At 42.6% G+C, this 144,179-nt stretch overlaps 2 protein-coding genes across 8 annotated transcripts; both read left to right on the forward strand.

The window, feature by feature from the left end:
* Positions 1-48,564: 48,564 nt before the first annotated feature.
* LOC147197808 (arginine and glutamate-rich protein 1-B-like) lies at positions 48,565-60,439 on the forward strand. The gene is made up of 4 exons (XM_086123434.1): positions 48,565-49,115; positions 53,842-54,067; positions 56,618-56,701; positions 59,087-60,439. Exons 1-4 carry the CDS (start codon positions 48,790-48,792, stop codon positions 59,249-59,251), a joined length of 801 nt encoding a protein of 266 aa, XP_085979560.1. The 5' UTR covers positions 48,565-48,789; the 3' UTR covers positions 59,252-60,439.
* A 2,850-nt stretch (positions 60,440-63,289) lies between these two features.
* On the forward strand, positions 63,290-105,858 carry efnb2a (ephrin-B2a). 7 transcript variants are annotated; one of them, XR_015102233.1, is made up of 13 exons: positions 63,290-64,084; positions 74,975-75,258; positions 81,433-81,525; positions 83,297-83,407; positions 102,856-103,809; positions 103,852-103,965; positions 104,052-104,189; positions 104,290-104,402; positions 104,496-104,559; positions 104,735-104,844; positions 104,995-105,146; positions 105,306-105,475; positions 105,552-105,858. XR_015102233.1 is itself a non-coding variant. In XM_086123481.1 (5 exons), the coding sequence occupies exons 1-5, from the start codon at positions 63,972-63,974 to the stop codon at positions 85,759-85,761; spliced, it is 1,008 nt and encodes a 335-aa protein (XP_085979607.1). In that variant the 5' UTR covers positions 63,290-63,971; the 3' UTR covers positions 85,762-89,079. The 7 variants fall into 7 exon arrangements, 1 of the variants encoding a protein (XP_085979607.1); XR_015102234.1 differs by having other exon boundaries at positions 104,293-104,402; XR_015102230.1 differs by having other exon boundaries at positions 104,052-104,402.
* Positions 105,859-144,179: the final 38,321 nt, after the last annotated feature.

Genomic DNA, 144,179 nt, shown 5'->3' on the forward strand with positions numbered 1-144,179 from the left:
TCGTACACATGGCACATGCAGAATTGTTGGTACCCTTCCATTAAGGATGTAAAAAGCCACAACGGTCACTGAAATAACTTCAAACTGACAAGACTGGACTGGACTGATTTACCAAGATGCACAGTGACAAGCCACAAAGCGTCTGGGAGAATGTTCTTTGGACAGATGAGACAAAACAAACTTTTTTTTAGCAAGTCAGATCAGCTATGCATTTAAGCATATATGTTGATGTATGTAAAAACAAAAGGACGCTATATCTACTATGAATGATGAAGGAGGCTTGGTTAAGTTCTGGGGATGTTTCGCTACAGCTGTGTGTGCAGCTGGTTGTCTTGATTCTGTGCATGGTACAATTAAATCTGAGGACTCTCAAGGCATTCCCGACCAAAATGTGCTGTCCTGTGTCAGAGAACAATTGAATGTCGGCCAAATATTGTCTCAAAACACAGCTAAAACACAAAATAATCTCCAAGAAGAAAACATTGGTTAATTGGATTCTTCGAAATTGTATTGAACATTGGTGGAATAGGCTTAAACACGCTGTCTAGAGAAGGCACACACAAACCTGAGACAGCTGGAATACTTACTCCAAATATCACTGATTATAATATTGCAATGGGTGGCCCGGTAGTCCAGTGGTTAGCACATCGACTTCGCAGTGCAGAGGTACCGGGTTCAATTCCAGCTCCGGCCTCCCTGTGTGGAGTTTGCATGTTCTCCCCGGGCCTGCGTGGGTTTTCTCCCGGTACTCCAGTTTCCTCCCACATTCCAAAAACATGCATGGCAGGCTGATTGAACACTCCAAATTGTCCCTAGGTGTGGGTGTGAGCGCGAATGGTTGTTCGTTTCTGTGTGCCCTGCAATTGACTGGCAACCGATTCAGGGTGTCCCCCGCCTACTGCCCGAAGTCAGATGGGATAGGCTCCAGCACCCCCCGCGACCCTAGTGTGGATAAAGCGGTTCGGAAGATGAATGAATATTGCAATTCTTTGAGAGTTCGGGATTGCATTGCTTGACGGGGTTGGGCAACAAAATAATTAAAATACCCCACATTTTAAAACAGTATTTATTCAGTTTGAGCTTGTAAAAATGCTTGATTTTCATTGGTTAACTTTTGTTTTTGTGTTACATTAATTATTATTCTGCCCCCAGTGATTGTATTACAATGCAGTGCAGTGCCCCTAGTGGTGGAAGTTGTGAAAAACACCCAAAATTGCATTACAGGACAGTAAAGTGCCCCTACTGGCAGAAGTAGTTAAAACCATCCAAAAACTCAGTCGGGTAGCCATTTTGATTCATAACAGTCGAGAGGTGTGATTACATCCACTTCCTTCCTCTTTCTTTTGACAAGTTCAGGCACAATCTTTTTACACTTCTGCACTTCTTTTACACTTTAACCTCAGCTATTTTATCCACCCATCCATCCATTTTCTGATCCGCTTACCCTCACAAGGGTCGCGGGGCATGCTAGAGCCTATCCCAGCTGTCTTCGGGGACGCACTGAATGGATACCGGAGCACTCGGAAAAAACCCACGCAGGCACGGGGAGAACGTGCAAACTCCACACAAGAAGGCCGGAGCTGGAATCAAACCCTGAACCTCTGCACTGTGAGGCAGACGCGCTAACCAGTCAACTACTAGGCCAACCCTAGACTACTAATCCAGGATAAACAGTAGAAAGGATTGTTTGATGTTACTCTTTTCTTTTGTCCATGATCCTACCCAACTGTGTCGTGATGGGGAAACAAACAACAAATAGACATTTTCAAATCTCTCAAGAGATGTTTAACTGGATTTAAGTCACCACGACAACTATTATATCAAACATATGCCACGACCACTTCATCTCAATGTTTTTTGTTCTCTCATTTAGACAGTTGAACACAAATATACAGTACGTAATTACATGTACACACACAAACCAGCAGTGCTCCTTATACTGTAGGTTCTGGTGAAGGCATTTTATTGACCATCTCTCGCCAAACTGTAGGTCAATCAAAAGACAGCATACACTATTAACAATGCCATACTGGCCTTTGTGAAGGCTCCAGGAGGGGGGGGGGGGGGGGGGGGGACATCCTGCTGGTGCTTTAGCCTGATGTGCATCACAACTGGGATTTCCCTCACAGAAGGGTTTTTATCTCATAGAGGGCTTTAATGAGGTGGAAGCAGGTTAATATTTTAACACATTTTGCTGTTCTTAAGCCATAAGCCAGTGCTGTCAGACCCGTACCCATATGGGACTTTCTTATTTTGAGGAATAGGATGTCTATCCATTGTCTTTCCCAAAGCTGATGCAGTTTGAGGTGATTGTGGAAAGCCAAAACAAAAAAAGTAATATCAACAATCATCTTTACTGTTTATGTTGGATTAATATTTTATATGAATAGCTGATGCTCTTCCACTGAAGAAAGAATGGCCACTGAAATAAGAAAAGAAAAATATGCTTTTAAAATATTTTTTTACATTATAAATAATTTGAATATCAACATCAATGTACACAAGGAGTGCACCCAAGTAAACACATTTTGAGGGGACTTAAATCACACACGACAACTTTATTTTTTATTTTTTATTATTATTATTTTTTAGTCATGTAAAGGGAAATCTTGACCCCCACCCTTCCCAACCCTCAGCGGAGGAAGACGCACCTGACTACACAGGTCATTTTGTTTCATACAAATGTGGTATTTATGCATCATTTTAGGCTTGATTTTATAATTTTGTATTTGCTGTTGCTCCAACTGAAACACAGATGTTATTAAAACACAAAATAATAATTTTTTAACAACTGTTACATGATTGCAAATTTCAAATAAAATGGTCTGCGACAATTTTTTTTTGGTCAAACACAACAAAGATATGTGTACACTACATTTAGGATGTGGGCTATAGTTTAAAATAAAAGTCTAATATAGCTTCATGCTCTGATTGTGACAAAATCAGCTAAATAACTTTTTCAATGAGTAATAAATCATTTTGTACTGTGAATTAGCTAATAGGTTATTTTATACCTCAACTCAACTCAGCTGTATTCATAGAGCACTTTAAAACAACCACTGCAATATACAAAGTGGTGTACATGGAGCAAAATAATTCATACAACAACAAACAATAAAACAAGAAACTAATAACAAAGACAGTAAAACGCACAAAAACAACAAAACGGAACTCAAGTCTCATGCTGAGTCAAAAGCCAAAGAATATAAATGAGATTTACAATGAGTTTTAAAGCTCGCCAGCCAGAGGGCTTGCCAAACGTTAAGAGCAAGGTCATTCCAAAGAGAGGGACCGGCAATTGAAAAGTCTCAATCTCCTCTGAGCCTCCGCTTCGTCTTCAGTACCCCTCATAATGTCTCACCCGCAGACCTGAGGTGGCAGACAGGTGCGTCGGTGAAGAGAGATAAGTGGCGAGAGGCCATTTAAGGATTTGAAAACAAATAGAATCTTAAAAAGAACTCTAAAATGTATAGGGAGGCAATGAAGGGATGCCAGAGTAGGAGACATGTACTCTCTCTTACGAGTACCAGTCAAGAGGCGAGCAGCAGCATTCTGGACCAACTGGATATGCTTGCTTGTGTGCTATCTAGTCAACAGTGGGTGCATGTGTCCCTCGCTCGCTCTGCGTGTGTCTCTCCTCCCTCTCGCCCTCAGCAAGGTGATTATCTGCTGGTTTTAACGATCGATCAGCGTCAAACTTGGAAGTAGGAATGTGGTTGGTTTTACTGAGATTTATATGCAACACAAATGTGGCAAGGTCACTTTTAACATACTCCTTTCAATATTAATGTGTTGAATGTTCTTGATTTTAATATTATAGATATGTATCGCGCAACCTTATTGGACAGCCAGCATACGGAGCCACCGCCATGTCATATAAATGCAGTATATTCAGCACTCAGAATTGTGTTTTACAACAACATTTAACCATATTTACAATTCACAATTACAATTGTGAAGATTGTAGTAAACATTTTGGCAAGCATGGGCATTGATCGCCGGGTCCATTCACTTGAATAAGAAGACTCCACTCACAGCTCAGTGCCTCGGCAGTCCCCAGACTTGACGGTCATGGCTCCCTTCAGATGGCTGTAGCCGCGGGAAGGGCAACAGAAGCCACAGGGTGACGACGACGAGCCGGTGACAGCAACTCAGAGAGGCGACTAAATGAATGAGAGGCGGCTGAGTGAGATCTGTATTCAGTTTGATAAGTGAATACACCCGGAGTGCAATGCCGCTCCGACTGTTTTCGCCAATTTTGAACGTATAAAATTTCTTGGCAACAAAAAAAAAAAAAAACTGTTTGCAACAAGTAAAACTGAGAATGTCTTGCAAACATATGCAACCTTTTGCAACCTTTAACATGCCCTGTCCAAAAAACATTTGTTACATTTGCAAACACTTGCAATTTGCCAATTAGTGAGACATCATCTTTAGGATGCCCTTCTTACAAGACCGCATTACCCCTGAGGAGGCATTGCTGAAATGAGTGCAATCATTAACCGAATGAAAACTGGGATTTAACAGTTGAATGTGAAAAAGTGGAGAGACTGAATTCACCAGATTATGCATATTCAACATGTGTTGAATGAAGTGTTGGTGTGACAGGAAAAATAAATTTGACAGTGAGTCTTTTGCCACTTCACTTTCTTTCTGCTTTCCCAGGGGATCTGTTGACGTTAACACATGGATTCACCCTTTATTCCCTACATTGTGTTTGGGAGCTTGTCCCCGAAGCTACTTTGTGTTTTTGGATGACTCGCAATCGTCTAAGTTTGAATGTTTGCATTCCACCTCTTCCTCCTCTTGCTAAGTCTATTTTCTTTTCAGCTTTTCGTGCTTTGTGTTTTTGAAAAAAAAGAGAGGTGTCCACTCACACGTGCTCTCTTTCATTGTGGAGATTGGAATACTTGGAAATGTTTCCCTAAAAATGTATTAACTGCCTATTTTCTTCAAAGCCAGGGATGAATCGTATGATTGTACTATTACTCCATGCCACAAAAGGGGCAACTGTGTAATCTGACTAATAAAATAACAAGGGGAAAAATATCAAATGTAGTCTGGCTTCAATAAACACTGCTACCAAAGACGTTATGAACCACAGGGCACACTTCTTGATTGACCCCAGGTTAGGCAGTTGTGTCAAATAGGGAAGGGCAACACCAATAATTTTGTATTTGAACCCATACCAAGTAATACCTGGGCCACACACCTACCCAGCAGATCAAGACTGGGAGTTATTTTTGGATTCTGCACAAAGCTAAGAAACTGCATTACAGTTGCAGAAGAAAACCACAATCAGATTACAGGTATTAAAGATGTGTATTCTTTTGCAGAGTTACATTTTTAATTCAGGAAGAAAGATGACGCATACGGTGATGGAATATTGTTTTTTGTAAGCCTTGCACACATTTTCACAAGACCTTTCACACAGTCACAAGACTTTACACTCAGACTTGATGTCTGCTGAGCAATGTTGCAAAGAAGCGCATCTCTTGGTTTCACAAGATATGCATTAGTTTTAAAAATGACGTGCAGCAAGACTAATTTATCCAAACACAAATGATTTAATGAACGAAATTTCACACCATAGATCGATGTACTGTGTCGACCAAGCAACATACGCCATGTTGAAAGCAGACACAAAGTAATTCTAAGACTCCAAGCGACAATTCTAAGACTCCCTCCTGCAGTGATTCTTAACCTTCTTAGAGGTACTGAATCCAAACAATTCATATGCACATACCTCGAACCCTTCATTACATTCATTCATTCATTTTCCGAACTGCTTCATCCTCACAAGGGTCACGGGGGGTGCTGGAGTCTGTCTTCCGGCAGTAGGCGGGGGACACCCTGAACCGGTTGGCAGCCAATCGCAAGGCACACAGAGACGAACAACCATCCGCGCTCACGCTCACACCGAGGGACAATTTAGAGTGTTCAATCAGCCTGCCATGCATGTTTTTGGAATGTGGGAGGAAACCGGAGTACCCGGAGAAAACCCACACAGGCCCGGGGGAGAACATGCAAACTCCACACAGGGAGGCCAGAGCGGGGATTGAACCCATGACCTCTGCACTGTGAGGTCGACGCACTAACCACTGGACCACCGGGCCGCCCCCCTTCATTACAGAAAAATTTAAATTCAAGAAGTGTTCCTTCAGTTTGCCGGTGCGAGACGAGAGTTACTCAACTTGGCATGACAAATCATGCAGATAGGATGCATGAGTCCCATCACGTTCCGTGATGCATAGACACTGTATCACAAGATACAGCACACATCATTGTGGAAAATGTGAATGTTTAATGTGAACAAAATGTTACGTCTGAAGGATGTGTACGTCTCATTTTTTCCAGAGCAAGACCCTCATCCAGTCCAAAACTGGACCTCACCGACCAAGGCCAATGGTGCACTCTCACGAACAATCAACGAGTTTGGTCTTTTTTACTTTAAGTGGGCCAAATTAGTTATATTAAAAGTACATTGATGGAAATTGCTGTTGTAATTTGATTCTTTGAATTCGCCATTAATCTTCTATGATCCCAGGTGTGATACTCGTGTGTGGCCACAGCAAGCACTTCTGATGTTGCTCACAGTGGTCCTCGGTGTGCTCAGGGAGCTTGTCTGTTTGCCAAACATATGAAAAATTAGAGGGAACATTGGTCCCCTCCAACCAACTTTTTTCCTCCACCGTTTTTCTCCATATGCATTTTGAACAACTGCCTCCAGTGTGTCGATGTTACGGACAGGTGTCCTTATCAGGATCTTTTCACCACACTAGACATAAGTAGGCTGATTACCGATTACACTAACAATGGATAAGGCTCTTCTTTGCGTTTTCCTTCCGCGTGCGGGCCCTCGAATATGCCGGCGTAGGATAAACATTGTGGTTAAAATGACATAGCAAGTGTCTATAGCGATAGCTTGGCTCGGGCATGCACTGAACACGCGTGATCACAAATGAGTGAGTGTCGTGAGAGGGAGGGAGAGAGAGAGACACACACACAAGGCGCTGCATTTAAAGTTCAATACTAGCATCCGGAAATGGCGTCAGTCACTGACTAACAAAGTGATTTGTTAGTCTTCACAGAAACCAATGCCAGTGTTTTAATATCGTATCGGGGCACCTCTTGACATACTAGTATTGATACCTGTGCAACAGAATTTTACTTGGATTACGTTACTAAATAAATGTTGTAACAGGTAACGAGTAACTGTGTTGGAATCCAAAGAAATCTAAAGAAACCCTCCCAACCCTGGATGGATGGATGAACGGACGGTAGCAGAACAGTAGTGAAATGTGCTTTAGTGACAGGAGTTTAAAGTGGACGTTGGGCTGCATTAGGGATTAGCCCTTAACCCCTTCCTCTTTGCAAAAGTGATGGACAGGCTGACAGATTAGGTTAGACTGGAATTTCCAAGGGCTATGATGTTTTTAGATAACATTGTGATCTGCAACGAAAGCAAGTGAGGGAACATTTAGATAGGTGGAGGCATGCGCTTAAAAGGAGAGGAAAGAAGATTAGCAGATGTAAAACAATATACGTGCATGAATGAGAGATGTGGAGGAGAGAGAGTGAGGCTACAGGGAAAGGACGGAGGAGTTGAAATACTTGGGGTCAACAGCTCAGATCAATTGTGACTGTGGTGAGGAGGTGAAGGAATAGATTTGAGCAGATTGGACCGGATGGAGGAAAGTGTCAGGGATGTTAGTTGATATAAGAGTCTGCTCGGACAAAGGGGAAAGTTTATAAGACAGTAGTGAGGCCAGCCATGATGGACTGATTAGAGACAGTGACACTGTAGAAACGATAGGTCAGGTGTCAAAAATGAAGATGTTGCGAATTTCTTTAGGAGTCATCAGGACTGGTAGGATTAACAATGAGCTCACAACCAAGGCTAGATGTTTCGGATAAAAAGTTAAAGATGGTTTGGACACATCGAGAGGAGTTGATAGTGAGTATTTCACTCAAAGGGTGATGACTATGGAGCTGCCGGGAAAGAGAGAAAGAGGAAGACCTATGAAAAAATTGTTGAATGTAGTGAGGAAGGACATCAGCGAGTTGGTGTTTGAGAGGAGGATGAGGAAGATCGACTTGGATGGAAAAGGATGCCATGCTGTGGCGACCCATAATGGGACAAGCAGAAAGGAAAGGGAGACAAGCACTCGGCAATGATGACATAAAATAAAATAATACAACAATAATTAATGAGGGAATTTATTTTGTGTCCAAAGAAGTTTTTTTTTTTTTTTTTTTTTGGTTCCAAGTTATTGAAACTGTAAATTGAAATTGTATATAATTGACAGTAAAAATTATGTAAGTAAAGTTTTCAATGTTTGTGTATGTCATATCTTTGAGCTTGTTATGTCTAGTCCCTCACCTCGGACCAGTTTGCCATGGGTGACGCTGCTAGAGGCATAAAGCCAATATAATCCTAGGATTATTGAGACACACAAACCCCATCCACCATGATAAAATGACAGCTCAGTGAGGGAGACACTACATTAAGGTTGAAAAACTTTAAGAGCAGGAGCATTGTTTACGACGTCAAATATCTCCCATATACAACGGCGTCCTGTCAAGCCTTCCAAAGACACTCAAAATTTCAGCCATTTACATTTCAGGTGCTCCCACCCCATTTTTCCGGGTGAACGAGTGGGATTCCACCCAAATGACTTAACAACTGTCATTTTGCATCACAAAAGAGTGATGCCAATCGTGGTAAAAGCTAGAGCTGTCATAGCTGGCCTATGTACATGAAGGGATGAAGCTTGTCGGATGTAAGGCTATAAACATCGTCTAAGAAAGAATTCCATCCCCCCCAAGAATGAAATTACCTGAATGAATGAAAATACTCACATCCAAAGTGATTAAAAAAACAAAGCAAACAAACAAAAAAAATTTTGCCTCAGGGGATGCAGGCGGGCGGCAGGGAAGTCTTTACTGGGTGGAAGGAGGAGTCGCTAGTTTGCGATGGCAAGGTAGCAGACTCAAAAAGGAGGCACCGGTCCCAGCTAGCAAGTGTGCCTATATTAGGAAAGATATTCAAGTGTGTGTGAGGGTATGGAGCAACTACTAAAAGATTCTTCAGCAAATCTGTTACTGATGTACGGTATGTAGCGATAATGTGGATGCATTTTGCCTTGTTTATGTCTGAACTAGGGAACATGTGTTTGTGTCTGAGTTGATCTGATTCGGCCTTTCCTTAGGGCTTGCCTGGCATTGTGCTGCTTCCTGTCCAGGCAGACATTATCGGTGTGGGATCAACAAAAGCACAAAGGGGTTTCAGGCCGAAACTAAACACAGACATGAGTGAGCCTGCTTTTTCCCAGGCCTGTTGGAGCCCCTGTCCCATTATCTATCCAACTAGTTATCAGTCCATCTATCTTTGTAGAATTTACAGTATACTCAAGCTAAGTTGATTTCAGCCATTTTTAAATTTTTATCTCTTCTCACCCACACGCATCTTATATTCTGATTTCCTTCCTCCCGCGTCTTATCTTATCTTCTTGCCCATTTCTAAATGGTCTCCTTTTACCAACATCAACCCCATCCTTTCCCACCATCACTCTTTCTTTTTCAGTCATCATTCCCTCCTTGCATGTCTGAGAGTGATTTAGGGTTTAGTATGACTGTGTTGAATAGATGTTGGTTTTGGTGCCTCACACAGAAGAACCTCAATTCTCATACACTGTATAGCTTTTAAAAATGTGTTATTATTCAATTTTAGTGTTTAAAATGTTTTTTAAAGAAGCACAATGCAAACCAAGGAATGCTTAGAGAAGAACGGGAAAGGAGACACAAATATTTTTGAATGGCATCAGTATTTTAGTGCCACACCAGCCGAAATGGAGCTGTTGGCCTTGAGGATGATTAGCAAATATATATACTTTTATGTTTTTGATCTTTGGGTAGCTTTCTTCCTGCTTGATCAGTTTCACCTTAACCAGTTCTTTGCAAAGGGATTGTTATCTGGATTTTCTGGATTTGTTTCGGTACGGTATGATTTGGCAGCACGAGTGGTTACAATTTTTTCTTATGTGGTGTTAGGTAGTTTTTTCCATGCTCGGGTGGGTTTACTTCGGGTACTCCTGCTTCCACCCACATTCTAAAAACACAAAGACTCAATATTGCTCATAGGTGTGAATGCGGGTGTGAGTGGTTGTTTATCAATGGCGTACCCACAACCCTCATGAGGACAAGCTGCACTCAAAGCTTAACATTTCCACATGATCAAAATCCATCTTTGATGGTGAAAGCAAATGTCGTCATTGACAGAAGCGATCGCTTGATTTTGGCCAAGATTTGTCAGAAAAGATGAAGAAAAATTCGCTACCTTCACAAGCATTCGCCGCTCAGTGCGATACGGGCTTTACGTGTATATGAAACATTACATCTATGTATCAGAGGCAAAAATGTGATTCAAATTGGCAAATAGGAAAATATTAAGCTTTTCATGCACCCTGTAACCTGATAACATAATAAGCTGTCCTCTGTAGTAACCGCTGTCCCTGAAAGGGTTAATTTGTGTTTTCGGAGGTTGCAAAGAAGTGAAATCGCGATGCACTCCTTGCACTTCCGGTGCATTGTACACATTTTCAATTTTGTATGACTCTTTTGAATATTTTTAAATGTGCAGATATGTGTGAATAGCTGCATTTTAACAGGTTTAGTTATGTTCTACTGGAAATTTCAAAAGTGGGTGAGTTTGTGAATGGCGATTCACAAATTCCTGTCAGAACAAGAACAGCTGTGAGCTAATTACATGCTACATTATAAGGAAACAAGAAATAGAATACTTGAAAACATTTGTAACCAGACAACATACATAGTGTATCATCAACTGAAATTGTCATGTTGATATCATTTATTTATTTAATCTATGAGTACGATCACCGTCCTGTCTGACCTTTTCTTCCCACATCTTTATATCCATGGACAACGGATGTATTTTTTAGCCCCCTGCCCCCCCACCTCCAACCTTCCCCCCCACAACTACCCACAGCACCACAACACACAAACACCCCCTTTGTTTCCATCATCAAACTAAATCCCCGCATTTGAGGCAGTTATCTTAGTGCTTAATTGCCAGCCGCCCTTCCGCCAAGCAATGTCCATCTTTTTGGTTGCCTTCGTCGGCCTGATCCCGCATGACTGTTTTGGGCCTTTGGGTGATGCAATTCCTGCAGGGAAGTGGGGTTGAACAGATCTGACCCCTGAGCTAGAAAATCCTGACCACTGCTCTTTCAATTCACATGCAGCCCCACACCCACACACCTATGTTACATTGTCGAAACAGAAAGCAGAGGGAGGGGAGTTGCTCAGGGTGAACCTCTTTGTTTTGAAATGGAGAGGGAAACGGGCAGGCCAAGGAAAATAAGGTCGTCTTGTTATTGCACTTTAATTTTGTTATTGCAATTCTTTCTGCTTTAGTTACTTTGTGGAGTGATGGAGGACCCACTCGAGCACTGTGAAAACTGCAACTGGCTGGGAATTCACATGGGTAATAATCCAGGAAATGAGGGAGAGTGCTCACAATGTTGTGTGGTAGACTAAAAAGGGGACGTAGTGTACGTGAACTCTTGAAATGACTATATTTGGTAAAATTTTGCAAAAATGTCTTTTCATGAGCATGCGAGCAATCATCTTCCTAATTTTCTTTGGACGCTTGGACACATACTGGGGGAGAGCCACAAATGGCCCTCGGGCTGGACACCTCATCTTGTTGATAGAGAAGACCCATGTCATCCGCCATTGCTGTTGTCTTTAACGTTTCTCATTCTAACTGATGCAGCGAACCAAGGCAGGCAGAGCCGGCAGAGAAAATGCTACAAAAGGATGAACGGTGTCTACTTCCCGTATATTTCAGATATTCCAAGATTGATTCATTTTTAATTTTTTTTGTGGAGGATGATGACACCTCTGGCATAAGTTAATACTGTGGGAAGAGAGAAACATTTTGATGTTGTTTCTCAATGAAGAAATGTTGGCAATATATTCTCCATCGGAGGAAAGACAATTGTTTCATTTTCAACAGAGGAAACGGGAGGCAGAAATTTGATAAAGCCGACATGATTAATGTTAAACACGACAGTATATGAGTTTTTGGACAGTGGGGGTAAGCCCAACTACTCACAGATGATGTAAACTTCACACAGAAAGGCCCCAAAAAGGTTCAGAACCAGCAATTGCAATGGTTTAAAAACTATGACTACTAAGTATAAAAAGGGAAAACATAAAAACTACAATTTTGCACAATTAATTTACAAGTGCTGCAAGTAGCATGGGTGGCACCAGGTGTTCGACTGGTTTACACGCCCGCCTCACAGTGCAGAGGTGCAGGGTTCGATTCCAGCTCAGGCCTTCCTTTCCCGTGTCTGCATGGGTTTTCTCCAGGTACTCTGATTTCCTTCCACATTCCAAAAACAAGCATGACAGGTTTGTAGCGCCCTCAGGATGTGGCATGAGTGACGACACCAGTCCAAATGATAATACAGGGTTTAATTCCTGGCAGCCCGTGAGAAGTGGTCCCACGAACATGAAACATACAAAACAAGTGGCATTACCAAACAAATAAAAGACAAAACCGTGAAGACAATTGATTTAACGGAAAATGCACACAAACCCATCAGGGGCTAAAACTTCGCCGAAATCCGGCCTGTCTTCTTCTTGCCTCGTACAGTAGGTTCTTATAACTCTTGTCGTCTTACAATAAATGGCTACGCAGGGTCACAAAACGTGTCCTTTAGTGTGCCCAGTGAATGCAAGTCTCACACCCTCTCCACCCAAGTAAATATCACAAACTTTCATCTTACCTCGATACGCTTTTTCAAATTAGGCAAAGAGATTTTGAAAGCCATTAGCTGGTGGTACTTGCGTTTGCATTGTTTACAGTGCATCTGAAAGGAGTTTGGTTGGCATCCAACCATTTTGAACAATTCTTTCAGTGATGGCTAGCGATGTTCAAGGAATGGCCGGCCTTTCTGGCTGCCAACCTCCTTGCTACTGGTACTCATTTGGGATGGATGGAGTTCTCTGCAATGTACATCTTAAGGGCTAGGCTATATATCTGCTCTCTATATCCTAGTGTGACCATTTGTCTTTGACTTGTGAATTGATTTGTATAATGTGCAGGTGTGATGGATCGCGTACAAACCAAAAGGCTGTTGGAAAGGTATGTGTTTATACTTCTCGTCGAACCAAAATAACTCCATCAAGGGACGATTTATCCTGAAAGAGTTTTAAAATTGTTACAACGGCAATACAGAAAACAAACCATCTCAGCAAAATCCAAAATGAAGGAGAACAGGGCTTTTTTTAAAGTGTAAGGAAAGGAAAGTACTGATACTCATGTGAAAATATCAAGAGTAGGTAAAAGGTAGGCTTGACAATTGAAAAATAGACGATCGAGACCTAAAAATGCTGTGACGACGATGAGGCAAATAGCTAACCGCATTTTCGTCCCTAAAATATATAGATGGCGAAGAAGAAAAGCGCAAACAGCAAATTACACAGTCAAACCTTTAATTTGTTTACAATGATTTACAATTTAACTAGTATTTCAAGAAAAGAAAAAAAAGCATCAAGGATGTTTCAATTTCCCAGATGACACAATTTGATGAGATCTTACTATGTAATTAAAAATATAAATACATTTACATAAATGAACATTTTAGCTGTTGTGAAAGCGCGATATACAGTAAATCAGGATGTATTGTATCTCCTCCTGCCTCGCTGTATAACAATTTGAGCTGCCCGGTGACGTAGTTGGGAGACTGGCATCAGACTCACTACATAATTTATGCTATGACAGCATGCACTTAGCTAGCTAACTACGTCTGCACCCAGAAAACGCATCTTCTCTGGCCACAATTTACTGAACAGTGTTGATTTAAATTCCATGATGTACTGTATTTGGTATTACGCAAAGCTTTGTGGGTATGTGACGAGCAGGACGCTTGTGCTGAAATGTCGGGGATACAAATCAACAACACATGCACTTAATGGCTTCTGCAGCAGTTTTCAAACATTGTCAAAGCAACCAAGATTTTTACAAATCTGCTTTGCTCCTCCCCACAGCTTTCCTGATTTTTGTGTGTGGATAGATAGATAAAGGTGAGTGGAGAAAGCAAGTCACAAATTGAACTCAGAGTAAATATACTGAATCCTTGTAGAGGAGAACATAACTTGGTCAGAAAACTACTTGCATATAAACAGACCTGAGGGGAAAAAAAATGTTGTTTTTTTGGGGGGGGGGGGGATAATTCCGTGTGTGCATGGTAAGGATGATGGTTGCTATTTGAATGCTTTGAAAGTTGAAGAGATGGGAGTCTGTGTACCCATTTAAGGAACTGATGCTTTCGTCACGTTTTGATCTGACAGAGACAAGGATTAGTGTTACTGCTATCATTATTATTATTTTTAAATTGCTTTCTCACCTCTAAGTATTGAAAACAATACGCAGCTCTCATATAATATTGCACAGGCTGACATATTGTCCCAGTGCCAATACTTCATCACTACATTCCTGTCATTCCAACAATCACCAACACAAAGCAATATATTCATTTTATTCGGCTCTCGCGCCGGGGTAACGAGATGATTGCCTTGTCAAGAAAGGGTCAGGTAGTGAACTCCTCCTCATTTCTCTTGTTTCTTTGAAAATGTCCCTCCACCTCCTCTGCATTCCAGAAGCAATGCCTGTGAACATGTAGGAGTCATTCCTCTGGCCTTTGTTGGGCCCCTAATGTTTAGTGAGGAAGTAACCCCTAGTTGAAGTTTGATTCTTCAATTTTAACCCTGGAGAACCCAAGAACCCTTTTCTTCTTTGGAAAATGATGAATTATATATTAAATGACTGCTATATGCTCACTGAACACCAAAATATATGTTTATTCAAATATTCAATGCTTTAATCCTAATTTAGGATTAGGGCCAAATTGTACCCTTTGGGATTTAAGGATAACATTTGAGTAGCAGAATTTGATAGGAGCCAAATTTGACACTGTGGGTTCTCAAGGGTTAAAATTGTCTTGTTTCCGAAGCTAGCAGTATATGAAAAATAGGAGCGGATGGCCGAGTTTCCCCCAAGGGCTATTTAACACACACACACACACACACACACACATTATATATATATATACACACACACACACACACACACACAGTATGTCGAAGGTCTGGCCCAGGAGTGACAGCCCAAAAATTAACTTGTTCAAAACCAGTTAAAAATGATTTTCATCCATCCATCCATTTTCCAATCCGCTTATCCTCAAGAGGGTTGCGGGCGTGCTGGAGCCTATTCCAGCTGACTACTTCGAGCGGGGCACACCCTGAACTGGTTGCCAGCCAATCGCAGGGCACACAACGATAAACAAACATCCACGCTCACACTCACACCTAGGGACAATTTAGAGTGTTCCATAAACCTGCCACACATGTTTTTGGAATGTGGAAGGAAACCGGAGTACCCCGAGAAAAGCCACACAGACACGGGGAGAACATGCAAACTGTGAGGTGGACATGCTAACTAGTCGACCACTGTGATGACACCCAGTTAAAAAAGATATACGTTTTAAATGTCCTAATTACAACTGTCTCTGCATTTCAACAGTAAAGATAAGATAAGATAAAGTGCTTTGTTGGAAGCATTTGGCCCTTTTGTAAAGACAGCAATACCCCCAAATAATTTTAAAGTCAATAGCCATTGGTGACTCCAGGCCAGACATGCATTACATAGTAAAACAAATGCTTTATCCCATGCCCATCACTATCAAAACAGCCATTCGCATTTCCGTTGTTCGTAATCACTGCCAGTAAAAAAACAACAGTGAAGGTTCTCTCGGCTGGTTTCCCATACATTGTTATAAAGCGGCTTTGGCACGCCTTCTAGTCATGCAGGAAAACGGCATACCATGTCTTTTATGTGTTTGTTAGTGTGTGCACAAGCAGCTCATACATCCACAAAATCTCAAAGCGCCAAAATAAAATGTTTTGCAGACGACACGCAAACACACAGAGAAATGTTGTTGCAGTTATTCACACGTTCACACTGTATCACCGGGTTCAGTGGCCTCCGGTGAATGGCATACATGGCAATATCTCCTGGGAACATGATGTGAGGCAGTCAGAATCCAGAAAGAAAAACAATTAAGTCATCAGGATTAGCTCTGTGGGCGAGGAAATTGAACCATTAATGATTTCAAGAAGGAAATTGCTCTCCCGTTGGAAAAACATGACAATCTAAAATACTGAGATTAAAATTCCACGCGGAGTTCTACACGATAACCCTATTTAAAATATTTGAAGAGATATTTTATTTATATTTATATATTTCTAAATACAATGGGTCAGAAGTTTATCAACACCCAGAAACTTAACGTAATTAATTTATACCAATTAACAAGAGTGCGTAAATCTTTGTCTTCTGGTCTTTAACAATACAGAACAATTTATGAATTTTTTTTTAAATGCAATTTGATTTTTATTGTATTCTTTTAATTTTTCAAGCTTGGATACAGATGTACCATTTGTGCAATTTACATTAAAAGCCCTAACTGTTTGTAAAGCTGCTGTCATCACTGCTCAAGGCTATCATTTATTTCTTTGTTTGTTTATTTATTTGTTTATTTGGACGGACAGCCTAAAATAGCTTGTGTTCGATGCACAGCAGTAAGGAAAATCCCAGTTTGGACAAGAAGTTTGTTGGAGATAAGGGTTTTGGTTTTTGGTAGATTTTAGTTTTCTTTTAATTGTAAATGATATTTTTGTTTTCCTTTCTGGCTGGTTTTGTCTCCTCTTGACTGTTTGAATGAATATACTGTATATATTTTTTCCTGGAACCTCAAAAGTACCTGCTTGCTTTATCTGACACATTTTTAGGTACACAAACATGGCACTCTTCCTTTGATGTACCGTTTATTACAGTTTTTGCCCATTGCTGAAACACATTTTGCAAAACTTGGCTCACTGTGTCAAAACTCTACACACAAGCAAAGAAAACACACCACGGGGAAATAAACCATTCCCATCTATGTCCAATTGAAACTCAGCTATCAAAACCGAACAACCCTTTGTCATAGTGTCATTCTGTTGACAAATTGATACCTGCGTGCATCACATGAAGTCACCAAGTCTACTTCATTTGAAATACAGCAGTCTTTCATGTTCACTTCATTTTTATTCATTTCCACAGAAGCCTCTTTTTCACAACAAGTAAAAGCTGAAATACTCAATACACACTCATTACTTTGCAGTCGTGTCTTTCCAGTGGAGTCAATTGAGCAAAAAACTAAATAAAGTGCACTACTGTTAACACAAAAAAACACGACTGTGTGTAATTGGGCTTATGGATTCTGCCGCCTGTTGGGGTCTGACCACAGGATCTCATCAGCATCACAAACAATGTCTTGTCCAGATAAGCATCGGGCAAATTCCCCCTTGGGTGCCGAATCCATCCCTGGATTGACCTTTCCTGAATGTCTCTCGGGGCTCGTTCCATTGCCTGCAGAAGAGGCATACGGGCATGTAGTTGGTGGTCAATTAAACACCATCTCCAAGCAGAAAAAAAAATGGTGAGTAAGGGGGCAAGCAGACAACTTCAATTTGGTTATTGTTGATGAACCAGTTTTGGGCCAGAGTAGCCAGATGAGAACTAATCTTATCCCAGACAACAACAAGCTTGGACTGCCCTGGTCTATCCTGTATCATGAAGTGCATCGAACGATGTGATTATGTGTTCTTCATTATGGGGACCCAGTTTGACATGATGCTGCTAGTAGCGCTTGAAGATTTATGCCGGCTCATAATGTGATATTTCCCCTCAGGCTGCTCTGGGACATGCACAATTGCCCTGTGGCCAATTATATTTTGTCCCCGTCATCTGTTTTTGCTGAGGTTGAATCCAGCCAAGTCAGTGTACCGTATTTTCCACACTATAAGGCACACATGAAAGAATTCTCTGAAACCAAAAATTCATATTGTGGATGGATTTACTCAAAGCACACAACTACACATCGAGAGCCGCCCCGTTCCACCACACGAGTCCCCCTGTAGCTTTTTGAATGTATCTATGTGGTATTGATCCATTGGTGTGTATTTAGCAGTTAATGGACTGTGCCAATTCTGTATTGTAAATGTTAAGGACTGAAACACATATTCATGTCGAACCTCTTTGACCTTGACGCTGTTCCACTCAAATGGGGTCTTGTACAACTGCTTCATGGTCATGTTATGCTTTACCAGGATGTCTTTGATGGTGGTCATGCTTATCCAGTTCATGTTGTGGGATACTTGCCTATCTGCAAGTATTTGTTGCTGTAGCTGGTGGAGACGGATTGCATTGTTTACTCCGACCATGTTCACAATGGCAAATTCCTGCTATTGGGTAAACAGATGTTGGCTTCCCCGCCAGCGGGTCTTCTAGCGACTACAGAAAAAATGCAAACAGCTACTTTACAGCTATGTACTGTATTTACCAAACGCAGTCCTGAAACATCAACACGTTATGATGTTATGTTTCACAAAAATACCAATTTTGTTTGAAAAAAGGAGCATTCATCACCCGGCAATACAATACAATACATGTGATAGGGTAATGTGATTTGGGACAGTACTGTCATTATTCCAGGTACAGTTTAAGTTGAGTAGAATAGCTGAATACATACCTCTTTTCTACAGAAGTGTAACCAAAGTGCAAAGCAGCGCTTTTGTTAAAGGTATACTCACACTTTGTTTCAGGTATAGTGACAACAACTTCAATTTCTGTTGTTTTGGTTGAAGCATGTGTCTATCATGTTCAAGCAATGTGCACAAACTGTAACATTTACATACACTGGCACAATTCTATTTTTTGTGGCATGGTTCTGCTATGGCTAAAGGCACTATAAAGTGAAAATTTAAAAAAGCACTCCATATACTGTAAATTCAAAATAAAGAACTGTTTATGAAAAAAAAAAAACATATGCGCAAATGATTAACTTATCCAGCAAATGTTTGCCCAGTGAACAGATATCGCCCAAAAATAGTGACCTTTGAGGAAAAACCAAATAATGAGTAGTAGATGATCTGAGAAAAGTTCTCTGAGGTGGACCACTTTTCTGGAGACGTTGCTATGGAGAATTTTGCATCGACTTCATCTCATTAAATCGACTCTGATGCTGTTTTAACGAACATTACACAGCACCATACAACGGAGGCACTTGGCATCTGTTGCAGCCGAGTTATCGTGGAAGGGGGATCCCCAAAATATTCCCATAAATTGTGTTTTGAGTTTTTTGCCTGGTTGGTGGGTTTGCATCAGAATTTTGCTGATCTTTGTCAGCTGTGGGCCTGCAAAGCCCTTTGAGACTCTTTTGTGGGTTAAGGACTAAACAAATAAACTTGACTTCTCAGTTTGTTGTCACTCATTCTCTTCCTCGAACATTTGCACTGTTGAAAGTGTGGTGTCAAAACACACACAAGCACTCATCTTCTACTCCAAACGTTAATGATGGTCAGTGTTTACATTTCACCTCCCCTTTGAACTTGTAATTGTGAATTACTTCATTGTTTCTCAGTCAGCAGTAGGGCCAAGAGAACATCTTTGATTAATTGAGCTGCTCTGTTGTGTGTTTCATTCATGTCGATTTATATCCTGATACACAGAAAGCTAGTCAAGCTGGCAGGTTATCTAAATGGTGTCCATTGAGGTGATATAAATATTACCATAATTATTTAACATGAATGTTAAAGAAAGCATAGTGCCATTGATCTATAAGATAAATGACAACTAAACAGGTCAATTGGACAAAACGTCCCCAATGAAAACCTTGGTCGAGGTGTTTATTTTTCAATACCTGTTAAAGGAAAAATGCTTAACTGGGTTTACTTAAAAAGACAAATATGTTATTGTGTTCCATTATTTCTCCAGCCTTCAACTGACATGAAGGAAAAATGAGTTCACATTGTTCAAAGTCAGACGGTATTATTTATCCATTATTATATTATTTATAGGCGGCCCGGTAGTCCAGTGGTTAGCACGTCGACTTCACAGTGCAGAGGTACCAGGTTCAATTCCAGCTCCGGCCTCCCTGTGTGGAGTTTGCATGTTCTCCCCGGGCCTGCGTGGGTTTTCTCCGGGTGCTCCGGTTTCCTCCCACATTCCAAAAACATGCATGGCAGGCTGATTGAATGCTCTAAATTGTCCCTAGGTGTGAATGTGAGCGTGGATGGTTGTTCGTCTCTGTGTGCCCTGCGATTGGCTGGCAACCGATTCAGGGTGTCCCCTGCCTACTGCCCGAAGACAGCTGGGATAGGCTCCAGCACCCCCCGCGACCCTAGTGAGGATCAAGCGGTTCGGAAAATGGATGGATGGATATATTATTTATTTAATAATTGAATTGAATCTATTTAATAAGATTTAAACTTTTTTTTTTTTTACATATTTACCTCCCCATTCATTAATGAATCCTATTTCTATTTATGTCGTCACTGTCCGGCTTAAACCCTCTATGTCCAAATATGATCGAATTCATTTTTTTTAACAAATCAATACTTATAGTCTGTCACCACTTTGTAATTCTTCACAATATTAACCAATAAAAAGTGGTGAAAATATCTTGAAAAGAAATACTTCAGTGCTCCTGAATGCAACTTTTGTCTTTGAAATGCATAATTTCTTCTATTTCCTAGTTTTGCGGAAGCAGTTTGGCTTAATTGTTGCCTTTATTTAATGTTACAATAACTTAAGCTGTCTGGTTTTGTGAAAAATCGATCACTGCATTGCCTCCTTGCAGGGGCCTCGTGAGCCATGGAGGTAAACCTCGGTGGCATTTTAATATTCACTTAATACGCATGCCTAGTTGGCTCATTTGTTAGGTTCTGACTGAACCGAATAATGTTTTATGACTCCAAAAACTGCAAGCTCAAAGAGTGATTTCAAAAATATTTATTACGTAGAGAAAATCACACCGACACAGTACGAATTCCGGCGATCACTGCTCACAAAATGCCATGAAAAACAATGCGTGAAACCGAAAGCCCTTGCAAAAGCTTACTGAGAATACACAAATGAAATGACAAGAGTCCAAAGATGTGAAACCAAAATGAAGAAAACATCTTAATGAAGAACATACTTAAGAAACAAGGACCCATGAAACCGAGAGTGACTATGAACAAGATTGAGCGTTCTGGGAAAACAACAGTTGAAGCAATACAGCGAGCAAAGTCAATAATCCAAGAAGGAGAAGCAGAAGTCAGAGCCCTTAAATACAAAGCCAGGCTGATGAGGAAATGAGGTGCACCTGCTGGAGGGAAACTCCCTTCACTCCAGCTGGAGCTGGAACACAATCAAGACAGAACACGGCGTCATTGTTGAATTGATTGTATTGTTCATGGCTTAAAATCTCTAAGAATCATTTTGTGAGGATGACATAGAATTGGTGTTTGCTGTAGTGACGTATAGAAAGGACTTTGAAATGCGCGGCGACCTCTGGCTCCATGTTTGCATTATTTTAATTAATGCCAGTGATGAAGAATAAATGAACAATATTTTCACATATTATCGACACATTAAAATAGCGATTCATAGAATGTTTTTTTTCTTTGTCGATGTGAGTGTGCAACAGTCTGTGAGGTATAAAACAACTTTGAATGAAACAATGTCATGGGAACTCAATGGGAACTTTTTTTTTCCTGAAAAGTTGTCACTTTGACAATATAAGGACTCTGCCTGACAGCGACGATAAACTATTGTCATTCAGTTTTTATCCTCTTATTGCCTTTGAGTCTGTTTTAAGTTTAACACCTGTGCCTCCTCATGGGAGCCTTGATGCTTGGATATTATATTGCCACTATTGGGATTTTCAAAACCCATGTAAACATGCACAAACCCTGAATATGCTCATAATCGTTTTATTTATTTATTTATTTATCTTTAAAAAAAACATAGTAACACTCGCCGAGGTCACCTTGTTGCTAAAATCATTTGGGGTCGTCAAAAGTAGTTGAAGTAGTTGAGAGAAGGAGCGACAGAGCGAGAGAGGCAAGACAGAGAGCTGGCGGTGGTGGACAGAGAGCTGACAGCATGGTGGAAGAGTCAAAGAGAGAACGGTAATAGGTCAATGGGGAAAATGACTACAATATATCGGATCTAAAGTGACTATTAAATTATATTCCCGGCAGCCACTGCAGCCCCGTTACATGCTATCAAGGACAGAATTGGATGGTTGAGAGACAAGATGGAGGGAATGGATGGACAAATGCAACTGGCCATAATCACCGTGAATGCCTCGTGAGATTTTGAAACTGTCAACCAATTATCCCCGGCCATCACGGCGCAGATGAGAAACAGGAGTCGTAAAACAGGGTGGACATAACTCATAATAGGTGAGTTTCTACATAATAGGTCGAAATTCACGATTCACTATTATGAGGTGGTGGGACGGAAAGCATATTTTCACACAGCATCTCACATTGACTGCCTAAAATTCTTCTAAAGCAAAGCCCTAATTAGCAGTTGGCCTACTTTTTTATGCTAACGAGAGAGAGACAGAGAGAGAGACATGCGCACACACTTGGAAATCTAAGATACGTGCTTAAAAGAGCTGGATGAAGTGGCTGGAGTTGTGTGGCCCACTGCTTAGGTCACTGGTGTCAAAGTCAAGGCCTGGGGGCCAGATCCGGGCCGCCAAGTCATTTTATGTGGCCCGCAAGAGCAAATCATGTGTCAACTTCCATGATCCTTGCTTAAATCTGTAGCGGAATCTCCAATTATCATACGTAATAAATGGTGACATTTTGCAGTCATTTTGTTACCCTGTTTACACTCACTTGAGCAATAATTGAACAAATACTTGACCGATTTCAAAACTAGTGTGCCATCATTTTTTTTGTGCACAAGTAATAATACGATGTGATGATTAAACATTTATTCGGTTTCACTGTCTTTACAGTCCTCCGAGGGAAGACGTGCAATCAAAGTGGCCTGCGACCAAAATAAGTTTGAGACCCGTGGCTTAGGTGGTCATCCAGCCTCATCCGGACCCACATAACCACCAATCTCTCCACTTAACAAGTGTGTAGCACCATAATCTGCTCAGCTAAAAGCCCCCAGGAAGCTACGTGCCAGCCAGCCAGCACCACTCTTAAGGCAGGAATGACATTTGAATATGTTGTACACTTGCTCAATATAAAATGACCATCCATTATGCAAGCACCACACCAAATCAGCATTAATGCAAGATAGAAACCAATGTTACCAAACGTACATTCAAAATAACAGAGGTATGATGAGGTGTAAGGTTGGTATGCCAAAACAAACGCAGTCGTGCTGTGTGCAGGCCGAGACCAAGCCACAACAGTCGGCTGTGATGTCCGTTGGGTCGCTGAAATGACGCGCCTGACCTTGGTCCTATCTATTGCATCGAAGAGGAGCTATTCTTGGGGTTGCTCTGTAGCACCCTTTAATGACCAGCCGACACTGGGCCCTGCTTGATGTAAACTAGCGGGAACCTTAGTGTGAGATTGACTCAAAGGTCATTTCTCATCCTCATGACCTCATCCTTTTCTCAGCCCCTCCTCCACTATAATATCACTTCCTCCTCTTCGCAAAGAGTTATTTTAGACCACAATGATCTTCCGCCGACAGTGACAGAGCGACAGAGGCACGAGAGGAACAACAAGGAGGAACAAGCTAATTTGAACATTCAAGCAACAGGCAAAGATTATTCAAAATTATTCAAAGAAACTACAGCACTAGTCGTATCCATAACATGGCCTCTCTCACATTATGAAAGAGGAACAGTGGAACCTAAATTTATGGATCTAAAATCAATGAACTCTGAATTTAACAGAAAAAATCCACAGAAATAGTTGTGTTCAGCTGAAAACCAAAACGCACGTGTGTAGCAAGCAAAGTCCGTGACTTCCTGAACGAGCCACTGTTTGCTGACGCAATCAACTGACAGAGGCCGATACTCTGGTTCTGGTTCTGTGAGTTAGTTAGCATAGATACAAATCATACTTTGGTTTGTACTCATTTGATGTGCACATGGATAGGAAACTACATTTTTCAAGATTCACGTTTAGATAGCCACACAATGGCCCCCAAAATGTTCTTTTTGGTTTGTTTGAAGACTCATACCATTGGTAAAATGCAGCATTTCTCATTTGCAGCTGTGGCCTTAGCAGCCTTTTTTTGCATGTGTTTTGTGAGTTGTAAGTTTACTTCCAATTTGTTTTTGTGATTGCAGCATTCTTTTTTGCATCTTTTTTCCTCTATGAATGTATTTGCATTTTTTTTTCATTTTGTGTTTAGGATTTTTTTTTTAATTCACAACTTCGCTGTGTTTGCAGCATTTCTTACTTGCAGTGTCTTTCTTTTGAAGTTTTTAGTTTGCATTTAAGTGTGTATCTTTTTTGTTTGTTTGTTTGTGCCATTGAGCTTTTGGCCATTTGCAGAGTGTTTGCTCTCGTTCGTCACCGTACCTGCACCCATGTTTGTTTTTGTAAATAAAAATTTCCATTTTTACAAGCACTTTTATTTTGGCTTGTCTGCTACTATATGCTCTTTGGTCCACCTGCATTTGCCTACTTCACAACATCTAATTTTGATAAGAAAAGTGCATCGCTTTGTTGTCAAGGTTTTTGTAAACACTGGCAATTTGTCATTTCTAGTCGACAGCAGAAATTCTTTCCTCTTCTTGATTTGTTTTGACATTGTGAAACAGCTTGAACGCACACTTCTGACGCATGCAGAACATAAGTGGAATAACAACAGTTTTCATGAGTTCGCATATGTTGTCTGATCATCAATTAAAATGTAACAGACTGTCGTTGAATTTTTTTTTCCAGTTTGTTTTTTTAACTTAACGACAAAGCCTTTAATTGGACCGCATTTATTTTATATTTATTGTAATAATAAAGGCTATCAACTCTGAGCTGATCACAGTTTACAGATAGCAGTCGTATAATAGTGACATGTTGCCCGGTCTTGTCTTTCCGTTCAGCTAGCTCGTGGTATCAGGACGTTCACTGAAAAATATTAAATGGGACAAGTAGTCATGATTCACAAGTCGGTAAAATGACTAAATGTTTGAAGAATTCACTGAGAAATCACTTTTCAGCATGGACAAGTGGTTTCTTTTACAGTTGTATTTAACTGTCGTTGAAAGGTGGTGACAATTAAAGCATTGTACAGGAAATTGCTTCAGTCAACCCTTTTGAAGTCAAGATGGCGCCCGAGTAGGCAGCCGTCAGCAAGTGCTCTCATGAGCCTTGTTTTTTTGTTGTTTTTGTGTTTGTTTTGTCACTTTGTGTTGTTTACGTCGTGTGGACCTGATGTGGACTTTTTCAGCATTTTTTGGCCACGACATTCATCAAGGAGGAGACTCTGTGCTCGGTGGTTGCGCCTTCTCGGCAGCATGGGTATACCAGCACTGTTTTTGACTGGGAGGAATGTCGGCGCCATTTGACTGTCGTTGCTGGACAGTCCGGGGCGCTTGTGTCTTGCGCCTGTAATGGGCAGCATTTTTCACAGCCCTGCTTTGTTCAGCGGAGAGATCGGTGCTGTTGAACGGTCTGCGGCTGGATGGATGTAAGTCTTGAGGAGCCGACGATGAGAAGAAAGGAGCGTTAGCGCAGAGCGCCGATGCGGATTTGGAACTGGGAGTCGCGGCTTGGAGTTTGAAGCGGATTACGTGGGACAGGAGAAGTGAACTCATCTCTTTTCGTCAATGGACGCTACAGCTTCGTGTTTGCTTTCAAAACTTAGCTTGTAGCAGACGTGTGCACAATTTCAGCATGACGTCTGATCCACTGGTGAAAGGACACTTTGATCCTTTCCTCTTTCATCTAGAACTGCTTCAGACAACAAAGTGTATGCAGAAAAGTGGTGAAGATTGCACGACTGTCTGTGCCCTATGTGTTGTGTTGTGTTATTTTTGTTATTTTGACTTCAAAATGGCGCCGCGAGAGTGGCTGCCTTTCCAGCAGCTCCTATATTTTGTTGTTCTACTTCTTCCTTTCATAACTTTGCTGCTGTGAATCGGGAATTTCTCCATTGCGAGACTGATAAAGGTTTTCTTATCTTATCTTATCTTACCAAGAAGTGAAAAAAAAATCAACATTTGCAATCCCTTTGTTCTGACATGTCTCTGATATGACTGCTGGCTATGGGCCTCAATGGACGCATATGTAGTGAAATGCCTGTTGTACATTTACCATCTGGGCTTTGAACCTGTTAGCCACTGAACCAAAGGTTACGCCACACATGGTCACTTTCCACCACCAATGTTCCGTTGAAGTTATTGCTAACACATCCCTTAATGACAAGCCCTTTTCACACTCGTCATCTAAGCAGGCCTTTATGCTTTCCTTTTTTTTTGGGACTGAAAGGGAAAAATGGATAAAGGGCAGCTCTACCATTAAGTCTCTGATGGGAAGACAGCATGAAAACAGCTCTGTTGTATTGTCAGCCCTTGAAAAACACACAGGCTCTGAGTTCTTAATAATTTCTCTGGGAGATTTAATTTGAGTTCTCTTTTTTTAAATTAATTAATTTATTTGGTGCAATAAATTCAGAACCTAAGTTGAGAAAGCAAAGGACACATGTTCTATCACAGGAATATTGCGCCACCAGTTGTTAAACTTTGCTACAGTACATACCAGAGGCGATTGCTCTAAGACTGCAAGGGAAGCTCAGCTTCCCCTAAAATGTCAAAAAGTAAGTGATCAAAAATATGTGTGTACGTACAATTGTGTGGACAAGTCATTGACTAAAATATGCGATATAACGCGCTCAACTTTTGTGGGCGTTTATCGGCTGGCCAGGAAGCTCAGCTTTTCTGCATGATGATTGGATGATCTGTCTGAGGCTGAATCTCTTTTTGATTGACAGCGAAATGAGCCAATCACCGATCTTATGGTGAAGGCATCCTTTTCATTTTTTTTGAAAATGAACGGAGAGTAGAATTCACGTATAAGTAAACGGACACATTTTATGATATAGGCCGAAATAGAGCTTCCACTCCATGACAGACCAGCATCCGCCATTGGTACATACACTAAAACAGTTCATGCAGACCGAAGGCTCTCTGCATCGCTGTGTTTGCATTTGCGATTTTAAAATGTAAAAAGATGCACATCTAAAGAGTCCTTAAAGTTTCCCACCACACTTTGATCAGGCCTTCATTGTGAGATGTGCTTTGGGGGAGCAATGGAATTCAAAGTGGACCATAAAGGGAGTGAAGTGAGGCCCAAGATATTGCCCGAGGAGAAATAGTCAGGTGGTCTGAAAAGAGAGAATTTTATTGTCGTTAGGTTGCCCACATGGCCACTATCTTGTGGGAGCAATAAATCATTTCTACCTCAGAGCAATTTGGGCCAATTCTTTGACATTAATGTCATTCCTGTAATTAAAGGAAATGAAAATGTAGGTGTGTGCATACTTTCTGTCATATCTGTCTTCAACAATAGCCTCTCTAGCAGTGGAAGGTTTTGGACCAGAAAGCAGAGCATAATAATTTGGGGGAAACACATGCTCATGCTTAATTTAAATAGCTGTGTTGTCTTATTAATAAACTGTACATAAAAGGCAATGCTAACACTGGAAACATTTTTTTAAATGACCTGAATAATTACCTGCCAATTTCAAAATCATCCGGTTTGGCAAAATTATGAGAATGTTTGATTAGCAATCAAAAGTGTTCTTTCTTATCAGAACATGATATCCTCAACATTAACCAGTCTGGTTTTAGACTTGGGTATGATATGGCACATCCTTTGGATATCCTTGATTGTGTTGTCATTTTTATGTATCATTTTGTACCTCCGGGCAGGGGTGTCAAACTCATTTTTGTTGCCGGCCACATTGTCATTACGGTTTCTTTTGGAGGGCTATTATGACTCTGTATTCAAATAAATGTGTGATTGCTTCATATTGCATCCATCTATTCGTCCATTCTCTAAACCTCTTATCTTACAAAATTATGAATAACTAGTTTTGAAATTGAAGGCCAGTGAATACTCTTTTTTTCAAATATTTTCGAAGGGTGATTGAACACTTGCAATATCTCAATGTTTTTCCTCGATTGGTAATGTTGATATTTTAGCAAGAAACATCAAGTCCATACACATGATCTGCTTTCGCAGGCCACATAAAATGATATGAGGGGCTGTATCTGGCCCCTGAGCCTTAGGTTTGACACCTGTGTTGTAGAGAATCTGGATTGGATTAAAAATCAAGAACAATTTATCTGACATAACTCAAGGTGTGGTGGCTGATGTTTGACACTCAACATATCTTAATGTCTGTAAATGTCAAATGTCCGGTCAAAGTCGGGACAGAATGAGGATTACAATAGACACAGATAAAAGGTTTTGGTCACAAAAATTCTTATTAATAGAAACGCAAGACTGACAAAGTACCATGAAGGATGCTGGGGAACATAGAACCAGGAAAAGGTGACAGCCGACAACAAACAAAAGGCAAGGAATGATATAAACAAAAAATTCACTTGAACTAACAAGGTAAGGCTATGAGGTAAAAATGTCAAGAACGTCTAGAAAATTAGGTACTTGGAGACAACATCGTGAGCAAGGCTAATAATCCGACAGTCAGTTGGTGTAGCCTGGTTTATAAAGCAGGCAGGTAACGAGGCCAGATTTGAGAAGGTGCGACTCGTGGGGTAACACCCATTCACCATCTCACGGTATTTGTGGTGGTCCTAATTTAAAATAATTAAATTGGAATAAAGTGATAATATAAAAAACACTTCCAGTTTAACCTGAATGTTTTTCCTCTATGTAAATATTGGACTCATTTTTTAAATTAAAAATTGTGCTGAGAGCTAAAACATTCTTGAAATACATTTTGAATATCCATCCATCCATTTTTTTCAACAGCGTTTATCCTGAACAGGGTTGCAGGGGTGAGGCCTGGGGGGCCCTCGAGCCTATCCCAGCTGGCTTCGGGAGGAAGGCGGACTCGGCCCTGAACTGGTTGCCAGTCAGTTGCAGGGCACCTGTACAAATGGACAATCATTCACACCCACATCCACACTGTCATTGAGTGGCAACCGATCCCATGCTCCTCACACCGCACATAAGTCAGGACAGTGTACGACAACACCATCAGTGAGCCTTTTTTTGAATACAGTATTAATAAATATCTATATGTTCAAAGAATTCAGAAATCTTTCAGACAAATTTAGCATAAAGGCTACATGCTACCCAGAAAACATTGTTTTCTACAATCAAGTGTTATTGGAAATTCCACCAGTAAGTGATTCATTACAGTGTATATGCATTAGTCATTTCTTCATTGATAATGAAAGCTGTGAGATTGTAAAATCACTTTTAGTTTGACATCTCCGGCTATGGACTTGTGTCTCGTGTGGATTAGTGACCACTTTTCCACATGTACTTCAGAGAGCAGGAAACACAGGACTGGGCGTTGATCCTTGCAGCAGGGATGGACAGGCCATGTCTTTTTCCCAGAGACTGCTATATTTATATCTATTGTTTTGAACAAGGAACAACCTTGTGTGTGTGTGTGTGTGTGTGTGTGTGTGTGTGTGTGTGTGTGCGTGCATGCGTGTGTGTGTGTGTGCGCGCGCGCGCGCTTGGGGGCGCGCAAGTTTGTCCATACTTGTATGCTTTGCTGGCTTGCCAGTTGGACTTAGTCCAGTGATGAAAATAACATCGATCCATTTTCTCTACCGCTTATCCTAATTAGGTCGTGGATTAGCCACAGCCCATACCAGCTGACGTTGGACAAGAGTCAGCGATATATACAAGCAGAGAGGGAACATACAATTTAAACTCAGGAATGCCAGGTTTCGAACCTTCAACCTCTGAGGCAGATGTTTGAACCACTCTTTCATACATATATTTGCCTTCAGCTGATTCTGTGCTGGGGCGGCCCGGTAGTCCAGTGGTTAGCACGTCGGCTTCACAGTGCAGAGGTACCGGGTTCGATTCCAGCTCCGGCCTCCCTGTGTGGAGTTTGCATGTTCTCCCCGGGCCTGCGTGGGTTTTCTCCGGGTGCTCCGGTTTCCTCCCACATTCCAAAAACATGCATGGCAGGCTGATTGGACGCTCTAAATTGTCCCTAGGTGTGAGTGTGGGCATGGATGGTTGTTCGTCTCTGTGTGCCCTGCGATTGGCTGGCAACTGATTCAGGGTGTCCCCCGCCTACTGCCCGAAGACAGCTGGGATAGGCTCCAGCACCCCCCGCGACCCTAGTGAGGATCAAGCGGTTCGGAAAATGGATGGATGGATGGATGGATAATAAGCGATAGCAGAGTCACTGAGGATCCAGACGAGAGAAGCAAGTCGAATGGAGCAATCCACACCAAGAGGTGCCATGTGCCTTTAAATGCACTTAAAAACGTACTTAGGTGGGTTGGTATGGATGCAGGTTTTTTTTTTTAATCAAACAAGGTAAACATATTCCTACAGGCAGAGGGAAATATTCAATTAAAAAAAAAAGTCTGGCTGTGTGCACTGAAAACGTTTTGGATGAATTTACTCAAATTAAATTTTGTTATACAAAATAAAATCATCTGCATCCAGGTGGTTTTATTTTGGCAACCCACATGATAAAATAAAATTGAGTGAATTCAACACACCGTTTTTATTTCAGTGGGTAGACAAGACTCGGGTCTTCTGTGTTTACACTGCTCAGAAGACCACCCCTATAGTAGTGTGGGTGATTGCATATCAAAAGCATTGTGAGACCTGAGTGTTTTGACACCTGCACTAAAGTGAGCTGTCTGCTAGGGGTCACTCGCAACACACACACACACACACACACACACACACACACAAATTTACATATTTTCTCGAAATTCCAGATGGCCACCCTGCCCCTGCTCTCAATTTCTATTCGAACCACCACCTCTGCTAATCCTCTGTTTCGCACAAATTCCGCTTTCCCACAAAATATATCAATCACCTCTGTTACCCTATTTTTCACAGTTGCCTTCTTCTAGTTCAATGCTTAATCCTTTCTGTTTACTTTTGTAATTGATTTTCTCCAGGAAGTTGCATTTTTTTTTACTTCATGTCATCTCTGTTTTTGCCGTTCGACTGTACCAATCATGGACCAGGTTAAAGTGACAAGGAAATAGTGATCTTACAAGCTCCAACCCCAAAAGCAAGACAAGTTATCTTGATAATTACACTAAATGTGATGATTAAATATAACTTCCTTTGGGTTTAATATCCCGTGTTTTGTTATCTATGTCTTATGAAAGTGAAACCAGTACAATACCACTACCATATCCTATACAGTAGGTTCATCTTGAGAAACATTACAGAATGTGCTTTGTAGTCAAAATTCTTAATGCCCTATGTAAACAGTATTAAACAGTAGGATTCTTCAGGTTCATTGCAAACACCAGAAAAATTTAAGATTTTTTTTTTAACTGTCTTTGTATTAAGTCCCCACAACCAATAAGCTATACTTATGGAAATCTAACATCAATGTCTTACATCATACAAAACTGATATACCGTGAAAACAACCAAACAAAAGAAGTCACTGAAGTGGCAGTTAATTTTATGTTGCAGTTTCCTTCCTTTTGACTATCTCATATTATTCTTCGGGCGGCCCGGTAGTCCAGTGGTTAGCACGTCGGCTTCACAGTGCAGAGGTACCGGGTTCAATTCCAGCTCCGGCCTCCCTGTGTGGAGTTTGCATGTTCTCCCCGGGCCTGCGTGGGTTTTCTCCGGGTGCTCCGGTTTCCTCCCACATTCCAAAAACATGCATGGCAGGCTGATTGGACGCTCTAAATTGTCCCTATGTGTGAGTGTGGGCGTGAATGGTTGTTCGTCTCTGTGTGCCCTGCGATTGGCTGGCAACTGATTCAGGGTGTCCCCGCCTACTGCTCAAAGACGGCTGGGATAGGCTCCAGCACCCCCGCGACCCTAGTGAGGATCAAGCGGTTCGGAAAATGGATGGATGGATGGATATTATTCTTCTGCCAGGTAGGGGAGGACAGTCCACACAGGGCAGTGAAATGGCGGCGTGTCTTTCTGTGGGGCGATGTTGAGCATTGACAGCAGGTTGACGGATCATGTTTTCTCTTGAGTGATCACAGTCGACTCCTGCTGAGGCACAATGTGCCAGCTCGAGTTTTCCCACGCAATGAGAGGGACAGGTGAGGAGGAGGGAAAGGCAGATGCGATTCAGTATACAGATTGTTTGTATGCTTGTGTCGTGTGTGCCTGTGATTGACAGTCAACAGATACATGATGCCATGGGTGATCCTGTCCAGCAATAAATGGGAGGTTCTCTGTTGACCCACCTGGTTGTGAGTATCAACACTGTTCGTAGTTAAGTTAACCTGGACATTTGGTCGTATAAATGCAATTGGGTTACCTCCTTTGAACTGGGCATTGTTTTGTGTTCCGCGCATGATCTTGCTCTATCCTCAAGAAATCTCAGTCTTTGTAGTATACAGAGTACTTGATGATAGGCATGGGAGTTCTTTTAAGTGAACTGAACCATTAGAATCATTTCATCAAAAAGAATCGTTCAAAATATTCGTTCGAACCCTCCCTAGCGTTAGGGAGGGTTCGAACTGTGAGGGCGCGTGCCCTACGACACAGACGAAGTGAGTAAAACAAAACAAAAAAAAGTGCTCACCTTAATGTTTGTGATTGTAATTCGTGCGTTTGTATTAATATTGTTATTATTTCTATCACAAGCATTGTAGCCTTACATTACGAATGATAATGGCAGTACATTGCGTTCACTCACGGACTCGTTCACCAACGGAAATGGCAGCATGTTCACTCACTGAGTCGTTTGCGAGCGCCAAGTTTGCTCACTTTGTTTTTGTTCACCTTCATGAATGCCCACAGCATTAAGGCCATATCACCGAAATCTAGGGGTGGCCGACCAATCAGAAACAAAGAGCCACCATTTTTACTGTGTTACTGCGAAGAGCCACATCATTCACGTGGGCGCATGCACCGTCTCCTCACTCCTTGGTTCTTTTTGCAAGTTTTGATTAACTCCCCTTCTTTGCATGACTTTTTAGCTCGTACAATGTTCCAAGAAAATTGATACGAGTGTTTGATAAATTTTGTGAGCACCTGTGTCTACTTTTCTGTCTGATCTTTCAAAGAAAGGAACTTGTTGTTGTCAAGTTCAGTCCTCTTTGGAAAATTTGTGGTTGATGTTTGCATGGAGGGAACTGAAGTACCGCGGAAGATTTAAAGCCCTGAAATGCTCAAATGGTGACAAAGATATTAGGCAGAATTACCCTGTTGAGAAAAAAATAACAGCAAGCATGTGCTCACAGATTTATGCTGGTCTTGCTGGTACACCTCCAAGACCAGAACAAAAACACAGCAAAAACACTTTTTTAAATAGTGTTTTCATTAAACAGTACATTCAACTGAAACTGATAAAACGTCCTGTGTTCATTTCATATTTTGGTTTTGTTGTGCATTTTCACCTGTCACTTAGCAGGCAATTGACTTGAATGGTCAAGTGCTTGGCTCTCGATGAAGGCGGACGCTTTTGCTTTCTGCTCCTGTCCCCCACCCCCACCCCCACCCTTCCCTGCTCGCCACTCAGTCCATGTGCTGTCTTTTGTCTAACTTTCCTAGCCTCCTGTCGTATTTTCATCCTAAAAACAAACATGGAACTGGTTGGCTGGTCTCTCGATGCCATCGACAACATTTTCTCGACGAGAAGAGCAGGCAGTGGGGAGCCTACTTGCCCCTCGGGGACTTTTGCTGCTGGGTACACCCTAGATCCTTGGAGGAGGTGGACAATGGTGTGCCTGTCAACACTGTCCGTTGAGGATGTGGAAAACATCTACATTATCGGCCTTCTGATAACAGGTATGCTGCTGTTTGGAGCTAGCAGTTTCCTGATCTATCGCAAAATTCAACCGACGGGAGCGGCTCTATTGGAAGTGAAGAGGCTGCCGGTCTAAGGATGGCAAAGTGCAGATGTCCAACACTCAGACTCAGACTGTGCTCAACCGCAAACTGATGCGGCTTTGGAACGGCACTGCAAGATGGGCAACAACTTGGTGAAACTGGAATTCGTGCTCAAATATTGAAAGAAATCACGGATTTGGCTGATCGACGCTATTTGAGAGACACAAGCCACGGACTTCAAGGCTGTCTGGAATTCTTGGGCTGCCTGCTACCAAAAACAACATCTGCTATCTCGACCTTCCTCTGATGAAAGTACGCATGGAAGCTAGTGCCCTACCATCACCCCCTCCTTCTCGGCCATAGATTGATAAGCCAGGACTGTCTCTATGAGAAGACCTTGACGTAGCAGCTGAGGCCTGTCACGCACACACAACCAGACGATCACACGAGCATACACTCCCTTGTATCACCCACCGCCTTCATTGTTCATGTCTTGTGACCTGTTGTAATTTTTTTGCCTAACTCAAACTATCCTCAAAATGAGGATAGTTCGAGCGTGGTTTTTTTCTCCCCCTCTCCCTCCTTTGTGGTTTCTTACGACTTTCGGGGTTGAGTGAACGCTGGCGCGTCTGGCTGCCGCTGCTCAACCCGTACTGTGTTTTATTGTTTTTGATTGTAAAGTGTCCTTGGGTGTCTTGAAAGGCGCTTATAAATAAAATGCATTATTATTATTCTTAAGTGCCCTTTTTTGGGGGGGAAGCAGGGGGGGTTGATGTTGTTTATTTGTGTTATATGCTGTAAAAGGCGGTGTGGTTCGTTGTCTATGTATATTTATGAATGTTAAGATTGTTAAATGCCTGAGTTTGTATTCCGTCTTGCAAAAAAAAAAAAAAAAAACAAGTGTAGAACTGCTTGTGTGGAGTAAAAATATTTTGACTCTCAAATATGTTTGGCTCACAATTGTTTGGCTGTACTCACAAATACATTTGGACATACTTACAAATACATGTCAGTACGTTTGAACGTTCGTGCAAATACAGTCAAATGTATTTAAATAATTTCAAATGCACATTTGAAAGTATTTCATATTTTGACTCCACATTGGCAGCTCCATGCTTCTATAGTTTTGTGCTTACAAAACAGTTTTCGATGCTTGCGTCTTTTCTCTCCCTATACAAAAAAAGCGGAGTCACGCATGCGATACAAACCCAAGGTGTGATAATTGTGCCACAAATTTAACCAATCAGGAGTTGAACAGTAGGGCAAATTCTGATTGGCGGTTTAATATCCAGTCAGACAAAACTTGAAACACATCGTTATGGTTGATTATGGACGTTTCAGCCATTGTTGTATTTTACTCGCACTCTGTCCTTTCCTATTGTGTTGAAGTGTCTGTATCTCCGTTAACCTTATATTGTGTCAACTGAATTTAAGTATGGTGACACTTTGCTGTGCAGGGTAAAGCAGCTCGCTATTGCTTTGCTGCTCAGCGGTAGAGGGAGGCAAGCCAAGTCTAAGTGCTAACGGGGATGTTGGGTGACAACATGAAATGAAAACAAACAAAAAAAATCTAACCTTCAACATTGATAACTATGAGAATGTGCCGCTTACATTTTCATTCTGGTAAGTAATAAATATGTAAGTTCTTTATCCTTTAGTCGTGCCACTATCACACACGGGCTTTCAAGACAAGCTTGTATGAAATGTGCTGTATAATCAAAGTTGCCTCCGTAATGTACCTTCAGTTTTACTAGACATTTAAAATGAACAAGAAACTATAGAAACAAGGATGCTCAAACATGTATTTTTTTCCACAACTATGGATGGGCGGCCTAGTAGGCTAGTGGTTAGCGGGTGGACCTCACAGTGCAGAGGTACGGGGTTCGATTCCAGTTTGTGTGGAGTTTTCATGTTCTCCCCGTGGCTGCGTGGGTTTTCTCCGGGTCCTCCGGTTTCCTCCCACATTCCAAAAACATGCACGGCAGGCTGATTGAACACTCTAAATTGTCCCTACGTGTGAGTGTGAGCGCGGATGATTGTTCGTCTCGGTGTGCCCTGCGATTGGCTGGCAACCGGTTCAGGGTGTCCCCTGCCTACTGCCCGAAGATGGCTGGAATAGGCTCGAGCACACCCTTGTAAGGATAAAGCGGATCAGAAAATGGAGTTCTGGGATTTGGTGCCCATGTGTCTATTTTTACTGGTCTCACAGTTTCTCCTTTTCTGTTTTCCTCATCCTCTTATTTCATTATCAAGGGCTGAAATAGTAGCCTCCCTGAGCACTGCTATTGGGTACTCACCAAACGGTAGGAGGCCCTGCCAGCAATGTATGGAGGCCTTGTCTGATAGACAAAGCATGTTCACAGTTGGATTAACTTGAAGACACCCCATCATCCATGGGTTGGCCTCCATATAGAGATAACTTGAGCTACTGCGACTCTTGCTCATTTGTCTTTTAAAGAGGTTATGCATAAGGTGCTTTCAAACCAAAATTACCGGAAACACTAATTTCCTGGAAAGTCTCGGGTCAAAATGTTTGGGTCATGTGTGTGTTTCACATTCACACATCAGCCGAGGTCCTTCAAACACCAATAAAGGGACCATATCATGTTATTTTAAGCTTTCCATTCGGCATAAATATGATTATCTATTACATCAGATTTTTCATGAAGCCCATTGCTGCTGCTGCAAAGCAAGCTAGCGTATGTTTTCAAAAAGGCAGCAGGAGCAAAATTGAGTTTGGCTGTACTTTATTGAGGGTGGCCCGGTAGTCCAGTGGTTAGCACGTCGGCTTCACAGTGCAGAGGTACCGGGTTCGATTCCAGCTCCGGCCTCCCTGTGTGGAGTTTGCATGTTCTCCCCGGGCATGCGTGGGTTTTCTCCGGGTGCTCCGGTTTCCTCCCACATTCCAAAAACATGCATGGCAGGCTGATTGGATGCTCTAAATTGTCCCTAGGTGTGAGTGTGGGCGTGGATGGTTGTTCGTCTCTGTGTGCCCTGCGATTGGCTGGCAACTGATTCAGGGTGTCCCCTGCCTACTGCCCGGAGACGGCTGGGATAGGCTCCAGCACCCCCCGCGACCCTAGTGAGGATCAAGCGGTTCGGAAAATGGATGGATGGATGTACTTTATTGAAGTGTTTAACAATGTATTCACGTTAATTTTGTAATAATTCTGTATCTGAAATGAACAGCATGGCAAATTCACAATCAACCACACCAGGTTCCCTCGCATCATTGCTAGAGTCAGTCTTGTTTCTGTGCAGCTCCTCAGAAATGATGCCGGCTTTTGCGAAAGCTCCAACAACAGTGGGAGCCGACACATTAGCACAAGCATCCACAATCCAACCACAAATTGTGGCGTAACTCGCACAACTCTGCCTCCCAATCTTAGTAAAGCTGTGTTCGGCATCACTCCCACGTTAGCAGCTGCTAATGTCTAAAGTCTCAAGAGTAAAAATAAACAAACCCAAAACTAAAAGGCAAAGAGACGAAGTGAGAGAGGAACGGATAGAGACAAAAGAGTAAATCACAATAAATATTTATACTGATAAGTAACACTGTAAAGCATAAATATTAAACAGCTGTGTTTGTGTGTGTACCTATGTGTTGGTGCAAGTGTCCACGGGGATGCAGGAGTGGGCACTACAAAATGCATCAGCTACCTCTGTGCATCAATTGGTCGAGAGAACAGTCGGTAATGGAAGCCTGGCAGAGCGGCAGAATAACGTATTAAAATCTCCAAGAAAGCATATTAATATATTTACTTAATGTCGCGCAGAATATTACACGTTTTACTGCAATAGGGGCGGCCAACTTTTCTTTGTATTCCGCCAGATGTTGCTGCGCCACAGTCATCCTCGCCCAGATGGATGGATGGTCCCGTTTCATAAAACAAAAGCACCAAGCAATGTGGATTAGTTGATCTTGAATTCACTCGCGGCTGCACAATCCCTATGGTCCTCCGCGTAACTGATAACTTGCAGATTCAACTGTGCTTCGTAAGCATGTCTCTTCGTAGGTGCCATTTTCGGGATGTTGTTTTGCACAATGCACATACTATCTACTATATACACTTACTGGGGGCGTGCCCTTAGCATCCTCTTCCCACTTTAACGTCCGCATGCTGTCCTCAGTTTTCCTCTATGTAAGCAACGTGTTGGCATAACATCAGTCAGTCAAGCGGACCCCTCATCAAAGTCACACAACAGCATTCACAGATTTTGGAACTCGGTGCCTACACAAGGCGACCAGCATTATTAGGCACCCTATCCATTTTGGAGAAAATGTAATACTTTTAAGTGAGCCTTATAGTCGTGAAAATACGGTGCTTAAAAACCTTAAAAGAAACTGGTTACTATTGATGGCAAAAGCCAAATTAGGGCTGTTGTGCTCACATGGGTATGAGCAAACTGCATAGACAAGACACGGGGGTTACATTACAAATCAAATAGGGGGATGACACCATACTGTGCAACAGACAGCAGTGATGGATAACATAGATCGATCACTTTCTCTGACTTTAATCAGGACATCAGTCAGCAAAACAGACGCAGATGATGGTTAAAGTTGAATGGGCTATTGGAGGGAGGACTGCAGGCATCACTAACAGCTGTGTGTTTTTTTTTTTACCACATTTAAACAATTATGAAAATCTTGATTGGTTGATGAAAAGAAAGTTCTACCTGCTTATGACACACTAGTTGTTCAGCCCTGTTAAAAGGGCTGGTGTTTTGGTTTTCGTTTGGGACTGAGTTTTTGTTAAGGGAATTGCATTCTGATTATTTCTTCATCCTTGTCACATTGCCGAGTGTGTGTTCATTTATTTTCTTATTATTAGGGGCGCCTGCAGCATCTGATGGCACACAATGTGGTGTAGCCTATATTTCTGTCAGAATTTTTAGGTTTTGTCCTTTTCTTCCGAAAAACAATCTCTTCCTTTCAGAGGATCAGAAATATCGCAAACATTAAGAGTAGGGTAATTTGGGTACCTCAGTTCAAAAAAATGCTCAAGGCATTTTTTTTTTTTTTAAGCCTAGAGTGCCCGTTTATTTACCTGTACACTGTCAGGAAGAAGTAATCCAGTTAATTGTAGCAACAATAGTTCATGCTATGCATGACACGAACACACCGCCATCGCTGTCAGAAGGCCAAATTCAAAATAAACAAATCAAATGCAATCAATATATGGAATCAGTGCTGCTTTTATTTTGAGCTTGTTTGCTGCAAAGTGTTCCGGCGTAAGGGCTGACAGAGTCTGTTTGGGCCATCTTGCTACCAATGTCAAAATGCATAGTCCTGACTTAATGTTCATTTCCTAATTAAGGGCGCAAAAAACCCAACTTGATTGCGCTGACACTGTATTGCATGGTGCCTTTTGCCAGCATTTAGCAGTGGCTCCAGTGTTAGCGAATAGCTGTGTCAGCGGCTAGCAAGAGCCGTCGGATCACTTTTCAAAGGCAGTTTTAATAGACATAAAATGACCCTGCACACAATGATGCTGACAGCCTGAGACAGTTCGTTGCCAATTCCACTGATCACTTTTTTTTTAAATTAGGTTTTCTCAAATGTGCTGTTTTAGCCAGAAAAAATCTCTCCTGTGGCCATGGCACATCGTCTCATAGACCAAAAACTATGTGGAGAGATTTGTTCAAATATGGAAATTGCATCTGTAAATGATAATTGATTTCCTGAATGTCCAAAAATATTGCAAATTAAAGTTTAAACGTGTTGAACTGTTTGTTGATTGATTCCATAAAACTTGTTGAATAAATGGTGAGATATTTTTCGAAAGTCTCACTAATGCTTCTTGAGAAGAAAATGTAGTTTAAATTTAAGTAGAAATGTTGATTACCTAAAAATGAAAACCATTTAGTGGTTAAGTGTCCAAACACCCGATTATTCGACAACATTTTCAGTCTCAGATCTGAATACCAAAATATTCTATAGCTGCAGCCCTAATTTAGAGTGACAGGTTTTTCAATGGTCCGAAAAGAACAATGGAGACAATCGGACAAAAAGAAAAAGAGATGGAGTAGTAAACTGAGGCCTGGATACAGCATTGAATTACCCTGCCAAATTAACCTGACACATACTATCTTCATCCGTTACAGTTACAATACAGCTGGCATGAAAACACCAGCGTACATAAACAAGATGCGATACATTCAGTTCAACACACTTGGGACAGTCTGAGCCACATTTAAGTCTCATTCTTGAACTTTACTGTTTATGTAAAAGTAAACTGAAAAATACTCCTATTTGCAATGATAAGAAATAATGCAGGAAATCATGTCTGCATACGAATCGGCCATTTGGTTTGTAACCTCTTTTAGAAAATCCCCTTGAGTGAGTTTTCAGTGTTGACTCAAAGGCTCCTTCCTATTCGCTAGTTCTTGAGCTTTCACACGGCAGCAGCTCATTGCTCACAACGTCACCGTGAACCCAGTCATCAGGAAACATCCATTGTTGGAGTGCAGAACAGGGGCAGACAACTGATGTTGATTGTGAACTATGTGTGTGTGTGTGTGTGTGTGTGGCGGCGGCGGCGGCAGAAGGGATGTGTTTGCTGGTGATAGAAATGTTTCTCTTCCTGTTTGTAGGTTCTCAGGAGTGCTCTTTTTCCCATGCTGTGAATTTCACATGCATCCATTACCATGCTTTCCTGTGTGCGCGCGTTCGAAGACATGTGATGACAAAAAGAAGAAATATATAAAAAAGCAAAAAGGGCTGCAAGAAATGCCAGCATCTTTGGTTCAAAAAAAGGGCACAGCAAGACAGGTTTCTATATTTTAGTTTTGGACGAAATTGCAGTCTCCCTCGTCAATGTATGTTGTCATTTGAACAAACAGTATATTTACAAGCACTAAAATAATCAAGTAAGTAAGTAAGTCAATAAACATGAATTGCATTGAATAAAACCACACCTTTCAAATGCATGCAAATACCTTAATTTGATTGTGTGATTGTGTTAGATTTTAAAAGTTGAGAAAAGTTAACAAGTTGAATTAACACTCCGGGACTATTTACCGTAATTAGAAACCAAATTCCTCTCACTTACATCCACCTCTCTCAACAGCTGACTGTAATAGGTAGTTGTTTGGATGAACAAAAAATAAATCAACATTTATTTATTAATGAATCACCTCGTCAAAGATGTCAATATTTTAATTTTATTTAATTTTTATTTAATTTTATACATGCATACATCTTTACTGATATAGCACCCTCAATCGCAGTCAACATCAAGTAGATAAAGCACAATCGTGATATTACCCAAAACCAGAGTGATAGTACAATAGTTTGGGATAATTCGTTATAGTTAGTTTTGATTTTGTTTTGAGTTTTGTTTTTTAAATTTTATTAGTTTTCATAGCAGTGGCATGGTGGTCCAGTGGTTAGCGTGTCAACCTCACAGTGCAGAGGTGCAAGGTTCGATTCTGGATCCGGCCTCCCTGTGTGGAGTTTGCATGTCCTGCCCCTGTCTGCGTGGGTTTTCTCAGGGTACTTTGGTTTCCTTCCACATTCCAAAAACATGTATAGCAGGTTAATGGACCGCTCTAAATTGTCCCTAGGTGTGAGTGTGAGCGTGGATAGTTGTTTGTCTGCGTGTGCCCTGCGATTGGCTGGCAACCGGTTCACGGTGTCCCCCGCCGACTGCCCGAAGACAGCTGGGATAGGCTCCAGCACCCCCCGGAACCCTAGTGAGGATAAAACGGTTCGGAAAATGGATGAATGGATGGGTAGTTTTCATAGCTTTGTTACTTTATCCTTTTGCTTTCTTTTGAATTTTTTCCTATAGATCCTTCGTTTTCCTTTATTTTTATTTGTTTTAGTTTTTATTTTTATTAGTTGTAGTTTTTTCAAGGGTATTTCTTGTGTGCAAGCATTGTGTAATAGTCCGCAAACTTTGAAGTACAATTGGTGCAGTGCACAAAGCTTCTTCTCAAGTTCGATGCATCACAACCCCGTCTTAAATTAAGCTGAGAGTCTCGCTTTCCCTCCCGTTTGCCATGTTACCAATTTCTAAGGGGATCTGTGGCTTGAATTAGCATTGAGAAGTAGTATTCCACACCACTCTTTATGAGCCACTTGCCCACTTGTTTTTATCTGTCAGTCATGGTCAAATTGGATGGAGAGGCATTCAGTTCATCTGAGTTCAACCACACGTGTGTCTGCTGGGAGCGGAAACGGAAATCTAGAGTCTGTCACTCATTTGTGAATCTTCACGAACGACCGCTTAGCAGCCAGTGTCAAGTGGGGCAGGGATTTTACTGAACATATGATTATGGAAGATGAAAGAGATCAGTCAAGTCAAATTTATAGACGTAGCCCGTACTTAGTCACAGTAATGTAGTTTTAAGGAGTGTAACCAGATAGTATAGGACGGTGGTGTGTAATATGACTCTGTTGGTGGTGAGGCAGAGCAAAGAAACATTTGGTGGACGCTGACAAGTAAGAGTGTTGTGTGGCTCAGAGAGCAATTTAGATTTGATACTCTTGGTTGACAGGAAGAGTATCCAGAAAACGTGACCGCTACAGCCAAAGGTGATCAGAAAGACAGGCAGGAAGGTACTGTGTTTCTTCTGGTAGGAAAGGGGAGAAACAGACTTGCTGGCGAAACAAGGAAATGCAGGAAGGTCTAGGGGGTAAAAAGGTGAGCTAAGAATAAGTGCAATACTGAGAGGAAGGACGTGAGGAGACAAGAATACCAGGTGCTGCAACGTAAGGCAAAGTTGGAGGTGGCACAGGCCACACAAGAGGCTTGTGATGACTTGTATACAAGGTTGGACAGTTAGCAGGGAGAAAAGGATCTGTACAGGTTGGTCAGACAGAGAGACAGCAGTGGGAAGGATGTGCAGCAGGATAGGGTGATTCAAGGACAGAGATGTAACTGTGTTCTCTTTGTGCTAGTAGTGTCATGGATAGATGGAAAGAAAACTTTGAGGAGTTGATGAATGAGTAACGGGAGGTAGAAAGGAGAATAAATGGCTTAGTAAGCGGTATTTTAGAAAGATACTAAAGAGGATGAAAAAGAAAAGGCCTTGATGACATCTCTGTGAGGGTATGGAAGCATTTAGGAGAGGTGGCTGTCGAATTTTTGACATCAATTGGATATAGGATGAGAAGATGGCGGCCGAGTAGGCCGCCATCTGCAAGTGCTCTTCTAGAGGCTTGTTTTTGTTGTTTTTGTGTTTTGTTTTGTCACATGGTATTTGTTGTTACGTTGTATGGACCTGATGTGAATTTTTTCTGCGTTTTTTTGGCCACGATATTCATCAAGGGAGAAGAATCTGTGCTTGGTGGTTGCGCCTTCTCGGCAGCACGCATATACCGGCACTGATTTTGATTGGGAGAATGCCATTTGACTGTCGGTACTGGACAGCTTGTGTTTTTTGCCCCTGTAATGGGCAGCATTTTTCAAAGCCCCGTTTTGTTCAGCAGAAATGTCGGTGCTGTTGGACAGTCTGTGGATGGATGGATGGATGGCTTGTGGAGCTGACGATGAGAAGAAAGGAGCGTCAGCGCAGAGCGCAGATGCTTATGTGGAACTGTGAGTCGCCGCTTGGAATTGAAGCGGATTTACATGGGACAGGAGATGTGAGCCACGAAAGAGTACCGCAGATGCATTATTTGCCTTGAGAACATTGATAGAATTGAACAGAGAAGTTCCAAAGGAATGGCAGAGAAGTATGTCAGTAGGAAAATGGTGCAGTATGCTGCAGGTGTGACAGAGAAGTTTCAGGTGGAGGTGGGACTGCATCCTGCATCAGTTCTGAGCGCCTTTGTGTTTGCGTTGTGATGGATCGGCAGTCAGATGAGGTTAGACAGGAATCCACATGGACAGGGGTAGGCAAACTACGGCCCGTGGGTCGGATTCAGCCCGTTGGTCTTTTTAATCCGGCCTGCCGAAGATTGGTACACAATTGAGGTTCGATATGAATGATTGCATTCATTTCATTTGGACTTGTAATGACAGGCATTTCAACACCAGGTGGCGCAGTGACTTGAAGTTGCAGAGCACAGGGTGGGAGAGGGAGAGATCTTATCAACAATCTACGGACCTCTGTCAGACGGAAATTCCCGGAAAAAAAATTATCATTAAACTTTTTACTACTATATTACATTAATGATAGATTCATAACAATGGAAGTTCCGGTACCCAAAACCCATACGGAAGCCCGCAGTAGCGCCAACTCAAGCAAGCTCCGCCTGATACTACGAAATAACTGTGCCGGTGCCACTATTTTCTATCATTGGATCCAAAACGACGACGTAAAGTGAAGGTTTACCTGCCAACAGGACAACTGTGTGAATGTACTTGTGTGGTCCAGCCAGAGCCCAGACTTTAACCACTTGACCATTTCTGCTGAGATCTGAAAATGGCTGTGCACCGATCCACTGTCCCATCCAACTTGATGGAGCTTGAGCAGTGCTCCAATGAGAAATGGGCGCGTGCCATGTTTGTGGCGTGATATTTAATAACATTTGAGGCTGTAAATACTGTTAAATGTGCATCAATAATGTATTGAGCAAAGGTCGTGAATATTTATGTATATGTGATGTCTTTGTTTCTTATTTGTAATACATTTGCCAAAAAAAAAAGTTCACATTGTTATTATGGGGTGGTGTGTGCAGAACTTTGAGGAAAACCATTTTAATTTCATTTCATTTTGTAACTAAAAATGTGGAAAAAGTGAAACGCTGTAAATACTTTACAGGTGTACTGTAGTATTATCATGCACTCACTTTATTGTGATGTATTTCATCATGATTTTTTTTTTTACTTATCATTTTCATATGGCAGGGGTTTCACGCTTGCTGCCCGGGGATCATCTGCAGCCCGCGGCAAGATACTCTGCATCCTGCTATTTGACATCAAAGTTTAATATTAGTGTGGCCCTCTCCCTTTTTTGTTATGTCATTGCCCTGGGCGTTTGTGAGTGTGTGCATGTGTGCGTGCGTGCGTGCGTGCGTGCGTGCGTGCGTGCGTGTGTGTGTGTGTGTGTGTGTGTGCGTGTGTGTGCGCGCGCATGTGTTTTAAATCGCTTATGGACTTCGATGGCTCAGGCTCATGACAGCTTTGGGTGAATCCTAATTCTGAAATGACACCAAGTAGAAGGAAAAGATATCCTGTCACCCAATCCCAGTCATGTCTTTTTCAAAACCTGCCATGAAGAGAAAAGTTGGGAGACAGACAATTTCAAGAAAAATAGGAGACTGAATCTTTTTTGTTGAGCACTGGGGCACACGACATGCCTTGAATGCACAGAGCAATTTGCTGTGGTTCAAGAAATCAGATGTCATTACTCAACAAGACATGCTGAGGAATATGCAAAGTACCAGAGGGATGAGAAAGAGAACCGGGTCACCAATCTTGTTCCTATTCTGAAGAACCGCTAATGTTCTAATTGTTGTAAATGTAGATTGAGAAGTTGAGTTGAGTTGTACTTTGTTTGAATACTTGAAACCTTGTTTTGTGGAATACTTTATGTGCCCCAGACACACCCATCCTATCTCCAGCATTCGCCATATAAAGTGAGTTTGAGACCATTGTTTTAGGGACTGCAGATGAAAATAGCTTTCACAAAAATTCATACAGAGGTTCTAATGCATTCTCCACATTGTCTCTGTTGGACAATTGTTCATGTTTTCTTCTTTATTTTTTCCAAAATTTAACACAGAGATTTAACATCCATGGATTTTCAATATTGCTTGTTCTCATTAGGATCACAGATTAGGTCACCATCCAATCGCAGGGCAAATACTGTATGTACCACCATTCCTCCTCACATTGACATCTAAGGGCAATTTATAGTCTTTAATTAATCTACCGTGCAATGTCTTTGGAATATGAGTGGAAGCCAGACTACCGGTACATTTTTTAAAGGCACAAACCACTGGAGTATGCTTACTTGTCCTATAGTTGTTGTTGTCACTTTGTTTGTTTATTTATTCATTTATTTATTTATAAAGGACAACCAAACCCTCTATTTTCCCCAGACTACCAAGAGGTCAACATTTCATAATCACCCAAGATGTCAGTCATGCATGTTTTTTTTTGTTGCCCTTTTAATGCCACCTTAAGAATCAATGTTGCTTCCAACTCAGATGACTAATTCCTCTGCCGTCAAATTCAAAGAAGCACAATCAAGGTTTTTGAGCTCAAATTAATCCAAAAGTCCGTTGCTGTCACATGTGTGATCATAGTTTGTTCTCTTCTCTCAGTGGCACTTGCACTGCCCTGCGGTTGTCCTTCGACAGGAAACACTTAACAAACACAGGATCTCTTTAGAAAAGGGTTGCTATTGTCACATTGTCATGTTGATAGCCCAGGGGTCACGGAATAAAATACTATTGAGGAAGGGGACCTGCAAGTAAGCCCTCCCACACATACGCTGCCCTGAATCAGAAAGTTGTTTTTTTTAACCCTCAGGCTATGGACTGGAGATGTGCAGAGGGGAGGGCTCGCTGAAATTTTACCAGACTGAAGAGACTGTTTAAGAGAGAGGTTGTTTCTTGATTAGGCGGACGGCAGGAGACCTGACTTGCCGATGAGGCAATATAGGCAAATGTTAAGGTCACCGTGGTGTTCCCCCAAAAATTATTTCAAATTTATAGACAGTAATCTCCAGCACAGATACCTCCAGAACACTTCCAACAACCGCTCAACCCCAATATCTGGATACAAATCATCCATTCATCCATTTTCTAATCCATTTATCCTCATGTGAGTGTTCCATTAACCTGCCATGCATATTTTTTGGAATGTTGGCGGAAATCAGAGTACCCGGAGAAAACCCATGCAGACACTGGGATACAAATCAGTGGAAATATTTTTTTTTTAAACTGCCAACATAAACCGATAGTTAATACAGTATCAAACTATTTACCGGAATCACATCTCCCAGGATAAAATTTTTGAAATGAGATTAGTGGACACAAACGGCTGTTCACAATGTGCACAAGGACATATTGACAACTACATGCATGCCACGTGGGCCAATAGCAACCCATCCATTTTCTGATCCGCCTGTCCTCACAAGAGTCACGGGGCGTGCTGCAGCCTATCCCAGCTGTCCAATTAGAGGGCACACATAGTCGAACAACCATCCGTGCTCACACATACCTTAGGACAATTTAGAGTGTTCCATTCACCTGCAACACATGTTTTTGGAATGTGGAAAGAAACCAAAGTACCAATTGCAACAGATTTTGAATTGCAGTCACTGAAAATCTCTGCTTGTTTCGACCACAGCGTTCCACTGTCACCATCACTCTGCTTGCCAGGAGACACTACACAAATAGCTCTCCCTCCTAAATACAAGAACCCACTACTGATCTCGCTGACTTTTGCAAAGAAAATAATCTTTCAAAATCATAAAACTAAAAATTCAATCCACATAAGCCACAGGCTCAACTCTCTTACAGTATTCATAGCAATAGAAAAAAAATGTTGGCTCAAAAAGAAATACTATGTCAGCCTTTAATGATACTTGGAATGGAATAAGTAATCTCAGATCCAAACCTAACCCATCAAAACAAAACGAAGTACAAAACCACTTTCTGTAACACCTTAGCCCACATTAATAAAAATAAACTATGCACAATTGTTCCTTTCCGACCTACTCCTGCTCACTCACCTCTATTTTTTTTCTTACTCCCCCACCAGCCCCCCCCACCCTCTCTTTAATGCCACGATGATATACCAGTCTTTACATTTTGTATTTTTATTTATCATCGTCATTGCCATCATCATCATCACTAACATAGTGATATAGATCCAAATGATTATCGTTATTCTGATTTACATGAATTTGTTATGCTGTTGGGGTGGTGCAGTGTTCGAGTGGTTAGCACATCGGCCTCACAGTGCAAAGGAGCAGGGTTTGATTATGGCTCCGGCCTTTCTGTGTGGAGTTTGCATGTTCTCTTCGTGCCTGAGTGCGTTTTCGCCAGGTACTCTGGTTTCCTCCTACATTCGAAAAACGTGCATGGTAGATTAGTGGAACATTCTAAATTGTCCCTAGGTGTGATTGTGAGTGCAAATGGTTGTTCGTCTCTGTGTGTCCTGTGATTGGCTGGCAACCAGTTCAGGTATACCCTGCCTACTGCCTGATGGCAGCTGGGATAGGCTTGAGCACACCCACGACCCTTGTGGATAAGTGTATCAATCAGAAAATGAATGGATGCATATATGGTTATAATCTTGTAAATTATGTTTTGCCATTCCTGGTCTGTGTTCCCATGGGGTAGCCATTGAGGAGTGACGTCACAATGAAGTCGGTTGGTGAACGACAGGGAACTCCGGGTCTTCTTTTTTCGACTTTGCAACGCCAAAGGGGCGTTCCTGAGCACGTTCCTTAGTCGGAATTCGGAAAAGTCCAACTTCCCACCTTCCGCGAATGCAGTATTATAAATGTCTTATTGAAGTCCGTGATTAGAGGTCGGAAAAGTCAGATATCCCAATTTTATGGAATGTAGCATATCAGTCCAACATAGCATCATAACAGTCAGAAATTGGTATTAAAAGACTGCCCAGTTGTGTCCAAAAGGAAATGAATGAACCTGAAGCGGTTGCAAATAAAAGCCAGCTTCTCTTCCAGCAACATCACAGCCAATGGCAGGTCATTGGTTAAGAGGCTCCGGAAAAAGCCGAATCAAAACGAACCCCGCTGTGCATGATGGGAAAATAATCTTCGCCAAATCGCCATCTTTGCTCAATGCAAGCTAGCAAGCTGTATACAACAGCTTTCGAATGATAATTTCGGCCAAACGACGATTGTTATTGGATACTATTGTTAATTGTAAACAACAATAACTGAAGATAGCCGTTTGGTATACACAACTCCAGATACTTTCCACGCATAAGTCGTACGTCTTGGTCAGCGCTCGACGAGTGGTGTGGTCAACATGGGCCGCTCTCGAAGCCGAAGTTCATCCCGGTCCAAACACTCCAAAAGCAGCAAGCACAGCAAGAAAAGGAGTCGGTCACGATCCAGAGACAGGGAGAGGTCAAAGAAGCGCTCCAAGTCAAGAGAATCGAAGAGGAACAGGCGCAGAGATTCTCGTTCGCGTTCCCGTTCTGCCACAACCTCATCTCGCAGGGACAGAGCGCCATCCCCGCCTGAGCGCATCGACATTTTCGGAAGGACATTGAGCAAGAGGAATGCCTTAGACGAAAAGCAGAGGAAGGAGGAGGAGGAAAGGAAAGCTGAGATGGAACGGCAAAGAAAAATGTGAGTATGTTGTACAAGACGATTAATAAACAGGAGGTCGTCACTTCCATATCTGCTACATGCTAAGCTAACTTGCTAAATTAGCGTTATGCTTTTTGACAACGCTAGCCTGTAGCACGGGGCGAGACTAGACAAGGCCTCAAATACATGCGATCAACTACACAGCGCCGTCAAGTTTAAACCTTATTTCAGCAATATGTTGTAATATTAGATTAGTTTTATCGGTAGTAATTCCATTTTACCTATTTGTTTCATCGGAATGGTTTAATGAATTGATAATGCGTTGTACCGCAAACTGCCTCCAAGTATTAACGATGGACATGGCAACAAAATCAACATATTTTCCCCACCATCAAGACCATTGTCAGCGGAAAGAGCTGGAATAAAGGAACAAAACGGTGTTTTAATTTAGTCAATATTATTAATTCAGGAAGTTGTGACTTTTTAAACACTCCAAACATAAATGTCAGTGACTTTATCCATAGTCACAATGGAGTGGCCTGTGCCTGAGTGTCTGTGCGAAGCTTTTTCAGGACTTGTAAGAGACGTATTTTGAGTCAAGATAAGCATAAGGAATGACTACATGTGCTCTTAAAGCCATTTTTGCAGTGCAAGCCCCGTCTACCTTTTTGTTTGGCTATACGAAATTCCCACACCATTGCTGGCAAGTGACGGCAAGCACGCTTCTCCTGCGTCTCCCGCCCATCCGAGGTTAGTCAAGTCAAGTACAACTTTGTCAACATACAGCACAGATGAAATTTCTTCCCTCTCAAATAGACGAGACAACAAGAGGAGCCGCTCCGGGTGCCCGCGCCGCCATCAAAAGAACAGTTAACATAAAATGACAAAATAGCACAACACATAAGACACGGACAGTCGTGCAATCTTAACCACTTTTCCTGCATGCACCTTGTTTTTTGATGCAGTTATAGATGAAAGAGGAGCAAATCAAAGGGTCCTTTTCACCAGTTCACCAGTCCTAGGCGACACAAATATTGGCAACGTGCAAATTGGTTGTTGTGCAAAGTGACTTTGCGTGTTCCAGCGAGCTATCAATACTTATTGAGAGGTCAAAGATGACTTATTCTGCTGCGAATGCGTTAAACATTGAATTGGTGCACGAAAATTATTGTTTGAAATTGAAAATTAAGTTGAAAATGACGCGACAGAGGAGATTCCAATGCACATATTTTAACAGACATCATTTTTCTGAGAGGAATGTAAAACAGACCTGTGCGAAGTCATCACACAAAAATGTCTTCATTAAAAATGGTGGAAAGCAGTCAGTTGTCACATACCGCCATAAAGCCAATATTCTCGCTGAGTAGAGCGAATGCTTGCGAACATAGCGAATTTGGAGATTTGACAGGGTTCGTAAAAGGTTGCAAACATGTTTGCTAACAGTTTTACGTGTTGCACTTTTTCTTGTCACAAGGAAATTTTCAACATGTCCATGTTAGCGAATCAGTGTTTGCAAAAGAGTCGTGAACATTAGTAAACAGTCGTAAGACGTGTTGTCACCAGTTCCTTTTGATTCGTCAATGATGGAAAGCACATAACCAGGGCTACCATGGTTACAGTGTCCATCAACCCATTTGTGCGTAGCATTCACAAGCATCCTCTGCTGTAAAGACTGTTGTAAAAAAAAAATGGATAAAAAAAGGTACCAACACCCATTCTCCACGTTGATTGTCATGCCAGAGGAAACAAAAAGAAAGGAGTTGAGGAGTACCTTATCCCCGTTTGAATGAGTCTGAAGGCTGTATGTCAGATCGTGCAGGTTTGCAAGTGTGTGTGCATGTAGTGAATGTTTTTTTTCTGTCAGGGTTCATTCAAGGTCGCAAATGGTCTAAAATAAGTTGGCTGACAATTTTATTGCACCCAAACAGCTTTTCTTGTCACAAAGACATTTTTAACATGTTGAAAATTTGATGGTGACAAGAAAAATCGTTCGCAACCACGAATGCTGTTTGGGGTCTGGCGGACATCTTTGCAACATTGAACGCACCCTTACAAAAAATTCATTCCATGTGTACATGCTTGCGAAGCTTCGCCCCTGCAGTGAGATATGGACTAAATGACACAATTACCGTATTTTCACGGCCATTCGACGCACCGTATGGTTGGGCGCAGTCTCATTAATGGGTGCTATTTCTGTATTTTACACATAGACAAAACGCACTGTATGATTGGGCGCAATTTTAAAGTGGTAAAACATACGCCAGCTTAAACATACGGCATGCATGCGCGCACGCTAAAAACACGTTAGCTTGTAGCATACGGTAGCATGCCAAGACATACAGATTTTAAAAACACGTTTTTAAAAAGGCAACGGAAAACTGAGTTCCGTTGTATTTTATTTAGCCATCGTACAATGTACTCACGTTTTTCGATCAATCATTACCCAGAAATCCATCAAAGTCCTCATCCTCTGTATCAGAATTGAACAATTGTGCAAGTACCGGTAATCCATCAAAAACGCCGTGTTCCCTCTCGTTGTCAGTCACTCTCATTGCCATGTGGCTCCACAGAAATGATGCCGGCTTTGCCAAAAACTCGAACAACAGTGCAAGCAGACACGTTCGTCCAAGCAGCCACAATCCATTCGCAAATTGTGGCGTAACTCGCCCGGCGCTGCCTCTCACTCTTTGTAAAGTTGTGTTTGCCATCGATCATTCATTGTTCCCATGCCGTTCGCAACTTTACTTTGAACGCCCGGTTGATGCCGATGTCCAGCGGTTGGAGTTCTTTAGTCAAGCCTCTGGGAATAACGGCAAGCTCAGAGTTCATTTGCTTGACTTGGTTTTTCACCGCTGCTGTGAGATGGGCACGCATGCCAAAAGCATAACCGATGGCTTGAAGTTTGAACTGAGCTTCGTAGGCGTGTCTCTTTGTAGAATTTATTTTCGGGGGTTCTTAGAAACCAAAACCGAAGTTGTTTTGCAACAATGCACATAGCCACACTCTATACAGGTGTTGGTACCTGCTTGTCGCGTCCCTTTAGCGTCCACTTACACGCCCACCCTTCACTGATTGGCGGACTTCTTCCCCGCATGCCTGCCACTCACGTCTGCCTTTTCTCGCTCTTTCTCTCCATATATGTATATATACACGCCCACCCTTCACTGATTGGCCGACTTCTTTGCCGCATGCCTGTCCACAGTCACTTCCGCCTTTTCTCTATATAAACAGCGTGTCGACTGTCAGTCAGGTTTTGGAACTCAGCGCATAGACAAGACGCTCCGCATCATAAGGCGTCCTGTCCATTTTGGAGAAAATTTTAGACTTTTAATGGCGCCTTATAGTCGTGAAAATACGGTAATCAAAATGTGTACTGTAAATCAATACTACTGCATTATCTTGTCTGTGACTACTGATCTGTGATCATGGACTTGACGCAGTGATGTAGCATGCGCTGTTTGCATTTTTTTTTGTTGTTTATTGAACATAAGACATATACAGTAATCATTTGACAGAAAATAAGGTAGATAAAATAGTAAAAGAAATAAATCAGTCTTCATTCAACACAGTTATTATGTTCAAGGGAGTAGGAAGAAGTAAAAAACGTATCTAGTCCTACCCCGTTATGTGTTTATTCAAATGCTTCTGTAAAAGCTGCTGAACACTCACCATCTTTCATCAAAATTGCTAAATGTTTCTGATGACAGACAAGCCAGTGATTGTCGGCAACGTTCAACAAAAAAGTTGACAGCCAACTTTTGTTAGCTTCACAAGCATTTGCTGCTGCGTTCACGGGCATCAGAGTATGATATCATGGACCGCGGATCATGAAATCCCTCATTTTTTTTGAAATGGTACATTGAGGAACATTGTCCATAAACTGTGTGACTATTTTGTCGCACCATCTTTGCTTATGAATGACTGAGCAATTCAGGGAAGCTCCTCTTATACGGAGTCATGGCATCCACCTGTTCCCAGTTAGCCTCTTTGCCTGAGGGATGTTCAAGACATGTTTGATGAACATTCCTTAACGTTGTCTTTTTTGCCACCTTTCCCAGTCCCAGCTTTATTAAAATGTTTTGCAGCCGTGAAATGTAAAGTTAATGATTATTTGCCAAAAACAAGAACGTTTAACAAACACTGGGGTAGTACACCAAAGACACCTTTACTTGAACACCATATCTCCATGCGGAGATGTTTAATCTGGTTGAAAGGCACATTATGAGTTAAGGGTTGTACTGTAAGAGTCGACCGGTCATTCATTTGAACGAAGTTACGTGGGATGATGCCGCATGCCAGTACACAAACCTCTTCGTGTTTGGTTAGCTGCCGCTGCTTCGTTGGTTTGGATGGTTCTTCTTTGTGGGCGTAGCGGCCTCTTCGTAGGTTTAACTGTTTCTTCTTCACGTTTGGCGACATCTGCACGCAGCCTGCAACACAATGCCGCGGTCAGGGTTTGGGTTCGGATTTTCGGTCACTTTATCAAAGGCGTTTTCTTTTGATATCGGCCGTGTCTATTGTGATACATCTTGATATTGAGTTATCACCCAGTCTCAAGTTTAAACGATTGCAATAAATAATCGTTAATTGCGTTATTTTATTGCCTTTGCATCTCTTCAATTAACTTGACTTATGCTTGTCTGGCAGTTAAATCTTTACGATGGCCATATTGTGATCTTGGGATAGGTGATTTCCTCTGGGAAACATTGGAGCATTTCTCTCGTCATCAATCAGTCATTTTCACCGGTGCTTCTCTGTCTCCTAGTCGCCAGCAGGAGATTGAAGAGAAGCTTATCGAAGAGGAGACGGCTCGGCGAGTGGAGGAGCTGGTGGCCAAGCGGGTTGAAGAGGAGCTGGAGAAGCGTAAGGACGAGATTGAGCGGGAAGTGTTGCGTCGCGTCGAGGAGGCAAAGCGCATCATGGAGCGACAGCTGCTGGAGGAGCTGGAGAGACAGCGACATGCTGAGTTGGCAGCACAAAAGGCCAGAGAGGTAACGCTCGGTCGTTTGGAACGCGGCCCCTCCGTTCTCTCTTTGCTACCCCAACCGTTTAGCCTCCAGTCACCCGCTCCATCTGAGACCGGGTGGAGAATGTGTATTTGGAAGGCCCTTCTTCCGGTGTCCTGTTGAGATTATAACCGACCCATGTTAGAACATTCACTGCCAATGGGACTGTTGAGCCCTGTTTCCAACAAGCTTGACATTGTGGGTCAGTTTTTTTTTTTTTTTAATCTGCTTCCGTTGTCTTCTGATGTCCAAAGTTGTGAAGGCTGTCTACTGATACATTTTCTGGCGCTCTGCTGCTTGGGTACAATTCTCGGCACAGGAGTTTTGATGGTGAATATCAACGAATCGTTCCAATAATCCGAGAGAGTTAATAGTTTTGGTCTTGAATTGATCTTTCTTTGCATAGAATTCACTGATGGTTCACACGCTGCTTGAAATCACACTCTTTACATATCACAGCTATCGCCATCCCATTTCCAAAGGGCACAGTTGAATCGCAAGTCGAATCGGGGTTTCTGTTCTGAACCACACTGGCAAGCCTCGATGCTTAGTGGAAACATGACTTTACAACTCCATTCAAGTGGCATCTACAGGAGGACGCCAATACTTTCATGCTAAATTTCATTAAATTTCACATACAGGCTAAATCATTCACGTAATGATTTTATGATTGTGCAATATTCATATCTTGGAGAGAGCGAGACAAACGGACACTGTGAAAAAGCCATGACAGTACATCTTTCCTTCAAAATACACTGCGTGTTAAATCTAGTGTCTGTATCTTGCTGTTTAAATACCGGACCCACTAAACCTTTTATTGAATAATTCAAAAATCACATTTTATTCATACCTGACGTCATCATATGATTAACAGTTCATCAGTTTGACCGTGATGGAATTAATTCTATGATGACTTGAATTGAAAAATGAAAGAACCTTTCTTTTAACGTATGTAATTAAGCGTGTCAGAAGAGACATACCGATGCAGTATTACATTTCCATTTGGAAAATGATTCCAAAGTAGACGCACTAGATGAAATCAAGATCATGATATAGATCTTAAAATTTGTGGAAAGGGAAAAGCAGAGAGCTGTTTCTTCTCTGCCCAACCACCACAAGCAACAAATATTATGGAGTGTTGATTTTACAGACAAATTCATATGAGCCCAATGACCCCTTCTTGCACAAGGAGCAGAGTCGTCGGCGACTTCAAGGGTGAGAGCTGTAGTCGATGCACCATCTTTGCCACTTGGAATGAATCTGTAACGTATATTGATTTAAAATAAGGCCAGCGCGAGTGCTCACGCCGCAGCCCTTCCGATCCAGATTTCCCATCACTGTACTCACTGTATTCTTGTGTAATTAGCATTGCTTTGCCTTTTTATTTTAATTTTTTTCAGGTCTTCTTGATAAGCTTGCTTTAATTTGAAGTCATTTAAATTTTTTGGTTTTCTATTTGATACTAATAAATTGTTTCTCTGTATAACAAGTTAAATTTTTGCTTTATGTTTACTTGCTTAAAACACCGATGCATTTGTTTTGTTTTGTTTTGTTTTTCGTTTTTCAGAACAACAAATGTACTGTGTTTTACTCATGACTTGCTTCCTCTGTAGGGCTGTTTGTTAAGATTGATATTGTTATTTGTTAACCACTTTCCTAACTAGCACTTGACCTGAGCTGGCCTGCAGCCTTTCAGCTCAGCTGTGACTTGTGTCCTGTTCTGTAAGTGTTACCGTGGTCCGGTTCTTCGTGAACACACACAAACACCATGTTGTGCCGGTCTCTCCTTCCTCTGCTATCATCCGGGGCTGTGCCGCTGCACAGAAATGGAAAAACAGTACATGAATTGCGAGCTATGGCTGCAGGCTCAGCAGTGCAGAAATCGGTTATAAAGAGGAGTACCGCGGACGCGGTTTGGCAGAGTTCCCCATACCTACCTACCTACCTACACGCCCACCCCAGGAGCGTTTCTCTCTCTGCAGGGGCAACACAGTCCGGACGAGACAGTAAATATACAACTGTTTTATGCGGAATGCTTTCACCGGTTGTGTAGGTACACAGGCAAGGAAAATACGTAGGTATACATGCATTGGTGAGCCAAAACTATTCCCTATTTTATTTTTGTATTTTTCTTGCTTAGGACATTTTCTGTATATTCTTCTAGATTGTCTGTCATTGATACTTGTTCTTTGAGTGTGATGAGTGGATTTCGCCGGCATTCTTTAAAAATTGTCAAGTTATTTCACAATACGACAGAATGCCCCAGATGGGGCGAAACCTCTAATTTTACGGGGCGGGGGGGAAACAGCTGTAACGGGAGGGGACAGCGTTCCATTTGGGACCCCACTCTAAATTTAGAACAATTTGGGGTGGCTACAAAGAGTGCCACACAGTGGTCATGCGCAAGAGACTAAAAAACCTTTGTGGTGTAATAAGTGAAATGGGTGTGCATGTATGTGTGGCGTATGGGTGTACGAGGTATGGCGCTTCTGTAGCCTGTTTGTGCGCTAACATGACATCGTGTCACCCATCTAGGAGGAAGAAAAATCAAAGCGGGAGGAGCTTGAAAAAATCTTGGAGGAGAATAACCGTAAGATCGCGGAGGCCCAGGCAAAACTGGTATGCTATCATTTCAAATGTTCTTGTTTTTGCTCTCCTCATTGATATATTGAGAGTCTCACACATCTAATAAAATTGAAACCAGAAGTTGACATACACTACCATCATTTCCTAAATACAAGACGCCCAATAATTTGACACGGCCTCCCAAAAAAGGTGATTTGTTGATGCGCTTTATTATCAGTGACTAATACATATGAATGAATAAAGATTCAAAACGCGCCGAGAAAGTGTATAGGCTTTTAAATTCAGGTTAAAAAATGATGCTTTTCCAACATTTTGCATACCTATCATTAGGTGTTTTTCCAAGCATTTTAAAATTCATGTTTTCCAAAATCTTGAGTAAACAAGATATCTTTGCGACCCTGTCGCGCAGCATGTTAAAAGGCGCACTCTCAGTTCTGGGTGCTATTTCTGTATTATGGAACACATACACAATCGGCTGTTGCCTATAATAGCAGGCTAATGTGGTTTACTGATCCACGACCAGAAGGACTATTAACTGCAGGATTACGAGCACTGATCGTATACTTAGTTTTCATCATTAGCTCAGTCCCGAGAACATCAGTGAGGTAAGTCGTAAGGAGTTATAAGGCAACTAAACTCTTATTTAGCTGGTGTGCTGCCACTGCACCGTTAAAAAAGAAACGGGAAATGTAAAACGAGACATCAACTTACTTTTTTGTCACGTTACTTTTTTTACAACCCCGAGGTAGGAAACCTGTCTACAATACATACAAAAATATTGTTTTGGTTTGTTTTTTCAGTGGACCCTGGTATAATACTCCCTTGGATTTTTGAAATTTTTTCTTGGGGGGGGGCACCAAAAAATTGCATCTTATTCAAGGGAAGTTTCAGTATCCCCCCCAGCCCTCAAATTCCGTAAGATTACCATACTTTTAAATAGTTTGTAGAAAACCCAGATGATGATGATGAAGTTTCTGATTGTTGTAGTTGTCAGTTTATTGACAGCAATTGCGTTACAGTTACACTTGTGGAGGTATTATACAAGGTAAACTTCAAACACACTGCCTCTTTATGCAACAACACAACATCACAGGAACGTCAAGAAATCAGCCGAGATATCAGCAACACAAGCTTGTGGACTGGCATAAGTCTTGTGCATTTTCCAGTCGCCTGAAGGTCAGGGGCCAACATTAAGCCTTTTTGGGTGGTGGGAATACCACAAGTAGCACTGGACCCTTATTTAAAACAATACTTAACAAAATTAATATTTAAACTTGAGTTGCGAGCCACTATAAAGGGCCTTTGCAGCTCTGGTTAGGTTGGGGGACTTGCACGTTCGGGTACTGGCACATAAAACAGTCACTCTCTAAAATATAAATGTGTGCAATGTTTCATGAGAATTCATCCAGATCCAACAGCAGATGTTTTTTTTTTTGCAAACAATGCATCACCTCGGCAGCGACATGAAACTCTTTAAAAGCACCACACATTTCCACCTTGCTTTGTTTCAAGTGGTATTGAATTAAAATCAAATAGCCACGCTGTTTCGTTTCACAACTTTGCAGATGCGACAAGCGCGATTGGTCTGTCCCAGGCGGTCCTCACACCTGGATGTGCGTTTACGCTCCTTAATATGTTTTGTGAAGCAAGGAGCGTTGCAATTAAGAGACATGAAATGAACCCTTTTTGTGGAGTCGGAGTGCATTGCGGTTATGCGCGAGATGTTAATCTAATAAATGAATCGTTAACGCATTACATACAACGTCATGTTAACGAAGTCCCGGGAAAATAATTACAGATTACTCCCTCAATGAGAAAATAAAAAACGGAGTTATCTAACGCTTTTAGAGGAGGAGTTCTCTACAGTATCAATCTGAGACTGCTTCAGTGTGATCTGCTCGGGAAAGGGTGGACAGTTGGTGCAATACTGTACTTTGCGCCGATTGGGCGATGCAGCAACTTCTGCACGCCGACCAAGCTTATCTTACTTTGACCAATCATAGCAACGGATGAAAATGCGGTTACCGGCATGCACTTTTAAATCAGTAAGAAATACCAAATAAACTGCAGTTGGTTAAAAAAAAAAAAAAACGTCTTTGGGCTGAGGGTGATGGCTGTCATATATTTTAATGCAAATTAAAATGTTATCTCATTAATCGATATAACAGTCAATTCTAAAAATACTGGAGTGTGACATCCCAAAGATATAAAACATTTTGTTTTTCCTAATTGATGTGCAATAGGAAAACTTTGTAGGATTTCCTGTCAGACAATGCGGGGGGAGGGGGGGTGTATTTTTATAGTTTATGTAAACTCCTGCTTTCAACTGTATATACAAAATGGCTTATTTTTTGTGTGTTCTGAGCTTGTCTGCCCTCAATGAACTTTCAACTTGGGACTACGTTATTTTTCTGTCAGGCTGAAGATCAATTGCGCATTGTGGAGGAGCAAAGGAAAATTCATGAGGAGCGCATGAAACTGGAGCAGGACCGACAGAAGCAGCAGAAGGAGGAGCAGAAAATCATCCTTGGCAAGGGCAAGTCCAGACCGAAGCTCTCCTTTTCCCTCAAGGCCACTGAATGAGGGAGTGATTTCCTTCAGTCCCATCCAACTCTGCTCCTCATCAACCCCAGTCCTATGTCGGCTACTCGCTTCATTTTGGAAGTGCTGAACGAAGGAAAAGAAAAAGTGGTGCAGCTTGGTGTTTAAACGTGCAACCCAGTGAAGGTCGACATCTTGCCTCCTGGCAAGGAAGTACATCGAGACCTTGATGGATCTGACTACTCCTTTGCCTCATTCTGTTTTTTTCCCAGCCACACATAAAAACTCAAGTTTGTGCTTTTGTTATGTTTTTTAATTAGATTTTTAGGGACTACGAACATTTGATGTAGAATTCTTTAACATGACCCTTGCCGTAAAGTAAGTCTTAACTCGGTGTAATGAGTAACTGCGCGCCGGTACTCTGCTGACATCGTTAGCAGCAAATGGTCCCGGATGAAGAGGAATCCAGTTCAGATTACTGTAAAGTCTCATGTGCAGTTCGGGAGCTCTTTTTTTAGTTCGTTTTTTTTTTTTAACTTAAAAATGTACTTTGGCAACAAATCACAGCAGAGCCTTGAAAAGCAGTTATTTCCTTTTCTAACATCTCAATTCTCTGTATAAGTTGGATTGTCTGTGTCAAATTCACACCGGTCTTATTTTGTTGTCCATGCATGGTTATTTGTTGCGAGGAACCTCATTGAAATTCATTCAGTATCACAAAAACAAAGCCTCCCTCCCGAGCTGTCCATGCTTAGATCCAATGTTAGATTTTATTTTTTTTCCCCTCTTACGTGATAAGGAGTGTAAAAAGTGGAGACTCAACTGTTCTGTGTGATGTCACATTGTGAATCCTTGGTGTGATGTGCTGATTCCCCCTCAACCTTTCACGTTTCAAAACAATCACCTTTCATCAAACAGGTCACAGTAATAACTTTTTCCCCCAGAAATGTCAACCTATATCATTTATGTTCTTCAGCCCTGTAATGTAAATTAATGTGGCTAGTTGCATCGCTTGGTAACTCTGGAAGGGTAGAGGATGGCCAAATTCAGGTAAGGTATGGATTGAGGTCAGCGAATACAGTTCGTGTGTGAGTGCGCGTGTGTAGGTATGTCTGTGAGTGGGTGTGTGTGCACGGGTGTGAGATGAGCTGACCTCAGGTGGGTATACTGATTAAGGTGGGTGTCCTCGTGTACGTCGCAAGAATTGACCAATAAACCCATTGAGACGTCTCTATTGTTGTTCGTACAATATTCACGAAATGCATTGTACAAAAGCCAATGTGTGTGATTAAAAAACGTCACTGGCCATGTCATAGTCAGTTCAACATCCACCCGCCTAATATTAATGTCGATGTTCCAAAACAATGCTGCTTGGATATTGACAGATCACAGCAAAACCATTTGTGCAGGTTTTTTTGGGGTATTTGTATTTAACTCATTCAGTACCAGACAATTCTAGACCCCCTTTTTTTTTACCCTCAGTTTTGGAAAAATTGAAAAAAAAGTATTTGTGTAAATATATAAATGTCTTTGGGAGTGAATGAGGTAAACTGATGAAACGTTTAAAAACGCACGTTTAGACATACCCGTTGGAAATCAAGTGTGCGCTATATTCTAGGTTTCTAGAATCCTTTGGTATGTTGTTTTATGTTACATTATGGGGGAGGGTTATGTTATTTGACGTGAAGCGTGTGTTACGGCGCTCGGCTTGGACCCTTCACGGCTCGAGAAGCAGAACCTACCAAGTCGGCATTGAAATAAAATCGATTTTTTTACTCGGATGAAACCTAAATGCACTCGTTTTACACATGCGTCCGATGCAGGTGTGACCAGTATTGAAGTTTTAAAGAAACATTTCAAAGTCTAATACACACGCGTGTTTATGTGATACGATGACGTTACCCAAAGATCGACGCGCTTAAACGGTCAGTTGGAGAAACAAAAACCATCCCGGCCGGTGCTGCCATTCCGCCGTTCCCAAAGCCGCCTCTGCTTATTCGGTGCTCGGACGAGTAAACACAGCTGTCAGTTCCTTCGCTAAGTCCTGCACCCAAATTCATACGCCATTACATTCGTTTAATTAAAATATTCATACTTAATGAATTATATTCTCAACTGTATTTGTAGAGCACTTTAAAACAGCCATCAAATTCCATACATACAACAAAACAATATATTAATAACGAAGACAGTAGAAAGCACAAAACGATAAAACTAAGATCAAGTCTGAGTCACGCCGAGTCAAATGCCAAAGATATTATCTAAATAATACTTGATGTACAATATAACACATCCAAAGCGCTTTCACAACAGGGGCAATTATGAATAGCAAATAATTCGGTAACAAAATGTGAAACTGAGTACATACTGTATGTTTAAAACAAATAAAAATCAATCAATTGCAAATAAACACCGTTATGTCCGCGTGTCTCCTCGCGCCTTCGTGCCGGTGTCAGTCATGCCATTTGCCATCTGGGATGACGACGTATTCCGATTTGTAACCGGGTGATCCATCAAACTCGTAAAAATTTAGCAAGGTAGTTCGTGGCAATGTCCTCAAAAGTAGGTCAATTACTCTTACACGCAGGTAGACTTTAGCCATGAATAACTGCATGAAATCATCCATGCGTATCATATAGGTATATGGCTTCCAAAAAATCGATTTCAAACTAATGTCAAGTGGCAATACACCCAAGGCATGTTTCTATGTCCTCACTTCATCACACGAATACTGTAAATTGCTTAATTTTTGTCTGCAGACAGAACGTAGAAAAAGTTGCTCAAAGTTTCGACTGTTAACCTTAATCATCTAATACAATTGGTACCGTTTCCCTTGAATGCCTCTCTGAATTCAATTCATTAACCGGTCGGTCAAGCAAGCGGATGCAATAAACATCAGTGGGTTTTGCCTGTGGCTTTGTTTGTGTTTATTCCCGGCCAGGACAAGTGGCATCCGACTCCTAAATTATCTCCCTGGTGTTAACATCAACCTGATTATCGGGTGGGCAAACAAACGCAATCCACAGCGGCTGCTTTTTAACGACCCTGATCAAATTAAGTTGTTAAAAAGTGTCAGATCTTCACACGTTGGTATCGCTGAGCTGCGGTCTAATGAAAGACTATCAACAAAGATTTGGCTTGTGAGCGTGTGTGTGTTTGTGAAGCGAGATCGTCGAAGTATTGATAGACTAGATATAATTCAGTGTGAGCAAAGGCGGCTTGAATCTTCATTCGATAAAAGCTCTCGCTCGTTGAATTAATTTTTTTTTATCGGGGTAAAAGTATGTCAGAATTAAAGTTGTATAATTTTGTAGGCATTACTACTCTCAAAATGACAAGTACAGTAGTGGTCTTGTCCAATAAAAAAAAAGATTTTATAGAAAAATATAGTAGGCTAATTAATTTTGTTGAATTCACTCTCGTAAAGCTTCCTACACACGTGCAAAATGTAATTTAATTTAGACTAAAAAAGGGTACTGGACTAAATGATTTAGTCCAGTATCCTTTTTATGCTTTTCTTCGGTGTGGCATTTCCGCTAGTGGGCGCTCTTGCCTTTTGAAAAAATTCGACCTGTCTTCAATTGCACTTTTTCTTCTCTCTCTCTCAATTACACTCACGGGAGGCACTTTGCGTCGTTGTGCTTCACGGTCCGGACTCACGAGTAAATGGTCGTCATGGCCCAGATTATGGGACCAGAAGCAATTTGAACACCCTTTTATTTTATTTTTTAAGCTTTCGTGTTTATCTTGTGCAATTGTGGAAACGCTAGACTTTTACGTGACGTCACTTGAATGTAATTGATCTATTAGTGTCTGGCTCTGATATATGTTATACATATGTTAATCTTGAAAATCAGTTCCATTACATTGGTCAATTGAGTCAAGTTGTCCTCCTTCCTCTCCCTCCCACACCGGCACAACACTCACTGAACCGGTCTCCCCGCTTGACTGACAGCCGACTCGTGTTGCTTTCCCCGCCCAGGGACCAATCAGCTGTGCTCATGGGCGGGGTCTTGGTTAGCCCGACTCCACCTAATATATCCGCTCGCCGTCTCCCAGTTACTTTCTAGCCAGGTTTCGGAGCTGAGTACAAGCGTGATCCGCACGTCGTCCGCGGTCGTTTGGAACGGATCTGCAACATTTCGCCGCTGCAGCCCTTTTGTGGACCTCTATTATGAGAACTTTCACATCAGCTCTTTTGATTTATTTCATTCTCATGTTTGATCATTTTCTTCATTTCGACCATCACCATTGTTTCGTCCTTTTCGTTTTTTCTGCTGCTGTGAGCCACAAATTGTTGCTTATCACCACCAGCGTCCTCTGAAAGGGGGAATACCATTGCATTCCACAACTAGGCTTTGCTCCCGTTTACTCTGCCGTTGCCGCTGCTTTGGATTTGATGCGAATTGCTGGACTCAGACAAAGGGGATTTATTTTCTTTTAATTCTACAAACAACACTTGTTCGCTCTGAGGAATGTATAGCGACGGCTTTCAGTACGCGCTCTGAGCAGAGGAGAACATACGCAGCGCCAGTGAATAAACTATGCGTCTTGGCTTTGTGACGCTGGTCTTTCGACGATGCTGTAGACCGCGTCGGGGTCTGTGATCAGCGCGCATCTCCACTGGATCGGGATACAAAGTCGAAGAAACGACTTTTTTTCCATTCGGGATAGCTTGTCGTTTGAATAGATTTTGGGGACAGGTGTATTTATTTTGACAAAAATCGTGCAACCACCCGGAGACTCACCAACCAGTCAAAACATGGGGGACTCGATGTGGAGATATTATTTTGGAGTTCTGGTTCTTGTCCTCAAAGTACACTTGTGTCGGGCGCTCATTCTGGAGTCTATTTATTGGAACACAACAAATACCAAGTAAGTCCGCACGCCTGCACACACACACACACACGAAAGCTTGTGAACAACCACTAATAGTGCACAAAATAGCTTTACGAGCAATGTACATTGAAATGATAATGTAATGTTACTATATATATATATATATATATATATATATATATATATATATATATATATATATATATATATATATATATATATATATATATATATATATATATATATATATATATATATATCATGTTTGATTTAGGAATACATAAATAAGTACCAATTACGTTTTATCCTCGTCTTTTTCCAGGGTTGTCACTAACGTTAACGATGTGCCAATTTGTGGCTGCGCATTGGATTGTGGGGAAGTACCGGTAATTTAACGTAAATAATCCAAACTTTCAACCTAATTTTAAGGACACCATTGCATCCAATACATGATGTCTCATGTATTCTCCTGGTTGGTTGCTTGGCTGGTGGATGACATTTCGGCTCTTTACAGAGAATGCTTGTGACCCGACGGGCCGTGCGTTAAGTCGCACCGTGCAGAATACAAAGCACTTTAAACGGTGGTATGCATGGTTCGCTGTTTGTTGTCTGCGTTTGCGAATAATTTCATTAATGAGGTGTTTATCAATTTTTGTTCGACCCCGGTTGCGGAAGAAAACATCACTCCAAACAACAATTTCCACCAACTGCATAAAATGTTCGGATTGTTGACTAACGGCACGTGACTTAATTTGAGTATAGCCTTCAATGCTTTTATATTTGGCCAGAATCAAATGTTTTTTTTTGCTGTTGATATTTTCGGGAGACACTGGGAAAATGCGTGGAGGTATAAACTTTGCGTCCCTTACCTCTGTTGCTTTGGCGCTCGGGTTCCACGGGAGCCACTAGATGTCGTTCGGAAACAATTTGTTTCATACGAAAGCTAAAAGTCCTGTATTTTTCACTGTGTTCATGAAAAAAAAAAAATCAACCGGCGTTTTCATTTGGGGAACTTAAGCAGTTGGCTAATTATTTCATATTGACGCAGGAATAGGAGTGACGCAGGAATGAAGATCTTACCTTTTGTGTTTTTCTACCACGTGTACCTTTCAATTTATTGGCCCATATATTGAGTCAGGGTGCACTCCTTTTAAGATAAAGATATCTACGGTGTCCTACAGCTTTTAGTGATTCCCCAATTCATAATTTACCAGTGACAATTGCCTGCTCAGAGCAATTCATATTTGATAATTCAAGCAAATCAAAATGATTCAAGAATAGCAACATTTTTTTTTATCACAGCAACATTGTTTTATTCCCAGCAGTCTGCTTTTTTTTTTGCGATCACTGAGCGCCAACTCCAGATCAATCTACAGCAGATCACAGTTCCTTTGATACTGCGATATCCAATGGGACCACGTGGCTGTTAAGTGCTCATCTGTTCCAGTGACTATTAATGAAAGCAAAGTGAGTGTAAATCGTATCTATACAGACATGTTTTTGGGTGGGGTACGTGGGGAGTTTTCGCTTGGTGTAAGGGGCTAAGCTTTGCACTCTGCAGACAGCAAGCGTCTGGCTCTTTTTTTAGTCTCAACTCCCACAGCCGTGTCTCTATCAATGTAGAGGCCCAGCTATTGACTATCCAACGGATCGGGCACTTTTCACTTTTAAGTTCATCCATGATAGCTTTTTTTGCGATTCACACTACATTCTGTGTCGACACGCAGTGTCTTGGAGCAGTTGACTGTTTGGTGTATGACCTACTCGCGTCCTTGTGACGCAGCACACAATAAGCAATATAGAAAACGAATGGGCGAAAAATCAATGTCAATCTGTTTTCATTAGAGGAAGCTTTAAAATGTTGTGCCTTGTCAACTTTTATTTTGAACATGTGATGCTTGTCTGACCTTGGAATTTTAGCTCCCCCGACTGCCGCTAAAGCAGCAAACATTCCGCTGAATTAGCGCGTGCATGTGCGCATTCTTTTTGTCCTGTGTGTTATTTCAGGGGTAAAGGGTCAGACTGTGATATCATTGATTTAAATCTGTTTTGGGAGGTTTTATGCTCGTGGACCTAATGGCAATAATCAAGAAAGAATCAAAATTCATAAGTCGAAATGTCTAGAGGCTCAAAATTCTAACTTGCTTCAAGATAATTGTTTATTGACTAAGATAACCGCCCCCCCCCCATAAATAAACAACCCCTCACCCCCACAAAATATGGTAATTCTTCCACCCGTTTTGACCAATGGAGATTAGCAATGGAAAAAAAAATATGACAAACAACCCAACCATTTGATCTTGTTTAATTTGGAAGCTCTTGGAAAGTCGTCATGTCTCCTGAATATCTCTATTGAGCAGGCCAGCAATATGCTGGACAAACCAAATGTTGGCTTTTGCTCGGTCTCTCCTTTAGTTTTTCTTAGTCTGCCTCTTTGACTCTTTCAAGAAGGAGGAACATTTGAAATGTGAGGGCTCTCGGCCAGTTTAATGGCTTTGTGTGTAGGTGGGGTAGTGGATAAAGGAAACTCGAGGCTGGCTCTATAGATTTCTGTATGCATGCTACATGTGTGCATCTATGGAAAAAAGAATCCATCCACAAGGCCCATGGCTATGTCGATTAAACCCTATTGTTATGTGTACTGCCCTTATGCATGAACTATCCAAGAAAAAAAAGGAAACACCCAACCTCCACATTCTCCTCACCACACACACACACACACACACACACACACACGCCTCCTCCTAATCCATTTTGTAGTCGGGAGGGAGAAACAAAAGCGGGGTCTGCTTTACATGGTTTATGTAAAAAGAGCGCTCCCTCTCCTCCTCTGCAGTTCATTAAGAGATTACGAATAAGCCCAAAGGCCCTTTGTGACCGGGCAGTGGCGGGGGCAACCTCAGTGGGTTCCTTTGTTGTTTTGGGGGTTGGACTTCTGCTTAGAGATGCAGGTCCATCGTGAATGAGTGAAAAGAGCCTCGGTTCTGAAGGTTGTAATGATGACCCCCCTTCCTTCATTGACCCTACTTTTCAAAAAAATCCTCAAGTTTCAAAATGTATCCCCCGCCTTTCTCTCGGCAATCGATAGGGAGAAGGATCTGCCATTTTAATGTTGCAAAACTGGCTAGCTGTAATTGTGAATATTTGCTCAGGGATGAAACTAAAAGGTCAGTTAATTAAACCATGCGGTGTTTGACGGAGTGTTCAGATTGCCGAGGCTATGTGGCTGTTTTATGATGTCCGTTCCAGATCATCATTAGAATCATGTATTGAAACAAAAGAAAAAAACATTTTAAAAAAACCAAAGTGAAATGAAACAGAGCAGAACAAGAAAGCATCGGGGCCCCCTCGGGAAGAGGAGGGTAATTCTGATCCCGTAGCCCTGGCTTACTGGATGAAAGGTGCAGGGAGTGCAGACAGAGTCAGAGAGGACAAGAGGGGATAGGGTGACAGTCAGCATAAAGACCTCTGTCCCTTCGGCCCACAGAGGGCGAAAGCCACGGCGCTGCAAATAATTGAGAGTGGATTAACCTTCACTACACCTTGCCTTGCCTTCTTTGTCCATCGCCTTAATGAAACCTTGCGTTGCGGCCGGGATTCAAACACTTGCTCTTGATCAGCGGCTAGATATTCACCATCCCCTCCTTCTGCTTTGTTTTCACCTGAATTTGAGGCTCGAGGGAATAGACTTGAGGGGATATTCACAAAGGGATACACCAGGGTGGCCGTTGGTTTTTGTAACACAATAATCTATTGGTTGAAATTCATTAGTTGATAAGATAACCTCTCCCCTTTTCAAAAAAAAACAAAAACTCGTCACACATGCGCACCAAACTTAAAGGAGCAAAGGTAGCTCGACAAACAGATGGCACCCAAACAAATGCTCTTTCATGTCTCTGGTGTCACTCAAATGTTAACCCACGCTCGCAGGGCTTGTCATGTGGAATTTCACCCCCATTTGGCTCACGCATCTTGAGAGAAAGGCTTATAATTAAGTGGGCCAAACTGCTGGAAGATCAATTGTAACGTAAGCGGCTCTGGCTTGAAAGTATGTTTCCAACAAGACTTGTAAATAATTTTGTCAACACATTGGCAAGCCCTCTCAGTACTATTCAACCTTACACCTATAAATGATCTCGATTACCCATCAAATGTACACGCCTGCGTAGAGAGAAACAAGCACAGCTTGGCTTCTCTGTTGACTTTTGGAAGAGAGGATGGTCGGCAGATGGAGGGATTAAAGACACAAGAGTGTGTTTTATTGTGCTCGACACCATTTTCAGCAACTTCCAACGTCTTGATCCGCGCGGCTTGGGGTTGGAATCTCTTGCCACCTCATGATTCAGAGGGCTGCCCAGTTATCGATGCAGAGGACTACAATGTAATCTGAGATATACATACAGTACGTATATACTGTATAAAGACAGAAGGCACGCTGAGATATAAACGCAATGGCTTCCCAGAGGCTGTACATAAGACCAATTGTTCGTAAGTCGAGACATGTTAAATGTTAATGTATAATTGCCATTTGAGGCCATGAAAAAAACCCCAAAAAACGATCATTTGGTGCCAAAGAAAAGGAGTCGCAGGCGGCGTGTTGCACCACACTTGACTTATTTTTACTTGCCAAAAACAAGAAGTCAACCGAAACGCCGCCACAAAACAACACTCCATCCCGATCGCAGCCCTCAGCTATATGTTCAATGGGGGCAATATGTCAACAAGCTCCACAGTACGTAGTGCGTACCATCCCGTAACTTACCTTGAGAGTGAAGTCAATGTGCACACATAGACAAAAGGCGGAGACGGCATTGACTGAGATTTCTTAAAAGTGCTAAGTTCAGCTGAGACTGCTGAGTTGGCATTGCTGGGAAGACAGCGGCCTGACTTGTCTTCATTCTTCTTCTTCTTGACGGCGGCTGGCAAGATGACAGAGTGGTCTTCCTCTCCTTCCTATCGTTTCATTCTGTTGGAAATCCACCTCTGGAGTGGTGCTGCTCAGTGTGGGGTTGCAACTGATATGCAAAAGAACTACAGTACTGAACAGTGTGATGGTGGCACACGGTTAAAAATACGGTATTTTAGTAATATTTATGGCAGTCAGATGTTCGGAAATCAGGGACCCTGTGTGTGTGTGTGTGCGTGTGTGTGTTTGTCTACAAGCACCCTGAACCGGTTGCCAGTCAATCGCAGGGCACACAGAAACGAACAACCATTCGCGCTCACACTCACACCTAGGGACAATTCAGAGCGTCCAATCAGCCTGACATGCATGTTTTTGGAATGTGGGAGGAAACCGGAGCACCCGGAGAAAACCCACGCAGGCCCGGGGAGAACATGCAAACTCCACACAGGGAGGCCGGAGCTGGAATCGAACCCGGTACCTCTGCACTGTGAAGCCGACGTGCTAACCACTGGACTACCGGGCCGCATATATATATATATATATATATATATATATATATATATATATAGAGAGAGAGAGAGAGAGAGAGAGAGAGAGAGAGAGAGAGAGAGAGAGAGAGAGGAGAGGGGCGGCCCGGTAGTCCAGTGGTTAGCACGTCGACTTCACAGTGCAGAGGTACCGGGTTCAATTCCAGCTCCGGCCTCCCTGTGTCGAGTTTGCATGTTCCCCCCGGGCCTGCGTGGGTTTTCTCTGGGTACTCCGGTTTCCTCCCACATTCCAAAAACATGCATGGCAGGCTGATTGAACTCTCTAAAATTGTCCCTAGGTGTGAATGTGAGCGTGGATGGTTGTTTGTCTCTGTGTGCCCTGCGATTGGCTGGCAACCGATTCAGGGTGTCCCCCGCCTACTGCCCGAAGACAGCTGGGATAGGCTCCAGCACCCCCCGCGACCCTAGTGAGGATTAAGCGGTTCGGAAAATGGATGGATGGATATATATATATATACTGTATGTGTGTATATTCTGCCATAACATTCATCTAATCATCAGTTATTGACATGTGTAATTGATTCTGAGACTGGCCTCAACATGGTTTTTGAAGTATGTCACGTTATTTGCGCTACATATGGGCTGCAATTTTGAGCAGTTGTTAATTGGGAATACGTAAGTCATGTATGAATGGTTTCTCTGTAAACCTGAAAAATGTCTTCCCTTGACTTGGAGGCCATGTCGCTCTTTTGGCACTACAGTCAGAAACAATCCTAAAAATATAACAAAATGGATGTGCGGAAGAGTTGAAAGTGAGATCATGGGACAAGTAATATTATGATGTGTAACACTACCACGCGTTGAAAAACAGGCAAGGGAGGAACCACAGTACAATTAGGGAGGTGCAGAACAAATTAATCACTGGTGACAACTTGCATTCTCACAATTTTATCTTCCAAGTTGCCATTACTTCTGACCTTTTTATTTTTTATTTTTTAAGTTTCAAACAATCTTGACTTTTTCCATTGTGAAGATTTATATACGGTAATATTGCACATCATATTTTTCTATACGTTTCTTCTGGAATGAAACCAGAGTTATTTTTCACATTCGGGCTGTTCAGATCACACAGGATATAGCTTGTTTGACTCTGACAAAAACAGGATCAAAACAGAGACGGCAGCATGAGACAATGAAGTTTTCTTTGGCTCTCGCTTGTCTGCGGTGAGCGTATGATTAAGCTTCTCTGCGTTATCTCTGGAAACGTTTGATCTTCAGCAAGTTGCCCATTTCCTGCCGAGATAGCATTCATGCTAACTGGGCAGGAGTCTCACACCCAGAATGATTGTCGGAAAGTTTGCAATGAAATGTCTTATCAGCAAAGACCTTTTTTTCCTCCGTGTATGTACATAGGATGTTGGTCGATATCTTGGTGTCTGTCATTTCTTTGTGAAGAGTTTGTGATTTTTAGAAAGAGTGTTAGAAATGTGTTAAATCTTTCACACACACTCCCCCCCAAAAAAACATCAGTTGCAATGAAAACTGAAAGCTGTCGGAAAATGTTCATTCTTATGTTTTTATCTTCTGACAACATACTGCTTCCCTTTGTCCCCGTGTCCATCAGTACTTTGCCACTGAGTGTGTCCTTGGGGGCTGGAAAAGTATCCACTCGGCCTACTTAGCCGTTGTGCTTGACCGTATTCGTTCTTTGTGTGTATGTTGCGTGTGTACTTGTGCACATGCGATTGCCGGGAGCGAGAAAAAGATGATGCGTACTCGTTCGAGCGGGATGGAGAAAAGAATGTAAGTTCTGTATCTGTTCATTTGCAAGTTACAGCTCATCGGCGAAAACGAGCATTTCAGCAGAAATCACCTTATTAAAAAAATTCTATTCATTGATTCACCACCTGTCCCCCTTCAATTTAATTGTGTGCTTGTTGTTAATTATGAATTATCTGTGCCTTGCCACAAGTCCCCTGCGTGAGGTCTCCCCTGCCACACTGCGGGGGCTGCTTTTGTAGTAGTCAAAGGAAAAAAAAAAGATAAGCTTTACTTTGCTGTTCGGTCTGGGAGTTCAGAAAATTCCCCATGGTATCTGTCGGGAAGAGGACTAAAGGTAGTCCAAAGAGGCAGTGTCAATCCCCATCTCTTTAAAATTAGAATTGATATTGAAAGAAAATACAAGAGGCGAATAAATACTCAAAGTTGACTACAACTTGACAAAAGTATGGACTAAAATAAACAGTAAACCATGTCAATTGTAACTCAACAACATATAAATAAAATGAAGATCAGGAGCAATGAAGTCCTTAGTTCCGCACTCTTGGCAGCGATCTCTTTATGAAGGACAGCCAACTTCTACTAATGGCCTCTCCACGGAGACATTAGATACAGTTAGGGCTGTCACGATCACAAATTTTCCCTGATGATATATTTTCTCAGAAACTATCATGATAAATTATCGTGTTGTTTTTAATGCCATTGAAATTGTGATTGAGCAAAAAATAATTCAAGTACATCATTTTAAGTGCAATTATCATTCAATTCTGAATTGCACTGAACGTTTGCATTGAAATGTAATAAAATATCTTAGATATCGAAAAAAAAAGGGGAAATAAAAATGACTCGGGGTGTCTGTCGGAAAATACATTTCTGACAAATATTAACAACCTTTACAACCATATACTGTACTGTCTGTCGTGGCAGAGCAAAAAGCGTCTTCTTTCACCTCGATGTAGAAGGCTGGAATGGCTGCTTGGGCATCCACGTCTTTAGGCAATTTGCTTAGTCTGCAGTTGGGTTAAAAGTGAAAGAATAATCGCAGGAAATATCACAGCGCTATTAATTATCATCATCATTATCATAATTGACTGTGTATGATTTTTTTTTTCACACACAGTCATCAGAGATACATTTCTTTCTGTATCTGCAAGTGGTGTATGCTGACAGGCAGAAAAATGAAATGTTCTTCCATTCAAGGGCAAAAGGAAGGAACAATCAGACCGTGAATCCAACTGTTGCCATTCATCCAACAGAATAAGTCAGATCATATCAGCTTTACGTTCAATTAAAGAAAGCCTAGATTTCACAAATCAGTACTTTTCAGTACTCCAACTGCTCAATACGCTCCTAAATAAAAGCCAGCGTTATGGAATAAGTCTCATATGATGTACGTAGGCTGATGTGTTTAACGCACAGCAATTTCAAGCGAGCTGTGAGCTCACTTCTGGCACTAGAAACTGGTATCTTGTGCCAGTCACGAGTGTCTTCAAGTTTCTTTTGGGCGTAGTGCATGAAGCAAGCAAAGAAAAGAGGGCCATAAGGATAGCTGTTAGCCAAACGCAGGGTTGCGCTGGATAGCATTACCGCTACTTGGCTATTGTTAGCGGTATTGTACATGGTGCAGTGGCTCATTAATAAATGAGAAAAAGCCTTGCGCGTGCCGTGTGAAGCGATGGGACACAAGCGAACAGTCGAGGTGAACCGTTTAGACAGGATTCAAAAGCAGTTGCAGCTCTCGTGTGCACGTGCGCGTGTGGTTGAGTGCCTGCACAGTGGCGAACAGGGTGATGGAAGAGGCAAAACAAAAGAAGCGCGAGTGGATTTTGATAATGTACTGTATGTCAACAAACGCGCATGTAAATGACCATTTAGCAGGTCCCCCAAAAACGATGCTCATTTTTTCTCATGGAGTCAATATGTAATTATCGCGACAGGCCAATGTTACAGCATAAAACTTCAAGACCCAAATGGCAAAATTCAAGACTTCCTCAGTACTTTTGAAGGTGTCACTTGCAAATTCATACATTTATGAAGCCATACACTTTGATCCGTTAAGACTCACACACATTGTCGCAATCATTTAATTCCATTCCAACTTTAAAGGGAATAAAAATACAAAGTGCATTTGTCCTACATCACTTCAAAGTGCATGAAACCACAAACTGTTTTCAGGAATGTTTTTGTGGGTGTTCTCCACTTGTGAATAAACACTAATATATATATATAAAAGACGGCTGGGATAGGCTCCAGCACCCCCCGCGACCCTAGTGAGGATTAAGCAGTTCGGAAAATGGATGGATGGATATATACCTGTATATATTATAAAGTGTGTGTGTGTGTGTGTGTGTGTGTGTGTGTGTGTGTGTGTGTGTGTGTGTGTGCGCGTGTGTGTGTGTGTGTGTGTGTGTGTGTGTGATTTCAGTGAGCCAGGTTATATGTTTGTAAGTTAGTGAGTTCGATGACACTTTTTTTAAACACAATGTTCTGAGCATCTGATGCATTTCTTTCTGGGTACAACAATAAATAATGTATGCACTATTTACATACATTTTTTATGCCTTGTCCACACGTTGACGGATATTTTCAAAACACTGCACTTTCGTCTTGAACAAGTGACCATTTGATAACTTTATCCAGGGTGCATACTTTCCAAAGGTTCATCTTCGTTATCTGCCTCTGGGGAAACCAGCTCCTTTTCGGCAAGATCTGATCTTATAGACACTTTCTTTGTTTAAATATTACAACATCTCTCTTGACATTATTTCCTTATGTGCTGATTTCATTCAGTGGAGTGACAGACACGAGTGCATTTTACTTGCGTGTAAATTAATCTTATTTTATTTTTCCCTCGGAGATGCGGAAAATATAGCTGTTGTTTTATTAAAAATGTTTGTTTATATGTGTGGACAGAATCAAATGACTGGGTGAGTCTTTCATTCATTTCTTTTTTGCGCATTTATTTTTGATGAAACTGGGCTTGCAATGTAATTGTCTCCAGACTCCTGCAGCCTGTCAACGCCCTCACACACATAGAATACACTTGATGAAACTCAAGGATAATCTTCGGTTGGAGTCATGAAAAGTCATCATCGTAGCTTTCACCAGCTCGTCCTCACATCGGTAACTTCCTTGAACCGTGCTGAAGTATTATATTTTTACAAATGTATCTTTTAGGAAAGATGGTTTGTTTTAATACCCGAATCTGTGGGTAACATGCCTGATTTGATTTGATTTGACTTGGGGCACAGCAAATAAAGGCTGAGTTTCAATTCAATGCGAATGAGAATATGTGGATCATCGGAATGCTGCAGGGCCTCTTCATACTTGAGACTAAATGGCGCTATTATTTTACGTTTGGGAAATATTTAGGGAAATTAAATTACACTCCCAGACAAAGGCCTCCAGGCTTCCTGCCGATGAATTCCTGCTACTGTTGCTGTTGTTGAAATGTTGCCACACAAAGCAAGGCTTTTTTTTTCTCCCTATTGTTTTGTTGTTGTGTCCTGCTATTTCTTACATGGCAACGTTTCCAGAACGTTGAATAAGATTTGTACATATTTGTTTTCTGTTCAACAGCTAAATTCAAGGACATAGCTACGAAATGTTGGGACATGTATTTGATGACGATGACGATGATGACGATTCTTTTAATTTTCAAAAAAGTCCATAACAAATGCAACAAAACGCAATGCTTAATGAATGTCAAGTCATGTGCGAGAGTAAAGTTGCGTTTTTCTTTTCTTCTTTCAGATTTGTGCCAGGACAAGGTGTGGTACTCTACCCTCAGATCGGTGATAAATTGGACATTGTGTGCCCTCGAGTGGATGGTGGGGTGGGTGAGGGAGTGGAGTATTACAAAGTGTATATGGTGCCCAGGGAGCAGCTGGAGAGCTGCACCATTACCAAGGCTGACACGCCACTCCTTAACTGTGTCAAGCCTGACCAGGACGTAAAGTTCACCCTCAAGTTTCAGGAGTTCAGCCCCAACCTTTGGGGTTTGGAGTTCTTCAGGGGAAAAGACTATTACATCATCTGTAAGTATCAATAATATCTCCAATGCGATCTAAAATATCCGTTGAAATGTATCTTCGTGTTTAGTTGCGACCTTGAGCTTTGTTTTGTGACTTTGACCCAGCTGTTTTGATTCTCTCGGCGTGTAATAATCCACTCTGAGAATTACGTGGGTCAGTCTACATTCCTGATCACCTGTGACGTGCTAACATCCTCAGGGAAGTTTTGCCGGGGTTTAGTGAAGGCCTCCTGGGTTGTATATGGGAGGTGGACTGAACCATCTGTGTGGTGCAGAGGGTGTGGGGGGGTATATTGAAGATAAGACCATCTGTGAGGCTCTGCCACCGCCATCTGTGTGCTGTCACCGTAGAGGAAGGCAATATTTCTTCGTCTCTAGACGGAAGGGGAAGAAGAAGTGGTGTTTTCGGATAGGGAGAGAATTGCTGGAAATAGTAATTTATCCAAACAATGTCGGATTGTATTGTGCAATTCAATTAAGAGTCAGCATAGGAAACCTCCCGCAGTAACCTCCCCGTTCTGACTCTTGCGCAACATGTGCAGGGGCGCGCCTTATGAAAAGCAGTTGTTTCGGAAACAAAACATCTTCGCGGCTAATGACGGGTGCAAATTTTGGCAACGACGGCTTCTCTTAAACCAAACAAGTGTCCCCGTTGTCCTATTTGCATTGACATGTCTCTCTGTAGGAGCTCGCATTGGTCATTTATGTCCATATAGGTGAGAGCTTTCGCCCCGGTCTTGCGGCTTATTCCACAGACACTCAGTCAGTCACGGGTGTCCACAGAAGCTGAACAAACACGAAAAAAGATGCACGTGTGTGCGCTGAAAGACGCAAGAGAACCAAAGTGCACAAGCTCAATTACCCAACTCTTACCTCTTTCCTAGCTCGCTTCACCAAAACGCTGCAATTAAATATTGATGGGTTAATGTTGGCGTTTTCCGCTTTGATGCTCCAAGAGAAATCTGCCTGTTTTCCTGCCACTCAATGTCATCAGTTTGGGATTAGACTCGACATAATCGGGTTCAATTTAGAGAACAGGAATGAGTAAGCGATGAAGAGGCGTCCCATCTACAAGTAGAGGGCGAGGTACTGTACATGTTCAGAGAAACAGATGTGTGACGATAATGTTGAATATTGTCGCACTGCCCGGGAGTGCAGCTTGTGGCAGCTTTCCCTGTGCACACACTGTTCAGATGCACGCTCCGTACGGCAACAAGAGACGTCCTCTTAGCTCCGGTAGCTAGAGATTATGTCTCCCCGCTCACACAGCGTTATCGCAGCATGAGCAAAGAATAATTTTCAATTTCCAAAAGCTTCCCACGAAATACATCTTGCCCGCTTTCAAAACAAAGGGTTCTCGATAATGGCTTTTTATATTGCATGCAAAGTGCCCTCATTCGACATCCACCCCTCAAAAATGCTCATGTGTCACCCTCAAGAGAAGGAGAAATTGGTCTTTTTTTCGAGTGAGTCGTATTTTTCTGTTAATTGCCTCTTTAGTCTATCTCTTGCTTCAGCTCTGCAGCTGTTGCAGCCGACCGCATTTGAATGATGGCGTCGATGCTGTGATGCAGTGATGATCTTTTTTTTTTTTTTTTGGATTAAGAAAAACCTCACACAAACACAAAACATAATAAATAAATAATAAATAAAAAAAGATAAGATGGAGAATGAAATTAGATGCGCAGCGGAAAGCGCCGGTCCTTGCTTCTGGGTGTAATTGCTTGTGAGACAACAATAGTTATTGTGTCAAGTATGTTTAGTAGTAGAAGCGTATACAGTGACCTGAAAAAAAAAACAACAACAAAAAAACTTGGGTCTGTATGCACATTGTAGCGTCCATTCTTTGCAGCCTCACACCGAAGATTTACTGCAAGGATTTGATTAGTCTTTTGGAGCGAGCGCTCGATACATAATTAATTAACCAGCGTTTAATCCTCCATGTCCTCTCTCAATTGCCAAGGAACCCACATCCATTCAAAAGATCTGGATCTCAACCAATTGGATTAGCGCTGCTTTATGCTGATAAACTGCGCAAAGGCTAGACTTAGATTACATGGATCAACCTACACAATCAATTCAAGCATATTGATTCAAATATGTTCTCCGGATCTCATTTTTTGACAGACATTCAAGTCTATTTCCTGTTGCTAAAAATAAATCTGTGATTTCTGTCGGTGCTTCCGTGTGTGTAAGCAGGCTGCTTGACACATGTTGTGTTGCATCTGTCCAACAGGCAGCTTTATGTCTGCAGATATTTCTGTCACTGTGCCTACAAGTGTGCACGATATGCTTTCACGCACGCCCGTGTCTGTGAATGTGTCTTTAAGTGGCCGCGCTTGCCGCTCCAGTTGGGAGGCAAATGGATTTGATGTGATCGTTTGCGGCAGCGTGGCCTGAAGATGAGCCTTTGTTAGCAAGATTACAGTACGCGAGCATCGGGGAGAACAATTACAGGTCCGTGATAGACGTATCGAAAGAAAGACGCAGTGAAGTCGAGTGACTGGAGTTAAGAACAACAAAAGGGAGGAGCGAAAAATAGATCTCCTCGAAAAGAGCGAATGCAGCACGTTTCAGACGGAGAAAGAAACTATAATCACATCTCAGTGAAAAGAGTCATTTGCATGGAAAATAAGCAAATGGAAGTTCCATTCATTAAAGGTTTCATTATCCAATCACGAATAGGCTCAAACAAACAACAACAAAAAATTGTATGTGGTGATGGATTTGTGGAAAAAATCTCAAATGATTGGATTTGAAACCTGTCACATATGATGCAACCATTTCTCATGTCTGGAATAAATGGTTAATTTGTTCATCATCTACCCGAACAATGTCGACCTTTGAATTCCTTTTGAGGTGATGGGCAGCACTTGTTATGAGACAGCGTTGATTTTCGGGGTGACCTGTCTTTTGGCCTGGCCTTTTTCTCAGGGTCATTGCTAAGGTGCCCACTGTCACAGGTGATTTGGCAAAGAGTGCTGACGGGAATCAACCAGGCCACAACCCCTACACTGAGATGATGGCTTCACGCTCCTTAGCGACCCTACAGATGGCAATTACGCTTCATATTTATGTACCGGTAGATCATAGCTGTCTTGGTTGCGCTTGGTTTTATCATCTCGTTTCTCTCTGTGTGCGCAACACAATTTGTCTTTCTGCTTATCTGTATTTCTGGAATCACTTGTGTCACTGTCTCATAACGCCGCGTTTGTTCTCCTGTATGTAAATCAAACCCACAACATAGAACAATGAAAGCAAAGTAAATTCCAGTCTTTATGACAAGATAATCCACAGAAGCAGCCAAAATTTACAGCGTCCGGCGTCGAGTAAAACGGCCGCACTCTCACAGCTTCCTAATTGAGGAAAATGCAATTACATTTTTAATGTTAGCTGAATTGTCTCAATTAGCTCTGGCGGTAAACACTCTCCAAGCTATCCGCAACACTGGAGGTTTTTCACCTTAGTGCATTAGGTACTTGAAATCGCATCTCACAATTGACTGTCTAGTTAAACGTTTGATGCTTTTCCACTCTTTCAATTTAACACACGCGAGAAAGGGAACTTTAAGATGTGAAATCAAATTCAGAACGGGCGAAGGCTGCAGGCGCATTTAAGATCGGGAGGATGTTCATTGAATGCTGTTGATCATTTCACAGGTATCTTACAAAAGGAAGAGAATCAGGACACATAGGTTGACCATTGTCATTTTGTTGAGGCCATTTGTGACGTGATGTGGCGTGAAACCAAGAAATTTGTTCTGGGCAGGAAGGCATGTTCAAGTGAGAAAGACTGTATGAAGGTTTTAGTGACATACTGGATGACCTCCAGGGCCAGTTCCATCCATCCGTCCATCCATTTTCTGTACCGTTTACATTTTACGAGGTCATTGGCTAGTTAGAGCCCATCTCATCTGACATTGGACAAAAGACAGACTGCACTCAGTAAAAGGAAACAATTGCATTCACAGAAGAAAAAAGACATTGGATACTTGTGAACAGCACGAAAGGGAGAAAAGTAATTACATTAAAGTTGGTCGACCTGTCAGTCCTTTCATCCATAGTGTGTGCCCAAAATGTATATGGGTTGTACTGCATTGTGTCTGTTGGTTAAGTCAGTTGAGTCTTAACATGACTTTTTTTCGTGCTGCAGCTAGAGGATTTTTCCCGATGTCCGCTCCTCGCGATGGCTTTTTTTTTTCACAATTGTGTGCGCACACGAATGCATGCGTAAAATTTCCAACCACTAAACTTCTAACCACATTGAAAGTTTTAAATAAATCACATTCTGCAGCGATCCTCCTTATCCATCACTAGTGGCCTGCAAAACACAGAAGACCAGTAGATTTTTTTTTCCACCTTCCTGTCCTTCATCATGTCCTGACTGTCAGTCTTGTTTCATGCCAATGGATGTTGAAAATGTAATCCCTTTGGGATTGCTTTGCATGAACCAGGTCCAATAACCAATCATGTAACCCAGCAATGAGGGGTAGCCCGTTATTTCTAACGGGCTGGTCTTTCAATCAATCCATCATGTGTCTGGCATGTTTCAGATGGGCTGCTCTGTCTTCCTGAGCCCATTAAACCAACACATTATGTTTAAATCCAAGTCTGGCTTGCCTGGCACAACAGCTTTAACTCTGTACGTAACAGGACCAATACTTTTCCCTGCAGTTGTGTTGCAAATCAAATGAAACCAACCTTCTTGGCCTTCTTTTGGTTCCGACACTGTGTGATTGTACCCGAAATACTCTTTCTTTTCATTTATTGCCTTACACCTGTCTGCACAAATGTGCCATGCCATAAACACAACTGTAAAAACATGCCCTCACGGTGTTAAGTCACTCACAAGTCAACAGTGTCGCTTAATGATCTCCAACAGGATTGTTAAATTCTTGTGTGTTGTGCTAACAGGTTTATGAAGCGCTCGCTCGCACACACACGGACACAAAATCACAGAAGCGCAAGCCCTTAAGGAGCTTTGTCTGTAATGTGCTTTTGGGCCACTACTGGAAAGCCACAGGTCAGTGAGTGAGAGAGGCAATGGGCAAGAGGAGGGAGAATGGAAGGAGGGAGGGAGCCCTTGTTATCATCCTCTTTGTGTCTTCTCCCATCACAGCAAGGGGATCCAGATCAAAACAGTAGCCGAGAGAAGAAAAACAAAGACAACCAAGGCAAATGGGGAGAGAGAGGAAACTGGGCTTAATTTTTCAAATGAGTATCTTTCTGAAGGCTCTGTCGTGCTTGCACGAAAAAAAAAATCGCAGTAATGGGAGTGGAACATGTGGTGGTGATAGGGAGGGGTGATGAGCAAAAAGGGTTTCGTAAGGCAGTAGTAAAGGTGGGGTGTTGTTCAGAGGAGGGGATAGAGAATGAGATCTTGGGACAAGAAGCAGGCAAAGGAAGGGGGCGGGAGGTTGTCCGAGGATGGTGGAGGCAGATGTAGTGAATGCGGGCCACTGCACTCTGGCAAGAAGCCAAGCTGCTAAGCCCTGGCAGCTCGTTAGCTTCGATGTTACTGACCTGATAGACCACAAGCTCTACCCCGCCCCTGCCCCCCCCCCCCCCCCTTTTTCACTCAAACCACCAACCAACTGCAGTGCTTCTTCCCAGCCGCTAGAGACTACATACTAGGTAATAGCAACCACATTGAGTGGTGGAACCTTTGGGTCTTGAAACCATCATACTTATTAGGGCCCGACCAATTTAACTGGCCGATACACATTACGCACATTACATATCAACACATTACAACAAAAGACAAAGATAAACATTGAAACGTTCTTGGAAAAAAATGGGGTGGGGGAGGATAGTTTTCTCTCTGTTGTATAGTGAATCAAATGATATGCTGTTGATTAATCACATATTGGACAATGGATTTTTTTTGGTGTTCCATTTAAAGACCTCCTTTTCAAACCAAGAAACACTCGAAACTATTGTCGCAGGGTTTGTTATACTGAATCTCCTCCATGCTCATCATCATTCATTAGGGGCCGATTGACAAAGTTAATGGATTCATTTTGTCTTTTTACCTCTTTGCTTGTCTTTCTGAACTAACTGCCCCCCCACCCCCCCAAAAAAAAGATAAACCGGAGGCATATCCTGTTTAGCAATCCAGGCTACCAAGAAAACATTGATCATTCTAACCTTTTTTTTTTAAATCTCTCTTTGTCCTGTAGCTACTTCAAATGGCACGATGGAGGGAATCGACAACCAGGACGGGGGAGTATGTAAGACCATGTCCATGAAGATGGTCATGAAAGTGGGACAAAGTGAGTATTAGTAAATTATAGTAAGAGGAAGCAATGAGCAGCCGCCACAGCAGTGTTCGTTCAGTGTAAAAATAAAAATAAAAAATTGTGTAACATTCGACAAATGTAATGTTTTGATAAGGCCACAAGAGACTTGAATGAGTTTGGAATGAAGAGAAAGACACATTCAAACAATTGTGCAAGCTTGCAAGCGGTGAAAACATCTGCAGTTTTGAACCCATACAATTGTCATCTTTTTATAGATACACACAAACTTTTATCACAAGCACCACCCACACGGTAGCACAGTTATAAAACCAGATCCTATTAATTAATCTAATAATTTTTCCAGAATCAGGTGCTATTTTTGCAATTCCCAGAGGCTGGCACATTTTCTTGAGGTACCGTGTTGAAAATAGCGCAATGTTTATGCTTTGAGATAACGTACAAGCAGTTCTCGACTTATATAGTTCCATTCCCCCAAAAAATGTGTAACCCAATGTTTTACATAAGTCGGAAAACGCGCCCTCGCCTCTTTCAATATCCATGAAATGATATTAAACTCTTTTGGGATTATAGTTTATAATCCATTTAAAGTTTAAACTGCCTCATACAATAGATACAATTTCAAACTTTTGGTTTATCATGGGTTTGGGTTACTTTTTTTTTTTTTGCTATCCGTGGCTTTCCCGATCCCACGCGAATAGCCGTTTACTTTCTTTATGACACAAATGTCACAGGTCGAAACAAGTGACCGTCTACGGCTAGTGTGAAGAACACACACAGTTAGAGTTCGTGTGCATTGAATCAGGCAAGCCAAGGTATGGATGCATGGTATTCTAAAATAATTATAATAAATAATGATTTTTTAAAAGTTATTCATTAACAAACAAGGTAAATCAAAGCAAGATAAAAATGAGAAATAATAAGTCTAAAAAACAAAAGATGCTCTGTGACACAGAGGATCGACTTCCCAGCAAAGATGACAACAGGCCACGCTACAATGATCAGAGACTTACTGAAGGAAAACGGAACAAAATACAAACATCCTGACAAGACAACAATGCACACCAGGACAAGTCACGCTTTGCCGGAGAGGGCTGATTGGCAATCACAAGGATCACGTTCGACAAGACCATGTGGAGACAATGACATGATGGGTGGTAGAAAATGACGGCATAAACTGGGCAAAAGTCAACAATGTAGAACCAAAAAAGAATCATAATGCCATACCTAGCATACATCACACTGCCGTGCTATGCAAATCCTAAAAACCACAGTGGTGGTTTTTAACTCTCATTATCATGATATACTATTCATAATTTTGTTGTTGTGTTGTTGTTGTCATTTTGGCTTAGATGGAAATGTGAGTACCGTATTTTCTGCACTATGAGGCACTTCTGAGTATAAGCCACACCTTCAATTAATTGCCCATTTTAAAATAGTGTTCATATATAGGGTGCACCGCATTACAAGGTGCAGAAAATCCAAGTTACAATAGTGGCTGAGGTTGCGGTATGCATCCACTAGATGGAGCTACGCGAAAGAGCTACAATTCAATACATTACAATACAATACAACACAATACAGCTTTAGTTATATAGCGCTTTCACAACCGCTGCAAGTGTAAAAAAGCGCTTTACAGATCATTGAAAATACTATGTCCAAGAAATCAGAATATTGATCCATATGTGAGGCCCCGAATTATAAGGTGCACTGTCGGCTTTTGAGAAAATTGAATGCTTTTCTGTACTTGAAAACTCAAAACTGTACCTTGATTGTGTTTTTTCAGATCCCGCTGACCCGATTTCACCCAAAGACAGACCCACCAGGGTTCCCTACTCTCCGAAACACCCAGACAGCAAGGACACCCACAAAAATAATGAAGTGCTGGAGAAGCCAGGTGAGTTCATCTTCTGCCATTTTAAAATCAGCATAAGTGGTCACTGAGTGGAGAATTTATTCAAACAATCGGGGATTACAAAGGAAGTGTCGAAAAGAATGGACCCCAATTAATCCGTCTGTAATTGAATGTCAGCTATTAACGTGATAGGCATATGTGGCCTCTTCACTCTCAAGGACTTTAAAGTCATCATTATGCTGGTGCACTCCCATGTACTGCAATCCATCATTGAAGTGACATTTTCAGCAAAATGAACTGATGGTGTGCCTTCTTTTGAACCCTGCTCCATTCTTGTCCCACCAAAATTTGTACAAAAGCAAAATGAAAATATCCATATGCATGCATCAGACATTTCTTTAGAATTTCATTCAAAACTCTAAAAACAATGCTTTGCTCCGACTATATTTTCCCCTGTATTAATGTCCTGTGCTATCATAAAAATAAAAAAAAGTCCCCCTTCATGTCAGCTGCTACCAGGAGCATATGGGCATTAGAGGAGAGTGTACGAGGCAGGATAATCTCCTTGTACGACAGCAGAAGGGTTCTTGCTTTGGGCTGCCTGCCAACTTGTATCAGCTCTTACCTCAATACGACTGCAGATAGATCACTTTTAGGCCTCGAGGGATCAGCAGAAATCATGGACACCAGGCAGCACCTGAGTACACCAACCCTTTAGTACTGGATGCAAACAATTTCCATCATTTAGAGCAGTTACATTTTCCCTCGGAGGGCCGTAATGACAGTGAAACCACAAAATTACTACTTGTACACAACAGAATAATAGATATCTAGTTTTGAAATCAGTCAAGTCAATTATAATAGTTTGTTCAATTATTGTTCAAGTGAGTGTACACTGGGTAACAAAATTATTGCAAAATCTCAATGTTATTTATTACACATGACAATTTGAAATTTCGGTACGGATTTTAGCAAGTTGACACACATGATTTGCTTTTGCGGGCCACATAAAATGACCCGGCGGGCCGGAACTGGCCCCCGGGCGTTGAGTTTGACACCCATGATTTAGAGGTTCAGAAAGACAGGAAATGTATTTATTTATTTTAATTAAAAAAAAAACACCCTCTGGGTTGTTAGTTTCAAATTATACAACGAACATTAAAGTGCCTTTTTTTGTCCTCGTTTTAAGGCAGCACTCTTCGTAGGCTGGATGCGAATGGCAACCAATTTAATTAGACCTTCGTAGAAAAGCCTTCAACATAAGTATCCCTACTCCCGCTCGCTCTCTCTCGAACTCTCGTCATCGTGCTGTCATGTCACCCAGTGTACATTATGAAAAGAACGTTAAAAAAAGAAAAAAGAAAGATAAGAGGTCTCCTGTCCCTGTTTCTTTTCGTGAAAGCATTAACCACATCTGAAGTGCTCTTGGGAATTTCAAACACACCCAAGACACGACCGAGCAACACTATTCACAATTCTGTTAATTTTGTTGCACAAAACCAATGCAATGTCTTGAATGTTTTGAAACGTCATCTCAGTTTGAACAGTTTTCGTCTTTACGCTTTTCCATGGCACATTTGCCTCCCATGACATTAAAGGGGAAGTCAACCCAAAGTTTTCTTTACGGTAATACTATATGTTCTATGCGCCTCAATTTGTCTGAGCACGGCATTCTGATTCATGTTGCATTTGTGGAATATGAGTTCAGCAGCAGCATTTTGAACCATCTCAGGCGGCGGCCATTTTGACACTTTCTCTCAACTGAAATGATCTCACAGATACTGAGGGCTCAGGTAATGACCAATTAGGGCTTATCTGTTTTCTGAAGCTGACCCATGAATTTTTGCAGACGAAATGTGGGGGTTGACTTCCCCTTTAAAAAAAAATAACGCTTTCAAAATAGCCCAAAAGAGCTAACACATATTTGTCATGAAAAACAAGCTTTTTCTTTCATTTCCACCCTCACACCTATCTTTCTCTGTCCGTCAGGCACAGCATCCAGAGAAAGTGATGCAAACAACACAGGCGGAAAGTCGTCCAATATCATCGGTTCTGGGGTGGCCATCTTTGTCAGCATCGCCTCAGGCAGCGTCATCTTTATCATCATCATAATCATGCTGGTGCTGCTGCTGCTCAAGTACCGGCGGCGTCACCGCAAGCACTCGCCGCAGCATGCGGCCACGTTGTCTCTGAGCACTCTGGCCACGCCGAAGCGAAGCGGCAGTGGCGGAAACAATAATGGCTCCGAGCCCAGCGACATCATCATCCCGCTCAGGACTGCTGACAGCGTCTTTTGCCCCCACTACGAAAAAGTCAGTGGTGATTACGGCCACCCGGTCTACATCGTCCAAGAGATGCCACCGCAGAGCCCTGCCAACATCTATTACAAAGTCTGAAGGAGAACGTTTCAAAACATGAGACATACTGGATGGCTCCCAGGGTAGAGAGTGGCAGGTTCATGGTTTCAGCGAGCACAGCCTCCATGCCTGCAATCAAACTCCCTGACCCTTTTTCTCTCATTCTGCCAAGTCCTCTCCTCTGATACTTTGTCTGTAGTATTTTCGTTGTCGACATTAGATTATACCTACTTCCTCTGGTATGTTCACAGCGAGTTTGACTGCGATTGGCAGAGGCTTGAGAAATTGCTGCTGCTGCTGCTACTCTGGCTTTGGGGAAGAGGAGGAAGAACTTAGAATATCTTTGCCCGCTCTTTTTTTTCCCCTTTTGTGCTTTCTGCACAAGTGGCTCGCATGTTTGGGAGCTTGATATGTGAGGTCGGAAAGGTTCGAGAGATCGCAAGTGTTATTTTTCTTTTGCTGTGATGGTAACGGCGAACAGCTATATGGAAGTGAAAAATTCCTTATCCCTCGACCTCATCATAGTGATTGCCGTTTGGAAAAATATGAAATGAGCTGGGAATCGGCAAAAGATTTGAGGCCGGAGGAAAGGTAATGGAGGGGATGTAGGCTGACCATGAACTGACAAAGTGACTGCCCTCTCTTGATGTTCACTGGTTTGAATGACTATTTGGATTCCCCAGGCGAACAAGGAAAAGGGGGATAGATTTTTGCACCCATGCTCTCTGGGACTTTCTTGACTGACTCGCAGATACCGCCCAAGCACTCTGCCAGCCACACATACACCCACCCACCCACTACTACGCACATGCGTCAATACCAACAGTTTTTTGTTGTTGTTGTTGTTCTTCTTCTTTTTTTAATCCTCATTCCATCTGTCATCATCCTTTCTTGTTACTTGAAGGTTGTATCCAGTATGTATCCTGTGTCAAAATACGTTGGAATTGATCACGTGCGGCTTTCAGATCCTTGTGTAGCTGTGTGCACATCGGGGTTTAATTCATTATCCACACATACGTCATTTTGTATGTAACATTCAAACACAAGTAAAGTAGCAAGTGTGTTCAAGATGGATGGGAATGAGGACGGTTGCGTGACAGGTCAGTTCAAAAGACATGCCCGAAGCGTGGAGGGCATTCACAATAAAGAGCAGCACTTTTAACCCTGTTTTGGTACCTGCACTCTTCATAGCAGTCCAGAGATAGACCGTGACAAGAGGAGATTGGAGAGAAGCTGTATCCTGGCATTTGTGATTAGTAACGACTTCACCTCAGCTCCCCGCAACCTGAGCTTTAAACGGGAAATTGTTTAGGGCAATAAGAAATCCAATTTGCCTTAGTGTCGTATTTTTTTTTTTTACATCGGTGAAGAGTAGTCAAGATACAACAGAGGTTAGCATAGCTGCGTGGAACAGCCCTTGGTACTGTAACGTTTATCCTAAACATCTGAGGACAAGGGCATCTTGAGCCCAAAGAAGTATGGCCAGTGCTCACATTTATTTAAAGCAGGGACACACTCATCCATTGCCGCTCATTTTTTCCACCCCGTCATCGTTTCTGTCTTGCCGCTTTAAAACGATGTTTTACGAAGTATACAGTACCTTATAAAAACTCAAATGAAAAAAAATATAAATATGAGATTTTATTTATGATAGACAGAGCACAGGCAGGTGTTGGCATGGCAAGAGGTGATAATATATTGTGGTATACGTGCACATTATGCAACCTAGATATTTTATTAATTGATATGCTTCAAGTCCTGCAATTTCATGAGATCTTCAGGCGAAGCAGGGCCAGGTGAGGGAATTCGGACCCTTGGCTCTCATAGAGCAGAGTAGCTGCGTCTCTCGTCACTCGCTCAGTGTAGCATATACTGTATGTCAAGAACACCCAGTGCCCCTTCACACACATCCTTCATGTCGTCTTTGCATGTGTGTGCGTGTGACCGCTCGAGTTTCTATTTTCACCGATTTCACAAATCTTCAGCTGACGATGAGATCCATTTTCTGAGTGTACAGCGCCCCTGCCATCTTCCTCATAAATCGCATCAAAATTTCACCGAAAAGCCAAGCCTAGTATGAGGTTTGTGCCTCAAAGAGGCTACAGAATCAGCAAATATGCAATTATTTATTTTTTTAATCGATTCTGATATATACGTTAAAAAAAAAACACCTATGGGAAGTGTTCTTAACCACTGATAAGATGTTCCAAAAGACATCACTGTACAACAACAAAGTGTCGAACAAACCTGCTGTTAGTTTCATTCCCTGCATATTATTTCCAACTATTTTGTTTTACCGCCGTGCAAAAGTTTTCACCGTGTAAAAATGAACAATTAAAAGCGTATGACATCCGAACAGGTATTTAGGAGTGATGGAAAAAAAAAGACACATATAACATACAAGCTGTTTTAGTTGCTGTTGAAGTGCAGCAGAATATGACAATCTTATTTAGTTTCTTTGAATCTGGCGTCCTTTTCTTAGCTGTCACTTAAATAAAACTCTCCTTACATTGAGCGGATTTGGTATGAATGTGATTGAATGGCTGTGAGAGGCCATGAGAGCCTTGAAAGTCGGAGAGGAAAAGCACGTCACATTCTTGTAAAATGCCTTGCTCGTATGCTCAGCCCCCTCGGTCACTTGACTCAGAAATTTTGCACCACTCTTCTGTAGGTAACAAACTGTAAATACATTCATGTTTGTACTGTATATGGATCCTGGGTTGTTACAATAGCCTTATTCACCTTTTTAGGAAATTTAAAAAAAGTTCAGAAAAAAAAAGAATTACACTTCGGTAAAACAGAGCATACTACTTTTTGGTAAATAGCTTATGTAAATATTGATGAGAACACAAGAAAACATTTTTATAAACTCTTAAAGTAAAAGGTTTTGTATAAAATTTGAATTTTTTGCTATGTATTTTAGCTAGCGCTCAATGGAAAGTGTCCTCCCCACTCCCTTCCCTTTTGCACTGTTTCCATAGTAATTTGGTTTGGGAAAAAAAAAATAGCCAAACTGACTGCTGCATATTTGTGCCATAAGTGTGTACCATAAATATTTATTGAATTAGTTTTTTTTCCCCGTTTTTTTTCTTCAGTCCAGTTTGTCAGTAACACAGTATTATATTTGAATTGCTTTTTCTTTCTTTCAGCCTTGGTTTTCTGTTGATCTGTCATGGTTACTGAGTGGCTGTACTCGTTTTCTCCTTTCTTGTCAAGAATGAGTTGAGCAAGTTGTGAAAAATGGTTTTCATGTTTAAAATCTGAAAAAAAATCAAAGTGAGGATATATGACACATTCCACCAGTCTGTTACACAATGCAAACTTTTTCAATAAAAAAAACCAGTTTTTTTTTTCCTATGGACAAGCTCTCTGGTTGTGATGTTATGGACCGAAAAATTTTCTAATTCGATTCATTTTCATGAATGAATTATATGCTACGTGGTGGCGAATGGTTAGCACATCCACCTCACAGTGTAGAGGTTTAGGGTTTGATTCCAGGCTCCGGACTTCCTGCGTGGGGTTTGCATGAGCTCCCCTGCAATTGGCTGGTAATCGGATCAGGGTGTATATTGCCCATAGACGGCTGGTTTGGGCTTCAGCAAGTTATCAAATATCAAAATAATTGTTTATATAGGCCGCACCCTCACTATTTGGTTTTGTCAAGAAAATAACCTGCACAAATAATATTTTGGTGTAACATAATCCAGTTATATGCTTCATTTTAATCTGCCCCCTCATTTTTCCTACCTCTTGTCAAAATCCCTTCACACGCAGTCTCTCTCACTCACCCACACACACACACACACAATTTTATTCTATAGCTGGCAACAACTTAGTGCTATGTTGTTAGCTTTTGATGTTTGCTGACTGAATTGTGATAAGTTTCGATGCCGATTGTTGTGTTTACTTCGGGCTATACCGGAATGCCTGTCCTTAAATATGTCCATGGTGTCTTGGATGATGACAGGAACTTCATTATGGAGTTGTGCAGTAAACACCAACATGTATACATTTTTTGAGGCTGTAAGGACTCCTCAAATAGCATGGATTTCTTGAGGTATGCGTTGTGGATAACAAAAGTTAAAGGCAGCAGTTGATCCAAAAGCGAATGGGAGACAGTTGGCAGAGGTTAAAGAGAGTCTGATGATCCAGCTCAGAACACAATGGTGGCTCGCAAACAAAAAGGTGAAACTCTGGCTTAGTGTTGGAGAACTGACGACGAGAAGATGGACTGGCATGAAGGATAAGTGTAGCATCAAGTAGTCTGTGGAGGAAAACATGGAGCCAGGCTGGGCAGGGAGTCAAAAAAGACAACAAAAATCAAATGGTTATGCACCCAAGTTTCGCAATTCACCCGGCCCAACCTAATAATTCAAGGAAAAAGACAAATGGAAGGTCCCCGGAGGTGGACTAGCCAAAATAAATGAGCAAGTGAAAATAAATACACAGAAGGAAGAGGGGCTGTGACTAAACATCAGAGTATGGCCACGGGGAGTCACACACAATGGTACACGCTTGTGCCCCCTCCTATGGCATTTTATCTAGTTGCACACCTTTTATAATCCACTCCCGCTCCACACAATCAGTCAGTACCATCGTGAGAGGACATTAGCAAGGAGCATACGTAATGTCACATCAAATGGAAGACATGCATGTAAGGGCTGGGGATATGTAGCCTCTGTAGATGCTTGCGTGATGTGATCAATAAAGTGATTGAACAATTGAAAAGCAGCATGCAACCCAGGGCTGGTCCGGGAAGATTTTTTGTTTTGTTTTGTTTTTCATCAACACCAAATTATTTGGCGAGGCGTAAGGCATAGTGCCACTGAAAAGGCATTTTTGCACATTTTAATCTATAAAAAATGCTAAATCAGTTTGAAAATCCCCAAATTTGCAGTACCAGTCAAGTTTGGAAACGTCTAATTCAGTGCTAAGCACATTCGCCTCACAATACAGAGGTCCAGGGTTCAAATCCGGGCTCTGGCCCTCCTGTGTGGAGTTTGCATGTTCTCTCCGTGTTTGTGTGGGTTTTCTCCGGGTACTCCGGTTTCCTCCCACATTCCCAACACATGCATGGCAGGTGAATGGAACACTCTAAATTATTTCTAGGTGTGATTGTGAGCGCGAATGGTTGTCTGTCTCTGTGTGCCCTGTGATTGGCCAGAAACCAGTTCAGGGTGTCACCTCGCCGATTGCCCAAAGACAGCTGGGATAGGCCGCGACCCTCTTGAGGATTTATGGTTCGGATAAAAATTTCCTGAATTGTAGATTAATACTCACGTCATTGCCATTATGAAGTGATATTGATGGACTACTTTGGTCATCAAAACAATATCCATCCAAATGGAAAACAACATGTTTTCCAATTTTGGTTCGTCAACAGCTTTGCACATCTTGGTATTTTCTCCGTCAGCTTTGTGATGGGGATGATGCTTTATGACCTTGTATTAAGTTTCACATCACAGCTATGAATTATCAAGAGTTAATAGCGTCAATGTCTTGACCTCTTAATGTGTTTGAGACCGTTTGATATTGAAGGTGTTTCCAAACTTTTGACTGGTACTGTCCAGTATATAACCCATCTGAATGTCGCCCGGTTGTATGTGCTTATTTTAAGCAAGGGCATCAAATGTTTGGTTTTACAATCCTATCTAGAACTATTTTAAGAGGACATCACAAGTAATTAGCACATTTGCATCAACAGCGACTTGTTGACAGCCCAATGACCTACTTCCTCGCTGAAACCGTTTGGGATTGCACTAAATATGGCAACAGCAATAAACTGCAAATGAATATTGAGAGGATATCTGGATGATTAGAAAAGTGCTCATTGCGTCATCTTGGGTCAGCATATGACAGATGTTCCTTCTCAGTTATGATTTGAAATCAATTTAAAAAGTCTTAAAATGTATGGAGAAGAAAAAAAGTGTGAACATCCCGCTGGCATTTATACAAAAAAAAATAAAATGAATCAAAGCCGGCACGATGAGTCTCAAACACAGAGTAATATAAATGGGACTGCTCAGTGCAATTTCAGCCTCTTTGCTGATCTACTGTCATATGGAGAAAGTAATTAGGAGGTTTGCTTCTTGTAAGCGATATGAGGACTATGTAACAAAATAAACCAAACTTGTGACTCACTTTAGTTTTCTTGGCCGATGTATCTAACCGTCCGTCCTGTCCAGAAAGAAATGGAGAAACCTGGAGAAATATTGCATCGTGGAAATACAACCCGAACAAGCTAGGCATCTGTTTGCACTTCGGCACCCGTTGTACTGTTACCAATGCCTGTTCACACCGCTAATTCATGAGCCGCTGCCACGTTCTCTCCAGACAGAGTCTACAATCCACTACATCAAGCAACAAATGGGATTATAACTGGGACACCCAACCATTCTGCTCATCTGTGTCCTTGGCCAAGTCTAGATTACATTGGTTTTTGGCTTCTGGAGTCAGTACTTGAACATTTTTGTTTACTCGAGATCAAAATCGAACAAGAATGAAGGCCTGGGCCAAGTTTTAACAGTGGATTTTGGATGTGTACAGTAAATGGTAAAACCTCACATTTGAGACATTAGTTACAGCCGTAATTTCTAGGCATTTTGCCTAAAAACTCCTTTTGTTTAGGAGTCCGAAGCTGAGAATGAAAAGATCGCCACAATTGTACACAACAGGTCTTAGCTGTTTAGGGAAAAAATAATTTAAAAAGCCTGACAAGCCAAGATGAAAAACGAGAACATAAATTGTGGCTTTCTCACAGCAGTGCATCAACTCCCGACGTCTTACTCACACACTTTGATGAGGAAGAGGAGCTGTAGGCAAAGACAACTTTCTGATGTTTTTTTCCTATTTGACGTTTCTGTTTTATCTTGTCTGCTTTCATGCCTTGTGTGGTGGAATGGTGGTTGGAGGCAACAAGGCGTCACTGGCTTTTTAATGGGTGTTTCATTTTGAGAAGGCTGGGAAGTTTACCACTGGGTCATTGTTGTAACATTTTTTTTCTGACCCTCTATTCTCAGCACACATTGGTTATCGGGTCTTCTCCGCCTGAGCTTCCTGAGCTTTCTTTGTCAAACTCAAATGACTTACTGTTTTGTAGTTGACCAAAATTCATAGTCTCTGCTACTTATATGAGTGTGATGGTTGAAACTGAGGCGGCCCAGTGGTTAGCGTGTCGATTTCACAGTGCAGAGGTTGTGGGTTCGATCCTGGCTCCGTCCTCCCTCTGTGGAGTTTGCATTTTCTCCCCGGGCCTACATGGGTTTTCTCCGGGTACTCTGGTTTCCTCCCAAAACATTCCAAAAACATGCATAGCGGGGTGAATGAACACTCCAAATTGTTCCTAGGTATGAGTGTGAGCGCAGATGGTTGTTTGTCTCTGTGTTTTTTCCTGCTAATGGCTGGCAACTGGTTCAGGGTGTCCCCAGCCTACTGCCCAAAGACAGCTGGGATAGGCTCCAGCACTCCCCTCGACCCTTGTGAGGATAAAGTGGATCGGAAAATGGATGGGTTGAAACTGATACTGAGAATCCACGAAACTCACCACAAATTCAGTTTTACTCCCTTTTTGATCACTGAAGGACACGTTACCTTTAGAAGAAGGTTGTTGGGTTATGCCATGATAGTTTGCCAATACTATGTCGAATGGAGCTGCTGTCAAGCTAAAAATTCAGAGTTTTATCTCCTGTTGTAATTACCACTTAAGTGGTGTAGAGCAGATTGCAATGTTCTCCCAACTCATCTGGTCATCTGACAGGATTCTAATCATCATGACTTGTAAACCAAGATCGTACCATCCTACTACATAGGTCGCCTATCAACGAAGCCACAATTTGAATAGACTTGTAGTCTGATCCTCAGCTCAAGACGCTGCGTATAGTTTGGAAACAAAACCCCAAATGACCCACGGACTGTAAAGATTCTCTGCTTTGACTTTTTATTTTTTTAAACTGTATCTAAGCTAGATGTACAGTATGGCAAGGAACCTGCTGTTTTGCTGGAGCATGACTCTGGCACAAAGGTTTAGATACACCATTAAAATGTGTGTATAGACAAAAGAGTCAAATTATTCATGCAGCCTGGTTTCATTATCACTATTGTAACGGCAGACAGGAAAGGATTTTGCATACATACATATAAATGGTCAAATTAACTGCTCTGGCTCCAGCTGTGAAGCTTCACGTCAGGTTTGGTGCACTGTGGTGGGCACAGGGGACGGACGGAAGAATCAAGCCAAAAACAATAGCTTCCCTTTCTTCCCTTCCCTTTCTTAGCTCACACTTTACCTTATCATCTGCACTGATCCGTGTGATTGGCTGGAGATGAGCTGCAAACACACGCATGCCCACACACGCGCCCGCACACACACGCGCCCGCACACACACACACACACACACACACACACACACACACACACACACACACACACACACACACACACACACATACACACACACACAGACTCACACTCACTGAATGGGAATGCAGTAAGTATAAAGTTGAGCAGATGTTCTAATGGGGCCACATAACCAAAAAATTACGAAGAAATTTGCCCTGAAAAAAATGCTGTGTTGAATTTACTTAATTTTAATCATCAAGTGATTGCACAAAAAAAAATCATCTGGATCCAGATGGCTTCTAAGGAGCTATAAAGTCTATTTAAAAGTAGCGATATATTCTACAGGCGGCCCGGTGGGCCAGTGGTTAGCGCGCCGACCTCACAGTGCAGAGATCGTGGGTTCGATCCCGGCTCCGGCCTTCCTGCGTGGAGTTTGCATGTTCTCCCCGGGCCTGCGTGGGTTTTCTCCGGGTACTCTGGTTTCCTGCCACATTCCAAAAACATGCATGGAAGGCTGATTGAACCCCCAAAATTGTGAGCACGGATGGTTGTTTGTCTCTATTTGCCCTGCGATTGGCTGGCAACCGGTTCAGGGTGTCCCCCGCCTACTGACCAAAGACAGCTGGGATAGGCTCCTGCGACCCTTGTGAGGATAAAATCGATGGATGGATAGAATCTACTTAAAAATGCATCTGGATCGAGATGATTTTATTTTGTGAAATAAAATTAAATTTAACCAAAACGTTTTTCAGTGTGAGCATCTTGGGTTAGAAATAAAAATAAATAAAAAACGAGAAATTGATCTTGTGATGAATATGGACTGAAAATGAAAGCCTCTGAGTAGACTAAATTGACCTTAGGAAAAATATCCGGAACAACTCGAGATGTCTTCAACAGACATCACCAACATGGTTCCGAATTAACACCTACTGAGTTTGATCGTTCGGCGGAATTGAGCGTCTGCAGGGCCTGTCCCGTGGGCCACTCGTCGTTCCGGCCGTCCCCACCGCTCCCTAATTTTTCAGGCGCCTGCAGCAACGACCCTGGCTCCCGCCAAGACCCCATGGTGGTGGCGGACACCCTTCGCGCTTGCGGCCGCCCTTCGGGGTGACGGACGCGCCGCCTGGGCCTCCTCAGCTGCTTGAAAAGTACGGCTGAACTTCGAGGGTGAAAAAAAGCCAGTCTTCTGCATAGCGTAGCACGTGTCATCAAATATGTCCTTCAAATATGATAACACACCTCCACATTCACCGTCTTTGACATTCATGTCCTGCCTCTAACTTTCAGCTCCGACGCTCAGCCTGGCACCACACCGACAAGTCAAAATCGGCTAAGTATGTCTAATGCCATGATTGAGCCGATAAGTTAGCTGAACCATGGGTCAACGCCATTTTCTCTCGAGAGAAAAACAGCAAACTGCCATTTTTGCTCAGATGATAGAGAACGGACGTTTCAGTCCTCCCAAAATTTTGATACTCCTTGGTAACATTCCATGAATGTTTGGAGGTGGTGCTGGTGCTTTCCTCAGTGTGAGAGGAGTTTGAATCCTGACCTACAAATGAAAGTAGAGACCCACAAGCGCAGCAAGATGCTGAACCCTGATGAGTTGATTGACACCTTTCCGGCTCCACTTACCGGCACTGTCAGGCATTTTAAAAAGTAATCATGGACATGTACCCCGTCGAGCACTTAACGTCTTGAAGCAGACGCAACCATATTAACAAATTGCTAAGTAATTTCTCCATCAAGGAATACGCAACACTTTCAGCGTAGATTTGTCTTGACATTTGGTGTCAACTGAGATAATGGTGGTGATGATTTCACCACTCATTTTAGTGATTTAAATTATTGCAGAGTTTTGGCGCATTGACTTACATATGCCTCAAACAACGCAGTATACCGGTAACCTGATTTAAAGAAGAATTTTTAAAAAGCCTTCTGGGAGGTACTGCACGGTTTGATTGAAAAAGCTCATACATATCAATCGATATTATACATTAAAAAAGAGTTGGTAGAGATAAAAGAGAGTGATTTCAAAGGTCACAACTTATTTTTATTGATCAAAACTTTGTGTTCGGAAGGTTTGTTACAGTGCTGTGGAAAAGTATTTGCCATCCATCCATTTCCAACACCGCTTTTCATGAACAGGGTCACGGAGAGTTGCTGGAGCCTATCCCAGCTGACTTTGGGCGGAAGGTAGACTATATCCTGAATTGGATGCCAGTCAATCGCAGGGTACATACAGAGACAACAACCATTAGCACCCACACTGACACCGTCACTGAGTGGGAACTGATCCCACGCTGCTTACACACAAGTTTGGCGTGTGAACCACTACACCATCAGCAACTTGCTTCATATATGTGTGTGTGTGTGTGTGTGTGTGTGTGTGTGTGTGCGTGTGTGTATCAGAGGCGATTGCTCTAAGACTGCAAGGGAAGCTCAGCTTCCCCTAAAATATCAAAAGATAAAAGTGATCAAATATACAGTATGTGTGCACATACAATTGTGTGTACATGTCATTGACTAAATGACGCTGGGCGTCGAGAGAGGTCAGGGTAGGTTGTCCCAATGCATTGAAACGAGACGAGTCATTGGATCAATGCTGGTTTTGTCCCGCCCATCTTCTCTGGGAGTCTATGGACAGTGGGCGTTTATGGGCTGGCCCGGACGCTGAGCTTTTCTGCACAATGATTGGATGATCTGTCTGAGGCTGAATCTCTTTTTGATTGACAGCAAAATGAGCCAATCACCGATCTTTTGGTGGAGGCATCCGTGGGAGCATTTTTCAATTCTCATTCTGTTCTGATTTGAACTGGAGACTTCTAATAATAGCGACATTCTCTATGTTGAAAACGACTATCAACAGATTAATATTTTATTTCTGGTGTGTTTTATTGTAGTTGCTTGTGTTCGCAGACTGACTTATATCACCACAGTTAAAACCCTGGAAAAATGCCTTGTTCATATGACAGGATCACAGATCATTTTCTTGAAAATGAACGGAGAGTAGAATTCACGTATAAGTAAACGGACACATTTTATGATATAGGCCGAAATAGAGCTTCCCCTCCATGACAGACCAGCATCCGCCACTGGTGTGTGTATATACATACATCTATATATATATATGTATATATATATATATATATATAGTAATCCCTTGTTTATCGTGGTTAATGGGGACCAAAACCACTCGCGATAAACGAAAATCCGCGAAGTAGCGTCCAATTAACATAAACAGGTAAAAAAATAAAATAAATATATATACTGTACCTGTATATATATATATATATATATATATATACTGTATATATATATACATATGTATATATATACTGTATATATATATTTTTTTAAAGTCCGCAAACGGTCTGCGAGAAGCTGCAAAACAACAGCGAGTCACATAGAGCAACATATACAGTACTGTACTCCATGTATATGTAATATAATGTTTGAAAAACTCCGCGATGCACTGAACCCGCAATAAACGAACCGCGAAATAGCGAGGGATCACTGTATGCATATATATATATATATATATATATATATATATAAAATCACATAGCTTTGTTTGGCAGTTAGCTATGCTATAGCTATGCGGCTGGATAGCTCAGTTGGTAAGGCATCGGTTTGGCATACGGGAGACGGTGGTTCGCCTGGGGCAAAAAAATGAGCACATAACACCATCCAGTGTGGGTCCTTGGGCAAGATCCTTCACGCTAATGCCTACCTCATACAATGATGAGAGACAGTAAAATGAATGACATGTCGCCCGGCCAAACAAGGTCTGCGTCAGGCTGGGGGACCAGAGCACCTTGATGAAAAATGGGCTACTGGAAAAAAGCGGAGATGGGCGAGATGCGATAACATGGCTCTGTTGGAATGCTACTACTCAAGCAACCCTAGTCAGAGTCAGAGGGGTTACATGCAGAGAATGTGGGCTAAATGGTTACTTCGAAACCCACAGTCACGGTTGACCACGAAACAACTAGTAGCTCAGTGTTCCAACATCCACAAACGGCAACTGCTGTCACAACTTGAGATTGATGAGGTACAACGCAGGTTCCATGGTGAAGGGCCCCAGGCTGCCAGATCAGAGGAGGAGGTCATACCAGAGATTGGGAGGCAAGCCCCAATGAATGCAGATGATGAGATTGGGAGGCCAGCCCCAATGAATGAAATGCTGAGCGAGGCAGCAACTGACCTGAAAGCTAAGATCATGGCGAGAATGAAAGCTGGGCAACCTAGGACATTACAACGGCTATGTGAAGTACCACCTGAAAGTCTCATGGAAAGTGTGAATGCAGCACTGAGGGCGATCCCTACCGTAATGATCACGGAAACCAATGAGCTGATATACGCTTCAGCATCAGTGATCCTAGAGATGCTTGGCTATAAGAGCAACCATGGAAGCCATGAGATACGTTACCCACCATGGAAAAGACGGTTGGAGGCTAAGATCAAGGCGGCTCGGAAAGATGTGAGTCAATTGACGGAGGCCCAGAGAGGTGTGATGAAAAGGCCGATACCCGAGAGGTACATCCAGATGACCATACCTGAAGCACTCGAAACTGCCAAACAAAGGCTCCAAGCCTTGTCCAGCCGCCTAAAGCGGTACACGAAAGAGAATGAGGCCAGACGAATAAACAGGCTGTTCGCAACACAACCTGCGAAAGTGTACGCTCAGTGGCAGGGTCCTAACAACAGAGCTGACCCACCAAGACTGGAAACTGAAAGGTACTGGAAAGGCATATGGGAGAAGGAGGTTGCACATAACAGCAGTGCACAATGGCTGGTGACCCTGAGAGAGGAGCACAGCAACCTCCCTGAACAGAACCCAGTTACCATAACAGTGGCAGACATACAGGAAAGAGTCTCAGATATGAAGAACTGGACAGCACCAGGCCCGGACATGGTCCACACCTACTGGCTAAAGAAACTCACAGCACTCCATGAGCGCCTAGCAGCACAAATGAACCAGCTTCTGAGGGATGGGACTCACCCAGGATGGCTAACCGAAGGGCGAACGATCCTGATCATGAAGGATCCCTCAAAGGGTGCAGTCCCATCCAACTATCGGCCAATAACCTGTCTCTCCACAATATGGAAGCTCTTGTCAGGCATCATTGCGGCTAAAATAAGTCGACACATGGATCAATACATGAGCGAAGCACAGAAGGGCATTGGTAGAGATACCAGAGGAGCCAAACATCAGCTCCTGGTTGACAGAACAGTCGCACAAGACTGCAGGTCCCGACGTACCAACCTGTGCACAGCCTGGATTGATTACAAGAAAGCCTATGACTCGATGCCACATACATGGATCACTGAATGCTTGGAGTTGTATAAGGTGAACAGGACCCTAAGAGCCTTCGTTGCGAACTCGATGAGGATGTGGAAAACCACACTTGAAGCCAATGGCAAGCCACTTACCCAAGTGTCCATCAAATGTGGCATATACCAAGGTGATGCACTCTCCCCACTGCTGTTCTGCATAGGACTGAACCCCTAAGCCAAGTAATCACCAAGACAGGCTATGGATACCGCCTCAGAAATGGAGCTACAATCAGTCACCTCCTCTACATGGATGACATAAAGCTGTATGCTAAGAGCGAAAGGGACATAGACTCCCTGATCCACACAACCAGGATCTACAGCAGTGACATCGGGATGTCATTCGGGCTTGAGAAATGTAGTCGGATGGTGACTAAGAGAGGAAAGGTAGTCCGCACTGAAGGGGTCTCACTCCCTGAAGGAACAATAGCAGACATTGAGGACATCTACAAGTACCTCGGTATACCACAAGCCAATGGCAACCTCGAACTGGCAACAAGGAAAGCGGCTACGGCCAAATACCTCCAGCGAGTGAGGCAAGTCCTAAGAAGCCAGCTCAATGGCAAGAATAAGACCCGGGCAATAAACAGCTATGCCCTGCCAGTGATCAGATACCCTGCAGGAATAATAAGGTGGCCAAAGGAAGAGATTCAGACCACGGACGTTAAGAGCCGAAGGCTCCTAACCATGCAAGGAGGGTTCCATCCCAAATCCAGCACCCTGAGACTGTACGCAAGCCGAAAGGAAGGAGGCCGGGGACTAGTGACTGTGAGAGCCACTGTCCAGGATGAAACATCCAAGCTCCATGAATACATCAAGGAGAAGGCTCCAACGGATGACGTACTCAGAGAATGTCTCAGACAATGGGGAACAGAAGATGAGGCGCTGGAAGAGGGACCATCATGGGAGGACAAGCCCCTACACGGGATGTACCACCGGACCATAACTGAAGTGGCCAATCTCAAGAAGTCCTATCAGTGGCTAGAGAGGGCTGGCCTGAAGGACAGCACAGAGGCACTCATCCTGGCTGCTCAGGAGCAGGCCCTGAGCACCAGAGCCATTGAGGCCCAGATATACCACACCAGACAAGATCCAAGGTGTAGGTTGTGCAAAGAGGCACCTGAGACGATCCAACACATAACTGCAGGGTGTAAGATGCTGGCAGGGAAAGCCTACATGGAACGCCATAACCAGGTGGCTGGCATAGTCTACCGAAACATCTGTGCGGAGTATGGACTGGAAACCCCAAGGTCAAAATGGGAAACACCTCCGAAGGTGGTGGAGAATGACAGAGCAAAGATCCTGTGGGACTTCCAGATCCAGACTGACAAGATGGTAATGGCGAACCAACCAGATATCGTGATCATAGATAAAGGGCAGAGGAAAGACGTTGTAGTGGATGTAGCGGTCCGAAGTGATGGAAACATCAGAAATAAGGAACACGAGAAACTCGAGAAATACCAAGGGCTCAGAGAGGAGCTGGAGAGAGCCTGGAAGGTAAAGGTGACAGTCGTGCCTGTGGTGGTCGGAGCACTCGGGGCAGTGACCCCCAAACTAGATGAGTGGTTGCAACAGATCCCGGGAACAACATCGGACATCTCAGTCCAGAAATGTGCAGTGCTGGGAACAGCAAGGATACTGCGCAGAACCCTCAAGCTTCCTGGCCTCTGGTAGAGGACCCGAGCTGAATGAGGGACGGACACCACCCGAGGGGGGGTGAGACGAGGAATGTTTTTTTTTAATATATACACACACACACACACACACATTTGTGTGTATCTGTTTTTGGCTGCTATTTTGCAAAAGAAAAAGGAAATCTTGAACTGGGCAAATGCTTTTTCACAGCAGTGTATTTATATGGAAAAGTGTAAAAGTGAGAATCCAGACTTCTCTGGCTAATTATTTTTATGATGACACCTCATGAAATGGTGCCGTCCAAGAGTTTTTTTCAGCGCCTTCCAATATGATACCATAATGCCTTTGTCATCTTTTAATTACCATCTTTATCAGCGATGAAGACACTGATCAATATCTGTCTATAGGAAATGCTTGGAGTATATTTTATTAAAACGATAATGTATCCGTTTAGCATTTACAATCTTTTTCCACCAATTTTCTTTCCACTCTCGTCTCTTATACTTTGAGCATGTGTGTTAACGCTCTAATTAAGATTTCTTCAGCAAATAAATTGGTCCAGTGTCATGGCAGTTATGAAATGTAGGGAGGTTTTACTGTGGTTTATGGAGCTGACATTTGCAATAAATACTAGCTCCTTATCAATATTCATAACTAAAAACTTTTTTCCTCTGACCTTCCTGAACAGTTGATGAAAATTACGTTCTTTCTGTGTGTATATGGTGAGTAATGAATGCCAAATTTAAATTAATGCAATCTTACCCTGCCATTTTTGACAAACCTAAGAGTCAACATGTTAAGCTGTAGGCCCTAATTTAAACACCCGTTTGCACTGTGCCGAAAAAAAAAAAAAACTCTGATCCAAACTGCGGTAAGTGGCATTCCTGTTTCTTGGTAGATTGCGTCATCTCCGTTTCAACCAAATGACATTTGAGTAGCATTGACAACAATCCAACATGGTAACATGCTTACTCAACATGCTGTCAAGGCGCAGCGCTTGTTCATGTGAAGAAAATAAAGCCAGCAGCGATACCTTCTTGCAGACTTCAACCTGGTCTCTGTCTTTTGGCTCTTTTTAGAAGCTCAGCCACTGTTTGAAAGCCAGAATGAGTAACAGACGGAGAAAAAAGACAGACAGCAACATGCAAAGACGCAAAAGCATCGAGATATGTATTCTGTACAGTGTCACAGGAAGATAATATGAAAACTTCAAACGTCGTCAAGCATCATTGAGACTAAAATAGAGCCATGCCCATGAGCAAATTGCCTGTTACACCATTGTTCAATGGTGTCAGTCGGTCGGTGCAGGCCCTCGTTATCAAGGAATGCGGCCCCCAGGACAAGGCGACGGCTCCTGGTGCTTGTGTCTCCGATGACTGTGGAGGCCCAGTCTTCCCCGAAAGCCCCGCCCGCAGGATTGACAGAAGTGGGTTGGGGGGCCGGGCGGTTGCCGGGCCCTCTCCTTCCTCCGCGCTCGCCGTTCCTCCTCCGCAGCGACGCGTCGAGTCTCGAGGACCCGGACCCCGCCCCGCACAGCCCCACGCCAGGCCGCCCGATCCGCGGCCAGGTCAGCCCACTGTGCCGGGGGAATCCGGCACCGCTGAAGATGACCCTTTAGCTGGTCTTTGAATCGTCTGTTCGGGCCACCGCGGGGACGGGTGCCCTCCAGCAACTCCGCGTAGAGGAGCTGCTTCGGGAGACGGTCGTCGCTCATCCGCTGCACGTGGCCGGCCCACCGCAGTTGGGCCAGGGTGATCATGGCCTCGATACTCGTGAGGCCAGCCCGGGTGAGGATCTCATTATTAGTCACTCTCTCCTCCCAGGAAACGTTGAGGAGAGATCGGAGTCGTCCTTGGTGGAACCTCTCGAGCCTCTTGATGCTGCTCCGATAGAGGGTCCAACATTCGGCGCCATAGAGAAGGGTCGGGAGGACGACAGACTTATACACCATGATCTTCGTGTTGGTGGAAATGGCGTGATTCCTGAAGACCCGACGACCGAGGTGTCCAAAGGCTGTGTGGGCTGCCTGGAAACGGTAAGTGAGGTCCTCCGTGAGGCCGGCGTCCTCCTGGATAATGCTGCCCAGGTAAGGGAACGCCAAGACCTGCTCGATGGGTTCGTCGTCTATGGTGATTTGGGGTGGACGATGGTTCAGGTGGAGGGTCTTTGTCCTTTTGGTGTTGATGGAGAGGCCAAAGGTCCTGTACGCCGCGGCGAAGCCGTCCACGATGAGCTGGGGGCCCCCGGAGGAGTTGGAGACTGCAGCATTGTCATCAGCGTACTGGAGTTCGCTGACGGTCGTGACCATGGTCCCCCGCCTGCTCCTCAAACGGCTGAGGTTGAAGAACGACCCTTCAGTTTGGTAGCGTAGAGTGATTCCGTGCTCCTGGACAGGGGTGACGTGGTGGATGAGCGCGGCGATGTATAGGCAGAACAACGTCGGCGCCACCGTGCAGCCCTGTTTGACTGCGGTCCGAACCGGGAATGGGGGAGTCATTTCGCCCTGAGTCAGGACGTAACCCTTCATGCCGTCGTGAAACATCCGGATGAGGGATATGAATTTGCGGGGGCAGCCTTGACGTTCCAGCACTTTCCAGAGTGCTGCTCGGGGCACAGAATCAAACGCTTTGGCCAGATCATAAAAGATGGCGTGGAACTCCCTCCGCTGCTCCCGGCACTTCTCCAGGAGCTGTCTGGCGCAGAACACCATGTCCGCGTTTCCCTTTCCTGGACGGAAGCCCGCCTGGGACTCCGGAAGAACCCGCTCAGCGAGACAGGTGAGTTTTCCAGCAGTTGACAGCAGGGAAATTCCACGATAGTTTCCACAGTCGAGTTTGTCGCCCTTCTTGAATATCGTGACGATGACGGAGTCCTTCAGTTCCCCAGGCACCGTCTCCTCGACCCAGCATTGAAGGATGAAGGTGTGGAGGCGGGTGAGGAGATGTGCACCCCCAGCTTGTAAAAGTTCTACGGGGATGTCGTCGACTCCAGCAGCTTTGTTCTTCTTCATCCTCCTCAGGGCTCCGGAGATCTCCCGGAGAGTCGGCAGCTCCGTCATCCAGTGTTGCACGGGGAGCTGGGGGACAGGATCGAGGAAGCCGTCTATTGCGCATGTCGGACGGTTCAGGAGCTCCATGAAATGCTCCTTCCATCGCTGGTGAGTATCCTCCTTTTCCTGCAGGATTGTGCCATCCTTTGCCTTCACAGCCATTGGAGGACTGTGAGCCGGACCGATGATCTTCCTCGTTGCTTCGAAGAAGGATCTGGTATCGTGACGGTCAGCGAAACTCTGCATTTGGTGGGCAAAGTTGACCCACCATTGATTTTGGATCCTCCGGATCTCTCTCTTTGCTTCACTCTTGGCCGCCCGGTAGGCTTCTTCAAGTCTCTTGGAGGAAACGCAGTTCTGCCATGCAATGCGAGCCTCTCTCTTTCTTGAAATCAGTGGCTCAATTTCTTCCAGATTTTCAGCAAGCCAATCGGGATTTCTCCTCTTCTGGACACCGAGGACCTCTTCCGCGGATTTGGTGAGCGCAGTTTTCAAGTGCTCCCAGTCTGAGTGGACAGTGGCAGGAAGGGTCCGAGGTTGAGTGTCCAGTTTGTCCGCGAGGGACGTCTGGTACTGTTCGAGGACTTCAGGATTCCTCAGCAGCCCAACATTGAAACGTATCCTCTTGGGGATCTTCTTCCTTCTTTTCGCAGGCGCGATCTTCAGCCTAAGTCTTGAGGCTACCAGCCTGTGATCGGACCATCCGTCATCCATGGAGCGGATGGCCCTCGTGACCATGACGTCCGATCGGTCGCAGATTCGGGTAAGGACGTAATCGATCAGGTGCCAGTGGCCGGATCTTGGATGTTGCGAGGTGGTCTTGTGCTTGTTGGCCATCCGAAACAGTGTATTGGTTATTACCATATCCGTCTCTGCGCAGAGACCAAGGAGTAGTTCTCCATTTTCGTTGCAGTTGCCAACGCCTTCCTTCCCCAGAATCCCTCCCCAGCCGCGCGTTGAAATCCCCCAGAACCAAGAGCTTATCCCGGGGGTTGACGCGGAGGATCAGGCCACGCAGCGCGGCATAGAAGGACTCCTTCGCCTCCTCCGAGGCGTCCAGGGTAGGTGCGTAGGCGCTGATGATAACAAGGGATTGGGATTGACACAGAGGTAGGGTAATGGACATGAGTCTCTCAGAAGTTCTTACGGGGATGATGTTGTGATCCCTAACCAGACGTGACTTAACGCAGAACCCTACACCGTGAATTCTTCTCTCCTCCACAGCTCGTCCGCTCCAGAAGAAGGTGTACCCGTGCCGAGGCTCCTCGATCTGCCTGGCACCAGGGAGACGGGTCTCGGAGAGGGCCACAATGTCCAGGCCGAGTTTCTGAATCTCAAGGGCGATGAGGGCAGTCCTGCGCTCCGGTCTCTTTGCTCTTGCATTGTCCATCAGGGTTCGTACATTCCAAGCGCCGATTTCCAGGAAAGCAGTCAGGTTATTGTATTTGTATTTGTTTCGCCCGCATAAAGGATGAATCTGCTGGAGGCGGGTCTCCAGCCGATCGGTGGCGGTGATGGGCGTGTTTAGGCCGCCTTTTATTGGCCCTTCCTCGGATTGAGGGGAGCAGCGCTGCGACTAGAGAGTCCTGCTCCGCCACCGTGGTCGCTGCCTCTCCCCTGCACCATCACCAGTTCGCAAGGGGAGCGACCATCGTGCCACGGCCGCCGACGTGTGGTTGTGGAGCTAGGGACGTGGGCCCTCATCTGAGCCTGTCCCCGACGCCCCGCGCCATCGCCGCCGGACTTCTTGAGGTTGAGGGGATCGGGAGAGGGGGGAAACGGGTTGAGGGGGCAGGAGGGGGGGGGGAGAGGGGGGGGGGAATCCCCATCCCCATCCTGGGGGCTATGTAGCGTGAGGGAGGGGGACGGGTCACAACCCCGCCCCCGCACTTCGACCCCGTGGCCAGGGTCCACGGCAGCGCGGTGGCCGACGGTGGTGGTCCAGGGGGTCTGCAGCACCCGAGGTTGGACCGTGGGTGCGCCGGGCCCGGTGTTTTATTTTGAAGGGTGGGCATTCCTTCATAACCCATGGGGATGGTCGGCTTGGGGATCCGGTCCGCCACCTTGCTAGGTGCTTAACGCCAGGACTGCGGTGGATTTGTATACCGCCGGACGCGGTCCCACGGGATTTTGCTGACCCGAAGGTCATTACCACTTCACACCAACTCTCCAGTGATGGAAAGTCCCGTCAATTCGGCGTGGAGGCTCCCTAACGGACTTCACTGTAATCCACTAGGAATTGGCGACGGTTTGATCCGCACCTTTGAGCCTAGGGATCGCAGATCTTTTGCAAATTTGTTCAATGGTGTCGGTCGGTCGGTGAAGGCCCTCGTTATCGAGGAATGCGGCCCCCAGGACAAGGCGACGGCTCCTGGTGCTTGTACTGCAGTTCCTAACCCTGCAAAATCAAAAACTCAGATGTACAACTTGCTGAAAATACAGAACATTTAAAATACTACGTCCAAGGAATAAGAATATTGATCCATATATAAGGTGCATCGGATTATAAAGTGCACTGTTGACTTTTGAGAAAATTGAATGCTTTTCGGTGCGCCTTATAGTGCAGAAAATACGGGACTTAAAAATGCATTCTGAGACTGTGGTTATATGTTAAAAAAATGTGTTAGTAATGTTCGTTACCATATTTCAACTAATGTGACTTGTACGTTTTTACTTTTTTACTTTTAAATCTAACCCTCAAATAACTATATGATATATATTTTTACATAATTGTCTGGTGTAGTCTGTCTTATGAATGGTAAATACGCATGGTTTTGGAATGTGTGTATAGAGAGTGAACAGAAAGTGTGTGTGTGTGTGTGTGTGTGTGCGTGTGTGTGTGTGTGAGAGAGAGAGAGTAGGAGACCTAACATCCCCGCACATTACACGGGGTCGGATAAATAACTAATTCTGTGAGAAATTTGATAGATTCCCACAAGGACATGGTACTTCGTGCAAAATAAGGGAGGAGCAAACATATAGAAGCTTGCACAACAGCCCTCTACCTAAATCTTTCGACATTGTGCTCTGTGTATACTGCAATCTGCATGCTCTCTCACTTGAAAATGTCCTCTGGGAAAAAAATGACTGTCCATGAGGTTTTGGAACAGCTCTTTTCCAAAGAAAGTGATATATAGGAGACAGAGGATTGTGTTGAGGAGGACCTCAATTTTGAGGCATTCTCATCGGACGAATGAGAGTTTTGACCCTCCAGTTGTTTCTCAACCACCAGCAGACACGATCCCTTCCAAAAATGGATAAATACTGTGATATGATAACAATGCAGGCCCCCATGAGACTGTCAATGAATGTTTGGTTGCATCTCGTGGACCCTGTCAATATGGCAGGAAGACTGGTGAAACCTGAGATTGAGAGAAGACGGCGCCTTACAAGAGTATCAACAGCTGCGGCAGGGATTGTGAGGTACATACAGACAGAGACAAACATCCGAACTCCTCCATTGGTATAAACCGTGGGCAAGAAACGGGGCAAGTGTCTCACACACACACACACACACACACGCACGCACCCCCCCCCCCCCAAAAAAACTGATTGTGGCGCTACATGAAAGGTCAGTTGATCACCAAAAGCAATAGGTTTCATCCTCTTGTGGCTATTAATGTTGTCAGAGAACTTAAAATTTGTATGGAAACATTTTAACATACATTAATTCAAATTTCAAAGTTTGACCTGATGGTGGCGCTGGAGGACACGTTAACTCACTGATAAGCTTTATTATCAAGGGGGTATTATGTATTCAAAAAATAAACCAAAAAATATGGGTCAACAACTTTTGATATATTTTCTGGAGCCATATATCCCTGGGGTCAAATAGACCCCAGGGGTAAAATGTGTTCATATATTTAAAGGATAATAATTGCTGAGTTGCATAAGGGAAGCTGTTTTCAGTTTCTTGCTTTGAGTACAGTACTGACGCAATGCCAACCACTGTGAATAAAGCCTCCAGCTAATACAGTTCAAAACAGTTAGACTCCATTCTACTCAAAGACCAACATGTATTTAGCTAGTGACCTGTCTCATTTAAAAGCTGGCCAACAAAAAGTTATACGTGGGATGGCTGTTGCGCTCTTTTGTGAGCAGTTATCCACTTAACTCCGGCAAAGTTTGTTTGGCCAACAAGTTAAGAGCCGATGCTTGAGGACTGACTGCGCTCTCTGTTTTACCGCAATAAAAATGTAATCCTGCAAAATAATCCACTTTTTTAATAAATGTACTAGTACCGGTAATCTGATTTACGTTACACTGGTACATGTATTCCGTTACTCCCAAAGCTTGCCTGTAAATATCGAAAAAAAAATGTAGGTATGTAGCTTTATGCATTATGGTGAATGTGAAAAACTGTCAAGGAACATCAAAAAGATTATTTGCTTTATGTGACCAAATGCATTTGAAATATAGCAGTCTAATTTCTGCAAACCTTAGAAACGGTTAGTTGGGTCAGTGTAGGCCCATGAGGACGTGTAATGATGTCAATTTGGTAACAGTTACTGCTGCCCCAAACAGGACAGAAATCTCAGCAAACTATCGTAGCTGTCAAGCCGAAAGCTCAAATTTTGTCATTTCCATGTTTTCGCAAATCAATACTAATGGTCAGTCCCCACATGGCCGGATCATTTTTTGCACATCCTAACTTTAAGGGGTTAACCAATCAAAAGTGTTGAAAACAACTTGAACGTGAATCCATGTGAAGCTGCCGTTCAGCAAGTGGGCGGCAGCTTCACAGCATTGCCGCAACTAGCAAGAAATTGTCGAGCAACAAGCCCTCTGAGCTCAATAAAAACTTAAAACTGATGTGGATCAGTTACATGCCACAGTTGTATCTTTTTGTTGAAGTAGTGATGACGTGCAATAAATATTTTCTGAGGATGTTAGTTTTATTCTTGCTATATTTTACTGACGTGTTAAGTGAGATAGCTATTCTGGTGTGTAAGTGTGTAAGTGTGTGTGTGTGTGTGTGTAGTTATCTACACACACATCTTTGGGGAAATGATCATTTGACCTTTTATTTCTTTATTTATTTAATTGCAGCAACCATGTCCGTGCCCTTTAGGGAACTCTGTCAGATGGTAAATGTTCCATATGGTCAGATAACGATTGAAGAGAGTTTAAAATTGGATAATGTCTTTCAACTATAGCCTTTACTGAGGACAGTGCATAAAGATGAACTAATTCATGCACATGCTTATTTGGTTTGTGTATGTAATTTGAAGTTTTGCATGTTGGAAGCAAAGAGGACTTGGACAAAGAGAATTTGTATGAAGTTGGAAAACAGAAGCAGAAGGAAATGCTGAGACAGCTACGGGTTATGGGTCCTAGTTTACTGTACATCAGCCGTATGCGCCAGTCTGGTAAACATGACTGCGATGCAATTGGTAAGCCGGATACGAGTAACGTTTTCAACGTTTGACAACTTGTGACCTGCGATGAGAGGAGGGTTTATGTTCATGGTCTCATTGATGTGGTCCTTGTGCTAAGGGGAAGGGCTGACAATTCCAGAAGATCAAACTCCCTGTTGTTTTTGTGATGGATCGGTGCACAGCGAAGAAGTGTCTGCAAAGTTATGTTTGTGTCGAAATTGTCCCTGGGTGCGAGTGTGAGCGAATATGGTTGTTCGTCTGTGTGTGCCCTGCAACTGGCTGGCAATCGAAGACAGATGGGATAGGCTCCAGCAACCCCCGCAACCCTTGTTAATATAGCGGATCGGAAGATGGATGGATAAATGGATGTAAATATGAAGTGGATATATGTCTATGTATAGCTTAGGCATGACATGATGTTTACACAGTTTTATGAAACATTACAGGGATCCTGTTTTTGTTCTATTTTGTGATATTATCACCAATGGAACAATGGATTTCAAAATCAACCACTCTGTTGACTGGCAGCCACTTTCACGTCACCAAATCAGAAACACCATCTCAGACAGTCGCACAGTCACCCCATTCTATCCAGAGCAAATGAAGATCAAAGAGCTGAAATACAAACATCTCCAAGAGCTTGGGGAAATCATCCCAAAGGACTTCCATGGCTTTTATGCCAATTTGCTTCACGAGTTGAATATATGCTACATTCGAGGAAGGTGCAAAGTGGGATTTATCCCAGTTCCGACCTCAAAGCATTCAAGGTGAATGTAAACAGAAAAAGACGGCTGATTCTGATCATTTTTTTTGTTGTTCTGGTTCATGACAACACATTTTTACCTCCAGCAAACCTTCATAATTTATTTTATTTATATAAGTAAAGGAATATCTTCAAAGCATTATCCAGCCAATGTCAAATAATTAATCAAATGTAATAATAAATAAATGAAGATAGGCGGTCCAGTGGTTAGCGCGCCAACCTCACAGTGCAGAGGTTGTGTGTTCGATCCCAGTTCCGGCCTTCCCGCGCGGAGTTTGTATGTTCTCCTCGTGACTGTGTGGTTTTTTTTCCGGGTACTCTGGTTTGCTCCCACATTCCAAAAGCATGCATGGCAGGTTGGTTCAACACTCAAAGTTTTCCTTCTGTGTCTTTTTAGTGTATTCAATTGACTATATATTGAAAGTATTGTTATGTTTACATTTTCCACAATGATCCACCTTTATTGGAATTGGGGTGTGTAATAAATGGACAATTGAAATTTAGTGTTTTCTATGACTGTCAATGATTCTTTCACACCTCTGTGGAGATAATTTGCATAATTGCTTCAATTCAGCAAGACTGGAGGGCTTTTAAAGCATGAATGGCATTTATAACGTCATACAAAAGCATTTCAATTAGATTCAAGTCTGGACTTTGACGAGGCCACTCCTAAACTTTCATTTACGGTAGTCATTTTTTGTAGGGGGAGGTCATTCAGAAGTTGACTTGTTGTGTTTTTCAGCATTATCTTGCTGCACAACACAATGCACTTCAGCTCTAGGTCAGAAATCCATCCATCCATTTTCCGAACCGCTTGATCCTCACTAGGGTCGCGGGGGTGCTGGAGCCTATCCCAGCCGTCTTCGGGCAGTAGGCGGGGGACACCCTGAATCAGTTGCCAGCCAATCGCAGGGCACACAGAGACGAACAACCATCCACGCCCACACTCACACCTAGGGACAATTTAGAGCGTCCAATCAACCTGCCATGCATGTTTTTGGAATGTGGGAGGAAACCGGAGCACCCGGAGAAAACCCACGCAGGCCCGGGGAGAACATGCAAACTCCACACAGGGAGGCCGGAGCTGGAATCGAACCCGGTACCTCTGCACTGTGAAGCCGACGTGCTAACCACTGGACTACCGGGCCGCCCTTAGGTCAGAAATTGATATCTCAAAATGTTCCCTCTGGGTTTTCCGATAAAAAGCAGAATTCATAGTTCTCTCAATGACAGCAAGTCATCCATTTCCTGAAGCTGAAAGCAGTCCTAGACCATGTTTGACTGTTTGCGTGATGTTCTTTTTTTTTTCTAAATCACTACTTTGCATCTGAAGTCTTGGCAATATCATTCAGATGTCCTTTTTTACCCCTTCCTCTTCAAAAGTAAGATGAGCTTTTATGTTCTTTTTGGTCAGCAGTAGTTTTACTTGGAAGTCTGCCATGGATATCATTTTTGTGCAGTCTCTTCCGAAATGGTGAGTCATGAACCTTTAACTGAGATAATGGGAAGTTGCAGTTCTTTAGATGTTGTCCTGAATTCCTTTGTGACCTCCTGGATAAGTCGCCACTGTGGTCTTGGGGGTCATTTAGGTAGGCCAGCCACTCCTGGGAAGATTCACCACTGTTCGTTGTTTGCTCCATTTGTGGATAATGGCTCTCACCGTGGTATGCTGGAGTCATAAAGGTTTGGAGTGGCTTTGTAACCCGATCTACACTGTTAATCCATCCATCTATTGTAACCCTATCGAAACTGTTAATCCATTATCTATTTTCAACACCGTTTATCCTGAACAGGATCGCAAGAAAGCGCTGGAGCTGACTGTGGGCAAAAGGCGGACGACACCCTGAACTGGTCACCAATCAGTCGCTGGCGAACAAGCATTCACATCCACATTCACACCGTCACTGAGTGGAAACCGATCCCATGCTGCCCATACACAAGTCAAACGAGTGTACCACCACACCATCAGCGACTCTAGACTCTAAATGTCATTTCCGTTATCTATCATTTGTTATTTAATTTCTTTGGAGCTGGGCATTTTGTTGCAGCTTTTTGAGCTCTTGTGGCTGACTTCATTTGGCAAGATAGGTTTTACGTAGGTGGATTTGTGAACAGGTCTGGAGGTAATCGGGCTTGGGTGTGCTCAGTGTAAATGAGCTCAGCTTCCCATTTTAATGTGATTAGCCACAGTTAGTTCATGATTGAAAATGGAGCCAAGTAGTTTTTCACACAGGGCCAGGTAGCTGTGATTTTTTTTCCCTTTCAATAAAAATCACAATTTAAAAACTCCATTTTATGTTTACTCGGGGTATCCTGGTATTTACATTCGCCCCAAATCTTAATCAATTAAAGGGGGGAAACTATGCAAAAAAAGATCTTGGGAAGTGTGCAAATAATTCTTCATAGCATTGCAAATGCTTCTGCTAGATTATTATCTTTTAGTACATTTACAGTACTTGACCCTTAAATTGATCTGTATAAGCAAATTATGTCTTAACCTCATATTTATAACACTTTTTTTTTTTTAAAGAAACAAATGTGATCCACACTAAAACATTTGTTGTCGAACCATATCGGGGCATCGGGATTAAATTTATGTCAAACTGCCCTAAGTGAAAAATCTTGGTGGTCAGGAACAAACAACGACAATCAATAGTAGAAGATAGTTGCAAATGGCTAGATCCACAGTTTTACTAAATGCTAATTTCCCAGCAAAAAAATATGCAAGTATTTAAGGTTGTGAGACTGTGTGGGTGTATGTAAATGTGTGCAGGCAGATGAACCTTCGAGAGGATTTATTGTGAGCACAGTGTGACCATATGCTTTCTGCCTCCATCTTCTTCTGCATAGGTACAGCAACATCTTTATACCTTACCCAAGAGACGCATATGGACACATAGCAGTATGCATGTCCAAAATAACTCTATTGATAAGCAAAAGTGGAGCTTGAAACTTGAGACTGTGACTTTTTGACTGAGAAAATGTTCCATCGATGTCAACATCCCATGTATTTGTCTGTTTGTGGAGTAGAGTGTAAATTGACGTTTTATATGAGTGGTTCTGTGTGACAGGAGTAAGATGTAGTGTGGCGAACAGATAAGATGTCTTCGAAACAATGGTCCTCTTTCCGGGCCAAGATCTGTGTCAGAACCTGCAAGCTGATCTGCCGCAGCCTCCTGGAGCATGAAAAGCCTTCTGTGTCTCAAACCAAGCGAAACAAAGTGACTGCAGACCCTCTAACAAGAGCCAGAACTTGTTTTGCTGCAGTAAGGGACATGACTAGTAAAGGATTTGGGGCGTGTCTGTTGATGAAGGTCAATTATGTACAGTATGTGTATATGCCTCATTTAATTAACCATAATCGGTAGTTGCTGAACAGATCAAAAATAATGAACAGAGGCTTCATGTTTATGTTTTGTGATATTGTGGCTTTTCTCTTTAATTTGACATAATTAAAAGCATTGTCTTGAGCAAAGCACTGGTATCTCTTGAGCAAAGCCCCCCTCCCCACCCCTCCTTCTTATAACACGTTTTGATTGTTTGCCTGTTCAGCCAAGAACATAATTACAGAATCTTAAAAAGTTCAAGTCATCATGAAGATAGATGATTGTCACGCACAGAATGTCATCATATATTTGTCTGCATTATGAAAATGTAGCAGATACCAAAAGGTTTTTACCAAAAGGTAAGAAAAAGTCTTTCTCTGTCATCATTCTTTTTGCTCATTGTGGTAACACTTTTAACTTCTTTTTTCACTTGCAAAACTTTTAGGAATGTTAAAATGGCATTTAAATCATGAGCTGTAGGGCAGGGACAGAAAAGCAAGGGACCACAAGTTTTCTGTTTTTTATTTGTGATATGTTTCTAGGCTTTCACCACAGCCTTTTTAGATAATTCTGACTCTACAGAATTAGTCGCACGACCACTCATAAAGCATTTATACCTTTAGAATACAATTTGAAATTGATTGATTTTCAGATATTTTATTCAAACATCGGAAATTTGGGAAACAAACACCTACCAGTTGGAATTGATGTGAATTTCTTACCTTATAACCTAGAAAAAATAGTTTTTGGGACATCATCCGAAAATCAACGAGACTACATAAGGCTGTTATTGTGCATAAAACCAGGAAAACTATACATCATGTATCAACAAAAAGCTTAACATAGAAATACATTTAATTTGACAAAATGGATTCTAAAATAATAATAACTGTGAAAAATGAAAGATTACTGTACTTGACCCCATCATTGAGCATTTTTAGATCAAAATAGACCGGGAAATAAGAATGATACGCAGAGCCCATATATGCTCACTGAACAGCCCTAACATGTCCCTACTACATTACATCGACAGACGAACATAAACATTATATCATATTAATTGGTGAAAAATAATTTGTTGCCAGTGGCAGTTACAAAGAAATACATTCATCATAACGGCACTGTGTATTAGATTTGAATCTTTTTATTTTATTGATGCTGGCAGAAATCTTAAGTGATCTGCCTTTTGCATTTATGAACACAGAATGCAAACGCACACACTCCTTCAAAGTAGCCTGTTAGATGAGTGGTGCACACTGTCACTGTCAACAATTAGTCTAATTTCTGGATCCACCCTGCAAGTTAATTTCACATTTAAAGAGTGACATATTTTTCAAATGGCGGCCCGGTAGTCCAGTGGTTAGCACGTTGACTTCACAGTGCAGTTCAATTCCAGCTCTGGCCTCCCTGTGTGGAGTTTGCATGTTCTCCCCGGGCCTGCGTGGGTTTTATCCGGGTTATCCGATTTCCTCCCACATTCCTAAAACATGCATGGCAGGTTGATTGAACACTAGTCTAAATTGTCCCCGGTGTGAGTGTGGGCGTGGATGGTTGTTCGTCTCTGTGTGCCCTCACAGTGCAGAGGTACCGGGTTAAATTCCAGCTCCGGCCTCCCTGTGTGGAGTTTGCATGTTCTCCCCGGGCCTGCGTGGGTTTTATCCGGGTAATCCGATTTCCTCCCACATTCCTAAAACATGCATGGCAGGTTGATTTAACACTAGTCTAAATTGTCCCCAGGTGTGAGTGTGGGCGTGGATGGTTGTTCGTCTCTGTGTGCCCTCACAGTGCAGAGGTACCGGGTTCGATTCCAGCTCCGGCCTCCCTGTGTGGAGTTTGCATGTTCTCGCCGGGCCTGTGTGGGTTTTCTCCGGGTACTCCGGTTTCCTCTCATGTTCCAAAAACATGCATGGCAGGCTGATTGAACACGCTAAATTGTCCCTAGGTGTGAGTGTGAGTGCGCATGGTTGTTCGTCTCTGTGTGCCCTGCGATTGGCTGGCAACCGATTGAGGGTGACCCCCGCCTACTGCCCGAAGACAGCTGGGATAGGCTCCAGCACCCCCCGCGACCCTAGTGAGGATAAAGCGGTTTGGAAAATGAATAAATGAATGAATGAATGAATATTTTTCAAATGGATCTCTCTGGAATTCATGTCTTAATTCAAAAACTGCCAACTCAAAAATTTCATGCTCTGGGTTTTAAGGCTACCTTCAAACTTCAACCGAGGCACCTGTGAAGTTGTTGCGCCCATATGATCCTCTTGCACATGGTGGATGCATCAGAAGTCAGGTCGGGAGAATTGGCGTATCTTGAAAGTGCGCAAGCCAGGTGTGGAAAAAGAAATGTAAAAAAAATAGAGAGAATATGGCCCAAAACTGAAATGGGTGCAGGTGCACTGGCTAATTTAGCATTTTTAAATAGCGCAGTAAAAGGTGCAAATCAGTTTGAAAATCAACACCAGTGAAACACAAGCTGAATAAAAGGTGAAATGGGGAACTTTCTGCCCATGTAAAATTTTGAATTTAAGAGCTGACTTGGAGCTGGTCACAAGAAGGAGTCATGCCATGTCATAGTTGACAAAACTCCTTTCAAGTCTGCATTTCCTTTTTGTCTCGGTCATTTCAGCACACTGTGACAATTAGTGCTGGCCTCTCCCAGAGCGGTCTTCCAGGCATGCTGCCCCTGGGTTTTAAATGCAATAAATATAAATACAGTATACATCCAGGCGCTACACACTCAGTATGTGTTAAATCAAACAAGTAATGGCTTGTATGCAGTTTCTGGCTTCCCTACAATTATCAGAGATTTATGAGAGATTTTTATATTTATTTATTTAACAACGATAAATTCCATCACTTCAAACTTAATTTTGTTTTATTCGAATTTTCCATGGTAAAAATCACCACCAAAAGCACAAAAATCTCTTTTAAAATGATGATCTCCACTTTTACACCTGTTGGGAACAGCACGCGAGTGAGTGAACATGCAATTCAGGACCCGCTATTTGAGATATTAACAACAGATTGAAATCGTCGTAAATTTTGCGCAAAACATCTCCATCGACAGTGCAAGTGATCTTTTAGAGCGAACCCACTGATTAGCACACACTATTTTGGATTTTCATAAATCAGGTTTATAGTCTCTCCAGCATGTCTTGAGTCTTTTCTGAGGCCTCTTCCATCCATCCATCCATTTTCTGATCTGCTTATCCTCACAAGGGTCGCGGGGCGTGCTGGAGCCTATCCCAGCCGTCTTGAATTGGTTGCCAGCCAATCGCAGGGCACACAAACAACCATCTGCACTCACACTCACACCTGGGGGCAATTTAGAGTGTTCAATCAGCCGGCCATGCATATTTTTGGAATGTGGGAGGAAACCGGAGTACCCGGAGAAAACCCACGCAAGCCCGGGAAGAACATGCAAACTCCACACGAGGCCACAGCTGGAATCAAACCCTGCACCTCTGCACTGGAAATCTGCACACCAGTCGACCACTAGGCCACCCAGGCCTCTTCCTAATTTTATTTTTTCAAAAAAGAAAAAAATTATATCTATATCTATCTATGTATATATATAAAACCTAATAATACAAATGAGCAGACTAACAAGAAGAAGTGTCTTTGTTTTAGACAGTGCATTTGTACATATAAGTGCGTAAAGGTTAATTTGGAGAATGGTTAGCAGTGAGAGAAAAATAAAAGGGGGTGGGCGCACAGACCAAGGACAGTGACAAAGGAGAGTACAACAAGAAGGTGAATGGTCAGTGTTCTAAGAAATGAAGTAGTGACTTCCAGTTAACAGGGAGATTTATACTTGTCAGGGTGGATCTCTGTTCTATGGAAATGTGGTCTCGAAGAAGGTTTTTCCATTGTTGAAGGTTAGGTTTGTCTTTTGTTTTCCACCGTATGAGTATAGAGATTTCATTGCTATAGTTAGGGTCACCAAGATGAGTTTATTATTTGATGGATCCAGGGTCAAAGTTGAGGCTTCCCCCAGGAGGCGGAGTAATGAAGAAAATGAGATTCAGCAGTCGAGGAGAGCAAACAGTGATTCTGTCACCTGTCTCCAGAATTAGGAAACAATTGAACAAAACCGGAAGGCAGGCATGTGGGTGTCAGGGGTATTTTGTGTGCATTGAGTGCATGTTCCTGTATTTGCAGTGAGTTTTTCCATTTTCTCTCCTGTAAGATGGTATCTATGTATTACTTTGTATTGGATGAGGTATAAGTTTGCATTGTGAGACAGAAGCTTGACATTCATATTTTTCATAATGTACATTTTCTGAATCAGAAATGTGAGTTGATTATATTCCACATAATATGTGCTCTGATGCCAAACCTCTGAATCAAATGTTGAAATGGAAACAGTTTATTGCCTTGGAAGAAATCGATATGCTGTCACAGTTTGTCTGTTCTATTTCCACCTAGGGACTGTCTGCATGGTGTGGGCATGTCCATTTCTTAATATACTGTAATTGAATTGATATTGAGTACCGGTAGTGGATATAATTTGGTGCCCCCACCCCACATGTGATTTGGGTTTTTGGAATGCTGATAATCATATTCTGGGCATTTCATTTTGCCAATAGAGTTTAGATATTGATTGGAGGGATTGAAACCAGGATGAAGTGGGAGGAGTTGGGATCATATTGAGACTGCAGTTTAGTTTTGGGAGGATGGAGATTTTGATTGCTACTACTCAACCCATGAGAGAGAACGGAAGATTCACCTAGCCCAAAAGGTTGTCAGTGATTGATTTCAGAAGAGATGCGTCGTTTAGATTGAACAGTTCTGACATCTTGGAGATGTTGAAGCCATAAGTTATATGACTTCTGCAAAGACGGTGAGTGGACAGTTTCATCCCAACTTATGCTCTGTACCAATTATATTGTACACTTGTGATCGATAATGAAGTAGTCAAAGACCTTTGCGAAGGTTTGTAATAGTGGTTGTTGCAAATAAAGTAGTATATTGTCCGCGTTAAGCTACCGGTAATTTTATGGTGAGACGTGGGTGTCTGTATTCGTACAATGTTTGGATTCCAGCAAATTGCTGTGGCAAATGGTTCAATGAATAAAGTGCAAAGAGAGGAAAAGTGGACATCCTTGCCTGGTCCCTATGTAGTGTGAATGGTTGTGTTAATAAATGCTTCCCCAAAAGCACAAGTACATACAAACATTGACCAAACAAACATAGTGTCATAAAATTTAAGACTCTTCTATTTACTGTCACCAAATCACGTAATTATGTTAGCACATCTTTATGTCCATCCGTTCTTTTATTTTAATTAATTTGTTATTCATAGTATTTACTAGCTCGTAGTACTATTCCTATAAAATATATCTGTATGTATTTTAATGATTGTGATATCGTAAATGTATGCCGTATTTTCCACACGAAAAGGCGCACTGGTTTATGAGGCGCACCTTCAATGAATGGGCTATTTTGTAATTTTTTTCATATATTGGGCGCACCGCATTATAAGACGCAATCTACAATGCATCCAGTAGATGTAGCTATGCTCAAGGAAACACCAACAGAACCATCAGATGTCAGTAAAAAATATTTAATAAAGCAGTGACACAGTTCACTTAACCAACAGCAAGTTATAACATTGACTTGTTAACGTTAAACTCTCTTGCTGCTGCTCTATTTTCGTGTTCAACTGCGTAACCGATTGCCTTAAGTTTGAACTCTGCGTTTTCAGCATGTCTCGAGAAAGGATCCATTTTGGTGTCGAAATATTACCGTAATGACCATACACAAGGCGCATTGGATTTTAAGGCGCACTGTGAGCTTTTAAGAAAATGGGAGGCTTTTAGGTGCACTTTTTAGTGCACAGTAATTTTGATTGATATTGAATGGTTGTGGCCCCAACACAGACCCCTGGGGGATACCACACATGATACCAAGTTTTTCTGATGTATGCTGCCCCATATCATGTTCCCTTTCAGTTAAGTTACCCTTTAACAATTCCATTTTGTTGAATAGGATTGGATATTTAATGGTATGGAAGGCGTTTTCAAGATCAATTTTTTCTGATCTTGTTCATGAGTGATTTCTTTAGTTGCTCCAATAAATGCCATTGAAGTAGATCTTTTGTATCTCAAACTTGTTTAAAAAATTTTTTTTTTGTATTTATGTCGTGTAATTTCATTACACTTGATACCTGAAATGATGAAACCAATAACTGATATTTTGTCTGTTATTTGGATTTTTCCCTTCAGCACAAGGTGAAAGTCCATCCATCCATCCATCCATCCATTTTCCGAACCGCTTGATCCTCACTAGGGTCGCGGGGGGTGCTGGAGCCTATCCCAGCTGTCTTCGGGCAGTAGGCGGAGGACACCCTGAATCGGTTGCCAGCCAATCGCAGGGCACACAGAGACGAACAACCATCCACGCTCACATTCACACCTAGGGACAATTTAGAGTGTTCAATCAGCCTGCCATGCATGTTTTCGGAATGTGGGAGGAAACCGGAGTACCCGGAGAAAACCCACGCAGGCCCGGGGAGAACATGCAAACTCCACACAGGGAGGCCGGAGCTGGAATTGAACCCGGTACCTCTGCACTGTGAAGTCGACGTGCTAACCACTGGACTACCAGGCCGCCAGGTGAAAGTCTAACTTTGGATTTCACCATTAAGGTTTGTTGCTACTGCAGCGTATAAGATACACATGAGCTGGAAAAGTCCAACGGATGAGATGTTGCTTTTTGCCTTCTTTACACTCTACCCTTCTCCCAAACACATGCTGATCAAGATGGCAACTTTCCCTGTTAGTACATCCAGAAATAGCTCACCCTTTGAGCTGTTAGTTCCAGTCCAATGACTGATAGTGGCTGGGGACTTTTTTTCCCTATTCTTTGAACTTCGAAACACCAGTATGGCTTCGTATGACCTAGTTTGCACAAGTTACTTGAACATTATCAATTCAATTACATCTTTCCTGCTTAAAATATTTATTTTTACAAATGGTGTGTTCCTCTTCAATCATTTTCCTTACAATCCTTGGAATAATGTCCATTAGATCGATGAACAAGCGTCCAGAGCAATGCAATGAAATGGAAATTGTCTATAAATGACATCTGCTCCACATCATAACCAAAACTCATATTGTAAAAAAAGCAATGTAATCATGAAAATGCTTTTTTTGGTTGGTTGGTTTTGTTCATTATGTGCTGGCTGTATACTTGGACAATGAATTTCAAATGTTATTTTATTACTTTAATGTTATTGCCTGGCGACTCAATCCATCTCAGTTGACTTTGAACTGCCCTAAGAGCTCCCTATTTTGGATCTCGCTCTTCCACTTTTGCACTCTTGCCATTCTTTCCTGTTGAACAAAATCCATTTAATCTTCTACAATAGCATTAGAATTTTCAAAACCTTGCCATTTTTTCTTCAATACCATAACGCTTTCGCAACAATGTTGGGATAAGATTGTCCTGATCTGGAACTTTTATTGTTGAATGTCCATTAGCTTGGATTAATCAGTGACACTGATGGAAATTCTGGACATCAAATGAAAACTGAATTTTGAATGCTGTAAGGGCATGATGTGAAAACTGAGTTATTTATCAGTCATTAAGCTACACTGACATACAGCCAGAATATGTATGTGATCATATGAGGGTATATTTACACATACAGTATTATATCTACACTATAATTTTCATTCATTCATTCATTTTCCGATCCGCTTATCCTCGCAAGGGTCACGGTGGGGCGGGGGGTGCTGGAGCCTATCCCAGCCGTCTTCGGGCAGTAGGCGGGGGACACCCTGAAACGGTTGCCAGCCAATCGCAGGGCAAACAGAGACGAACAACCATGCGCACTCACACTCACACCTAGGGACAATTTAGCGTGTTCAATCAGCCTGCCATGCATGTTTTTCGAACATGGGAGGAAACCGGACTACCCGGAGAAAACCCACACAGGCCCGGCGAGAACATGCAAACTCCACACAGGGAGGCCGGAGCTGGAATTGAACCTCTGCACTGTGAAGTCGACGTGCTAACCACTGTACTACCGGGCCGCCCGTGAAGAGTAATTAATTTGTACAAATCTTTTTTTTTTTTTTAATCAATCCCTATTTCGGGCATCCATTCATAATGGAGGTGAAAAAAGGAAACAGCGGTTGAACGCGACCAATGGCATGCCATTTTCCCTCCGCTACAAAGCACCAGTGAGGTAAGCTCAGATAAACTTTAAAACTTTTTCAAATAGTTTCAAGCTTTTATATATTTATTTACAAAAATTGTGTACTGTACTGAGTGTCTTTAGCCAATGAAAAAAATTATGTCCGCTTAATTTGGTATGGCGAAACTGCAGCTAATGAGACCACTCAAATAAATGAATAAACCACTCAAAATCTTGTATTTTTGTAACAGCGATTGTGAATTATCGATGCTGGCGCACGCATGGATTGATACAAACGCAGACACAAACATACTGTTCACCTCTACTCGACACAATGGAATCGGTTATGCTGAAAAAGTATTAACCCTTTCATGGACAGTGGTTACTACAGTGGACAGCTGATCATGTTATCAGATTACAGGGTGCATGAAAGGGTTAATATTGATGCACAGTATATACCGGTAATCACTGAATGTTACTGAGAGAAAAAAAAACTAATTGATAGTGTAGATGCACAAGTGAGTCAAATTTGGAACATGTGCTTTGTGTAACCAGTAAATGGAGTATTGTGGCTGAGAGAGATTTTGTGCTTCGGGGCAGTCTTCTACCGCCCACTTCCCTGGTCTCTCTTTCGAACTTTGACATCAGGTACCCTCTCCACACAAAGCAGCAACTTTTCTTTGAGTGAAAGTTGGGGAGAAAAAAAAAGAGAAAAAGTGAGACAATGGGAGGAAAAAAATGGTTGGTGTGAAATTAACGTGAAGGAGAGCGATATCTCAGGACGCGATGCTATCCGCAATATTTTTAAAGCGATTTACACATTTTTCTGGACGATATATTTACCCATAAAATATCACAATAAACAGGAGTAGCATTTGTTTGTTGTTGTTTTTTTAAATGCCACTAATATATTGAATCCATCTTTCTATTATCTGAGGTGCTTATCCTCACGAGGGTCGCGGGCGTGCTGAAGCTTATCCTAGCCGTCTTCAGGCAGTAGGCGGGGTACAGCTTGAATTGGTTGCTAGACAAATCACAGGGCACACACAGGCAAACAAAAAACATGTACACTCACAATCACACCAAGGGGACAATATCGAGTGTTCTATTAATCCATCATCGATATTTTTTTGGAATGTGGGAGGAAACTGGCATACCCGGAGAAAACCTGCATACAGTGGTACCTCTACTTATGAAATTAATTGGTTCTGGTAGAAATTTCTTACAATTTTGTAAGTAAAGACGCGTTTTCCATGTAAATGCCCTCATTCGTTACCTTTTGTATCTTTAAATTTCTTTCGTAACAACAGGCAATATTTTGCTGTTGACACCTTTTGTAACTTGAACATTTTGTATGAAGAGGTGTTCGTAAGTAGAGGTACCACTGTACTCCACACAGGATGGAACTCTAGACCTCTGTACAGTGTGGCGGATGAGCGAACCAGTCGGACACTCTAATAATGAAGTTCATTTGTAAATACTAAAACCAGAAGCTTAGTTCACAAAAGTTGTTTTTTGCAAAATTTACGCAGAAATCCAGGCAATTCCAGAGCATTCTCATACTTTTTCCTTGCATGGTCTCATTGTCCATAGAATTAGTCACAAGGGGATGAATAACAATGGCGAGAAAGAAATATGATGCAAGACAAAACAGGCAGAGGAAGTGCAGGTGGGTGGTGTGAAAGTGACTGGGTATCTGGGTGTTGGTCAAAAAGAAGAGAACAGCGGGAGAGGATAAAGAGAAAGGGAAGACCGCGCTGACTTTTTGTGTGATAAGCCAGAAGACAAAACATTCAGATGAAAGAGTGGCATCTGCAGAGACTTAAGACAACGTAAAGACCAGGGTGCATTCTGCGCTCAAAGGAAAGTCAGAAACACAACTTCCAAGGGGAATGGTGCTATCTGAAGATTGCTATTATTCCTCTGTCCTTTTTTTCTGCTACTTGCCCTCATTAGGGCTGTAGGGAGCACGCACAAAAGGATTCACCATCCACGCCGATGGACAATTTAGAGCAGGGGTGGGCAAACTTTTTGGCTCGGGGGCCGCATTGACTTTTAAAATTTGACAGAAGGGCCAGGTCAGCACGAGCTATGGTACATTAAAAAAAAAAAACTGCATTTGTTGACAGTCCATATCAAACATCAACAGAACAAAAGCATGAAAGTAATATTAATATACTTTTTTTAAATGACAAAAGTGTTGTTGATGACCTATTTTTGCCTATGCGTCGCTGCAGATGGGTTGTGATCAGACCAGTAGAAGTAGAGCGATACAGAGGTACTAGGTGGTCGAAAAGATTGCCCCGCTCCCCCCCCCCCCCCCCCGTGTTCTGCAACTTCAAGTCAATGCGCCACCTGGCGGTGAAATGCCTGTCATTACAAGTCCAATTGAAATGAATGCAATCATTCACATCAAACCTTAATTGTGGACCAACCTTCGGCGGGCCGGATTAAAAAGACCAACGGGCCGGATTCGGCCCGCGGGCCGTAGTTTGCCCACCACCGATTTAGAGTCTTGAATTAACCTAATTTGCATGTTTTAGGAATTGGGGGGGGGGCTGAAATACACAGATAATTTGTATTGATATTTGTAAGTGAAAATTATCATATTGAGTCAACAATTTTAAGAACTCTCTTTCTGCCTGTCTATCTGTTACATATGGTTGTTGTAGTTTAGCATATATCGGTGCGTTTTGTGTTTGGGAGTGGGTGGGAGGCATGGCAAGCGACTGGTTCGCACATCTGTCTCATAATTCAGAGGTCATCGCTTCAAAGCTCGGAGTTTGCATGTTCTTGCCTGCGTGGGTTTTCTCCGGGTATTCCGGTTTCCTCCCATATCCCAAAATCGTTATAGATTGTGCTCTACTTGAATGACCGTTTATGAACTCATTCATATTTTGGGAGAAAATGTTCTGAATTTCTGTCCAATGAACGTTTTTACAAATTATCCTCATCCTGCCGTCAAAATGTTGGATTAATTTAAAGCTTTTTCTCATAGAGTATAGGTTCATTGTCATTGTTGCAAGTCATGCACCAACTCATTTCCATCTATCACATCAACCACATTTCATCGAGCCTTACGAGGTCAAGTTGAATTATTTGTCATACTTTTCTCCTTGTCACTGACATGAAAAAATTCATTCACTTTCTTCATTGGCACAAAGTCACCCGTTTTTCTGTGCATGGTGACCAGTGAACAATTTCCCAATGCCTATGCGGCGGCCCATAGTGTAAATTGAGAGCAGCCAATGAAGGTTTGAGGAGTAGGAGGGGCCAAGAAAGTGTTTTCCGATAACTCCACAGACACATCACAGCACCCTGCGCAGCACACGCACACACAAACACGCACACACACACACACACACACACACACACACACACACACACACACATACGCTACATTGGTTGCCATAGGGACTGGTCATGGCTGCAGATTGTGCCAATAGGGTGGCATTGGGTCCAACTGAGATCAGAGACTGTTATAATTTAAGATCAATACTCCATCCTTCTTGATTCAGCACTGATGCTGCTTTTATAATTAAAACATAGAACCCATTATTTATTAGTTAGCTAATTTACCGTTTATCACATTTAGAATGTGCCGTTTGTGGCACCATAAGCAACATGACGCACAGGACAAGAAGCTGCCTGAAGAGCCTTGAATTTGGAAAAAAAGGGCTAATTAATAAAAACGTTTTCTATGCACAATGGGGTTAAGGATTAAAAAAAAGAATGGCATCTTTTCACATAATGAAACACTGGTAATTATACTGGATTTAAAAAACGACTCAAACAAAAGGATATTATATTGTTAATTAATTTACAATCCATATGATCCATCCCCTTTCATGTGTTTCTCTCTATTGTCCATTTGTTTATCCCTTAATGTCAACTGCAGTCCAACCATCTATGGAGATATTGCAGAAACCATTAAGCAGCGGTACAGAGACTTAAAAAAAAAAAAGACACCAAAGGAATAATAATGTATGCCTGGGAAAACGAGTGCTGTAATTTCGATTCATTTCCAGCCTGGGCCCCTGGGGTGCTGAGTGTGTTTGATCCCAAAGGCAAGTGAGTGGGGAGAAGGAGGGTTGCAGGCATATGTATGCAGAGGGGAAGAGAGAGAGAGGGGAGCCAGGGAGTTGCAGAGAAGCAGAATGCCATTTAATATTCCAGACCACGAGTTGAGATGAGAGACTGCTCTCATACCTTCAGGTTCATGAGCATAATGAGATTTTTATTTTGCTGAGTGCAGTCTGTGTGCTTGTGTGTGTGTTCTCTCTCTGATCACTTACGTGTGCTTGTGAGGGTGCAGGGGGCGGGGAGGGATTATCTCCCATGGGCTGACATGTCTCGATTATATTATCACATCAGGGACTATGTATATATTTATGAGACAATGATATACATGCCAATAAGGGAGTCAGGCTCATTACTCTGAATGCCTCTTTAACACCTCAGATAAGGTTAACTGATTACCACTGACTTATGTTTGACAGTAAGCACACATCATATTAGCACACATATAGCATATTTACTTTCAGAACATTCCCAGTGGGTAACCCCCCCCCGAACATCTTCAACTTCCAGATTCCTTGGAGTGAAAAACAACCAGCTGAAGAGTGCAGGAAGAATCTCCCTAACATTCTCATACAATGTATGGGTGTGTGTTGCATCACCACAAAAAAAAAAGTCCCCACCCTTTCTGTAAAGAAGGGGGAAGCAAACCTGTGCATAAACATGTGTATCTCCTTTGTCTGAGCCCTTTGTCTAAAAGAATGGAACTCAAAACAGGTATCATTTTGCAATTGTGTTCATTCATTGCAGTGTACGTTGGATCATTGTGGGTGGAACATATCAATGCAAGACTTGGAATCTTTTTTCTTTTCTTTACGGAGTAATTTTGCTAATAAATGACTATTTGAGGAGAAACTTTCAACTTTTGAGAGGCACATTTTTGCAGGGCACTCTCAGAGACCTGAAGCAAGGCTATTAACAAAAACAATAAAAATATGACAATATTTCAAATGAACAATTGGGGTTCTTTTAATCGCCATCTTAAATTTACATTGTGCCGAGCAGTCAGCTATTTTCTTTTGGTGGAAATGTTTTCAGTGGGGGCAATTTCAAACACATATATTTGTTTCACTTCAAACTGAAGCAAAGCTAAATTTCTACAAATATATTGAAAAAAAATGTGAGTAAGTATGTAAGATTGTGGTGCCTGGTGACATAATTCAACCACGGAAGTAAGAGTTGAGAGGTGTGTACGGGGCGAGGTTGTTTTTCATGCCATACTTCCGGTTAACTTGCTGTTTATGTGATGTGATGTTCAGTAAAGTTTTTGCCACACACCTCCTGCATTTCCATTCCTTCGCCACCACATTGGTGACCACCCAAGATTAGTTCTGAAGTGTCAATGGCTCTTTCGAACATGGGAAATAAAGTGATTCTGAAGTTGTCCGAGTTTTGGGAGACGTCCATGGCATCCTGGGGCGCACAGATGGAGGCTCAATTTGCTCCGAGCGAGATTAATGATGACACGCGCTAATACTACATTGTTTCGGCGCTTGGGGGGGGGGGGGGGGGGGCAACACTGCTGGCACATGAGAAGTCAATTATCAATATCGTTTTGTTTATGGAACGGTTTCTACGCCACATTCCACTAGATGTTCAGATTGCCTTCCCTCGCTAACACTACGATCACCTAACCACGTACTCTTGCCAAGGAGGCGGACTGCTTCTTCCTCTCGATGCGCTGGCCCCACCGTGCAGTTACCCGTGATTCTAGTGTCTCACAGTTACATGTCAATCTTAGGTTAGCTTAGGAATTAGCATTATTGCTCCGTCTTTCCTCGTAATCCCTTTGAGAGAACGACAACTTGTCGGAAGTTTATCCATGGAGACGATAATTCCTGACTTAATGGTGCCTTTGGAATGTGTTTGGCTGCACTAGTGGCTAGACAAAGCCTGTTGCTAGCTGCTGCGGCATAAATAGCATTGAGCTTGCCTTGATCCCCGACTACTCGCACACAAGCAGCGTGCACACATCCATGAATTTGGGATCGCCTCGAAAGCTCACTTCTCAGAAAAATGTGTAACCCCGAGATTCTCAGTTTTGCTATTCAATGTGTTATGCCGAGGCACAAAATAATCAGCAGGACCAGACTACCCTCTCACCAGCCACTTCTCCCAGGTCTTCCTGGGGGATCCCAAAGCATTCCCAGATCAGCTGGGATACATAATCCCTCTAGTATGTCCTGGGTCGTCCTCGCAGCCTCTTGCCGGTGGGACATTCTCGGAACACCTCCCCAGGGAAGCGTCCAGGAGGCATCCCAATCAGATGCCTGAGCCACCTGCCATGTATCGCAATCAAGCAACTATAGGGGTGTTCACACGGCAGACATTTGCATAGGTGCAGCACTGACGTATTTTGTTGTGATACATCTTACACCGGTGTAAATTTTGTGGAGCGTTGACACGTAAAAAGCTGCTCACGAAAGAGAAGCGTGTTAACCCCGGTACAGCCCCACTTGCGTTCACACGGCAGTTTCTGCGGACGTGCAATACAATACGGCAATAATACCGAAATAAAACACGCGCATGCGTATGAGAGAAGAGAAAAAGGAAAGATGGCGGAAGTACAACAGAGCACAAAAGCAACGCATTCAATACCCATATGTAATCAACTCTTCTCATGCGTAGTGAGTCAACCTCTGTAGCGTTCACACATTCCATTTTATATCGGTGCTGCCTCACAAACTAGCATTTACTGCGGAGTAAATTTTTAAACCACCTCCTGAGCAGGGTTAAATTTGCTCCGGTTTGAGCTGTTTTCATGGGCTACACCGGTATAACTTTGTACGTGTGAACGCTCTACGGGGGGCAGCACCAGTGCTACACCGGAGGAAAAGTTGCCGTGTGAACACCCCTTATATAAGGACTTTCTTGCCAACAACTGGCTGTCGGATAATTTAACTTGCTCAAGCCAATGTTCATGTCCAATTTTCCAGACGTTCCTGATCTTGCTCCGTTTTTTTCCGTTCCTTCATTTTTCCATTTTCTAGTCGTAGTCATTTTGTTTCGGTAAGTTATTCTCGGTGTGTATTCGTGGTGAATTGGTTTTCTTGTTCTTTTGCGACAAGCTATTATCATTTATATTTTCCTTGCCTTTTGCAAACGCCTTTTTGTTTCTCTCCTTTTACCCTGGTGTGTTTACCAACGTCTTTATTTGTACTTTGTCGGCCGCACGTCACTTTTTCTGAAATGAATATTTGTTGTGTGCATTTTATCTGAGTCTGCGTTTTGAGACTCCACTTATGTCCCGCACCAACTGAACCCTGACAGTTAGGCCAAGAGACTGGTGTGCAAACAGCTCATTTACCTGAATCAGAGAATAAATTGCAGAGCTTGCCGACAATCGTTTCTATTTTTGTGTAAAGAAATGTTCGTGTTGAGTTGTTTATCATTCATCTATCCATTCTCTAAATTGCTCATCCTCACAAGGGTGAGTTGTTTAGAAACAAAAAAATATTAAGAAACAATCGTGTGTTTTTTTTTTTTTTTTTTGATTGATGGGACTCAAATGCCGCAAAATAGGATCTAAGCATATGTGTGTTTGTTTGCCATTGCTGATGTCCCTTCGGTGACCCCCTGAAACTGCGCTTGCTATAGCTGGTCATATTTGCTTGTGGCTCAATGATTTATCATTCTAGTAGCCAGATCGAGATATAAACATTCAAGACATTTGCATCTCAAAATCAACAATAGCGATTTTCCCTGTTTAACCTGCAAGTACATTCGAATCCAACGCTCAGGCCAACCAATCACAAACCGCATTTCATGGTTGCTGTGGCACTTCAGCTGAAGGCCAGCCAATGACAAATCCAAGGGCAAGCGTAACGAGTGCGTCACACAGTAAGGCAGAAATTAAGGAGCGTGCTGAACATAATTTGACGAATTTAGTGTAAAAAATAAATCATCCATCATTATTTGAAGCCATTTTGGATGGAAAAAAAGACACAAAACCAGAAAGAAGTGTTGTGTATGTAGAATGTAAAGAAACTCGATTACACTTGATTTCATGCTCCATCCTACCACACTGAGCCCTACTTCTCTTCACCTCATTTTGCTATCTGCTAAAAGGTCATGATTTAGCCTCCCCTATTTCTTTTCTTTTTCACCACAGCCTCCCTAGTTCCCGCTTTTCTTCTTCATATTTGTTTGCAACGATGCAATGTGTTTGCCACCAAATTAGCTTTTACAGGACTTAGCTGAGTCACCACAAGCAGATGCTCAGCACCTGTTTGTGTTTACCAACAGCTCATTGGTTTTCACCTTTTGCGCGTTACCTCGCAGCCTTCATCGGAATGCTCCTTCCGCCTTGACGGATGGCAAAATGACTATTTGTGCCTGTTGAAACCGTTAAAACTCCTGTGAAGCGGATTGTCCTGTATCCATTTATATAACGGATTATCTTCTAAAATGGTCATGTCTTGCTGTGCGGTCGGATGTACCAATAGAAAATGGCGTAACCCAAACTGGGCTTTTTATTACATACCTGCTGATGAAGATAAAAGATGCGATGGATAGCAGCAATCAAGCGAAAGGACTGGCAGCCATCAAAGTATTCGAGGATTTCTCGCAATCATTTTTTACAGGGTCAGTAGATATGGTGGATGTCATGGCTAGATGGGCAAAAATAACTTATACAGTCGCTAAAACGTTAAATCGCTCCATTTTCCGTCCACTTCAGTTCGGCAGTCATTAACTTTTGCCGTACGTCATGGTGCACTCACGTGATCACGTGACGGCTCAATTAGTTCTGTCCCTACGTGTGATCATCTGAATAAACAAGAACACACTTTGTCATTTGCCCTCACACATTGAAACCATAAATATATATCTTTGGTGTCAATTTGTTAAATTTAATTTTAAAAAAATTCCACGAACCTATACTATTGGTCAGTCCACACATGGGGTGTTATTTCTCCTCATTATTCATTCATTCATTTTCCGAACCGCTTTATCCTCACAAGGGTCGCGGGGGCTGCTGGAGCCCATTCCAGCTGTCTTCAGGCAGTAGGCGGGGGACACCCCGAATCGGTTGCCAGCCAATCGCAGGGCACACAGAGACGAACAACCATCCGCGCTCACACTCACACCTAGGGACAATTTAGAGTGTTCAATCAGCCATGCATGTTTTTGGAATGTGGGAGGACACCGGAGTACCCGGAGAAAACCCACGCAGGCCCGGGGAGAACATGCAAACTCCACACAGGGAGGCCAGAGCTGGAATCGAACCCGGCACCTCTGCACTGTGAAGTCGACGTGCTAACCATTGGACTACCAGGCCGCCTCCTAATTATTCACCAATCTAAAATGGTGGTAATGGCTTGCTCGCTGTGACAGTGCAACGTTAAGGGTTGAACAAAGATGTCGTTTTGGGGCCCTGCTGAAACATGAGGATTTTGGGGGTATGAGGATTCTACCTGACAGTGGCAATATGCTAAATTTGAACTGCAGCACCAACCTGCAGGAATGTCATTTAAATTGGTTACGGTCCCAAGGGGAATACAATTTTATACTGATTTGATTTTTGAATCCATAGTTCCACAATATTTTGGGGGAAATGTATACATTATATATTCATTATTTCTGAACCCATAAAATGAACAAGAAAAATCTTTATAAAATATTAATAACCAGAGGGTGTCAAGTCTGGGCACCCATCGATCATCATCAGCCCATCATTTTTTTTTAAGCCGAACCAAACTGAAATCGTCAGTCTATCATGTTATTTCAACCGGGCTTTCACCTTCACTTCCGTTCATAAATTAGTCGGTCAATCTAAAAATAAAATAAAATAAATAAACACATCATCAGCCAACAGATGAAACATCCAATATGATTAAATTATATGTAGTGCACCATACATCAGTGTGTCAAACGCACAAACCTTCAGTTGGCATTTATATATATATATATATATATATATGCCAACAAACATATACATGTACACACAGACACAAATATATTTTACATATAGATGTTTCAAAAAAGAATTTTTCATCACACAAAATATGAGGAACTCTAGCTATCTATCTTGGAACTGAAACTGCAGCTTAATCTATGTTAGAGCACAACTTTGACGGTGGTCATCGAACCAGACCTGCTCGAACTTCAACCCATGTTACCGCTGTCCCCAGCCTGGGTTGGGAGCCAACCACTGTTTATTCAGATGATCACACGTAGGGACAGAAGTGTAAGAACCCAAACTGTTTAAGTCACTTAAAGACTGATGTTTCATGAACATCCTTTTGCAGGGTGTGAGCTGGCATCTGTTACACACGACGCCCAGACTTAATTGAACGCCGCTCCCAAGTGACTAGCATAAAATTACCAGTCGCCTCTTTAGCATGCCATCCCTGCATCATGCTCTCCAGGCATGGCTAATCGATTGAATCCAGTTATTATACTAATGTACCAGTGGGATTGAGCATGGATTGATTGGTCACGGCTGAAGACTGAGACACAAGGATGACATAACAGAAAGTGGACTGTTGTGTTTGCACATCAAAATAACGATGTAAATGACAGAGGGTTATTTCATTCGGGAAACATTTCATTTATTACATTACACAACCATTCGGCATGTCGGCAGTATTTCCCCATTTGACAAAATGAAAGCTTTGCAAATATATTGCGAGTCTATCACATTTTTGTGTAAAATACAGACAAAGTTTAGGATGCTTCTGACTTGTTGACGCCACGTTGGAAAAACATGAAACACGATATACTCCTTGTGACTGACGTCATTACCGATTTGCAACGTAAGAGAACTCAGTGAGAGCAATCATCAGGCTAACAAACAATTCGTAGGAATCACATTACTAGTCCTGTATTAAATTGGAGATTAAGACATTGGATAGAAAGCCCTGGGGTGAGCATTCTCCAAGTGGAGGCCCCTGGAACTGTTTGTTTGTCCCTGACCCTCTCCGCTCTCAAGCGCTTCCATGAGTGAACCTGTGTGCAGAGCACCTTAAAATCCTGCCCTAGATGCTTGACGCGGATATCCTTCCTACACCGTTAACAAGCTTCTGGATGTGTGTCGCAGAGGCCTCCGGTACCTGGTTGCCTCTGAAAGTAATGGACCTGATTTTGGCAGGACGCTCATCTCTGACTGCCATCAACAACACTTGATCACCTGAGTCGTGTAACAAGTGGCGCCAGTGGGTGGAGGGGGGAGGGGTCCTCTCAGGTCTGCTCTCTGCAACCTGAGCTCTGCCTTCTATCTCCTGTGTTGTGTGTGTGTGTGTGTGCGCGCGCGCGCGTGATTGCAGGTTTGGTGTGATGAAGTCACCAGCAGCTGCATATGATCAAACTGATTAGCAGCATAGACCCCCGGATATTCAACACTATATGTTGAGTTTGCACATGATATGCTTATCCTCGCCCTATCTGGATTTCTTGTCCCCCGCTTGCCTCCTTGTCTTTGTTCCATGCACACATGCTTTGAATCTTGTTCCCTGTCTGCCTGTACTCAGCACACAGTTTACTACCTCTAGCACCAGGAACCATTCCCATCCAGCCACAGCCATTCCAACTATGTTTATAAACAAATATCTCATCGTTATGACCTCTTATTCTCCTCTCGCATCGGGATTTGCGTCTTTATCACCATCAGAGCCTGAAAGGCGCTGTCAAGTCAAATCAGAGATTTATTTCAAAATACAATACACATGTTTGAAGATAATTGCTAAAAGTATGCGCAGAGGTTGTGAATGCATAGGCTCACTGGTAGAGCTATTGCGTTAAACAGTTTTTCACTCTTTCTTTTCTTTTTTGCAAAGGGCCGTGGGCGGAGCAATCGTGATGCAGTTTGGGGTTCAGTGTGAGTCCTCCAACCCCTCGCTATACATGAACTTGAGTTCCTTCATTTACATCAGTGGTTATCTGTTGCAATATCCCTTCAGTTAGTTAGCCAGCTGTGGCTGCACCATAAAAATGCATTTTTTGGACAGTCAGCTAGCATGGCCTCTTTTAGAGCACTTCATTGTCTGTTGCGTGTGCAATACCACACAGAGAAGGCGGAAAAAAGATGTTTGTTTTTTTTAATCCTGTGTGACAGCTAGCATGTGCATAGGGACTTCATGCTGGCACCACAACTTTAGAGTTGTTGTTGTGGGATGGAAAAGCCTCCATGACGAACCAATGGGATGTATTCCAGCCACTGGAGGCTCAAGTGGATAACATTTCACAGCTCAAACATGTAGTTATGTGTAAGCATAAGAAAATATGAAAACCAAATAGCATCCATTTTCCAGTTTGTTGTAATGGTATTAGATTGACAGCTGAGTGACGCATGGTTGTTAGGGCATTTATTTTTCATGATTATTATACCTCATGTTGATCGATTTTAATCATTACAATTTGACAGAGTTGTTACCCAGAGTTGTCCGTGATGTTAACATTAGAATGCATTCATTTTACTTTACAGGGACCTGATGCAGATGAGAAAGGTGGCCATTTTGTTTGTTGCAGAGTCCAGCTTCAAGGGCTGTAAGGGAGACGTATTTTATCATGAACTAGATGGGAAAAGGAATGGAGTCGGGGTGATTCTCAAGGGAGAGGATGCAAAGAACATAACTGAGGGGAAATGAGTAGGACAAGTTGATGATTGTGAAAGCGAGAAATTGACAGTGTGATGATAAATGTTGAAAAGGAGAAGTTCTGGAGTGAGTAAAATAAGGTCAGAGAGAGCATTCAGACCTTTGTTAGAGACAATAGGAAAAAGTCGACAGAAGCACGTGTTGTTTGCATGTGTATTATGGAGTTACAAACACATGCAGGAGCAAGCCTGATATACATTTATCAATAAAAATGTGTTCCAGTATAAGAGTGTGGGTGCCATTTTCGGGATGTTGTTTTGCACAATGCACGTACCGGCACTATTTCACGCCCACCCTTTCCCACTTTAATGTCCGTATGCTGTCATCTGTTACATCTGCCTTTCCTCTCTATGAGGATCGTGTCGGCACAACATCCGTCATTTAAGCGGACGCGTCATTGAAGTCGCACAGCAGCATTATTCGGTGCCCCATCCATTTTGGAGAACATTTAAGACTTTTATGTGCGTCTTATGATCGGGAAAATACAATTTGTTAGTTTGCTTTGTTCAATGGAGGTGGCAGCTCTCATTTTGGTTTGTTATTTGATTATTTTGTGTTACACTCTTGTTCTTGTTGTGATATACATTGCTTTTTGAGTTTCCAGTCTTTAACTAATTCTGCCTTTTTGTTCTCAACCCATTAATTGATTAATCATCTTTTGTCTTTTCTTCCAGGCAGGCGCAGAGTACAGAGGCAGAGTGCAGGTATACATAGTGTCCCCCACCTCACGTAGATCGCTCCCTGTATTAGATCCAAATGTTAGGGTTAGTTTTGGGGTTGTATTGGGTTATAGGCATTGGTTGGTGTCTTTTGGGGACTTTTCTTCATTTGTCTTTGCATAGCTCAGGGGTTTGGGGTATGTGTTGTGTTTGTGCTTTGTGCTTCATGCTGAGTTTTGCTTTTTGTTCCAAATAAAAATACTGAGAGCGGCCCAGTGGTTAACGTGTCTACCTCATAGTGCAGAGGTACTGGGTTCAATTCCAGCTCCGGCCTCCATGTGTGGAGCTTGCATGTTCTCCCCGGGCATACGTGGGTTTTCTCCGGATACTCCGGTTTCCTCCCACATTCCAAAAACATGCATGGCAGGCTGATTGAACACTCCACATTGTGCCTAGCTGTGAGTGTGAGACGGATGGTTGTTGGTGTCTATGTGCCCTGCGATTGGCTGGCAACCGGTTCAGGGTGTCCCCCGCCTACTGCCCGGAGACAGCTGGGATAGGCCCCAGCATCCCCCGTGACCCTTGTGAGGATAAGCGGATCAGAAAATGAAGGAATGAATAAAAATACTGTTAAATTGTCATTTTGGTTATCATTGCCTCTTTCATCCACACCTCTCTGCTGTCTTATGTTACGCTGGCGGCCTCTGCCTAACAGAAGAGGGCATATTAAGGTATGGACTATTTGGGTATGGACAAAGCCTCCGATTCGTTCGGCATGCAGGGAAACCTCACTCGCACATCAACATGAAACAACGCATCTTTCTGCAATATGGCTATATATATATATATATATTATTTTTTTTAAGAATAATGTACATTGGAAAAGAAACAATTAAAAATAGATATTAAGAAAAAAAACGACATTGATTTTAGTCAGTCTCTCAGTTGTAAGTTGGTTGAAGATTCTACGATTTTGCCCAAAAGGATAGAACTTTAGTTATTATTAACACAGTGGGATCTCCTTCTTTAACGGGAGGAGAACAAAGGCAGGTTTCCACCCATGGGGGCGGGGGGAGGGAGGGATTAAAAATGCATGTTAGAGGTGGAGCACTGTGTCTGCTCACAGCTTCAAAAAGTAGAAATTCAGTTTATGAGGATCTGCAGATTTTTAAATCAAACTGCATGCGTTTGTTCCCGGGGAGCTACGTGGGGGTTGCTTCACGTGGAGACTATCAACAAGTCAATACACTCACCAGATAACGCCAACTTCCTTACTCCCCATTGTCTAAGCATGCTACTATTTGGCTAGGTCCGGACCGATATCTGAAGCTGGCTCTGTTGTATAATCACAGACTGCAATGATATGTTGTTTTTAATTCCCCATGCTGTGCGTGTCGGTTTGCTCTCGTGCTGCTGCTTTGTGACATAAATACGTTCTCGATTCTGATTGGATGTCGGTAATGCAATGCTACAGACCAACTGGTGAGACTTGCAGAGTCATCTCTCAGTGTGGAGACGAAACTTTTGAAAGTACAGTTTTGTTTTCACAGTGACCTCCATACCTCCAACGCCATGGACCACAAGAATATTGGGTTCACTTTTCAGTTGAAGACCTTTAGCTACTTTCTGCGTGATGTAATTTGTGTCCGATGCTATGTCGATTAATGTGCCAACTTTTTGAGCTGTGTTAGTTGTGACTTCAAGCAGCATCATGATGACAGACCATTCCACCAAAGCATTTTCTGCCAGAAGACTGTTGTAAAATACATTTCACGATTCTTTTGTCTTTTCCCACAGCGCTGACTGTGGCCCCCTTTAGACGCACGTACGTGTGATGTCCTGTCACCAGTGAGTCTATCCAATTTGGACTCTTGCAGAGGATATCTGTTTTGCAATGGATGTCATCAGAGTGAACCTCCAAACATACTGCATGCTTCCAGCCCTCTCACAGCATCATTTTTTTTTCCTGGGAGGTTTAGTGCGCAAAACCTTCTGCAAACGTATAGATTTCATTTTTGCTTGGCTCTCGACGAAGGTGGACGCTTTTGCTTTCTGCTCCTGTCCCCCCCCCCTCCCCCCACCCCACCCTTCCCTGCTCGCCACTCAGTCCATGTGCTGTCTTTGTCTAAATTTTTCCTAGCCTCCTGTCGTATTTTCATCCTAAAAACAAACATGGAATTGGTTGGCTGGTCTCTCGATGCCATCGACAAAATTTTCTCGACGAGAAGAGCAGGCAGTGGGGAGCCTACTTGCCCCCCGGGGACTTTTGCTGCTGGGTACACCCTAGATCCTTGGAGGAAGCGGAGAATGGTGTGCCTGTCAACACTGTCCATTGAGGATGTGGATGGCATCTACATTATTGGCCTTCTGATAACAGGTATGCTGCTGTTTGGTGTTAGCAGTTTCCTGATCTATCGCAAAATTCAACCGACGGGAGCGGCTCTATTGGAAGTGAAAAGGCTGCCGGTCTAAGGATGGCATAACGCGGATGTCCAACACTCAGACTCAGACTGTGCTCAACCACAAACTGTTGCGGTTTTGGAGCGTGTCTGCAAGATGGTCAAGAACTTGGAGAAACTGGAATCCGTGCTCAAATATTGACTGAAATCACGGATTTGGCTGATCGATGCCACTAAAGAGACAAAAGCCACGGACTCAAGGCTGTCTTAAATTCTTGGGCAGCCTGCTACCAAAGCAACAACTGCTATCTTCCCCTGATGAAAGTATGCACGGAAGCTAGTCCCCCATCATCACCCCCTCCTTCATACACTCCCTTGTATCACCGTCTTCATTGTTTATGTCTTGTGACCTGTTGCAACTGTCATATGCTTGTGCAGGAGTTTTTTTGCCTAACTCAAATTATCCTCAAAATGAGGATAGTTCGAGCGTGTTTTTTTTTCTCCCCCTCTCCCTCCCTTGTGGTTTCATTCTGACTTCCGGGTCTGCTCAACCCGTATTGTTTTGTGTTTTTTGTTATTGTAAAGTGTCCTTGGGTGTCTTGAAAGGCGCTTAAAATTAAATATATTATTATTATTGTTATTATTTCATTTGTGTTTGCCGTCTCCACAGAAGAAACATCCTTGGGAATTGCTGCTCCCTGGATTTGAGGCTCTGGTGTGGGCTTTCCTTTAGTTGAGTCGATTTTGACTCACTTGGTCCAACTGTTCATAGATTGATTTTTGGATTTCACTCCAATGACCAGATGCTGTCTGTTTTTATTGTTCTGAAAAAGCACAAACAGAACACAAACAAGACACAAATACCCAGAGTCGCATAAACGTCATACAGGCAACAAACGCAGATATGCATTTATCATTGTTATTAAATTCCGAAACTAAATGAAGTTCAATCGAAGTTTTATGAGCTAAGTTTTGAAACAAATCGAAATATCTTAAGCCGTTTTAAAGGAATGAAGTTATTTTCTTATTTTACATAAAGCATATTAACAATTGCCTGTTAATTAATTTTGCACTCTCTTCAATACATTGTGAAAGTTTTAATCTTCTGATGCAAATGCATTCAATGAATTCAAAACCTTTGGATTTGACATTAGCAAACAGAAAACGATTGGAATAAACTGCAAGTAAGCAAATCATAAGCATGAGCAAATTGAATCGCGCTTACCGGCTGTCCTTTTGAGTTGTTTGCTTGAGGGCTTGGTTTCTGCACAGTTTTATGCTTTTCCCTTTTGAAAAGGGCAAAACAGAGCTTTTGAGTGTGTCTGTTCTTTGCAGCGTTCACATGGAAAATACAACAGGTGCTCTGATTGAGATAATTCACACCTGGTGTATCTCAGTCAATCAGGAAAGGGGAGAGGAATCCAGGGAGGCTGGAGAACGCCGGCATGCACATTATTGGATGTACTGTTAGGACTGGTGACATGTTTTTGTAGGAGAGCTTTTCAAGATGTGGTATGACTTTCAACAAAGCACCAAGTCAACTCTGTAAAGTAGGATTCATGTCCACTAATTTACAATGCGTTCAAACAATAGTTATAATCAGTGTAACATTAAATCGTCACTGATGAGCAGATGTGCGGCAACGTGCTGACATCTTGCACCTCCATGAGTAGTGATTCGGTCCAGCTGCCTTGCGTAGGTTGATCCTGAAGATGATAATCTTCACACTGGCTGTGAACACTGCATTCCCGATAAATCATCACCAGAGGCAATATGCAGCACAGCCAGGTTTTATTTTGAGGTGAAGTGGGACATTGCGTTAGTCAAAGTATGTATTCACACAGCCAATCTGCAATAAGATAATTAGACGTGCGCTGATGTCTGTCTGATAACTCCCATCAGCTCGCTGGTGGTGAACACGAATGTACTTTGTACAACAAACAAAAAGACCATCTGTACCTCACAAACATGGCACTAAGATGGTAAAAAAAAAAAAAAAAAAAAAAAAAAGTGGATAACAGCCAGTGTGTACGCGTCTTCAGCCTGCTTGTCCGTGGGAGGGGCGGTCTGTCCCTCGTGTGTTCTCGATTTCAAAGAGGCCAAAAAAGACAGCTCTGCTGTTTAGCAACTGTATATCACAATCACAAGTCTAGGGTCTTGGTTTAAAGGAATTGATGGTCTGTATGCCCTACCAGAAACTGTGTCTCTCGCGTTGCTGAAGTGTCTTGATTGGAATTAGAATGTGGAATTTCCCCAATGCGTTTGCATTTCCGTGTTTTGATTCGGAATTCTAGTACAGTCTGCAATGTCCTCAATGCAATTGCAATAACAATTTATAGGAGGATTTGATCTTGACTCGCTTTGTAAAACACACCGCTATTGCTATCTGAAAACACCCTTTGTGTACCCTGTTATGTTTGACCAAACCAGGGTGTCCTGCCTCTTATCATCTGAGAAAGACTCCGGCTTTCCTGCAACATTTAATCCAATAAAGAGGTAGAGAATGGAGGGATGAAAAATGATCCCCAGAATATTAAAAAAATAATAATGAAAAAATGTTGCTGACATCGCTGCCATTTCTTTGTTTTTAAACGTTTGCTGCATTCACTACAAACTGAATACAGCTCTAAATCCGTACTGCAAGGAGGGTGATCAGAGGTCTGGAATGCAGAATATCTCCTGGCTGGTTTAGGGGATTACACAGCTCTGTGAAAAAGCCGAAAAACTCTGCCCAGTGGTGTTCCACATTTAGTCAGTGCCGGATAATGTAGCCACCTGTAGAGCTGGTGGTGTGCCCGGTCTGGCTTTGTGGAAGGTTAGTTTATCCATCCTGGTTGGAGCTTTATCAACAGTTCACACAAATGTCCTTAGAAAAGGAGTCCCCACAGTGTGTGTGTGTGTGTGTGTGTGTGTGTTGTGTAGCTGATCTAAGAGTGTTGGTTTACAGTGATAGACATGTACATGAATGAGCAGGGCTGTTTTATTTATTGTCGAATCACAATACTGCATCTAATCTGCATCTTTTGGGAGGGGGGGGGGTTGCTCCTCTTCAACTGGAAAAAGCAACAGCTCTAATTTCAATTGCACTCGAATGACATTCCTTCATCCGCTTCCATGGCTGCTTTCACACTTCTCATTTTTGGTGTGGTTGAACTGCAATTTCTCTGCTTGTGTGGGTTGTTTGGTCAAGTGTTATCCTAGCCACAATGTGCAACAAACATGCAGACCAGCAATGCCAGAGGGCATGTGTCATGATCCTGTTCTTGTGTATCTCCAGGAGGTGGCCCATTAAAGCGATTTAGCTCATCAGCAAGCTCTACAGAAGCCGGAAATGATCGTGATCAATTTAATCATGTGTATTGGAGTAGGGAAAGATCTAAAATGGGCAGGATATGGCTCTTGAGGAACCGGAGTTCCCTACCCCTGCACTAGACACACTGCTCTTTCAGAGCCAGGTCGACGCTGCACCTGCTGTCGATAAATTGGTAGCTCCTTTTCGTATTCATTACTCACAGTACACAAAAAGCCAACAGGAGAGTAGTGTTTAATGCCAAAAACTCACGCAAAACATGTATCATGATTTGGACAAATTGTAGGAGTGTGTGGTTTATATCTAAAATTATATTACTTGGTTGCATACATAATAATTAAGAGCAAATTATGAATCAGCAACATGGAGCAAATTCATGATTAAACGGTGTGAAATATATGTCACTATATGTGTCCTGTATGCACGACATGATAGTTTGTCAAGATTTCATTCTGCAGCAGTGTCTCTCTCAACAAGCACTTTTCCAAACTGTCAGCAGCACAGCAGATTACTCACAGTGAACCGTTTACCATGCGTACTTGTTGTGATCATTTACTTGTCTAACCAACGAGTCTCCTTTTTTTTTCTTTTTTTGTAGCTACTACACTGTGGCCAAATCAGCCCAGGTCGAGCAAGATCATCGTCAGCAATCTCTTCACGACCCCCCCCCCCCCCCCAAACAGAAGCTTAAACGTGAGTATAGGTTTCTGCAATTCAGCCTGTTCCAGGTTAAAGAGGGTTTGTAATTTCAGCCTTATACAACAAGCTCATAGTGCAATGAGTTATACAATATTATGAATTATGTTTCTGGTAGGAGTTTTTGTTCCACCCGTAACAGATTCCAGCTCGAGCCGTGTGATTGTATGCTAGTAAAACTTCCCTCTGCTGGCCTTTTGCTCAGTTTTAGTTCACCGGTTTGCTTGTTGGACGGCACAGGAACTCCCTCAGTTCCAGGGGCGGTTCTGGATCAATTTCACTGAGGGGGCCGGGCTGGGGCCAGGGGTTTTGATGGGGGGGCACATTCAACCCAGGGCTAAAAAGACAGATTCGAAATCTTATTTGACTTTTTATTTCTTCAGACTTTGAAATTGTAGTCATAACATTACAGTGATGAGAAAAAAACAGTATTAGGAGGGCTAAAATGTCTGCAAGCGTAACAATACGCCGTGTCCATCTGTTGAGAATATTCAAGCCAGGGGATGATATGGTACCAGCCTGCCGGGGACAAAAATTGCAAATACACTGAAGCTAGATGTTTTACATGCATATAATTATCCAAATTTTAAAAGGCAATGTCTTATATATTGATCCTGTTAAATAAAAATTTAAATGAAAAGGGAGACTAAAAAAGTTACACACGCACACACACGCGCACACACACGCACACACACACACACGCACACACACTCACGCACACACACAAACACACGCGCACACACAAACACGCGCACACACACACACACGCACGCGCGCACACACGCACACACACGCAAATAGCACTCGTGTCCGTGGTAATTTCCTTCTCTGCGGACTGCTTCTCATTTTCCCGCTCATTTTTAAATGGCGCAGCGCACTAAAGGGTCCGACTAGAATGTTAAATCACGCACTTTGGTTCCACCTTTCGCGACTGCGTAATCTGCGCTCAGAGGGGGGGCCACAGGGGGGGCCAGAATCGGTGCTACAGGGGCACTGGCCCCCGCTGGCCCCCCCCCCCAGAACCGCCACTGCTCAGTTCCACATGTGCCCCTTTTTCACTTTGACCACCTGCCCCTCCTAAGGTCACTGCATACCCCTTACTAACAGACACCTGACATCATCCTCTCACATTCATCTTTTCAACTATTTTGGACCCCATCATTGCAATCATTTACATATTTTTATTTGTCCGTTCCTGCTCCTCCACAGTGGTGAGGGGTGAAGATGTAGAACATAGTAGGATGATATTGGCTCAGGCTCTGCAGTACAAACCTTGTGGCATGCTAATCCTCTCTGGAATAGACCTTGACGAAAGATTCACAGAATATTAGCCTTCTGTCATTGTAGCTATAAATCACCTGTCAGCTTTATCAAGGGCTGTTGTTGCTTTAACTGGTGAGTGAAAACTCAGATGTCGGTCGCGATGTGTGTGTGATTGTGGAAAAAGCATTATTATTTTTTCATTAATTATAGATTACGTTTTAGGTCAAATGTAACTTTTTTTTTTTTACAGTTAGTATATTATATTAACCCTTTCGTGCAACCTGTAACCGGATAACATGGTAACCTGTCCACTGTAGTGACCGCTGTCCCTGAAAGGGTTACGTGTACATATGACTTGTATCAATTGAAGGGTTGCTTTTCGGTCGATCTAAGATATAACTAAAACAGAAAAGTTAACCATAAACATTGCAATTACCCCAGTCTTAACTGTACCTGGAATCTGCAGCTTTTTATTTTCCCATGTGGACTGAAGTTGTCACACCCTCAGTCCAAGCTGTCCAATAAAAAGGCCTCTAACATCGGTTCACCCACAAGACTGAAATAGATTTGCAATCAGAAATCCCGGAGTTGCAAACAAAACTCCCAAATTTGCAACCAAAATGTTAAAACTTTTAAACCAAAAGTTTAAAATGTACAAACAACATTTATAAGTATATGAGAACAATGTTTTTTTTATTTGTAAACTAAACCAACACTTTAAAAAAATGTTTGAAATGTTGGTTATGTTTTAATTTTTATTTCTTCATTACAAATCCATTGTTTTTGTTTGCAATTTTTTTTTGTCCTTTTTTGGGCTGAGGTTTCCTTATACACCCACTAGATGGCGCTACGTATTGTATTGAAATACAATACAATACAATACAGTGTTATTGACATAGCGCTTTCACAACCGCTGCAGCTGTAACAAAGCCATTTGCAGAATATTTCAAATACTACATCCAAGAAATCAGAATATTGATGCATATTAAAGGCGCATCGTTTTTGAGAAAATGGAATACTTTTAGGTGCGCCTCATCGTGTGGAAAACAGGGTATGATATCAGATCCACACGAAGCACGCTTCGTTTAATAAACACATGGATTTACAGTTCCTGTTAGTGTGCAACTTTACATGTTTTTGCCTGGGAGCAAAAACGGTAGCAATTCAGTGGAAACGGCACACATCCTACCGCAGTCCATGTCTGAGTTGAGCCATTTAATTGAATATTTTACCAATGCAACCACAAGTCTGGTTGCATTGGTGCATATTCTTTTGTCACTCACTGGAAAGGGCATCTGCAACAGGGGAAAACAAGTAGGCATCCGTTGAGAAGTGTTTGTCGCTTGAAAATAAAATTAAAAATAAGATGGCATAAACCGAGTCCTCCTCATACACACAAACTACATTTGTACAGTCAGAGCACACACACACACACACACACACAAAATACTTTACTGTGTGACTGAAAAAAACAACAGGAAGCTCGGTGATAC

The sequence above is a fragment of the Hippocampus guttulatus genome, chromosome 11, assembly GCF_054856545.1.
Source record: "Hippocampus guttulatus isolate MCC_2025c chromosome 11, RoL_Hgut_1.0, whole genome shotgun sequence".
Taxonomy (NCBI): Eukaryota; Metazoa; Chordata; class Actinopteri; order Syngnathiformes; family Syngnathidae; genus Hippocampus; species Hippocampus guttulatus.

What these genes read in the sequence shown, in the direction of transcription:
- LOC147197808 (XM_086123434.1), top strand. Translation starts at nt 48,790, where the DNA reads ATGGGCCGCTCTCGAAGCCGAAGTTCATCCCGGTCCAAACACTCCAAA. An exon ending in ATGGAACGGCAAAGAAAAAT is followed by an intron (nt 49,116 to 53,841) that starts GTGAGTATGTTG and finishes TCTGTCTCCTAG; the next exon opens with TCGCCAGCAGGAGATTGAAG. An exon ending in CAGCACAAAAGGCCAGAGAG is followed by an intron (nt 54,068 to 56,617) that starts GTAACGCTCGGT and finishes TCACCCATCTAG; the next exon opens with GAGGAAGAAAAATCAAAGCG.
- efnb2a (XM_086123481.1), top strand. Translation starts at nt 63,972, where the DNA reads ATGGGGGACTCGATGTGGAGATATTATTTTGGAGTTCTGGTTCTTGTC. An exon ending in TGGAACACAACAAATACCAA is followed by an intron (nt 64,085 to 74,974) that starts GTAAGTCCGCAC and finishes TTCTTCTTTCAG; the next exon opens with ATTTGTGCCAGGACAAGGTG. An exon ending in GGTCATGAAAGTGGGACAAA is followed by an intron (nt 81,526 to 83,296) that starts GTGAGTATTAGT and finishes GTGTTTTTTCAG; the next exon opens with ATCCCGCTGACCCGATTTCA.